Consider the following 112,221-nt stretch of genomic DNA (forward strand, 5'->3'; position numbering starts at 1 on the left):
CCTTCCTTTAGCCTTCAAAAACTCTTCTATATGCTTCTTTTCTCTCAAATCAGTAGCTTTTACTCATTGATTTTTCTGTGTTCTGTTCTTGTTCCATGAGGTCCTTTTTATATGGATTAATTAGGAGTTTCTGATCAATCCCAATTCCTCTTTGGACAGGGATTCAATCTTTGAGTCCAATCTGGACTCTAATTGATTGAATCCCAATCCAAGTCAGATAAATAAAAAAAAATTAAAAATAAATAAATAAATAAATAATCAACAGAAAATAAATCAGATAAATCAGGAAACTTAACAGATAATTAAAATTAAATATATAATCTGATATACAAAAATATTAACAGAAGAATAAAAAAAATAATTATAATAATAATAAAGATATATACATATTAATAAATAAGTAAATAACTAAAATAAAAAAAAAATATATAAAATAATAAAAATAAAAATAAAGTAGAAATAGACTAAAAATAATAAAAAATAAAACATATACCTACCTATTTGGATCAAATCAAATTGATCTAAACCTGAACTAAATTGGATGTCTGCATAAAAAATCGAGACCGATACAGATGAAGGTAGTGTGGCACAAGCTAATACGGTGTAAGCTGTACGTACCCAAACATGCAATCATAGCTTGGATACGATATTAAACAGACACCCCACCAAAGATAAATTGAACACACGAGGGATTACAACAAATAAAAAGAAGCTGTGTGCTATGCAAAGAGGATGAGACTAGAGTCATATCTCATTTAGTTGCAATTACTTTAAAATTGTGTGGAAACAAAATTTACAGCTCTGTAATTTACATAAAAAAATATCTGATTAAGAAAAAAATTTTCATTGAGTTGTAAGCAGGTTGAGATTGGCATGGATTGCATACATTTATCTAATTTGAAGTAAAAGAAACTAGAGATAATTTGCTACTATAAAAAGTAACGAAAGATAAATTTTTAGAATAATAAAAAAAAGTGATACAATTGAGATTGATAGAGTTAAAAAATATTATATTTGTAATGTAAATAAAAATTTACGTGAGAAATAGAGTTTTAAAAAATATATATTTATATAGTAATCAAGGCAGTAGATGAAATTATATAAATTGTTGATTGATAATAGTAAATTATTATTTTAGATAATAAAATTACAAATTATTCAAAAAAAAAATCAAAGAGGTCGCTTGCCGTTGGATTATTGTTCAATTGGGGCCCATGCCACTCTCTTTCTCGAATGTATAAAAAAAAAAGAAAGTTGAAGCAAACTACCACAAAACCAAGAGATCTTTGCTTGAATTAGAAGCATTTTTTATAACCCTTTTTGGATATATGAAGCCCAAAAGTGGAAATGACTCAAAAGTATTGGAGAAAAAAACAAAAAGCCATGAAAATGGAGTGCGAGTAGCAAACCCATTGAAGCGAATGCGATCTCACGTGTCTTTGTTTCCCTCCACACAAACACTACTCTCTGCTTTAATTGGAGGCCTTCAATGCCCAGCTTTTGTCTTGTTTCTCTCACTATCATTTTTATGGATTTTTTTTTTTTATCACAAAAACCATGAGAGCAATTTGGGACCACAATGAACTGATTAACATTTTCTTAATGACGCATAAATTAAATTCTAAGATAATTCAAGTGATGTAATTAATTAAGATAATGATATAATATTAGTTTTTAAATTTCCTCTCCCTTTAATAATTTATTCTCCTGGAAAAAGCTATCCAAAAGAAGATAAGTATACCAAAGTACGAATATCCTATTACACATGGTAGATTAATCTATGATCATTTTTAAATGTTTTAAGATACTTGAATTTTAATCAATCTTGTTTATTATTGCATAACAAAGAAATATAAAACAAAGATTTGCTTTCTTATATTTTAATTTTACAATTTTAGATCATTGACTCAATTATTTATACCAATATTATATATAATTACCCAAATGGTTTTCACCAAATCAGTTGATTTTTTTTTTCGAAAATGTAAAAAACAAATTCTATCTCTACTCTCTATTTGATATTCCATCTACCTTTCACTTCTTTTTTTAATCTAATTTTCGTCCTATATTTTTTAATAGCTTTTAACCTTAATTTAATAGTTTTAACTTGTTATGGTTTTATGGAGTTGAGCTAGTTGGTTTATTATACTTATAATTTAAAAAAAAAAGGCAACAAGAAAAATATTATTCTTTCTGTTCTAAAATATTTAGGTTGTATTAACTTTTATAAAATTATTTTAATATAAATTTTTTTTTATAAAAGTTAATTTTATAATGTTAAATATTAAAAAATAAATATATAATATAAAAAAATATATATATATATATAAAAAGACAGAAGGAGTATTTATTATATAATATTAAAATGGTAAGATAGTAAATTAATGAGAAAATGGGTGTTGACGAGGAAAGCTGAAAATTTGGAAAGACGGCGCTTGTTTATCTGATGTGATTGGAAGAAGGAAAAAGATAAGAAGGACGGAGGGGGAGAATCGGATACGCTGATACGGCATAAAAGAGGTGCAGTCACGGGTGACGTCAAGGCGTAATCACGGACCAATAGCTTTCCATTATCGTGTGCTTTCCGCCCTATCCCCGTGGTTTGTGTTCCTCCACGCAACACAATTCCCGATGTTTAATAAGACCCTTGTGCCTTTTCCCATTATTTTATTCCCAGTTATAACTACTCCTGCTATTTTATGGCCACCTTTTTTTTTTTTACACTTACTAATTTTGTAAAATAAAAAAGGTTAAAACTTTTTTTACAAAGATAGTTTTTTGGCCAGGTTTTTTTCGAAGCTATTACTACACAACAATTATAATCATATTTAAAGATTATATAAAATTAATTAATCAAATAAATAAATCAAACAACAAACAAATTAATATATAAGAGAATAAATTTAGCATAAAATTAAATTAAAAAGTTTGAGATTTCAAAAGTTTAAAAAATTAATGTTAAAACAAAAAAAATTATTTTATAAAATTAATAAAAATCATATTAAGTAAGTTGCTTGACAAATAAATTTTTTTATCAATATTTGACAATCAAATTAAAAATAAAACGTATTGTAAAAATCATTTGAGATTATCAGCAGTAAGTCAATAATTTATAATAGCTGGAATTCATTTCATCAATTAAAAAAGTAGTTAGAATTCATAAACGAAATTGTTTCATTCTTCTTCAAATAATTAGTAAGGGTAGATTTATATGAAGATTCATTAGCCAAATGTAAAAAATGAACTATAAGAAGAAAAATATAAATAAAAATTTTTCTTTATGCAAATCTAATGATAAAATGGTTGTTATAATTCAAATATGAATTTCACCTAAAATCCTAATGTGGACGTGCCTCGGGTCAATTACCTTTGCCCTTGACCTTGATCCCTAGGCAATACCTTAAAGAGCACGCAAACTCATATTTTAAGCCCATCCCAATAGACAAAAATTTAGTGTTCTCACCTAATCATTTTAAAAAAATATTTAATATTTAATATTTTTAAAATTTAAATTTATTTTTTTTATTTTTAAACAATGTTATAATATTTTTATCAACTTGATTGATTTTTATAAACTAAATCAAAGACTTGAATCTTTGAATGATGAAATCTCTAAACTTATCTTTATCATTAAAAATCACGTGGATTAGAAAATTTTTATTTATTTATTTCATTTGTGGGTTGTGATTTTGATTTCCTACACTTTCGCATCTCTTTTCTCCTTTTGCCCTCTTGCTTAAAAGTTAAAAGGCCATATTATTTATTAATCGAAAATAAATCCTTACATTAAAAATGAACTTTAAAATGTATTAGACAAAATGTTTAACCCTTTCATAGTTGTACATCTTAAAAGAGTAGATATATATGTTTAAAATACATCAACGAAAATTTTGTATGTTTCAAAACCATTAAGAAGATCGTACTTATTTACTTAATTTTATAGTTTTACAAAGCAATATTCTTCAAGTCGAGGGCCTTTTGATAAAGACATTCATAAGGGTGAATAATTGATTAATTTGGTTAGTTTAGTTTAAAAAAATCAATAATTAATTTAATCAATTTTCATTCAATAAATAATTGAATCGATAAAAATTTTTTAAATAATTAATCATAATCGAACCAATAAAAATTAATTCAATTTGATCAGTTTGATTAAATAACCAAATTTTTTCATCATTTTTTTACTGTTATAAATAATTATTTAATCACACATTTAATTTAATAAAATTCAAACTTAAATATAATCAAAACTAAATCATTAAAGAATTTAACAAATTCAACAATATTTTGCAAAAATAAAAAAATAAAAATACTTCAATTCATTTTTTTACCTTTATTTATTAAAAAGTCAATTAATTCATTTATTAAATATAAAAATATAAAATTAATTGAATTAATCAATTTAAAAAATCAATTATAATTAAAACCGAATAAACTAAATTGAATTAATCAAATTCACTCGATCTCAATCGATTTAATTGATTCAAACTAATTTTTACTCACTCTTAAATATTTGTAATTCGGGTAAGACCCGTTTGATAAATAAAAACATAAAACATAAAACTTAAAACACTTATTTATTTTATATTTGTTAATAAAATGCTTAAAATATTTTTTATATTAATATTTTAAAATTAAATAAAAATATTTTTATTAATATACTAATTTTTTTCGATCTCATCAAATCCAAAAAATCATGTTCAAAACCAACATAAGTTAAGTCGAACTCGCCCACTAACTCAACCATGAACAAATATATTTTTTGATAACCATTGGTGACAATTGGTATCTTAATATTAAATGAAATAATTTGTGTTATATATAATTTTTTACAAAAGGGCTAAGTTTAAGAAAAAAAAATTACAAAGGATGAAAAGCAAATTTTAATTTTGTGTGAAAACACATTGGAAAAGAGATCAATAATAAAATTTTGGGCTAAGCCATAAATTCATTTATATTGTACTTTGTCTATTAATAATGTATATTTAGGAGCCCATAAAAAATGTATATTTAGAAGGGAGGACAAGAAAAAGAAAATTCTTACATCATATTGTCGTTCATTCTTGACAAAAGGTAATTAAAATTGTGCACTTAATTTTGACATTGCATGTAAATTGAAGATCAATGGATAAGTATTTTGAGAAAGTTTTTTATTATTAAAAAAAAGAAGTATTTATTATTTTATTTTAAGATGAATAATGCATTTTTTTGATTGATACTTAATAATTTTAAATTTAATATAAAAAATAAAAATAATTTAAATAAATATTAATCATAAATTTTATATAAAAATGTATTTTTCAACCCTAAATATAATAGTGATTTAAAAAAAATAAAGGAGAGGATGCTTTATCTAGTCGGTACTTTTGCAAGATATAAATAAATAAATGTTTAAAGAAAAATAATTTGCAAAAAGGAAAGGGCATAATCGTAAAACAGGCAATGACGAAAAACTAAACATCGGTGTGAGGGAAAGAAAGAAGCTTTGATTGATCGGATAGGCCTGTACTTTTGAGCACAGAAGAAGATAAATGCCGCCTCCTTTCGTCTCTTACTCTGTCTTTCCTACTTCTATCAACAGCTCTCTTTCTCTCTCTCTCTCTAGATCTTCCTTCTTTTGGGTGCTGTGAAGAGCAAATCTGAGGCTCTTGTTTATCTTCTCTCTCCATCACTTTCCTTCTCTTTCTCGCTTCTTTCACAAAAGCCAAGATTCAAATCTCCCAAAACCTTCAAATTCCATTTATTTACGCTTTTTTTTTCTCTATATTGGGTATGTTCTTCCTTCCATCGTCAACTTATTGTTTTGGGAGCTTGGGATTTTAAAGGTATTGAAAAAGCTGTTTCTTTTAGTTGCTTCTTCTTCAAGTTCTTGTCTCACTCTGCTTAGAAATCAAGCTGAACCAGAAAATTGATGCTAAAATTCCCTCAGATTTTTCCTCTTCGTTTTAAAGTACGTCGACTTGAGCTACGTAGAATGGTTCTCTAGGTTAAATTCTAAGCACTACACAGCAGAACAAAATAGAACTGAGTTAAACAGGGCAAAACAGGGGAAGAATAGAGGAAGTTTCAATGGATTCAAGTACCCATCAAAGCTACCATAACCAAAACAACAACCAACCCAATTCAGGGCTATTACGTTTTCGTTCGGCTCCGAGTTCTCGTATTGCAAATTTCGTCGACAACCTTGATTATGGGGTTAACAAAGGTGGTTTCGACTCAGACAGATTAATATCCAGATTCATGAATTCAAGCCGCGGCGATAGCGAAATCGAGGATAAATCTGGGATAGAGGCGGCTGTTAACTATGCAAATTCGCAGCAGAGTTATTCAGGGTTACCGCCTCATTATCCAAGGCAGAGCTCTGCTACGAGCTCCTCTGCTATGGATAACTCATATGAGTTATTGGGAATGAATCATCACAGTCCAGGGAAACCAATTACTTCTAGCTTAATGAGGCAAAGTAGCTCACCTCCAGGACTTTTTGCCAACTTATCCGTTCAAAACGGTATTGTTACTGTTCTCATTTATTATTATCGATTTATTTTGTTGAGGTTTCTAATGCTTTGTCTGGAACATTTTTGTTTAGTAGTAGTTTAGAATTTTAGTTTTTCTAGTTCGATAGTTGTTTTTTCTTATCATTTAAGATTGGATAATGACCTGTACCCTTCAAACTTTAAAGTGTTGAAAATTTAAAATTTCGTATAAATTTTCTCGGCAACAAAGTATGAAGCGAGGATATTTGAGTTTGTATAGTGAATCCATAGTTAGGGGCTGGGATGAACTACTGAAAATGTTTTCAGTTAATTGCAGGCTATGCCATCATGAAAGATTTGGGAAAATACTGTGGGGTGAACGGTACTAATGGAGAAATAAGTCCATCTTCAAACAGATTGAAGAATCAGATCAGCGTCTCATCAAGACTACCTTCTTCCTTGGGCATGTTGTCACAGATTTCTGAAATTGGCAACGAAAGCATAGGGGCTAATAGCCCTGGTGATGGTAAACTTGGAAATAGCAACAGTGATGCTCGATTCTATGGCGCTGGATACCAATATGGTTCTTTGAATGATTCTGCAAACTTCACAGAGAATTTTTATGGCTTGAAAAGGACACGAGATAATGACCGGAAGTTCTTTTCCTCTACCCAGGTATAATGAAGTTGCATATCAACGATAGCTTCTTTTTTTTCTTAATTCCTCAAAAAAGATTGTAACTTCCTTAATTAATTCTTTGTTGCTGCATCCATTTTAACTTCTGAGTGATTCTTTGTTAATAGAATGGAGATCTTCGAAGTCGTGTTCATGTATTATCTCACCACTTGAGTCTGCCAAAGACTTCAAATGAAATGGTTGCCGTGGAGAAGTTTCTACGTTTTCAAGATTCAGTCCCTTGTAAGATTAGAGCTAAGCGTGGTTGTGCTACTCATCCCCGAAGCATTGCAGAAAGGGTTAGAAGAACCAGGATCAGTGAACGGATGAGAAAGCTACAAGAGCTTGTCCCCAACATGGACAAGGTGAGATTTTTTTCCTTAAACACTTTTAGACATAAAAATTTCTGTATTTGGAAACTGACCGATTTGGGGTTTTATTTTGGCAGCAAACAAACACAGCAGTCATGTTAGATTTGGCAGTGGAGTACATCAAGGATCTTCAAAAACAGTTCAAGGTACCGAAGGCGAGCCTAAGCTTTTCTAACTGAACATTCTTTTTTGATACTTTTGTTTTTCATCTTACACTTGCAATAATATTCTTATGCAGACTCTTAGCGACAATCGTGCAAACTGCAAGTGCTTGAATATCCAGAAGCCAGTCGCTAATCAAATTGTATGATTTGCTTTGCTTCTGTACGTAAGATGAGGAAAGTAATGGAGAGAAGGGTACAGAATTTTGGTATGCTTGAATTATTGCTCTTTTTTTGATGTGGTGAACCAAGTATGACGAAACTTTGAGATTTTTTTTTTCCTTTTTGTGATGTAAAAAGTTTGGGTGCATCCATTTCCATCACAAGATTCCAATCCTGTAAGCTAAGATAGCTTCCCGGTTGAAGGAATATGGAATAAAGAGAAAATTGAATAGGAAAATGTTTTTGTATTGCATTCCTCATTATCTTTTTCTTTTATACTTGAAATTGTCATAATTTAAAATTTGATCACTAAAATGTAAGATTACGTGATTACATGATTATTGGCAAAAAAAAAAAAATTGTAAAATAGAAAAATTTACATTAAAAAAAGGGGAAAAAGGTAGGTTTATAAAGTTAATAAAAAGGAGCCACACCAAAATTCGGTGTCTATGCATTGCACCAGAACATTTCTTATAAAGTTGCAACAAGCAAAAGCCGGTAATGGGGTCCCGCACTGACCGTTGGTGTTTTCTCCTCTTAACAAAAACGCGTTCTCAGTAAAACCGAAAATTATCTTACCTTCTTCTTCCTCAAACCCTAACCCTAACCCTAATTTTCAATTCCCATCTTGACTTCTTCCCATTCACCATCATTCCTATTTTGCCCTTCTACACATATCTTACTTTGATCTATAATTAAGCCATGGAAAGCTTCATTTCTTGTATATCCCGCCAGATCTACATGGTTAATCGTAACCACCTGTTTTATATGATATAATTATTTGGTTTTATGATCGAATTAATTTCTGGATTTTGAGTGGTGGATCAATTTGGGGGGGAAATTTTGGCTGGGTCCTGACAATGTCAAACTTGTATGGGGATTTCAATCAAAAGATTGATTATGTATTCAAAGTGGTTTTGATTGGGGATTCAGCAGTTGGGAAATCTCAGCTGCTGGCTCGTTTCGCCAGGAACGAATTCAGTGTGGATTCAAAAGCCACAATTGGTGTTGAATTCCAGACTAAAACCCTTGCCATTGATCACAAGACTGTTAAAGCGCAGATTTGGGATACTGCTGGACAAGAAAGGTAAGATTTTTACTTCTATATGCCTGAAATTTTCAATTAGTTTGTTTGCATAATTGTTAGGTTTGAGGAAACGAAAGAATTAGAATAGAAAAATGTAGAGGAACAATTATGTTATTATCTTTTTACTTATTCCTGGAACACTTGTAATAGGCAGAACGTGTTTTACTATTTCAAGATAGGGAAACTAGGAAAATGGTATACATTGGAAGTGAGGTGGAACCGTTTCAATGGTGCATGGTAGGAAAGAAATAAGAATCAGATAGGAAAGTAATACCTTTTTACATATTTTTAATCTGATAGGAAATCCTTCATATCTAGAGGGAACTCAAGTTGCATCTAGATATAGTACTCTGGCTTACTTTCTGAATGTCAGTGATAGGTATGTGCTCTTTCCATTTTATCTGCATTGTCAAGTGTCTAACCAGACTATCATCTTGTTCATCTACGAGAACCCTTATTCTGCTTTCAGTTCTACCCTTCTCCTTCTTTATCGTGGTCATGAGCATACCATCTTCTCCAAATGGTATTTCATTTTGGATGGAAACTTATTTTCCTCCTGAATACATTTGCTTATCTTTTTATCTGCAGGATAGCAGATCTGATTAGAGTAATCCTCTTAGAAGTTCCTAGCAGAAAAGCTTCTACTTGGTCTTGTTGTAATCAGGCGTTTTTGTCTTGTGTCCTACGCTAAAATAGTTTTGACATGTATGATAAATTTCTTCTTAGTTCATCTGAACAAACACAAATTTCTGATCATTGAGTAAACATGACACAGATTATACAGTAAATAATGTAAAACATTCACTCTTACCTACCCTACACTAGATTCTGTCTTCCATGGCTTGCCCTAGTGGTACAAATATCAATTCTATTTACCTCACAAATAATTATCGGAATTTTTTGAGACTTATAACAAAAACCTATATACCTGATATTCTTTGAGGCCCTTCAGTGTTCTTGACATGCTTCTTGAATTGTGGTGGACCTATGCAAAATTTTCTGTTTGCATCTAGAAAGTCTAATTAAAATGTGCATGCATCCTTTGTTTTCTATAGCTATCTGTTTTCTTCCTTCATAGCTTCAAGATTACCATTTCTTATCCTGAATGAAAAGCCCATTGAGAAGTGTCAAAAGCTCAGATGAAGCAGGCCTATCCAGTTCAATTCCTGAACATCTATTTTTGGGCACTTAACTGGCATTGTTTACACTATCAGCTATTTTTGTGTATCAGTGACTGTGAGTTTGCACAAGAATGGGCATGCATGTATTATGTGTGGGTATGTGTATTTCTTCTTACATAGATTTGTAGAACTGTTTGCATGCTTGGATAAATATTCACTTCCACTGGAAAACCACTTTCTCAACTTCTGCTTCTTGAGTGCATGGTACAGATACTCGTGTTCAAATCATGTATGAAGTAACAGAAGTTGACAATATTGCATTTTGTAAGACTTGTAATTGATGTGCCAACAAGATAATCATTGTAATTTAGTTTGAATTGTTTCTTTCTTTTTAGCGAGTCTAATAGCCCTGAATTGGTTGAAAAATAATAGAAATTGACCTCCTAGGCTAGCAATTAACTCACTGAACAAGATGAGCAGAGTAATATAGTTTGATATTGCTTTTTCTTTTTGCTGAATGTAATAGCCAATTGATGCCGGATATTTTAAATTGTAAGTGTTTGATAATATAGAGGTCTTGGAAACTGAAGGGAGAATAACAATCACAATCAGAAATCGAAAAGTGCACTTGGTGTTGTAGGAGAGAATTAGTGTTTAGCGAATTTTAATGGATCGTATTGAGTCATCTTTACTCAAGCTGATTGATGCTACATTGACAAACATATTTAGTTAATCTTTTGAGATTTTAAGATAAGTTCAACCAGATCAATGAGTTTATGTAATGGATTTATGACTATATAAAGTGAAGGAAAGTGAGTTTTTATCTCAAAAGATCCACAAGGTCTGCAGGAATTAGATTGAATCTATAACATAAACCCTCATTGGTATGTAGATACTCATGTTGAAAGCAGCATGCATGCTAAATTGTCATTATTGGTCATGGACATTTCATCCAATCTAATAATGAAACACATCAATCGATGCATTAGCTTAAAGGAAGAAATGTGATTGACCAGTTTGTTTCGTTTGTTCTTCTTATACATTGATGATGACAATTGCTTTGCTTTGAAAAAATTAGTCACATCCTGCTGCAGCAGAGGTTGCTAATCTTTCTCTTTGACATGGTAATCTTACTGTTGGCTTACTCTATATGAAACAGTATGAAACTGAATCTTCTTTGGTATATGCCTAATTGCTTTAACTGATAGATTAGGGTCCCAAAAGCCAAAGTAACATGGCAATGGCTGATGCATTGAGAGTTCTTGGGACTGTGTTTTGTTGCATCGAGCTAATGCAATTTAATTGTTTCCTCATATTGTATGGTGTGCTTAAGTATCTTTCTTTCTTTCTTTCTTGTATCAGGTACAGGGCTGTGACAAGTGCATACTACCGAGGAGCCGTAGGGGCGATGTTAGTTTATGACATGACCAAGCGTCAATCTTTTGATCACATGGCAAGGTGGCTAGAGGAATTGAGGGGCCACGCTGATAAGAATATTGTTATCATGCTCATTGGCAACAAGTGTGACTTGGGGAGCCTGAGGGCAGTCCCAACTGAAGATGCACAAGAGTTTGCTCAAAGAGAGAACCTGTTCTTCATGGAGACATCAGCTCTAGAATCTACCAATGTTGAAACCGCATTTTTTACAGTTCTAACAGAGATATATCGAATAATCAGCAAGAAAACCCTTACTGCTAATGATGAGTTAGATCCCAATGGCAGTTCAGGTCTTCTTAAGGGAACCCGGATTATTGTTCCTAATCAGGAGCAGCGAACAGAAAGGAAAGGCGGCTGCTGTGGATCATCCTAATGTTGACAGCCCACCTTTGTTATTATTGATTTTTTTTTTTTACCAAACTATGTATTGATATATTTTTGCCATGTTTTTGATTTGTTAATTTAGGTTTATTTTTGTGTAATTCTTAAGCAAAATATATTAGTATTTTGTAGGAAAAGGTTATTAATACTCTTGGTTGACAGAACGAGATACTGATCAGCTCATTAAATTGGAGTGAATATATATATATATATATATATAATATTTAAGCGGAATTTATATTGAGATAAACCATAATATATATATATTTATATATATATTTATATTGGTATTGATAAACCATAATATTATGAAACGAGGCCTACGTTACTACTAATATTGACTAGTGTAGCTTTTTGACTCTCAAAATGCGGCTTTTGGCTGGCTGCTTGTCCAATGCCAAACATTTGCTTTAAAAAGCTGTTTTTTGACGGTAATTTTTAAATCTAAAACTCATATTTTTGTGTAATTTTTTATAATTGTCTCATAATTTTTTTTTTATAAATTTTAATATAATATAAATAGATAATACTAAAAATGATTTATTCTATACTTATAAAATATTTTAATTTTCAATAACTTTTTACATTAAAAAATCTTTAATCATATTTTTTTCACGACACTTAATTTCTTTTTTCAATAAAGCTTCTTCTAATGCCAAACTAAACCTAAATGCTTGTGTTTTTTTTTTTTTTTATAATTTTGCTTTTATTTATCCAAAGTAGCAAAATTCTAATATAATTCAACTAATTCTCAGCATATACAATAATTTATCAGTTTATTCTAAGTGCTCACAGTTTAAATTCCATGTATTACATAGTTATTTGTTAACATCTCATGCAATTCACCATAACCCATAAAACCTGTTCATAACTACTTTTATTTTCTCTATTTGCTTGAACTTCCTTTGATTCTTTTTTCTCCATGTCAAGCAAAGACAAGCATTCCATGTCACACGTAAGAGGATTGAAATCAGAGCTCTCCCCTTAAGCTTTTTCTCAACCCAATTTAGCTCCATTACACAAGCAACATTTGCTCTCAATCTCCATACCCCATTTTCTCAATCTATCCTTATTTGGGAGTCTATTCTAAATAACCATTCAGAAAATTAGTGCATGCTTTGAAATATGACATTTAAACCAAAGAATTCTATGCCATCCAACCTTCTCCCACTTTGGTCTGATTACATTTCAAATTACTTTTGTCGAGTAAAAGCACCCTGGAAATGGCCATACTTGTGTTGTTTCATTCTTAAGTAATTAGTAATTATTATTTTTTAATCATTAATAAAATACTCCACCTATCTTATTAGGATAATGAATCCCAATCTCAAGTTCTCAACTCTGATAAGGGCAAAAGAGTAACATTGAACAATTAAAAACGACCACACTTAACGCGCCTAAAGCCCAAATTTGAAACTTGAAAATAACGGCAAATTCCTTACACGTGCCAAAAAATTTCCCGAAACTACCCCTCAACTCCTTTCTCTGCCTATCATACCGCCCATTTTTCATTTTGAAAAATTTTCCAAATTCGCCTCTTTCCCAAACACCAAAGCTTTCTCTGTCTTTCCCCTTTTATCCTCTGCCGAGAGTCCCTTCATCGCCGTCAAACCTTATCAAGAAACCCCATTTTTTTCCTCAGTTGATAAGCAATGGCAGAGTCAAGAGATAGAATCACGAGACCCGTTGATCTGGCAGAAGTCTTCGCTCGAAGACGTTCTGGGCCTTTAAGAATCCTCTCAGATGAAGCACAGGAGTTGTTAGGTTCCCCTGTACAACAAGCAGTTACACGTAGGCCAATGGGTGTTGGTGTTACTACTTCTACGGCGCGTGGTGGAGGGCTCCGCAGAGGCATCGGTTTTAGGACCCCAAGATCCGGCATCAGACGTGGTCGGAATCTTTACCGGTCGCCGGCTGCTGGAAAAGAGAATACTCCGATTACAGCGAGTTCCACGGGCCGTGGGAGGGGTCGAGCTTCAGGCAGTGTGTTACCTTCTTGGTACCCAAGAACTCCTCTTCGGGATATTACTGCTGTTATAAGGGTAATGTTCGCCTTTTGTTCTACATTTCTTTATCTCTTCTTTGTCATGTCTTTAATTTTGGTTTTTATCTGTTTCTTTATTATTATTTTTTATGTTCACTTCCAAAAAAGAAAGCTTGGTTGGTTTGTTTAAATGCACTAGTTGGTTTCGCTAATGAGAGATTCTTGAAACTATAACTATTCAACCACTGATTTATGCACTTTCATGGTCTGGGTTTCATTTCCTTTGGTTGTTAGGTTTTGGTCACTCATTAAAGACATTTATTTACATTTTGTAAAAAACCTCCTTGGAGCCCTAAACGGTTAATGTTCATCTAATTGTCTTCATTTTTGTAAAGTGTGTTTTATTTGTCTCTAGGTTCCCTTAGTATTTCATATTCACCGATAGTCTATTTGCCTGTAAGGCTTTTCTAGTTCTCTGGATTTTATAGTTTTAACTGGTTCATGGATGCATACTGTTTGTCGGTCTTTATGCTATGTAATTTTCAGTATGATGTATTAGCTTCAGTTGTTTTAATTTCTTTTCCTTTATTTTTTTTCTCTAATTGTTGCTATTTGGCTTTCATCAGCTGAGTTAATGAGATTGCCATTCATTACACCGCTCTGATACAGTGTCCATCCCATGAAATAGCCACACTGGTGCCCTACCCTTTCAACCACAATTGAGTGCTTTATATAGCACATTAGATTCGGTGTTCAACTCGAGCACCGAACAGAATATTTCTGAGTCCGTCAAAGTTGGAAAGTTTTTAATATTTCTTTTGGTTTTCAATTTGAGGGAGAAGCCTAATTAGATTCAGGTTAGTTGGAGTCATAGGATTTTAGCTGAAATAGAGTTGATGTTTTCTTAGGCTTGTTTTGTTGAAATAATTAAATTTGATGAGGATTTAAGCAGGCCATTGAAAGGAGGAGAGCTTGTTTAGGAGAAGGTGAAGGCCCAGTAAATGAGAGCCCCATATCCCAGGATGAAAGGGTTCTTAATTCAAATGTATCATCAGGTGCTCAACTCGAGCACAATTTCTCTACTCCAGCTTCAACTGCCAGATTGAAGCCTTGTCCTTTATCAGTCCATAATGTGTCGAAGATTTTGCTTAATGTCACTAATCAGAATGTTGAGGAATCAGAGCATCTTACACCCCCAAAAAAACTTTTGAACTCAATTGACACTGTAGAAAAAGCTGTCATGGAGGAACTACAGAAAATGAAGAGGACTCCAGGAGCCAAGAAAGCAGAAAGACAAAAGAAAGTCTGCACACTGATGTCAATGCGTTGATCTATAGTGCATCATGCAACCACAAGGATTATAAAGACCATCATGAGAACAACTGGAAGGCTAGAGATTGCAAAACACCTTGCAGTGGAAGCTGGAAAATCATCCTCTGATGATATGTTTACGTTCTTGAACTATTACCAGATAGCATAGACACTTTCTATGTTTTTTTTTACAGGTTGACATATTGCTAAATGTCTTACTATAGGATCATCAGGAGTCAAATTTCCTTCAATCCTCGCTGAAGGTCCCGGTGTAAGCTTGATAAGCAATCATGCTTCTTCTATCCTTCATTCTTTGAAGGGACCAGTGTAGGAATAGGAGGATTGTGGTTCAAACCATGTAGATATACAACTTGTTTGGTCTTGCGCTCTAACAATTTTTGTTCAACATGCTTTATGGTTCTAATTGGTGCAATGTTTGGATGTTTCTGATTAAGATTGGGATTTCCCTTTTGCCTTAGCTAGCTGATCGTCTACTGCTATGGATCTTCCTATAGTTCTCTGGGTTTGTATCATGTCGTGTGTCTTAAACCCCTCATTTCATGCCGTTCTTATCCCTGGTTGTTTTGTTTTCAATGTCTAAATCACACAGTGCAAATGCTTGGACTGAAATTGGTATTCAACGGTAGTAACTCAAATAACACCGGCAAAGTGATGCAGCCGAAGATGCCAGTTGAATTAACATGTAAGGCAATTCAAAAAGGAAACTAGCTATTACTTTATTTTGGTGGTGAGTAAATATAATTATAACTATATAAGCACTGTTTTTTGTAGGATTTAATTTAGTAAAGAATAATTATATTGATATTTTATTAGTAGGGGGTTTTTCTAAATAATCAAATTTATTATTAATTTAATTTTTTCTGGTCAATTATTATTAACTTTAATTAATTAATCCTTGTTTTCATTACCTACCTTTTTAATTATTGTTTACTAAATTGAATAAATATAATTATATAAATGAAAAAAATATAATAATAAGAAAGCAAATAAATAGGGATTTTTCTTAAATTATTGCATTTTATTATTTTATTTTATTTAGCACATATTTATTTATTTTATTAAATTTAAAATATGCATAAAATATAATGAAGATGGACTATAATTATATTTGAAAACTTTCAAATGGCTATTGGGCTCAAAGGATAGATTCATAATTGGGCCTACTGAATAGACTTTGGATCGGGTTGGATCCAATTGACCCGGATGATTTTTTTTATCTTCTTTTAACCCAAAAGAGTTTATTGTTTGTTGGTTGGTGTTAATAATTTTTTATTATTTTTTTAAAGGAGATGAAATTTTTAAAGAAAATTCTTAAATTTCTTTAAAAAAAAAATTATGATTTTAATTTAAAAAAGAAAACCCAGATTTCTTTTTTGGGAGTTTTTTATTTTTTATATTTTGTGTTGTAAAAAACCCAAAGCACTATTTCAATTTCAAAACTACTTTTACATAGATTTGTGAAATAATTGCAAGGAGAAAAGAAGTACAAGACTACTAAAATATTATAATTAAGTTATTTTTTATCTATTTAAATTTGTAAGATAATTTTTTTTTTGTTTAAAGAGAAACAGAATCCTACAATAAGGGAGAAGAAAAAAATTAGGGTTGAACTCTAATTTTATGTCTTTTAAAAATTTATTTAACCACTAAATTAAACAGCTAAAAATAATTTATAAGATAATTAATCATCCATTATAATACTATTGAATTTGTCATTTGCATTGTACTAATTAAAATAAAATCTCTAGAATTATGGCGAGGTCCCCGCAGGTAATGATAGTGATTGATTAAAAAAAACCTAATGACAACGGATATGGACCAAATTTTTGCTTCGTACATGGTCCCTGCCCTGAGTCTCCCTCAACGTTTGTCATATGCAGGAAGTAAATTTTGGGAAACAAGATTCTCTTAATCTCATCCAACTCCAAGTTTTCAAAACATTAAGAGCGGCATTTAACAAATTCTTGAAATTATATCAATCGAATTATAGCTTTTTTTAATAAAAATATATGGAAAATGAAGAAATATATCTTCAAAAAAAAATAAATATAGGGAAAATAATACTTTATCATAAGCATGGATCTAGTATATATAGGGTATGAAAAGCAGTGGAAATGGAATGTATGGGTTAATTATTAAATGCACAAAAAAAAAAGTCTATAAAAGCATGTGAGAAGCCCAACATTTACAAGCCCTCAAGAAAAGAGAAACAACTCTCTTAATTTGCTATGGCCATGACTTCCAGCGACATTTACTATTACCTTCAGTTTTTGATATGGTTTATGACTGCTCTCCTAATCCACTCTTTCATCAAAACTTTCCTAAAGCCTCATCTCACCCTAGTTCCAGACCCACCGAGCCCACCAGCGCTCCCTTTCATCGGACACTTGCATCTAGTCAGCTCAGTCCTGCCCGTATCTTTCCAAGCCCTGGCTCGACGCTATGGCCCTCTCATGCGGATCCGTCTGGGTGCGTCAGCTTGCGTTGTTGTATCCAACGCCACAGTAGCAAAAGAAATATTCAAAACCCAAGATCTGAATTTTTCTTCGAGGCCCGAATTTGGTTCCTCAGAAAACTTCATTTACAGGGGCTCCCGGTTTGTCCTGGCTCAATACGGTGACTACTGGCGTTTCATGAAGAAACTTTGCATGACAAGGCTCTTGGCTGTCCCTCAACTGGACAAGTTTACCGATATCCGAGACCAAGAGAAGGTTAAGCTCGTGGAATCCGTGATGAAGTGTTGCAAAGAAGGAAAGCCTTGTGACTTGAGCAGCGAGTTCACAACCCTGACGAACAATACTATCTGCAGAATGGCGATGAGCACACGTTGTTCGGGGAGCGACAACGATGCTGCTGAGATTAAGGAACTAATTCGGATATGTTTGGAGCTTTCAGGGAAGATTAGTGTAGGAGATGTGTTGGGTCCTTTGAAGATATTGGATTTCTCAGGGAATGGGGAGAAGCTTAAGGCGGCTTTGCTGAAGTATGACCGGTTGGTGGAGAGGATCATTAAGGAACATCAAGAGGAGGCAATGAAGGGTTTAGATAAGGATCAAAGGAAGGATTTGTTGGATATTTTGTTGGAGGTATACGGAGATCCAACTGCTGAAGTGAAGATTTCAATGAAGGACATCAAGTCTTTCTTGCTGGTAATTAATTTCTACCTTTGTTAACTTGAATTTCCATGAACTTTACTTACTGGGCTTTGGGTTATTTTGGTAATTATATATCCTTAATTACTTCTACAATTTCTTAAATATAGAATTAAACTTGACTCTTTGAATTAAACAATACATGCACTTATATATTATTTGAAGCAAAAGCTGGTGTCACATAAATACTTTTGTATAATAGTCCACACAATTTTCTGTTAATTAATTGCTATATACTTAAATTTTCAAAACAAATTGTTTATCTAATTGATATTTTACTCTGCGAAATAGGATATATTCATGGCTGGTACAGATACATCCTCATCAGCAATGCAATGGGCAATGGGGGAGCTCATAAACCACCCAAAAGCCTTTCAGAAGCTTAGGGATGAGATCAATTCTGTCGTAGGACCAAACAGGCTAGTCAAAGAATCCGACGTCCCAAATCTTCCTTACCTTCGCGCAGTCATAAGAGAAACTCTCCGGCTTCATCCTTCAGCTCCCTTGATCATCAGGGAATGTGCTGAAGATTGCAAGGTCAACGGCTTCCTAGTGAAGGCCAAGACCCGAGTACTAGTCAATGTCTACGCTGTTATGAGGGACCCTGATTCATGGACGAATCCTGATGAATTCAATCCTGAAAGGTTCATGGAAAGCTCTGATGAGAGAATTGGAGAGCATCAGATGGAATTCAAGGGTCAAAACTTTCGGTATCTTCCTTTCGGGAGCGGCCGGAGAGGATGCCCTGGAGCCTCCCTTGCTATGGTGGTGATGCATGCAGCTGTGGGATCCTTGGTTCAGTGCTTTGATTGGGAGGTGAAGGATGGTGGCAAAGTTGATTTAAGCCCAGGGTCTGGGTTCGCTTCAGAAATGGCTCGTCCCCTTGTGTGTTACCCTATTGCACGTTTTAATCCTTTTTGAGCAACACCATGACAAAGTTCAAAATAAATATTAAGTGAAGCATTGTCTTTGGCAATTAGATTTTGTTTTAAAGTGGGTATTTGATTACTAAGTCTCCGAGTTGCAAACTTTTGGGCTTTGTAGGTGATAACTATATACTTAGAATGTTTTTATATAGTTATGTGCTTTTACGATACAAGAGAGGTGAAATATATGAATTGATAATTTTTTTTTGGTAGCTCAAGATCATATATTTAAAAAAAAAAACTTTTTTTTTTCAAATACCATAGTCACTTGGTGAGTCTTATTATCCATTAATTATTAAAACTATGAAAATTCTCTTAAATATTATTTTCTATAGTAATCCCCGGCAATTCTTAATAAAATTTTTTTGATATTATATATTTTTTAAAAAAAATTTTAAAGCATTTGTAGCAGCCACACAATGGGCCATGGCAGAGCTCATCAACCATCCACAAGTATTCAAGAAGCTAAGGGAAAAGATTGATTCAGTTGTCCTGTTCAAAAGGCTAGTCAAAGAATCAGACTAGCCAGACCTACCTCCCTTGTAAGCAATCGCCAGGGAAACTTTGAGGCTGCTGGCAGCATTCTCCACTGCCTATTTTCCATAGGGAATGCACCAAAGGCTGCAAGATTAATGGCTATGACCTCCAAGTCAAGGATAGAGTTCTGATCAATGCCTACGCCATTATGCGACTCCCGGAAGCCTGGAACGACCCGTTTTAAGTATTGTCCAGAGATGTTTTTGGACAACTTTGGAGAAAACAATGGTGAATATTTAATGGAAAACTAGGATCCGGATTTTTTGGTTCCTAACGTTAGAGGGTAGTCGAAGAGCATAAGCTGGTTCCTTACATGCTTATCTAGTGATGCATGGGACTGTTGGGTCCCAGGAATGCTTTGATTGGAAAATTAAAGATGGGGAAAAGGTTGATATAACTGTTGGATCCGGATTTTCGGGTTTAATGGCACTTCCTATGAAATCTCATCCTAGTTTAAGTTTTGATCCATTCCAGGAATGAAAATGCTGAGAATAAATGGAGCTTGAAGTGTAATACTGTCTTTTAAATGTTCCGAGCATTGAAGTAAATAAATCATAGCAAAACGATGAATGATTCTTCATAAAATACCCATTTCATTCTTGTTTAAATTAAGTTTTATTTTTTTGACGACATTTAAATTTTATTTAGGAAAAGGAACCGGATGGGATTGTCTCTAATGCCCAAACATCTGCGCCTCCTAAACCCAACTCCAAAGCTAACACATCCAACAAGAATAGGACACAGAGGTGGGGCAGGGGATTTCTATTTCGGAAGTTCTTTGTTTCAATGATTTATCTGGGTTAAAACTTTTGCCTTAAAGATATAAGATTATAAAATAAGAATATCAAGAATCTATCAAAAATAAAAAAGAAAAGTATCAGCAACAATTGATAAAAATTGTGGTTAGAGGGTAGCAATCACTTTTTGGAAGAACAGTGTTTGCCTTGATAGCTAAGTCAAATTACATACGTCCGGTGGTTGACTCCATGCAAAATTGCTTCCCTCCATCTGCTATACCAAAATTTCATGGCGTCGACTCTTGGCCAATTGTACTACTTCTACCACTTCTTAATCCTGACCATTTCTACTCTTCTGCTAAGTTTATTGGTTAAGTCTTCGGGGAATTTCAAGTCAAAAGCCAACTATCCACCCAGCCCTCCATCTCTACCAATCATCGGTCACATTCACCTGTTGAAATCCGGCTTACCTACAACTTTTGAAACTCTAACCAGAGAATACGGCCCTCTAATGCAGATACGTGTGGAGCTCCTAATTTTGTTGTTGCCTCGGATGCAAAATCAGCTCAAGAAATATTGAGAATAGTTGAGTACGATTTTCTCTCCAAGTTCCCAAGCCTGGTCCAACAACTTACCACATATAAGAAGACAGTTCTTTTACAGTTTTACTAATGCTCCCTATGGTGCTTATTGGAGGTTCATGAAGAAATTGTATATGACTAAGCTGTTACAGGCCCACAGCTTGATTGATTCATCCAAAGCAAGCTCTTAAAATCACTGCTGAAGAGTTCTCAAGCAGGAAAGCCATGTGACTTGGCGGCTGAACTAACAAGCTCTGACAAATATCATGATATACAGGATGGCAATGGGAAGGAGATGTTCAAGGAATCCTAATCAAGCTGCGGAGATCAGAAAATTTATCACAGATAGCATGAAATATGCAGCAAAGTTTCATTTTGGAGAACTGTTTGGTCCTTTGAAGAAATTCGACCTCTTTGGTAATGGGAAGAGGCTTAAGTTGACTCTCAAGGGTTATGATCGGTTGATGCAGCAGATTATGAAGGATTATCAAGATAATGAGCTGAACCATTGCGAAAATATCATGAGAAAGATGTGATGTCTTTTGTTGGAGACTTATAGAGACACAAATGCTGAAGTTCTGTTGACTAGGGATCAGATCATGAATTTTTTCGTGGTAATTATTGCATCGATTGAAGTTTAGATTCAATTGCCGTTGTTTTTTTGTCTTTCTCAAAGGTAGAATCAGCAGTTCTAATTGATCATGATTTCAATACAAAACGGTTCTAATTGATCATGATTTCAATATACATTGATGTCATGTCTGATATAGGAACTATTTATGGCTGGTGTGGATACAACAGCTGCAGCAATACGATGGGCAATGGCAGAGCTTATCAATCATCCTCACATATTCCAAAAGCTTAGAGAGGAGATTGACTCACTTGTGGATACTAATAGGCTAATCAAAGAATCTGATGCCCCAAAACTCCCTTATTTGCAAGCAGTAGGCAAGGAAATCCTAAGGTTACATCCTCCAGGGGCCTTCCTCCGACGACTTTCCAACAAAGATAACAAGATCAATGGCTTTGATCTCAAGGAAGGGACTAGTGTTTTCATTAACGTCTATTTGATCATGAGGGATCCAAATTGCTATCAGGAACCGGAAAAATTCCTGCCTGACAGTTTCTTAGGCAACTATACGGACATGAAGGGCTAGGATTTTCATTACCTTCCATTTGGTAGTGCAATGAGAGCTTGCCCTGGTGCATCACATGCTATGTTCGTGATGCAAGCGACGATTGGAGCCCCGGTACAATGCTTTGACAGGAAAGTGAAAGATGGGGCGAAAATTGATAATGAAGTAGCAGGGACAGGTTATTCAGGGGCATTTGCACTACCCCTTCACTCGTTTTGATCCATTTGAGGCATGAACCCAAGATTTGAAACTTGTTTTTATTTACATGGTACTTGTTGCTAGTGTTACGAGGGCAAGGAGCTCATTTGATCAAATCATCTTTAGCCTTCGAATCAATGTATACGTCACTTGTAATTATGCAAAGATTGAATATTAAAACGACAAATGTCTTGAATAATCAATATAAATAAAAATGAAATTACATAAATTAAAAAATGCAACTTTGATTTCATACATTGATCCGCGAAGATTTTCTGGACCACTGCTAAAGCTTATGGAAGCATAACATTTTTTATTCAATAGTCTTATTCATGGAGGCAAAAAAAAAAAGACCTTAGGAATTATTTAAAGCTTTTTGGCAATTATTTTGTATGTCCAAATGCATTTTTCCAAATCAATTCCTTCCATAATTCTCAATTTGCATTATATATGGTACATTTTGAGAAGATAAAATATTAAAATAAAATAAAAAAAATATTCGAAATCTTTTATTATAATTAAAATTATAAAATTTCATATTTAATTTTAACATATCTATCAAATTTCACGTTGGTTTTTTTTTTTTTAGTAAAAAAAATTCAGGGATAGATAGATTATTTAGTTCCTCAAGTCAAGATAAGATGTGATATATTTGATAATTTAAGATAAACGACTGTAAATCATGTATTCGAAATGACCTTAATAAGTGGTCATCGACAAAATTCGAACCCAATATTTTTTCGTCAAAAAAAATGAACCTAACCAATTAAATCAATCACTTATCATTAATTTTATATTGATTTGATAATTATATTTACGACTATAATTATTATAGAAACGTGGAATTTTATCCAAAAAAAAAACCTTCAACTTATATGCATCAGACACCAGTAAGCCATGCCAACCAGGTCACGACAAGAAGTAGAATATATTTCATTTGATTTACATTTAATTTCATAATGGCCAAATTATACCGAGGGGGACCGTGCATACGATATGCAAGATCATACAATAAATTTTAAAAGTGTTGTATCAAATTTGTCATCCAATTCCAATAATCCAATCGAATTAATTAATGGTTAGTAGTACCCAAAAAAAATAATAATAAAATAGCAAATCAATTTCAGAGTTTGGGACCAGTGTCATTTTCTCTCAAGTATATAATTGATGACTAGCTTCACCCTTAATTTCAATAATTGGTTATATTTCATCCTAATTCAATTTGGCCCCTTACATGTTGATTGCAACAACTTAATTATGTAATATTGTACGTCAAATATATAATATGTTATCATGCTACCTCAAATTAAACTCCAAAAGTAGGGAAATAAAGAAATTAAAATTTTGTTTGTAACTTTGGAGATGACATTGTTAATCTTAATTGTTTAATCTTCAAAATTATAAAAAAAAAGTTTGCCTATTTATATTTTCTCTAGATTCTAATGGAACAAGTAAAGCAAGATGATGTGTAATAGAAAGAGATATAGACGGGAGTTACATCAAAAGATTTTGTTTTTAAATACTTATTATATATATTAATATATTTAAACCTTAACTGTTCCGTAAAAATAATTAAAAAAAATAGTATAATAAATGATATAAAAAAATATGAAACTAAGTCAAAATAAAGTGGAAAATATTGCTATAATATTGTATTTTTCTATGACTTTTGGGGTAAAGATTGTTATTTATTTAATGAAATTAAAATTATTATTTATAAATATTAATAATAAAAATTATATAAAATGAAAATTTAAAAATATAAAAAATAACAATATCTATTTTCTTTAATTAAATAATTTCATCTATGCTCGAGAAAAAAAAATCATAATCTAACATGTAATAAATAGATATAAATATATCTCCTTAAATGTTGAATAATTGATGGGCTTTGTTTAAATGGAATGGAATGGAAGGGCGGTGTAATATTTTTAATAATTTAAAATATGATATAGTGATATAATATAAATGTAATATGAAAATAATATGATTTAAAATTATAATAATTATTATATAAAAATTTAATAAAATTAAAAAATATTTTTTTTTATCTTTATATTTATTCATATAAAATATATTATAAATACATAAATTTTAATAATTTATACTAATATAAAAATTACCAAATCTCTTATGTGTATGTGACGTGTGAGAAGAAAATTGAGTTAGATACGTATCATACATATACAAGTGAAGTAGATCTGATCATGGGCTAAACAATGAGACCAAGCCTACAAACTTAACTCGTTTTGAGTCAGGTTAGAGTAAAAGAATTTTAAGCCCGAGTTTGGCCCATCCAATATTGTTATTTTCTTTATATATCAATAATATATACTTTAATTGAAATTTGATTTAAAATATTATAATTTTTTTATATAAAAATATTTTCATTGTTTTAATTAGGCAATCAGTCTCTACTAATTTGAAGAACCTTTTTTTTTTTTTTTCCTTTACAACAAATCATTAAAGTTGCAACATTTATTGCGGCAATCCAAGGCAAAGATGCTCCAAATTTCAAAAACAACTTTAGCTCTGCTTAAAAAGATATGCACAAAAATTTCTGACAAAAGAAAAAAAAAACTACCATTATTTTATTATATGAGTTTAAATTATATAAGATGATTTTAAAATTCCATTGAAATAACATTATATCATAATTTTATAAAGGTGCATAACTACTTATATACATACATCAATCAACACTTAGTGACTTCTAATTAATCTTATTTTAACTATAATTAATTTTGATTATAAACTTCCTTGAAAAACTACTAATTATTTTTTTTGGAAAACAAAAAAAAAAAAAAAAATCCCAGTGTTGTTATTACCCCAACTTTAGTTCCTCTTTTGCTTGGGTAATTGTCTCCATTGTTGAATGGCATGTGGGGCTGATCAAAAAATCATTTTCTCTATTTGTTGCAAAGGATTCACGGAAGCCGATTCATCTTCTGGTTAGTGACAATCTCATAATTAGAAATATCAGTCTCTCTCTTTTTTTTCTGTTAATTTCTTCATGATCACTTGACATTAAAAAAATGATTAAAAAAAAAAAAAAACTAAGGAATGCTCAGGTTGAGGTGACACCAAACTCTTACTTGAAGATGCCAGCAGGAAAGAACTAAATTAAGATTGGAATAAAGATGGAGAATAAATGGGCAAAAGCATCTTTGTATGTAAGGTCATGTGCCCTTAACCTTTCTTTCTGCTTTACTTTTTGCTTTTCTTTTAAGCTCTCTCATCACACAATTTCATTTAAAAGCTCATTCAATTTCCTTGACCTATTTTGCTACCTTTACTTCACCACTAGCTGTGTTTCAGAAAGAGGAAAACTGTCCACAATCAGAGGCCATCTGCAAAGTGATGCTATGCAACTAAGCTAAAATCACTAGGATACCCTTTTCTCAGCAGCATCCAATTTGTTTAAGCTTCTTTTTTTTGCTTTTGCAGTTTGACAAAATTTTAGCAAAGTTAGGAAAGCTTAAAGAATCTTGGAAAGTGAGGATGCACTTAGTCTTAACCCTGTATTAAAATATTAAAAAGGTTATCTTTGTCCACCCAAGTAGGTCATCCATCGACTATCTTTTGCTGGTACATGGAATTCTAGGAACTAACTCACCAGTGTTCTCTATGTTTTCAGATTTATGTATGGATGGTCATGTTTTGCAATGCCTTTTCCTTCAAACAATTAATCTTCAATATCAGCCTTGATCTTTCTTTTCGCTCACCTTTGTTTCCTTTGAACAATAAAGATTCTTCTTCTTATCGGTAAATTAAAGCAGCAGAAAAGGTGTAATGAGGAAGGTAGCAATGCCTCCAAAATCATGAGATTGAGAGAAAATTCTGGTGGGCAACTTTCTTGGGAAGATAAGAATCGATTGTTTGAATGCAACTGTACAAGTCAATAAAGGAAGTAGTTTGATAAATTCCAATTATGATAAATGCCAATTAGAAAAGTAGTGGTTTTTTCCTTGTATGCCGAGGTGAGTTATGGGAGCTTCCATATATTTTGGGGTAGCATTGGTAACTGTCTTCCCTGTCCTTCAAGAAAAAAAACCCTTCTTCCAATTTTCTTTTTTATGCCAATCTTTCGGCTTCAGGTACTAAAGTTAGAATAGAAGTATACTGGTACAAAGCAATCATTTTCCGGCCAAAACCAGCATAAGAGGTGAGTTAAAGTCTTGCACAATGAATCCAGCGGCTGCTGCTAACCAGAAAGAAGAGTTCAAATTGAAAGACACAAAGCCCCAGCTAGGAGAACGATGGCCTCATGGAGGAATGCGCGGCGGAGGTGGTTGGATTAGCAGTGAAAGAGCAACAAGCACTTATGATCTCGTTGAACAGATGTTTTATCTGTATGTCAGGGTTGTTAAAGCCAAAGATCTGCCCACTAATCCTGTCACCGGAAACATTGATCCTTATGTCGAAGTGAAGCTAGGGAATTATAAAGGAAAAACACAGCATTTTGAGAAGAAAACAAACCCAGAATGGCAGCAAGTCTTTGCATTCTCAAAGGAGAAGATACAGTCTTCAATTCTAGAGGTCTTTGTCAGAGACAAGGAGATGGTTGGCCGAGATGATTTTATAGGAAGGGTGATCTTCGACATGAATGAAATACCTACAAGGGTTCCACCTGATAGCCCTTTGGCACCACAATGGTATAGATTAGAAGACCTTCGAGGGCATAGAAAGGTGAAAGGAGAGGTCATGCTTGCAGTCTGGATGGGAACACAAGCCGATGAAGCTTTCCCGGAAGCCTGGCACACAGATGCTGCTTCAGTTCAAGGAGAGGGTGTTTTCAATATCCGATCAAAGGTTTATGTCTCTCCAAAACTGTGGTATCTCAGAGTGAATGTTATTGAAGCTCAGGATTTGGAGCCACATGACAGAAGCCAATTACCACAGGCTTTTGTTAAGGCTCAAGTTGGAAACCAAATACTCAAAACCAAGCTATGTCCCCAGAAGACAACAAACCCCATGTGGAATGAAGATTTGTTATTCGTAGCAGCTGAACCTTTTGAGGAGAAACTGTATCTAACAGTTGAAAATAAGGTGACCCCTGCAAAAGATGAAGTTATGGGGAGGATAATCTTGCCCCTCCACATCTTTGAAAGGCGCTTGGATCATCGGTCAGTTCATTCTAAATGGTTCAACCTCGAAAAATTTGGATTTGGTGCTCTGGAGGGAGACAAGAGGCACGAACTCAAATTTTCAAGCAGGATTAACCTTAGAGTCTGTCTTGAAGGAGCTTACCATGTGATGGATGAATCAACCATGTATATAAGTGACCAGAGGCCAACTGCGAGGGAGCTTTGGAAGAACCCAATTGGAATCCTGGAAGTGGGCATCTTAAGCGCTCAAGGTCTTCAACCCATGAAGACCAAAGAGGGCAGGGGAACCACAGACGCTTACTGTGTAGCTAAATATGGGCAGAAGTGGGTGCGCACGAGAACTATAATCGAAAGCTTCAATCCTAAATGGAATGAACAATATACTTGGGAGGTCTATGACCCTTGCACAGTGATCACATTGGGAGTTTTTGATAATTGTCACTTGGGTGGAAGTGAAAAACCAGCTTCAGGCAGTGGAGGTAAAAATGATTCCAGAATCGGAAAGGTAAGAATTAGACTATCAACCCTGGAAACAGATAAAATTTATACAAATTCTTACCCTCTTCTTGTTCTACAAAAGTCTGGATTGAAGAAGATGGGGGAGCTTCAGTTAGCAGTTAGGTTCACATGCCTCTCTCTTGGACATATGATTTACCTCTATTGGCATCCGTTGTTGCCAAAAATGCATTATTTGCATCCTTTCACTGTAAACCAGTTAGATAACCTGAGATATCAGGCCATGAACATTGTTGCAGTGAGGCTTGGCCGAGCTGAGCCACCACTGAGAAAAGAGGTTATGGAGTATATGTTGGATGCGGATTCCCACATGTGGAGCATGAGAAGAAGCAAAGCTAACTTCTTCAGAATTGTCTCCCTGTTTTCGGGTGTGATAGCTATGAGCAAGTGGCTTGGCGAGGTTCGCCACTGGAAGAATCCTGTCACTACGATTCTAGTACATGTTCTGTTTTTCATATTGATCTGTTATCCAGAATTAATCCTGCCAACCATCTTCTTATACATGTTTCTTATTGGGATTTGGAATTACCGACTTCGGCCAAGGCATCCTCCTCACATGGACACTAAGCTTTCATGGGCAGAAGTAGTTCACCCAGATGAACTAGATGAAGAATTCGATACTTTCCCAACATCCAAGGATCAAGATGTAGTGAGGATGAGATATGACAGACTTAGAAGTGTGGCAGGAAGAATTCAGACAGTGATAGGAGACATTGCAAGTCAGGGGGAGAGATTTCTGGCTCTGCTGAGTTGGAGAGACCCTAGAGCAACCAGCCTATTCGTACTATTCTGCCTAATTGCAGCAGTGGCACTGTATGTGACACCATTTAAGATAATGGCTTTGGTCGCAGGCTTATTCTGGCTACGCCATCCCAGATTCCGGAGCAAGCTGCCTTCAGTACCAAGCAATTTCTTCAGGAGATTGCCTTCTCGAGCTGATAGCATGCTCTGAAAATAGTTGTTAGTTTCACCACCTTTTCTATTTTTTTCTCTTTCAGATTTCCTTCATTTTCCTTCCAATAAAATTATTTGGTTATGTCCTATTGGATTTGTTTGTCTCACATTTAATTTTTTTTGTCGTTTTATTTTCAAATTATGTGGCTCCAATGAATTGAACCTTCCTGAGGTAATTACACTTTTCGAGCCATAAAACAAATACCTGCATCCAGCTTGATAACCCACAACCAGAAAACAGCTTTTAATACCTCCAAACACTATCATTAATGATAGAACCAGTAACAAGCGTACATCTTCATTCCACTTCTAACCCGACATGAGAATTGGCAAATCCGAAAGGAGTACCAACTCAACGTATCTAGTGGCCATGAATCAATGGTGCCTCAGTTAGCCAGCACAAACTTCTGTACCACAAACTAAAAACCTACCAGCTACTGCATAACCAAAAGGTATATATTCAATCAAGTAAAAAATTGACCAGAAAATTAATCAGGTTCCAATCAGATTAGCACAAAACAATAATATGAAAATTTGAGGTTCTTGCATAAGAAAAGAGGTATCCAAAAATTTTGGTTTTCCCATATAGCATCTGATAATACAACCACTGATACTCTAAACCAAAGGAATATCAAAGGGAAGCACTTAACTAAATGCAAAATTCCCTCTAAAAAACAAGTTCATGAGGTTTCATGCCAGACTTCAGAGAAAATCTTGCAGCAAGGTAGGCCTTCAAGTCTGGGACTCCCTCAATGGACTTTATTAAAGAGGCATCTACAGCTTTTTGGTCTTCTTTCTTGTCCTCTGGCAGTTTCTTCTTATCCTATAATTTTTTGAGGAAAAGTATGAGAATAGACAATCAGCACCTCAAATTAGATTAACCTGATTAGGACAGCTTAAATTATAACAAATGCAAAATAACTAACTAACCTCTTTTTCAGCTTCAAAAAACTCTCCCTCACCCTTCTTCTTTTTCTTCTCCACTGCCTTGGCAAAGTACTTGTCATCGAACTTCTCTATGTTAACTCCTGAGATGTCAACCTTGGTGGAAGTAGCAATGACATAGGATTGGTTCACACGCCTTAAAGGAACACCATTGATCTTGAATGGTCCTGCAATGAAAGCAAATTCCCGAATTTAAGCAAAGCACTAGAACAAACCATGAAAATTTCAAAAAAAAAAAAAAAAAGAATCACCAGCCACTAGTTAATGACAAAAAACTACAAATAGTGATAACCTAGCCCCCCTAAGCCACAAGAGGCAAACGTAGATACTATGTCCAGAAACAGAACGAATATAATATAACCTTGTGCTTCTTGAAAAACAAGAAAAAATCAGTTTAAGCATATCCATATTCCATGCAACACATTGATACAGATGAAATAATACTCGAGAAATCAATAAGAAATATTTTTAGAACAGCAGTCATACATTAAATTTATATTTGAATCAAGCAAAAATCATACTTTATTTGTTAACTATAAGCTTCAACTGCTTTAAGTATGTGTTTGGTACGCAAGATTATGATAAGATAGAATAAAATAATATTATGAATAAAATTAGATTAAATAGTATAATCTTATCTTGTGTTTGATGTGTGCAAGGATCAAGATAGGATAATTTATTTATTGATCAAAATTATCTTTCCTCAAAGTTTATATAATTTAAATTATTGATATAATTTAAATTATTGATATAATTTTTAAAGATATAATAGGACACATAAGTTCAATCCCATTGATTAAAAATAATCCTTTTCACTTTGGGATGATTGAATCATCCTATACCAAGAGGATGATTAATGCCCCTTGTAATGGTATCTCTTTCTTTAAATACAAATCAAACATAATATAGAATGATTATCATCCTATGCACCAAACATGACCTAAAATTACACTTGCAGTCACTGATTTCATTTCATCAAGAAAAATTACAAATAAACATTCAGCAAAAAAGAAAAGGGTCAATAGCAAATAAGGGACAGAGGTAAAAAATGTTCTAAAAATTCTTTAAACAAACAAAATTACTATGAAACAAAAACAAGGGAAAAAAAAACAGACCAGTAACCAAAAGGAGCCCAGAAGCAAGTTGCTTCAAGAAAACAACTCTCTTCCCCATAAACCTCCCAGCCAACAAAATCAAAACCGTCCCTGGAGTAATGCTTGCTCTAAACAAATAAAACAAAAACACAACAAAAAGAAGCAAATCTTCAGAGATCTACAAATAAATAAATAAATAAATAAATAATCCATTTGTGAAAAAGAACCTGAGCTTGGTTGGCTTAGGCTTGCGCTTATTGAGGAGCGGCTTCTTGACATCATCAGCCGGGTAAAACTTGGGTGCCTTCTCGGCGGCAGCGGGGGGCTTAGGTTTCGGGTCATGGCGGGGAAAAACGCCGCCGTTTTTGGCCTTGATGGCCCAAAGGCCACGCTTGTGGTACATCTTAGACCTGGAATACTTGCCTACACCACGTATGAGATCTGGGTTTCGGGTCCTAACAGGGGTCTTCCTTTTCGCCGCCATTTCGTCTATACCCTATGCTCTGCCGCTGCTCCTCGTATGGCGTCTAGCAAATATTTGGACAACTGATTATAGGGTTTTTAAGGGTTATCTTGTTTGAGTTCCAAGTGGCTTTGGGTTTTGGGCTTTTTGATTGTGTGGGTTTGGGGTTAAAACGAACAAACAAAATAGTAGAAATGAAAGAACAAGAATTGACTGCCCAAAATTACATTTAACGGCCCAATTACTTTTGATTAAAGATAATAAATTTATATAAATATTAATAATATTTTATTTATTCATAAAAAAATAACTAAATTATTAAAAAATATTAATTAATTAATTAATTAATTTTTAATATATAAATTATGTAAAATATTTGAATTAAAAAATAAAACTAAATATATTAGAATTATAACAAAAAGGAAAACAAAAATTATATATTCTTTTATCAAATCTTAAAAAAAATGTAAAAAATATGTAATTTATTTTTGAATGTAGTGCAATAAATGTTAATTTGAAAAAAAAAAGTAAAAATTTTTTATTTAAAATAATTAAAATTTGAAGAGAAATCAAGTTTTCGATTAACATATCATTGCATAGCTAATATCCACTACAATTAATTTTACATATCATTTTATTTAATGATAAAATTTTATCAATATTTTTAGATAAAAATTAAATCATTCAACAAACCCAATGATCCAATCTCTTTTTATCTTAAATTACTGTTTTGTAAAATTATCAATTTATTACCAAACAAAATAATTCAATCATCATATATAAAACTATAAATCTTTATGATTTTGAGAGTGATGATCTCATGGGAAATACTTCCTTAATAAAAACCATGTATTAAATGAAGAACATTTCCGAAAATATAAGCTGAACTAACTTTAATAATTGTCTATAAAACCTATTAACAAGATCCAATAAATATACTTAGAAACTAATATAAAATTGGACTGTACAGCACATAGATGGTGAGACTCAAACCTGTAACACAAAGTTTCTTTTCTTTATCGTTAAAACAATATTCCATTGATAAAAGAATCTTCCATTAAGGTCCACAAGAACCAGCGAAAACGAATAAGATGATGTAGCTGGCTTTCAACAAATAAAAGTATCCGCCGTCTGTGGGAATCGAACCCACGACCACATGGTTAAAAGCCATGCGCTCTACCGGCTGAGCTAAGACGGCCTGACTATTGTTTTCAGATGGTTGTATCTTTTTTTTATTCTAATTGAAGAGTTGAAGTGTTTTAGTAGGCTTATATATGACTTTTTTTCTTGTACCTTTCAACTTATAAGAAAGAAAATGTGAAATATATGATAACTTGCAAAAATCAATACAATTCGCTAATATCGTCGTCAATTAAGAGACCCAAATATATGATCAGATGGCCATAATTAAATTGGACTAGAGCTTAATTGCTTAAATGGTTTTTAATTACTTGGAAATACAATTACATGACCCTTCGTAAATAAAAGCCTATTTCAAATTTGAAAGGAAGCATGTCATTTAATTGCAACTATGACTAGAAGAAATTATCATTTGACTAACCCAGCTAGAATTAGTAAAACAATTGGATTTTAATTATGATTTGACTAATTAAGTAGGTTGGGACTTGGGAGGGATTTATCATTTATGATTATGAAAGACAAAAATGCAAAACCCCATCACCCCCAAAGGGCAAAAACCAACAAAGTCCAAAAATAAAAGTAAGTATGTCAGAATTCAGATTCATCTTTGGTTTTTTCGATCATGACCCCAATTAAATCTTCCATGCAACAACACACATCAGCCAAATGGACGTTTGTATTTCAACACTTGGCATCCCCTCTTCTTCTTGAAACGAAACACGTTTTGTCTTTCTTCCATAAGCGCAAAAATACACTGAAAATAAATAAAAAAAAGGAATCAAACCCTCTTTCTCTATTCTCAATGCCTTTTCTTCTTCTTAACCAGTTCTATCTCTTTCTAATCAGTCAGAAATGGCTGCAAAAGCATTGTTTTTTTTTTTGGATTTCTTTGTCCAAAGAAGAAAATTCAGTATAATGAGAGAAACTTCTACTACTTTAATTTAAATTTTGATCTATTCTTAGTCAATCTATGTATACATGCATCTCTCTGTAGAAAGGTGAAAATCATAGTTAAGAGTAAAAAGACATGAAAGTGGCTATGGCCTAGCTAGGGCTTCTATTGTTCCTGCTGAGGGGCGAGTCAACCAGAGAGAGCTGAGAGCTCTTAGGCGATGGAAGTACTCTGCAATCGCCAGCAAACACCTTGCAGCTTGACGGGTCGTCAGGATTTGATGCAGCCGGTGTATGGTTTGGTGCCTCAGATTATCTGCCTGTAAGTTTTTTTTTTTTCAAGTTTTTAAATGCAAATTATTGGAAATATATACTAAAGGAAAAGTTTTCTACATACAATGAAGAAAAAAAAAAGAATAATTAGAAACGAACAAACATGTCAAATATGTAAAATCTGTACTAGTTGAATCTAAAAACAACACCATCAGCTAGCGAATAGCATATCAACATATGTGCCTTAAAAAGTAACATTAAGACTAATTAAAATGGATTAAACTTGACTTTGAGTGTAGAATAAAGGATGACTTTGTCGCACTGCATGGGTGTTTTGATTGTGAAATGGGGAAAGAAGGGAAGTTGAAAATGATATAAGAATATTTTTCATTTTATTTTCTTGCTTCAAATTACTTGTAGGCTATGCCTTTTACTTACCATGTCTAGAAGGTTTTGACAGAAAATAAAAGATAATTACTTATTAATTCATTTTCAACCAATCCTTCAAAGACACTTAAAGATAATAATATAGTACTTAATAAGAAAACCAGAAAATTTTACTTACCAAACATAATGATGGTTACTGTGACTTCCTCTGATTTGATTAGTAAACAATTCTATTGACCAAACATCAAAATTATTAAAACTCTCAATCTCTCATGGTTTTTCTGAGTGTAGGATCATACTTTTCTAAAGGCTAACCGCTTCTTTCCAAATGTTAGGCCCCACCTACCCTAAAATTACGAAGTTGATTCTCTTTAATTAGAACCCATCTCAAGGATCAATCAAGATCATCTATTGGTAAAAAAGGCTTAATCGTTTTTTTAAACATAGAAGAATATACAATAGCTAATGAGAATAAAAATTTTTACATTCCAACATTTAATTTAATATTTAAGGCATATTTTTATTTAAAAATTTAAAATTGAATCTCTCATCCTTAATATCAAAAGAAAACATTTTATTTTTATTCACATTTAATATCAATCTTATTACTCGAGCTAATTTTAAAGACTAAAGTTAATAGGTCTCTTTAGCGTAACTCTAAGCTCAGTGTGAGTGGTCTAGTTTTAATTAATGATGGATGGAAGTGGCTAGAGAAGGCAAAAAAAACTCGTATCCAACGAGTTCTGGTTCAACCCGACCTTTTGGGGTCGACTTTTTTTTTTTTTGAAAATTGAATATCAGATCAGGTCGGGTCGGATGGCATGACGAAAAAATTGGTATCGGTCGGGTTTAGGCAAATCCGACTCTATCAAACCCGATATATATATAAATAATTTTTTTAATTAATTTTTTAATTTTTAATTTATATATTTATATAATGATATTTTTAAATATTTATATTTAAAAAATAATATTTTATATTTAAAAAATATTTTATTAATTTTGAATCGAATCGAGTACGATTTATATAATATCGGATCAGAATCGAGTTTGGATATAAAAAAAACAAAAAAAAATTTGAATAAAATCAAATTCAAATTTATTAAAATATTAAATCGAATTGAATTCGAGGCAGCAAAACTCGTTCGAACCTCGATGCCAACCCTAGAAGTGGATGTCAATGTGAAGCCGTGGACACAAAAAGCGCGGGGGGGGGGGGTGGACTTGGCCTTAGTTAAAGAATGGTCAGAAAAAGGAAGTAATAGGAGATGGTCTTAAGTATTTAAGTCAAACGGTTACGACCATGACATCACAAACATATGGGGATGAGGGATCTCTTTGGACGTCCATAAATATTATATATATATATGCATTATTTAAGGGGTCCCATTAGCATGTGAAAATGCAAATATTCTTAAGGTCAATTGGTCGCTACCATGCTTTCATATTAACTATTTACATCAGGTGACAACTTCATTAATTTCCTAGTGATTAGGTCTTAACAATTGCGAAATCGACACAACGACAAACTGCCTTCCTTGCTTTAATTAGGCACAGATAATCATTTGACAGAGAGATCTGCCCATTGTTTCAATGTTAATGTCCACTTAGTACAATTAATAACTCCTAGAACAAAATAGAGCTGTCTTCTATAAGTGTTTTAAGTTTTGAATCCTATAGACAGATCAGATACTAGCTACACTATTGCAGGCATGGGCTACATTTTAATTAAACCAGAAACCTAAATGTCTATTGCATACAAATGTCACTTTAAAGAAATGCATGAAACCCACAAGCATTTTATGGGATGGCAGATATATATATATATATATGCCTTGTAGATAATAACTATGTTAATGGAATTATGTAACCTCCAAGCTACCTCGTGAGCACGAGAAGACATGGGTGGGGTAGTTTCATGGAAAACGTTGATTTTGTGGTTAGGTTTAATTCCCAACTAGATTCGTTTCTCACACCCATATTTGACCCCATGTTGGTGATGATGAATTGTCGCATCATCGTACCATTCATGGGGCCGGGTCCTGGGGCTCCACAAACGCATCAAATAATTAAAATACTTATAATAAATATACAAAGAGACTAATGCATGTAGATGATCATCAAGCAGGCTGGCTTACCTGTCTAACAAAACTTTCAAGAGTGGAGAGCTTGTTCATGGCGATAGCCATTTGGCCCATGTAGTTAGTCATATTAGGAGGGCAGCTCAGTGAATCAGAAGTTATAATATCAGAAAGCGACTGATTCAGAGCTTCCAAGCCTTGTGATAGAGCTTCTTCAGCATCAAGCGTCGATTGCTGCAATGCACATATGCCCATTATCTGCTGCTCCGTCAATGGCTCAATCTGATTCAGTATAACCTGGAACAAAAAAAGAAAAAAGATTAATGAGTAATAAAAATCATATCCACAATCAAAACATTATCTCTAATGCGGACAAAAGCTAAATATTCATAAAAAAAAAAAAAAGATAAATCATTCTTCGTTCTTCTAGCTATATTGTGCAACTGCAGTTTTGCCAATTGGCTTATTTGTTCACTACAAACCAAACATAAGAGATGAATATGAAAACACGATCCTTGATTTCCGTGAAGGAGAAGAAGAGGTAGGAGAAGCAACAGACGGCAGTTCTCTCTTCTCTACTGCCGCAAACTGCAGTAACAGACATAGCTTTATCAAAAAGACAAATAACCAAATCTTTTTAGAGAAAAACCTTCGATGCCTTTCGTCATTACGTGGTGTTTTTTATTTTTGTTAACCCTCTATATTTTTGCTTGTCACTGCCACCAATAAATTGCATCTATGCAATTAAAACGTACTATTTGCCTCCTGTCTTATCTCATTAATATATCCTCATATTTCGATAAAATCTTTAGTGTATCTTGTTTCACTCATATACTCCAAATAAAAGGAACACAATTCTTCTGTATAAATTTTTTGTGTCAAATGAAGTATATCCTAAGAAAGGCGTCATACAATCCAAGCTTTTATATAGAAAAATAAGATATAAAAATATAGAGGAAAAGGAATCTAATTGGTAGGAATAGTAATTACTTTTTAATCTTTTTGACGAAATGTAGATTTGAAGTTAGTATTCCAAGCGTTGAATTATTCCAAGGATAGGGTTAGAATACCTTGATGAGCTCAGAAGGCCGAAATCCACCCATCCACATGAAGCATCGTTCGGCTGGAGTCTTCCACATGCCAGACACAAGATGAAAGACATCCGTTTTGGCTACCATGCCTTTTAGGTTCAACACCTCGTCGAAGTGTGCTAAACAGTTGTCGACGAAGATCCGAAGCTCGTTCTCCGGTAGGTGCTCTTGAACGGCTGCTCGGAGCTCGCAGATGAGTCGATGATGCTCTTCTAGCCATCTTGCATACTCCATGTCAAACACAGCAGCATCTGAAACATAAAAATATTTCATTTTATATATATAGCCACTAAAATTAAAAGAATCTAAAAGATGTAAAAGAAAGAGAGATAATTTATAGTATATAACCTGAGCTTATGTTGTTAGTACCAACAGGAAGGCCTTGCTCTCCTACCAGGATATTACCACCACCAAAAAACATGCCCTAAACGGCAAAACAAAATTTTCACACGTATACTCGGATATTCACAGATAAACCATATTAAAAAGTTTAAAGGAAATGTCTTACGTGATCTCTAGCTCTTTGAAGTTCTTGTTCCAGTTGGGTAAGCCTAATCCTACTTGACTCTAATTGCTGAACATAAGCCTGTGTTGATATTAACAAGAAAAATAGATAAAGGACCCCAGAAATAATGCTTTTGAAAAAAATAATATGTAGCTAACAAACCAATACTTGAATTAATTTTTTCTACAGGCTGACCTTTTTTCTAAGCCTGCTTTTCCTTGCTGCCTCTCTATTCTGAGCAAGTCTTCTCAATGTCTGCTTGGAAATGATCAAAACAAATTACATACATTCAGCATCTGCAATAGAAAAAAGGTAGTAGAAAGAAAAAAAAAAAGTAGGAGTGAATGTCAATAAAAAGAGAGGCAAAGAATTCACCTTAGGGTCTGGTGTTTTGGGTCCTTCCTGCTCTGAACTTGATGTTTGCCCTTTACGGCTCCCTTCACGCTGCCAAATTTAAAACATGCATAGTTACAAGATTCCATCCTTTTAGAAAAACAAAATCAAAACATGCGAATCTCAGTTTTTAAATAAATAATAATACTTCAGATTTCTTCTTCCCGATTTAAATATATATATATATAAAAAAAACATATTTCTTTTTTATGTTAAGAGCCCATCATACCTTGACAGATTTAGCTGGCTGATCTGGTGCAGAAGCTGAAGCATCATTCCTGGCGTTGGCCAACTCCATGAACGGCTCTGATGGTCTCTTTGAACCGCTAGTTGCTGGAGAAACTAATCCTGTACTTGTCTACCAAATACAAAACAAATCCACTTAGAAAATTAGTATTTAAATAATTGTACTAACATAAGTTTTACCTTTGTTGATGATGGTGGCTCAACGTGCATAGGCTGTGAAGGGAAAATATTCAGAGTCGGAGGTCTCATTCCAGAGTTATCTGCATATATAAATTCTCACAAGCATTAACGCAAACTTCTCTTACAGGAAAAATTCGATCGAGTCCATGAAAATAGAAAAGAAAGAGAGCAAAACGAGTGAAAAGCTGATTAAAGCAGGACCCTAAAGAAAGGGAAGGGAGACACTGGCAAGAGAAGTATATAAAATATGAAAGAAAAACATAGGGATCGTCATGCATTTGTAGCTTTGTTCGATCAAAACAGAATAAAAGTAAGAAAGGAAGGAAAAAAAAATTGCAAAGAAAACCCATACCCCTACAGATACACTTTTTGGAACATGTATAGAATTTTTGCAAGGAATTCATGATCATAGAGTTGTTTGTTACATGTCATGGTCCAAAGTTACTCATAACATGATATTAACTAATAAAATAAAAAGGTTGAAAAAAAAAGAATTTCTCTTTCATTGAAAATTTTAGCTCTTTCTTTTGTTTCTTTCAGAGATTTGTTTCTGAAAGGATCTGGTCAAAGAAAGTACTGGCAGATTAAATCTGTTGGAAACATGAACATGCTTTTCCTGTGACCAAAGCAGGCCTGTCCGAAAAGATTCTTCATAACAGAAGCTTCAGAAAATGAAAAGAGAAGGAGAGAAGAAAAAGAAAGAGGAAAGAAAACCCTTTGTTTGTAGTCTTTGAAGTAAACAGTGAAAAATAAAAAAAGGGAAAATTTGAGAGAGAGAGAGAGAGAGAGAGAGAGAGAAAACACTCACGTCTTTGGTCTTGAATACTGGACGGTTCTTGTCCATCAAGATAGAGAAAAAGGGCTTGATCTAATTCACCCAAATCATATGCTCCAGTATCTTTGCTTCTGCGTACCCCAAAAAACAAACACAAAAAATTTTTCAAAAAACATTTTCATGAAGAAAAATGAAAAGAAAACTTTTGTGTTTGTAAGACCTAGGTAAGTAGAGACAGAAACAAGATGAAAAAGAGGTGGTTTATGTGTTTTGCTTTTGTATAGTTTGTACTTTAAAAAAAATTACATGAAGTTTCCAGGGATGGAAGATGACGATGATAATGATTGCATCATTGCATAAGGAATCTGATTTTGATGATGTTGATTATGCTCTTGTATTTGATGCTGTTGTTGTTGTTGTTGCGGCTGATTTTGATGATGTTGATTATTATCTTGGTGGTGGTGTAGTTGGATGGAGTGGTTCATGTTGCCTTTACTGTTAGCCACAAAAACAAAAACTCCAACCAAGCTAGCTAAGCTTCTTCTTCTTCCTCTTCTTCTTTTCTTCTACTTGAAGAGCTTTTGAATTCACCATTAATGGCGAAACCACCTTCCTTTTATTCCTTTGCAAATCATTTTTTCACCACCATCGTCCAAAAGAGTCATGAGAAAGAAGGAAAGAGAGAGAAAAAAAAAAAAAGAGTCGGTTATAATTTGGAAGAACGGAAGAGATTTTCTTGATGATAGAATGAGAGAGTCAGAGAGAAAGAAAAAAACAAGAAAAACAATAAGAGAATGGAATTGAATGCAAAAAACAAAAGACAAAACCCTTTATATCTCTCTATAAACAAATTAAATTATTATTTTATTTTTTTCTTTTCCAAACCAAAATTTTCAGATAAAGCGGCCTGAATATATCCATTTCACAACTCCAAATAAAATAAATGAATAAATAAAGAAACCAGAGAAGACCAGAAAAAATAAACACTTTATAATTTTATTTATTTGTTTGTTTTTTTATATAAAAAATACTTTTGATGGCAAACCGCTTTCACAGAGTTTCATATTGATTTATTTTGAAATGACGATAATATCCTTATCAAAGAGTAAATTTACTCTTGACATTTTCATGCAAACTTACAGTCGTACACGTAGATGTTGTGGTGGCGGCTACTCAGATGGAGTTTTTTAAATTGATTTCCTTTGAGACTAATTTATAATCAAACATTTTTAATCATAAAAAAAAAAAAAGAATTTCTCTACGTATATTGGAATTTGTTTTAAATAATTTTGGAAATTATTATATTTTAACTTTAGAATTGATGCTTGATCATTGCAATAATAATAGTTTGTAATAATATAAGAGTAATTAATGATGTTTATCCAATCATTTTTGTCCTAACTTTTTATTTCATAGTTTTCCAGAAAAAGTTTAACTATAATCATAATATTTTAACTTATAATAGATAAATAAATATGAATTTTCCATTAATAAGTTCCATTTTAATTTAAATTTTATAATTTTAAACCTCAAATTTTTGTAATAATTTTAATAGAACTAATTAGTTCGTATAATAATAATTTATTACATAAATTTAATTATTGCGATAAAATAATATATAATAACAGCATTTTCTATAATATAAATGATACTATATTTATTAAATCACGATACATCTTAATTTTACAAGCCAAATTCTTTTTTTTTTTTCCAATAATCTAATTATCTCCGGTGGCTTGGTTGTTGAAATGGGATTTTCAATTTGGCACTTAAATTAATGATTTTGAAGGACAAAAGCTATGGCTTTAATTCTTTGAAATGTATTGATGACATTCTTCCAATTTTTTATCTATCATAAATTACATTAATTTAATTCAAATTTTAATTCAGTTAGTTCATACAATCATATATCATCTTCAATTTTTTATTTTATCCTCAAACTACTATCTCTTTCATAAAAAAAAGCATTAATTAGAATTTATCGAGTTTAAAACATTTATAGCTCGAATAATCCAAAGTCAGTTTAAAAAAAAATAAAGAAAATTCTAGCTAGGCTAGTTCAATGAGTGCTATATAATTAATTATAATAATTTTTTTAATTATGTGAAGAAGAAAATGATATAGCATTTGTGGATTTTAATTATGTGAAGAAGAAAATGATATAGTATTTGTGGAAATTTTCATTCAGTTCAACCTGAACCTAGATTTGAAGACGTTGGGCAAGTTTCCAAGATGTTGAAACCTAAAGCTTGAACATATGGATTTTTCGATTTTTGGAAGTCTTTGAACTAATGAGTAATAATGCGATGTTAAGAAAGCTCCTTATTTTTTCTAGTTTTTTCCCAAATGATAACTCAATCTCAAGACTTTGGGTAATAAAAATTTTGTTGGACCAACATTTCCACACCCTATTCTTTGTCAATATTTTTAGTTTAATTATGTTAAATTTCAAGATTGAGAAAAGAAAAACTTCTAATCTCAACACTATCTACCAAATGATAAGTATGGATTTCGCTAACAAATGTGTTAATATCAGTTTTTAAAATCATTATATTAGGTAAATAATTTTTTTCGTCTTTTGAAATTTATTAAATTAATTATTAATTATCACGTTTTTAATAAAAAATTATTATTATAAATAATAATTTAATTAATCTTAACAAGACACTTGGGATTTTCTTCAATTGATTGGGCAAGACAACCTGTCCAAAGAACACATTCAAATCCTCCTTTTCTAAAAAATAGTTTAATGAGTTTCCTAAATAAATTCTTTAATAAAATTATATATAATAAAATAAAAGCAAATAACTAAAAAAGGATTTCAGTGTATTCCTTATCTCTTTTTTAATTTATAAAATAAAATTAATTAACCTTTCAGTTTAGAAATTAAGATTTTAGTTATGAAAGGAGAGGAATCCCATTGATGCATTAAAGATGAAATGGCAAGAAGAGAAACTTTGAAAAGGGCCAAAACTTCCCAGGATTCGCCAAGCGTTACAGAATCATGAAGGGGTAGAGTTGTCAACAAAAAGTTTCAGAAAAATGGGAGAGGACTGAGGAGAAATATGACGCAGCTGTCAGCCATAGGACAGAGATAGGACAGTTGACTATGCAATAGTTGTCGGATTAGAGTTCCCAATTTGATATTTGGGAATAGGGAGGCGTGGGAAGAAGGGGAAGAAGGTAAAAGTGGGACCCAAGCATCAAGTTAAACTTTAAACAATGGAAAGACTGTCCCAGTTTTGATGGGGCCCAGCAGGACCGGCCCCCACCTTTCCCGCGATTTTTTCTACTTCTTTGTTTCCAAACCACTCCGAATGTAACGACTCTCTACCCCCTTTATTTATTTATTTATTTATATTCTTAAAATATTTATTTTTTTTTTTTTAATTCACTATTGCGTCGATAACTAGTATTCTATTATTTTTGTTGATAAACAAAGCATCAGTTGAAAATTTTTAGTTTAAAATTTATTCATGCCATTTGAAATTAAGGTAAATTAGCTTGAGATAACATGCCTTTTTTGTGCCTAGCTAAAGATAGAGCTACAAATTATATTACTACAATCTGATTGAAAATACAAGACCTAGTCTTCTTTATGCCATCGATCATTCGAACGACAAGCAATGCAACCTAGCTCGATCGAATAAGCACTCGGAATAGTCAATTTTATGATGAGAAAATCCTCATTCTATAGATAATGTCACAGGCTGTTAATTACGTACCTACCACATGCATGTGCATAGGCTAATAAGAAAATACTTATATTATATCATGGACCAAGGACCAACCGATTAGAGCTTAAAACTCAATAATTTTGAAGATCTATACTTCAATATCATGTATCAAAAAGTTATAAAATTTTCCACTTCTTTACACTTAATCTCTATTGTAATTAATGTACAATGAAAACAGAAACTATAACTGATTAATTATTTGTAACCCTAATGCTACTTTCTTCGGTGAAGTTTGAGGTATTTATATATATATATGGGCTAGGCTAAAATGTACCTTTTGTCTTTTGCAAGCATTCGATGTTGATATACATATTCCCTCTAAAATTTTTAATCATTTATAGAGAAAATTTGATATCACAGCTGACTAATTAAGTTGTTTTTCATGGATGATAGTAATAATAGTATAGGAATTTTAATCAAGTTGCATATATATTTATAGAGAAATATTTTGTTTTGAGTTTTGAGTATATATACATTTAATTACTTATTTAAATAAGTACAACCTACAATATACGATACGTATATTATACGTTATAATATATAAATATCAGTTGATTAGTAAGATTTTTCTTTTATTTGGACAATCATTATCAAATAAGTTTTTTAACGTTTATCATATAAAAAGTAAAGATATATATACTTAAACTTATTATTTACTAAAGAAAATTGTTTTTATTTTATATAGTATTTATATTTCTTTGTTCTTATTATAGTATACATATACTAAAAAACAAAACTATTTGCATTAGGTATATCATAAGAAAAATTCTCAAAAAAAAAAAAAGGTATATCATAAGAAGATACAAAAAGTAAACCCATTTTATAATCACTAATAAATGATTATTTAGATCCTCCTTAAGGCCATTCAAGTAGGTATTTCATTGGTTTGCATCATCATCTAGAGTAAATATTAAAAATGTTGTAACAAGATATTAATTTTGTTGTTTTTATTGAAGTCCAACTTGGCAAATTGGCTTCATTATTCTTTGTGAGTTGTTTTTATTTTTTTTATTTAATGGCAAGGAATTTTTGGATTTTATCGAGTGCATACCTTCTCTGTTCTTTGTGAATTATTGTTTCCTTTTACAAACACTAATTAAAATTAATTTTGTTTTCTTCATATTCATATTTTCATCATTTAAGCTCAAATATAAATTTCCAATGGCTTACTTTTCTAACTTTGTTACTTAGTTTTCTAAATTCTCACAATTCACAAATAATTAATATATATATATATATATAGCTTTTATAATGACAAGGATGGTGTAGCGAAATATTGTTCAAATCCAATGTATGTAGCTTCTCTTCACCAAAACTTTATATAATAATACTCATTAGTTTACTCATTATTTGTCCTATTGATGCGACCCCAAAATCGTTCATTAATTAGTCTTTGGTTTACTTTCTTGAAATTATATTGTTTTGGTCAACCAATTAGGCACCTTATTAGCCCTGACTATATGAAACTTTGTTAATTTATATTTGTAGACATTTCACTATTCCATGCTTACAATTTGTTCTAATCAAAATGGACAACAAATATATAGAAGATGCAATTTTTTACAGGTTGCTTTTGCAACTCCTTCACATAAGTCAATTTGTTTAAGAAATTATTTTGAATTTTGCAACATAAGTTATCTCCCCCTAGAATGCATTTGTTGCGGATTTATCTTATGATTTTTTTTCAATATATCCATATTTTGTTCGTATTTGTACGTAGAGAGTAGAGAGAGTAGCCGATATCAAACTCGAGTAGTTACATACCCGTTAAAAAAAAAAAAATTTGAAGAGAGGAGTTTTAAATTAAGAGGGCATCTTTACTTTCTTAGTCTTCTTTTAGTTTTATACTTTTAATCTAACATGTATTTGATGTATGATTGTTATGACATTTTTTATTGTTGACTCTAGTTAATAATTCAGGGTTGTTTAACAATAATTAAACCAGAACGATTGCCTAATCTTGCTGCTTGTCTTAAAGCTGGGGACATTGTCATTGTTGGGGCAATGCTAGCTCCTTTTTAAGGCCATTAATGTACTTATACATGTAAGTATACCTACTTCCAAAGATTAATCAATTCACCTTTAAAAAAAAAAAAATTCTATTACAATATCTATGTTTTCAACTAAACCCACTTCGTTGATGTTGGGAAGCCAGGCTTAAATTTGTCTAACTGCAGCTATCAAATGTAAGGGCAGATCTAATATCCCATCCCAAGAATATTTGTGGATTGAATTGGATGATAATTTAATGACATATCATTTAACATAATTATAATTGTAGCTTAAATCATTTTTAAATTGTTTGATAAATGATGCTTAGATGATCTCCTATCCTATCGCAACTTTGAAGATTTATGGATTGCTAAGAAGCTTAGAGCCAAAATAATAAAGCAATACGAATAAGATTAAAGATATGCCAAGTGTTAAGTATCCTTTAAGTTTGAACTATACTAGTGTGAGGGTCGCATTATGCTGCGGGTTAATTGGTATTATTAATTGAGTACAAATAAATATTAATTAGATTTAATTAATAATGAGAAATTTTAAAAGAAAAACTATCAAAATCCTACAAATAAAAATAAAAGTGATAAAGATAATAATGATCTTAAATATGAAAAATATTCAACCAAATGTCTTACATAACTATAAAATTAAATTAAATTAACCCATCAAACCAAATATATAGATTATATATAAATGAATAATTATATTAAAAAAAAAAAGAAAAGAAAAGAAAACACAAACCTATACCATAGAGTCCAATATGATGCTAATCCAACAAATTAACCCAAAAATTCAAGATCGATATCCTTAAAATTTGTTCGAATTCCATCATTGTTGAAAATGGAATAGATGTTGGATGATAGATTTATTAATATACTCATAATTATTATCTCTTTACTTACTGTTTCAGACCATTTAGTATATCTCATATACAAGTTAATTGTAAGGATGTAAATGAATAAAATTTTCGACGAATTATTTGTGAATATATTTAATTTTTATTTATTTATGTTCATTTATTAAGTTTAACAAATGATATTGAATAGTATTTTTACATTTATTTATTAAATGAATTGAATATAAATAAAATTTTATTTTGTTCATTTACACTCGTGAATAAATTTATTTAAAATTTGTTTAAAATTATTTCGTTTATTATTTGTTTATTGTTCAATTATAATAATAAATAAAATTATTTTTTTATTTTTTTTCTCTAATCTTATTTTAAAATTCTTTTTTATTCATTTTGGTTTGTTTATATTTGTTTAGAATTTGTTCGTTTAAATTTGTTTGATTATATTTTATTTATTATTTATAAATATGTTCATTAATTGAACCGAATATAAATAAAATATGAATATTTTATCATTTTTAAATGAATCAAACTTAAACAAATAAAATAATATTTTTACCGAACACTAATTGAATCTAAAAATCTCTTAAAATAAATTACCAAACCACAAAGATAGCATTTTTGTTCTATTTCTTTGTACCCTTAATTAATTGGATGTAATTAAAAAGGCAAAATATTTTCACTTAGCAATTTGACGTGATCATATATATCTTCACACGTGGACATGTCATGAGGATTATATATTGTCCTTTTCATGAGAAAAAAAAAACTAAAAAGCATAGAAAGCCACAATTCCAAAGTCCCTATATGTACACGTTAGGAAGGCATCCATGTATTGACAATGAAAGGCAAATTTCATTATGCTAAACGACTTTCGGGGCCTTCAAACTGACAAAAATCCCCACACTTACGTTTGCTTGAAGGAATTGGCATACACAGCCAGGTCTGCTTTTTTTTAGCTAAAAATAGCAAAAGGGTTAGGCTTGGAAATCTCAAGCACCATCTTCTGAAATTAAAGTGCATTGATTACTCTTTGGTTGGCTGTTGGTGGTGGACCGGTGGTGAGGATAAGGATTTTGCTATGGCTTTTTGTTTTGCTTTTTCTTTCAATAGGAATGGGTCCTTGGACTTTGGTAGGAGCCCCATATGGGCCTTCAATGATAAATTGACAACTTAGCTGGGCCCTTAAGAAATTATCAAGTTTCTAAATATAGTAAATCTAGATGGGATGATTGGGTGATGGATATAAAGATTTTTTGCTATATTTGGTTGAATAAGAAATTGCTCCATAATTTTCATGCAGTATGGAAGAGGGCACAGGAGAAGGTGACTTAGAAATTTGGCATCCTTAATCATTGTTTTTGGTGGGCCTGAAAAGACTATTTAATTTAAATGAAAATTTATTTAATACATTGATAGTAATTTTTTTTAATTTTATAAATTGATTAAAATAATGACATATATTTTTTAAATATATTCTAAAAATTATATATTATCATCTTAATCTTATTTGTGGAGTTAAAAAATCTTACTATCAATAGATTTGATAATTTTTTTATTTAAATATAGTAAATATTTTGCTGTATTTAATATTTATGTCACGGCTTCAAATTTGTAAAGGTTAAAATATGCCAAAGACCCTTGTACTTTATGAAAATTTAGAACTTAGTTCATATATTATAATTCAAAAAAATTTAGTCTTCGTATTATTTTGTCTAATCACTTACCCCATCAAATTTTTATCATTAAAAATGATAGCACGGTCATTGACTTGCTAATGTGGCATTAATTTACTGACGTATAATTGAAATTTATAAAATCAATTATCAAATTACACAAATAGTTCATATACTTATATAAAACTCGAAATTTAGTCTTTATATTCACATGATATTTGAAATTTAATTTTTATACTCACAAATTTTAAATTTTAGTATTTTTAATACAAAAAATATTTTGAATTTTGAAAATTTTTCTAGTTGTTTAAAATATTAAAATTTAAAAATTGCCACAATATTATCTTATAATATTTTATCGTAATAAATATTTTATCATAATATTAAAATATCTATTACAATATTCAATCACAATTTTCATATATTGTTATTAAATTTATCACAATTTTTGTCACTCATGTAAAATACTATTACTAGTATTGTTACACTTTTCTATCATAATTATAATATATTGTAGTTATATGAAAAAAAAAAAAAAAAAAAACCTTATACCAGTCTCTTAAAAATCTATTACAAAATTGTTAATATATAATATAAAATTGCCACTATATAATTTTAATAAATTATTATTTTATATTAATTTATTAAATAAATTATAATTATATTTCATAAAGATAAAATTATCTATCAAATAGTGTTTATATCCCTTTAAGTTAAACCCTATTTAAATGATTTTTTATAATTAAATATAGATTAAAGATTCTAAATAAATTAAAATAATTTACTAAACTAATTAAAATAATATTAACTTTCATATATTAATTTTAATTATTAATATTATAATTGATTAATATAAATGATAATAGTATTATTGTTAATATGATATTATTAATAATTAATTATATATAATAAAAACTAATATATTGCGAAAAATATTTTTATATTAGAGTAACTAAAATATATTTAAATAACTAAAAAAATTCAAAATATTTTTTATATTAGAAATACTATATTTCAAATCTCTTACAAGTAAATGGACTAAATTTCAAATTTCATACAAGCACAATAACTAAATTTAATATGAGTACATGAATTATTTTATATAATTTAATAATTAATTTCATCTATTCAAGTTGTCACGTTAGTAAGTCAATGCCATATCAACATTATTAACGATAAAAAATTAACGACATTAGTAATTAAACTAAAATTATAAAATCAAAATAATAAGAGAACTAAATTTTTATAAAATACAAATATCTCTGGTATATTTTGATCATTTGTAAATCATAGCTTTCATAATTTTTGGTTAGTTATGGTTATTGATTTTTTTTTAATTTTAAGATCTTTATATATAAAAAAAATTGATTAAAATAATATTTTTTTGAATTTTAACATTTTATTTAAATAAATTACTATACTTTTATTGCACCCAAATAATTTTTTAACTTTTAATTTGCATTCAAATAAATTTTTAAATTTTAATTTATATTTAAATAAATCATTAATTTTTAATTTATATCTAAAATTTTTTTTAATATAAATAATCTTATATTTGGTATAAAAATTTATATAAATACAAATGAAAGGATAATAATTTATTTTGATATAATAAAATTATAAAACTTATTCAAATAAAGTTGAATAATTTATTTTTTTTAATATTTTAGTCAAAAATATTTTGATTTTTTTCTTGGTCCAATCAAAATAAATGTTCGAGAAGGTGGGCAGGAAAAATGATAAGAGTTTTTTTTTTTTTTTAATCTTTCAAGGGAGATAGAATTTTACACTAAAAAAAAAAAAAGAAGAAGGTTAAAATTTATTTTGATATATTTTTTAAGATTATTTTAATCATTAAATTAAATAACTGAAAACAATGGTAAGAGTCTTTTATTATCAATAAATGTTTGATACATACTAATAATAAAAATAATAAAGTGATGCTTGCGGAGGATACGTTGGAAAAATGACGTACCCGATTTAAGAGTGGATTTTGATTCCACCGAACTGTCAGCGTGGTAAGATTAGCATTTGTTTTGTCCAAACGTGCTAGGATTTGTCATTTGGATGACAGAATTTTAGTGCAGTTAAGGCGTTTCCAACGCAGTAAAAACTGGACTAGATCTGTAAGGGTCCAGTGAGAAATTTTTAACCCTATTGCAGTAGTCAAAACCATCCTTATCACTTAAATTATTTTTTCATTTATTTTTTCTCTATTTAAAAAATTTTAAATAACTTTATTACTATAATATAAATAAACAAGATTTTATAATTATATAATAAACTAATTAATAATTAAATAAATTTCTATAGTATTCATTTTAATTACTTTTCAATTTTTTATAAATAACTTATTATTTAATATAAAAATATTTTATAAGTTTAACAATTTATTAATATAAAATATAAAATATATATTATAAATTTATTTTTTACAAATTTTAATTTAAGGTCTTTAATAATATTTTTTCATTATAATTTATCTCATTATCACTACTATTTTTACATCTAAATAAAGTTTATTATTAATTTTAATTTATCATTATAACATTCAATCTCATCACTATAATTACTAATATTATTTTAATTATTATTTTTAATCTCACTAAAATCATTCTCGTTACCTATCCAAATGAACTCTTAAATATCTTCCAACTCCTACTTTCTTATTTTGACCAACGAACATGTCGTGTCCAATGGTAATGCACTCAAAACTATTATACGAAAAATAGAATAAAAATAAAATAATTATTACATAATTTGGTTTCATAAATAAAATAGAAAAGAATTATTATTTAAATATTTGGTTGTTAAAATTATCTACTCCCCTTAACTCTTTTTTTTTTTCTATTTTTTAAAAAATATCCCATAATTATATATATATATTTAATATCTGAAATTTTTATTTTTTATATTTAAATTTGTTTTTTATAATTTTTTTATTTCTTAATATTAAAAATTATGAAACTTTAAATTTATAAATAAATTTTAATTATAATATTAAATATATTAAAATCGGAAATTTTTTAAATTTCGTAAAAATGATAAATAAATTAAAATTTTAATACGTAAAGAATAGATAAAAATATTATTTTACCCCTCAATAAATAGTAATAATATATTTAAATATATTTATCATCCACCAGTTGACGTGCTCGCGGACGACCGCCGACGAGCCGCCGAGCTGTTGCTGGCAATGAAACGGCTCAGATTGGTCAGTGGATCACCAATCTGAAGCTTCCAGGGACCAAATCTGTCCGCCGGTGCGCCTATTTGGCGTTGCAAGCGGCTGCATTAAAGCTGCGACGACGGTAGCAAGATCTTACCGGAGACGTTCCTACACGGTGCTTTTGTTGGAATCCGAGGTTGCCGGCAAGCAAAGACGTTGCCACTGCCTAGGCTTGACCGCCGACGAGGATATTTCTATTTGTAATGGCCAGATCTGACCCTATACTAGAGGAAGAAAGTAAATTTACAGGCTGTAAAGGAAGAAGGGGTTGGGAAAAACTCCCAAGAAACAATAAGCCATTTTTCTACTCCAAAGGTTCCTTTAACAGTCCTAGCAGTCAAATATATATTGTTGAAAATCAGACAGGTTCCATGGGATAGAAACCTCCGTTACTTTGACTGACCCTTCAAAAATTGTTATAAAACTTATACATGGTCATTGATAGAAATTGCTTGATCAAGAAAGAAACAAGTTTTACCAGCATTTGTTGTTTTTTCATATATGAAATGCCCAGGGGCCAGGGGCAATCTGCCTGAACCTCTAGAATTTTCGATCAAGAAAAACCACAACTTGAAATCAAACAAAAAGGACAGGACAGCAACTTAGAATATATATGTCTTTGTCAATCCCCAAACACATCCCCATCATCGGTCCTATTAGCTCGTGGTAGTAGATGTACCTTACATAAACAAATCGCTATCACGAGATTCCACAGGACCAATACCAATATATAAAGCAGCTGACATACTTTCCAAGGAATGCTACCAAACCAGTACGAGATCCTTAAAATGAAATAAAAAAATTTATGTTAGCTTTATCTGTTATTATATAAATTAGCAGCTTTGATCAGCAGGGGGATTAATCTAATAAAGTATGCTCGTTCAATCCCAAATTCTAAACGACATTTAGATAGATTAATCAAGATTTAAGATTCAAATGCCTCGTGTCGACATGGCATGCTCTAATATCACCACTAAACAGAATAAAAAACATGTCATGAAAGATGTACTAAGGATTGGGTTATAAGTTCCATCATTTTAGTATCTGCTATATGCAAATAAGGATAGGGAAGGCTCAGCATTGGTTAAATTCCACACCTAAAAAATTAAAATGGAAACATTGATTGATCACCATAAAACTCAGTTTTAAAGTAGAAATCCTATAGATAACACAAATTAACACAAATCCACAAAATCTACTACCTTCAGACGAAGGTTACACATCATACCAGAACCCAACACTGTCTGAATTCTGCATGTCTGAATCAACAAGGGGAAAATTCCCAATTCCATACCACCAAGGAGGCAATTGCACATAAATATAGTTTTGTTCATAACATGGAATCAGTTCTTGCAGGCAACCTCCTGAAGAAATTGAGAGGCACAGAAGGAAGCTTGTGGCGAAACCTGGGATGTCTCAAGATGTAAAATCCGGCTAGAAGTGCCACAACCTGGAATGGTGTGACATATAAAACAATGGCAGCAACAAGACAGAAAATTACAAACAGAGCCGTGGCTCTTGGGTCTCTCCAGCTTATAAGAGATTGCAGCCTCTCACCCTGGGTAGCTAAATCACCAACCACCGTCTGAATTCTCCCAGCAATACTTCTAAGTCGATCATATCTCATCCTGACAATATCAGATGGCCGGGAAGTTGGAAATGTATCAAACTCTTCATCCAGTTCATCAGGATGCGAAGAATCTGCATGAGAAAGGCGAGTGTCCATGTGAGGAGGATGCCTTGGCCTCCATCTATAATACCAAACCCCAATCAAGAACAGGTAGAGGAATATAGTAGGCAAAATGAGCTCGGGATAGAGGACCAGTATGATAAACAAGATGTGAATCAATACCGTCGTGATAGGGTTTTTCCAATTACAAATTTGATCAAACCATTTTCCAACAGCAATTAACGCACCCAAAACATTCATAATTCTGAAAAAATTAGCTTTGCTTCTTCTCATGCTCCACATGTGAGAACCCACATCTAGCATATACTCCACCACCTCCTTTCTCAATGGTGGTTCAGCCCGTCCTAGCCTCATTGACACAATCTGTGTGGCCTGATGCCTCAAGCTATCAAGCTGGCTAATAGTCAACGGATGAAGATAATGCATTTTTGGCAAAAGAGGATGTGAGTACATGTGCATCATATTAAGCAAGGAAGAGCAAGTGAATCTCACAGCCAAATGAATTTCACCCATCTTCTTGACCCCATTTGGATGTAGCACTAGAAGTGGATATGAGTGAGTATAAACCCGATCGGTTTCAAGAGTGGAGAGACGAATTCTCACCTTCCCGATCTTAGAATCCTTTGCTCCTCCAGCCTTATCTCCTCCATGCAAATGGCAGTTATCAAATACCCCAATAGTTATGACAGTACAAGGATCGAAAACCTCCCATGTATACTGTTCATTCCACTTGGGTGCAAAGCTATCGCTGATCGTCCTTGTACGAACCCACTTTTGACCATATTTTGCAACACAATAAGCATCAGTTGTCCCCCGTCCATCTTTTGTCTTCATTGGCATTAAGCCATGAGCATTAAGAATCCCCAATTCCAGAACCCCAATTTTAGACTTCCACAACTGCTTTGCTGTTGGCCTAAGATCACTACTGTAATGGGTTGACTCATCCAGAACGTGATAACCACCTTCCAAACAGATTCTCATATGAATTCTACTGGAAAACTTGGTCTCTTTCTTCTTCTCTCCTTCTATAATAACATGCTTCCCAAGATTATACCACCTACTAGTCACAGGTTTATGATCAAGCCTCCTGTCTACATATTGTAAAGGAATTGCACACTTCCCCAGGACTTCATCCTTGTTAGGAGCAACCCTGTCTTCTACACTCAAAATTAAAGGCTCCTCAAAAGGTTCTGCTGCAACAAACATCAGATCCTCATTCCACATTGGATTAATACCCCTGACTGGAGAAATCCTAGTTCTTAAAGCCTGATTTCCCAAGATAGCCATCACAAAAACTTCAGGATACCGACCCTTATCACCTGGTTGCAAGTCCTGAGCCTCAATCACATTAACCCTCAAATACCAAAGCTTTGGAGAGAGATATACTTTTGACCGAATATTGGCAAGACCATCAGCCCCACTAACAGCAGCTGCATCAGAATGCCATGCTTCAGGAAACGCTTCATCAGCTTGAGTTCCCATCCAAACAGCCAACATCAACTCTCCCTTAACCTTATTCCCCAGCCTATCCTCCAACCTATACCACTGCGGTGCCAGTGGACTATCCGGTGGAACCCTTTTTGGAATCTCATTTAGATCAAACAAAACCTTCCCAATAAAATCATCCTTTACAACATCCTTGTCCTTAACTGTAACCTCAAGCACCGAAGCCTGAAGCCTATCTTTCGAAAATGCAAATACCTGATTCCACTCAGGATTCGACTTTTTCTCAAAAAACCGAGTTTTACCCAAATAGTTTCCAAGCCTAACCTCCACATAAGGATCACAACTACCTGTAACATCTTTTCCTGGCAAATCCTTCGCCTTAACAACCCTAACGTACAAGTATTGCATCTGCTCTACCAAGTCATAAGTGCTCGTAAGCTTATCGCCACTGACCTTTCCACCACCAAGGTGGGGATTGGTCTCCTTAAGGGCGAACTCTTCCAGTGGAGGTCGATGCATCATTTTTGGATTCAAACAAAGGGACCCAAAAAACCCTGGAATTGAAGTTCAACAGTTAACAACTTATCCAAAATAATAACAAAAAAAAGTTCAACAACAACAGTTACCAATAAAATAAGGAAAAATCAGTTCAAAAATTCAAAAGTTTTCCAGAAACCAAAAAGATCGGAACAAAATAGCCGTTAATAAAAGAACAAAAGAAAAACTGAGTTACCCCAAATGCTTGGGAAACTGATAATTAGGAAACCAAAAAAAAATAAAAAAATGAAAGGCGATATCCAAAAACCCAAACATTTAAAGCAACACCAAATATTATAAATGAGGCTACATCCATTTTATTTATGAACTCCAAACGACAATCAGTAAACATAAAACGCAAAATCCAGTCATGGAAGAAAAGATTGGTAGACATAGACAAAGACAGTTAACGAAACTTACAAGGTTTTTCAAGTGAGAAACGTTAACAGAGACTTCCTTCAAACTTTTAGATCTGCCGACCTTGATTCCTGAAAAAAGCTTAAAAATGTATGAAAATGAAGCTTTTAGATCCATTTATAAAGAGATATTATAAAGCAGAGTAACGGCAACTAATCCCCCGTTTGGTTCCTGAGAAAATGCATGAAAAATGTAAGATAATTTATCTGTTTTTTTTTTTTTATTTCAAAGGGTGCGGATATGGTAAAACTATAAAAAAGTTTTTTTCTTTTATTTTCATAGAGAAAAAAGCTCTAAACTTCAGATTTTCTTTTTTTTTTTTCAAAATCTTTCTCAGTAACAAAACAGCCAAACCGACATTACTGAAAAAAACACCAACGTACATTTTTCATTCCCCTTGATTTTCTCGGAAACCAAACACAAGTTAAGAAAAAAAACTTTTTAAAAAACAAAAACAAAAAACAAAACTTCGAACACCAAAACTTGTCAACTAAAATGGCGAAAAAAAACAGACCCACAGAACCAAAGCACCAAAATGCACTATCAAAAGAACCAACAAAACCCTAAAATCAATAAAAAAAAAAAAAGTAGACTCAAATGCTGAACGAAAAACCACTAAACAAAAAAAGAAAAAAAGAAAAGATAAATGTTATACCTTTGAAGATCAGTTCATAAAAAATCCAAAATGAAGCGTTTAAGAAAAAAAAAAAGGCTCGATTACATCAAGGAAAGTCTCATCAGCAGATGATTGAACCGAAATGGACAAGTAAAAGAACTTCCCAACAAAAAAAAATTATCTTCTTTCGAATTAGTGAACAACCAAATAATCAAAGAAAAAGATAGGAACAAGAAAGCAAAGAAAGAAATCCGGTCTACAGTGGGAAAGAGATAGAAACGGTGCAGTTTTTGCTTTTGCTTTTGCTTTCGCTTTCGCTTTCGCTTTCGCTTTTGTTGGTTGGGACCTAATGAATATGCGAGACAATACTCTCTCCTCATTGCTTTGCTTTTTTTTCAGTCTCTGTTGGCGTCCAGTGGAAGTGGGGACGCGACTATTTCACGCGTGTGAGGAATCTGTGGTGGGGGATTTCGCACGTGTGGGCGACCGTTTTGTGTCCTTGTTTCGGGTGTATTTGTCGGAAAGAGCCCCTAGTGGGGTGAGATACTGAGACATAAATACGTAATGTCACTTTCAAAGGCTTTTTTCTTCTGGTCTTTTCATATCATCGGATTCTTCGTTTTGTTGGGGATATTATTGGTATTTCACTTATTTCGTACTCAATCGGAATGTTTTTTCTTGGGTTGGAATTGGAATGGAATTTTCTTGGACTAACCGTTAAACTATTGTAAGTTTGTTCGCATTTGAGCTTGTTTTGAGATAATTTAAATTACTTAAAATTCAAGCTTATCATATATAGCATTCAAGTGGAAATTAAAATTGACACTGACGTAACAACAACTTACTTAAGTTATCCATGGTTTTATTGAAATGATAATAAGATTTAAAACTGTTGATGTAATTCTTGATTCGATGAGATTAAAAATTAAATTTATCACATAAAATAAATTTAAGGGTGTCAAATATAGTATTTTAAGATGCACTTTCATGTTTAAATTAGGTGATTTTTTAAGAAAGATGAAAGAATTAAGAAAGAAAAAAATTAAAAAGAGGGTAGAGAGTTCAAAATATTCATATATAATTTTATGGTAGTAAAATCACTATCATGAATTTGGATTTTTTTTTATTGTAATTGATAATTGTATGTTCATTCCATTTCATCATCTTTAACATAACAATGTTGTAAAACTTTTTTTTTTTTGGTGGAGAACAATGTCGTAAAACATTGCGTTTCAACAAGTTTGATTTTAATGAACTTTTTCTCTTTTTAGTTTTAAAAAATTATAATGTATAAAACATCTACAAGAAATAACCCCAAAAGTTGAGGTTGATATAGATAATGAATCAAACAAGAGGATGTTTGAATTTCACCGAATCTTCAGTAAAGGTGCGATTTTTATGAAAATGTATGTCAAGTGGAATTATACATTCGTTTAGATGTTAAAGCTATAGCACAATTGGAGATTATTATTTCGTTTTTTTTTCATTGAAAGTTTTTGGTTTAAGGAGGGAAGGTCGCTTATTTTTTATTGCCCTTCATTTTATATAATAAAGATAAAATTATCTTTATAAATCGACTTTTATTTTTTTATTTTAATTTGTATTTAAAGTATGAAATAATTTTATTATATAATAAACTTTTAATTTATTAATTATTTATTAAAACTAATATTTTTATAAAAATAATTTAATAATTTTTAATAATTTATTAATTTTATAATTAAATAATTTAAATTTTTTAATTTAATATTTTTAATAATTTTTTTCACTATAATTTATTTTACTATCATTATTATATTTATATCTAAATATTTTTGTTTCATTACTAATTTTAATTTTATTATTATAATAATAAACTTCATTTTTATTATATTTTTAATTTTCATTAAAATTAATCTTATCGTCAATTTAAATAAAATCTATTTATGGAGTTGGTTGATAAATTTCTCGACGTTAACGAAAATGTTAGAAATCTAGCGCCCCCTATGAGGCTCCCTGGAAATTTGGCTGGCACGAATCAAGGCAAAGGCCAAGGTGCGTACGTGTCAGATTGTCGATGAGCTGTGTTCCACGCAAAATGTACGAGGCTGGCTAGATAGGAGTAAAAGGAACCTCCACTCCCACAGTCCCACAGCCGTACAAAGACAAAAGGGCTGGTCCAAATGGAGATTGCTTTTTTACAGGTGTCGGTCTTTCATTAGAGGCGGGGGTTGGATACCTTCTCGGAGGGGCTTCGGTTGTAGGAGCTTGGGAAGAACCCGACCCTCCTCTGATTCATGCATAACAAGCGTGGCTCTACAGTGGTGCTGCACCAGTACGAGGCAGGACCCTTATCCTTGAAAACTTTTTTCCTTTCAAGTGCATGAAAAAATGTTAGCTCTGCTCATTTAAGTTAAAACAAAACCAATTTATACCTGCGAGAGAACAAATATGAACCAATTGATAATCTTAAGGGCATGAGCGCCGACCATTGATTCAATAACTAAGTGGGTGTTTGGATGCGTTAATCTCTGATCATTATCAATAAAATTCAAATAATAATTTTAACGAGATTCATTCAGAATAAATATTTTATTAAATCTTTTCAATTATAATAATTATTATTTTTATTATTTTTTTTAATATCACTAAATCAATATTCCCACATATCCTAATAGATCTTTAAGTCCAGTTGGCTAAAAATCTTAACTATCCATCTATTTCAAGCTCATGCAACCAATAGTATTGCATTGGTTGATCGTGAAATTTTGTGAGATGTCATGATAATGCCTTTTCAACCTCCCATGATTTTAATGTGTTCATTCAACTTTGACCATGGTTGGCTAGACATAAAATTGTCGAGGACATTTGAATTAGAAAAAGAAAAGCGTTAGTAAGAATGAAGGTTCAACAAGTAAAACTTCTTTTTTTTTTTTTTTCAAATCCTTTTTCTAATCTATATAAAAATGAAAAGGGAAGAATACAAAGGGGTTGGATAAGTATTATCTTTCACCATACATAAATATGTGAATATAAAATTTTCATACATAATCTTTACATGCTAACGATGTTATTATAAAAAATTAAGATAAATTACTAACAAAAACTTTATTCAATGCAAAAATTTTCTTTCATAATTATTATGTCAAGTTTTCATAATTTGAAATTATTTTGTAATTATTGTCGTAATGTGTAAATTCATTGATTTGTAGCTAGATATAAATTAAACGAGTTGTTATTAATCTTTTTGTTTAAGTACGATTAATCACTTAACCAAATTTGTTTCATTCTAAAAAGAAGTTTCAAGTTTAACTTAGATATATTTAAATAGTGTATTATAGTATACGAAATTATATTTAAGTTTAAAAGTTTAAAAATACGATTACACATGATGAAGATTATAATATCATCACTGCGTCTATTCAAAAAATAATACAAGTTTGATTTCAAGTTATCAAAGCTTAAAAATATTTTTATAATTTATTAAATAATTTAATTATAAAAAATTAATCATAAAATTACTCTAATAGTTTTGTAATAATTTAAGATAATTTTTGCACCTTAAGAGTATTTATAAAAACTAGTGTTCACTCTAAAAAGGTTTCGTCATTGGATTTATTTAAATTTTATTTAAAGAAATAATTAGTAAAATCTTTTAATAGTTTAGTATGATTTATTTTGATGCAAATGTCTCAATAGTTTGATGAGATTTTATTATAAAATAATATATGAAATTTATTTTAAGAAAAATCATTAAAACTTCTAATAATTTGATAAGATCTAATTCAATATTTAAATCTTATAATAGTTTGTTATGATTGAAAATTTTATTGTTATTTTTTTTTTACAAAAAATTCATTAAGTCCTCTAATATTTTGATGATACTTAATTCAATATTTAAATGTTCAAATAGTTTGGTAGAATTAGAGATTTTATTATTATTATTTTTAAAAAATTTCATTAAGTCTTTTAATAATTTTGTAATATTTAACTCATAATTTAAATATTTAAATGTTCAAATAGTTTGGTAGAATTAGAGATTTTATTATTATTTTTAAAAAAAATTTCATTAAGTCTTCTAATAATTTTGTAATATTTAACTCAAAATTTAAATCATCCAATAGTTTTATAGGATTAAAAATTTTATTCTTATTATTATTATTTTTAAATTCATTATTAAAATTTCTAAACCCATTAAATAAAAAATTTATAATTTAAAACTCGTAATATTTAAATTTTATTTTAAACATACATAAAAAAATGAAACAAATGAATAAATATATAAATAAACAAAATGTGAAAATTACCTTAATGAATTAAGACACGCCTAAATAGAAAAATCTTGTGATCTGTAATCACCAATTCCAACCAAATAGCTTTGCCACCAATTCCAACCAAAAAGCTTTGCCATTAATTTCAACCAAAGAGTTTGAGTATAGATTGCTACTCATCCATTTCTTTATGGGTTTCTCTTTTTTTTCTTTTCTTTGTGTGTGTGGTTGATTAGTGTTTATATAGGGCATTTTACTAGGAATTTTAAGGGTTTGCATTGAATAAAAATGATTGCAGATATGATTATGCTATAAATTGATTTTTTTTTATGTTATTTAAAATCAGTTTAATTAATTTATGAAATTGTCTCGATTTTTCTTAGTTTTCAGAATCCCTTAAACTTTTTCAAATTAAATTTGACTTTGATTTCTCGATTTGATTTCTTTTCAATATTATTTTAATATTTAAAGAGAACATATTTTAGTTTTAATTGTCAAAATCATCCTTAAATAGTACTCAAATTACTCTACATAATTTATGATAAAAAATTAAAACCAGATTAATAAAATACCAAAACATTAAAAAAAAAGATAAATAAATAAGGCAAATAATATATAAAAAATTGTAGGAAATTAGACAATTGGGCTTGGATTGGATCTTAGCCCAATTGGTTTGAGTCATTGACTAAATAGAGTGTCTACAATTGAAGATTATTAGGTTATAGGTACTTGGGTTCAGTTAGATTTTTTTGAGATTTTTTTAAAAAGGAAAAAATCATATAGGGAAGGGAGGTTGGCTGGATTTTTTAGTTTTGAATGGTTCTAGGTGTTTTTTAAAAATTTGGTTTGTTTAGAATCTAGGAACGAGTGCAAAGGTTTTCAATTTTAAGATATTGTTGGAGTTTTGGGCTGGTTGTTTTATGGGTTTAAGAGTTTCAGGGTTGAAGATTTGATTTTTGGTTTCTGGAACTCACGATTGAATTTATATAAATTTACTAAGAAATTTTTTAAAGTTTTGAATGGCTGAGTTTTTCTAGGTTTGTATATAAAGTTATGGGTTTTTTTATTTTTTATGAATTTTTCGACAAAGGTTTAAATTTTTGGTAGTCACAGTGGCTAGAATGATGGTTTATGGGTGAAATTTGGGCTCATTTGAAGATTTTGATAGTTGTTTGAATTTCACAGTGCCATAATCTGGATTCATCCTCACCGTTTTAAATTTTTAACGAAGGTTCTTAGAGAGAAAGTAAATAAACTATTTTTAGAGAGAAATATGGAGTATGAAGTCTAATGAAAAAAGATTGAAAAGTGTTTTTTTATATCAAGGCAAAATGACGCTATTTTGGGAAGTGTTTGATTCTCGTATGACCTATTGACTCGCGTGTTGATGAACACTCTAACCCAACTTAGGACATGTTTTTCATTAATTTTTTTGTTTATTTTCCACTTTGATTTTTTTGTCATTTTTCATTTAAATTATCTGTTTTTATATATTATTTTTATATTTTAGTATTTATTTATTGCATGATATTTTACATAATCGTATAATAGTTAATTGTATGATTATTTTATCGTTGTTTTAAATAATCTATTAGATATATATTTTGCATAATTGCATGATAATTAATATCATATTATTTTATTATTTTATAATTATTATATTATTATTACGTGATACATTATATTATTACTACATGCTATTATTTGTATGATGATTTTTATTTATTTAATTTCCTTTTCAAACAAAAAAATAAGGGTTTAAAAAAAAATCAAACTTTCAATTTTACAAAATTATTAGAGAATTTAAATTTTGAATTAAATTTTATCAAACTATTAGATGACTTAATGAATTTTTTAAAATTTTTTTTATTAAATCTTATTAATAGATTGGAGAATAATTTTCAACGAAAAGTCTTATCGATAGATTTAATGACATTTTCTAATTATAAACCTGGTTTATAAATATTTATAGAAACAAAATTAAAGGAATTCGATATCGGAACCTTTTCAGAGTGAGACACTAATATTCATGAATACTTTTGATATGAGAGAATTATCTTAAATTGCTATCAAATTATTTAAGTAATTTTAATATCAATTTTTAATATTAAATATTTTAATAAATCATAAATATGGTTAAGGTTTCGATAGTTTGAAATTTAACTAGTACCATATATTTAGATGTATGATATAAAGATATTATATCTTTTTTTATGTGTAACCGCACTTCCGAACATAAATATGATTTATTAGATTATAATCTATTATTTAGAAATACTTAAGTTAATATTGTGATTCTTTTTTAAATATAACAGATTCTGTCAGATAGTTAATCGTATCTTAACAAAAAAGATTAGTAGCGATTCTTTAAAATTTATGTCTAGTGATAGATTCATGGATCTATATGCTATGATAATTAATTTATTATTAATATTATCAAATATATTTATTTTAATATATGTAATTAAATAATCATTTATCAAATTATATTATGATTTTGCAACATATTCTTTATTATATTCATTATTGAAAGTTTTATTTCCGTACATGAAATCATAATTGACAAATTGAGAGATTTAGTAGAAAAAAATTAACGGATAATTAATATCTTTATTAGTTTTGTTAAAATTTTTTTATTAATTGTTTAAAAAATAAAAGACAAATACGTGATTTATAACTTTTACTAATTATGAATTGATTCCCAAATTTATTTTATATATTATATTGATCCTTTCAAATTTCCATTTTGTTGAAATCAATTTTATAATCATCATAAATCATGTGAAGGAATTGTAAGGTCAAGTGACTCTACTAGTTAGGCTTTGGTTTTGCCCTTGCTTGACCACGAAGTGGGTGAGCAAAACATTAATTGATATTATTGTTGGAATATCAATTAATATTAATATTGTTAATAATTCGATCAAATTTGTTAATAATCTTAATATTGTTGATCATATTGAAATATATATATTTTTTATAAAAGAATGATCATAGTTAATAGCTATGACATATATTTAAACAAATCAATCATCACATATTGACATTATATTTGGTAAGATTGGAGGAAAGTGAGGGAACCGAGAAATGTGAGGAAAATTTTTTTTTTTATTTTTCTATTATGTTTGATATGAAATATGAAAAGAATGAAAATAAAATAAATCTTATTTTCTCTTCAAATACATTATAAAAATTAATGCATAAATAAGAATAATATTATAATTTTGATAACCATTATTAAACTTATCTATAAATCATATTGGTCTTTCAGTAAGCTAATGAATTAATAGTTCTTTTTCACACGAATATTTTTTTAACATAAAACACATTAGCAAATATCATAAAAAATATATATACATTATCACTTCACGAAGACAAAATTAATTTATTATTGTGTTGAAGTTCATTGACCCAATTGATAAAAGTTAAGATTGAATGCCAAACAAGAACTAACTACACATAACCAACAAGTGTTAAGCCACAAAATCATGTAAGAACTAAAAAGCAACATGATTTTCATTTTTATTACAATAATAATTAGAGTAAATAATTTAATTGCTTCCGGTAATGTTTCATCCAATGAAATCGAGCCACGTAAATAGTTCCGCTATACCGGAGCTCACCACATCCAGCCCCTCACTCTCTCCCCCAATTCAACAACATCAGTAATTTCTCGAAGATCTGCAACACAAAGCTCCATTTTTTTTTTCTCTTCAAACAATAAAAGAAAAAACGAAAAAGAAAAAACAAAAGGAAAAAAAGAGCTCTCTCTAAATCAAAGCGATGACCGACCCCATCGAACCATCAACTTCAACAAGCGACCTGAATCCAAATCCAATCCCGACCACTTTCCTCCACCCTCGACGCGAGCCTTTCGAGCATGGCCTCTTACCAATCCAGAAGCTCATATTCACTGACCCGGTCCAAGCCCTAACCCCTCTGAAGCAAAAACTCGCATCGTCCTCAACTCACCGAGTCGACTCGGCGGCCCTAGCTGAGGCGCTCCAGATCTCATCAGACCATGCGCGTCTCGTCCTTGACACTCTCGCCTCGGTTCTCCACTCCGAATCCGATCCGCTCGTCACCGCCAGCCCCAATGATGTCGACTCCGTCGGTGCCGATTTGCGTGATCTGATCTTGTTTTTGTATATTCAATCGTATAAAAGGCTTTTGCCGCGTTCGCACAAGGACTCCGTCGCGGTGGCCGATGTTTGGCCATCCACGTCCGCATTCGACGGTTACTTGTCGGCCCTTTCACCTTTGCAGGTAAGGAGTTTGACCCATTCTCCATCTTTTTTTTTTTTTTTTTTGGTGAAATGTTGTTGATTTTTTTCTTGAATTGGATTTGTGGTTGTTGAAAATTAGGCTGTTATTGATTTAATTTCAATGTCATTTTATCAATTGAGGTAGATTCATTGCTAGTGTTAGGAAAATTTAACTTTTTGATGCCAATAATGCATGATTATACGTTTATATAGAACAATTATGTTTGAATATTTTTTACATTTTACCATTTTTTAAATAAAATAGGAATTTTCTTTTTCGTTTCTGTAAATTTTCATATTCCAGTTGGTTGATTTTTTGCTACTTGCTTTTTTGCTTCCTGACGCTAAATGGGAAAAGGAATAAGTGCGTTTACATTTATAAAATAAGTGAATATACAAAAACAAACAACATTTTAATATCTTAAAACTAAACATACAATTGTTTTGGAAATAAAATGCATGGTTACACCTTTATGTAGAACAATTATGTCAGCATTGGTGTTGCATTTTAGTTATATTCATTTTTAATAAATTAGTAATTTGCTTTCAATTACTTACTTTTTCTTTTTTAAATAACTTTTTAGAAGGCAAAAAGCAAATATCTGAAAATGAGTCCTAAGCACAGAGTAACAACCAAATAAACCATTAATTTAGCAAAAAAAAAAAAAAACAAATAGACCATTGAAAAGGCCAAAGGGCATGTCGCCAAAGTAATAACTAAAAGGGAATATAAGTTTAAAATTATGACTAAGAAATTGGGATGGGCGCTGGGCATATATATAATGAATAGAAATTGAGAGGCAGTGTTTTAAATTGCTTAGTTCGATTTTTCACGTTTTTTTTTCTTCCCTCTCCCTGCTGCTTTAAGATTGCTATAAAATATGGTTATTGCAGCTGGTACCATGTGACTGGGGAGATTATTAAATTTTATGATTTCACTTAACTTTAGTTTCTTAGGCAGTTGGATTTGCTATTGTTTTTGTTTGTACCATTATTTTATCCAGCTAAGTATCTCATTAATATGGATTTCACCTTGTCTGTGAACGTTTGTAATAATTATAGATCTATTTGCTGTACGAAGTTAATAACTGTAGTCTTTTACTCTTTGGGGAATTAGACACTTAGACTAAACCTTGGTGGTTCTTCTCATTATAGCTTGTCCGCAGCAACTCCCGTCGATTTATGCCATCACAGGCTGATGAAGAGGTCCATCAATTGTCCTACCTACAAAAGCACTTGGCTAATATTGTCTCTCTTTTGTCAGAGCCTGTGGAGGGGGAGGGCGAGGAGTCTCTGGTTTGTAATACTGCTTCTTGCTGTCTGTAGTTTGGAGTCTTCTATTCAAGTTTTTGGGGTTTGTTTTGTTTTTCTCTATACAAGCAAAACTGAGACATTTGAAATATGAGTTAAGGATTGCACTTTTTTTTTTTTCTTTTTGTTTTACAGTGATCTTTTGTTGCATTTTACTGATTCATGTTCTTCGTAGTTCATCTATGAAATGCAATTTTGTAACTGTAGTTTCAAAGGATAAAAGGTGAAAGCACAGAAGAATTGTTTTAGTGTTTGCACATATTAGAGCTAAATATTCATGCAGAATAGTAATGAGCTGGGATGTAAGTCTTGCTGTTTATTAAATGTCTTCATGTGATTTATATTCTAGTCTTTGAAGACATAACCTGGTTTGTCTTACTAGATAACTTCGCAAGAGGCAGAATAACTTTTTCGTTTGTTGTGAAACAATGGGATCCTATTGTGATGATTTTCTCTTTATGAGTACGTTTCCTTGCATTAGGATTGGTTTGCAACCAAAAATTGGTTTGTTTTAGTGCTAAACCTGGTTTTATGATGCAAGGAAAAGTGGGGGCTTCATTTGGATGACTAAAATAAGAAATGTGGGCAATTTTGACCAAAAGAGGTCAAAGAACTCCTTTCCAGCTTTTCGGCAATTAGTCACTGATTTGAGCTGAATTTTTTTTTTTTTTGTAAAACATTCAGAATATAAATTGGAGGTTTTATGAATCTTTATGTTCGTAGTTTCTCTACCTTTCTCAACATACATTACTTTCCACTCCTTATGCCCTGTCTTTTTTATTATGTTTTGATTTGTTCTATTCTCTTTATTCTTCCTCTTTGTTTTTGGCCAGGCTAACATAACACTCTTACCATGTATTCTTGATTGTTCTTCCTTTTTTTTGCATATCTTACTCCATTTCCATTTGTTTCTGCTTGTTATTAGCTTCTATGGCTTGGTTTACTCATGTAAGAACTGTTCCTTCAGGTTTTAACCGTGGAAGGTTTTGAGCACCTTGGGTTCTTGATTCAATTTGGTGATAAGGGATCTGAATTAGTTCCGTTAAGCCAAGCTGCTCCTTTTTTTGCTAATTCAGATCCAGACATGCCTGCTGTTCCTGTTCCAGCATCACAAGTTCATGATTGGCTTCTGCAGAATATAGCTTCTTCTTTGGAACATGTTACTGAAAGAATTTCTGCTAAAGAAAATGGTCCTCCTAGTGGCTCTGACCAGGATGTTGCAATGGCTGATGCTAGCCCAAGTTCAACCAAAGCCTTACCAAGTGCGAGGAATCCATGTTTCATTGAGGGGGTTTCTAAATCATCTTATGTAAAGCAGGCATCTGATCTTAAAAATTCTTCTGTGAAGGTTAGCTTATATTTGCATTGTGATTTGATGAAACCTGAAATTTTTCATGGAGTATTTGCTGTGTAGTGTAATGCTTGTTTCTCATTTTAATGCAATAAGTGACCTACACCTTTGAAAGTACGTTGTGGTCTGGATGCATATCCTGATCTCCAACTTTAGTGTAATTTCAGTGCCATATGGAATCTGTCGAGGAAAAAGGAAACTAGAAACTTAAATAAGGTTATCACTTGCAACAATCATATAGATATTGAGATGGATGAGATGAAATGAAGATGCCAATTTAGGTGGGGCCATTTACTGTTGTGTTGCTTATCATCAAATAATGAGAAGAACGCACAAAAGATGCTGGAGTTGGTAAATATAATTGGCGTTGCTTCTGTTTTCTCTAATCCTTTATTTGTGAAATAATGTACATATGGAGAGAAAATGGGTTGTTAATGATTATCTTACAAGGCTTGAGGGGCAACTTTCCTAAATGATACGACTTAGTTACTTTAAACAAGAAAGATGAGGGTAGAGCATGTTTTTACATTTGCTGCAATTATTCCTTCCTTTTAAGTGTTATGGATCTCTGGTTTTTTCACAGTTGCAAAATTTTCAAATTTTTATAATAAATATTTCCTAGGTTGATTGCAGTTTCTGTATCAATCGCTTATGTTGTTAAACCTTGTTTCAGATATTGACTTCAGCAGTTCTTAAATGCCAAACACCAGTTGCAGTCGGTTGAATTGGCACTGTCTTTGTTCAAAAAAATTTGTGATTTCTTGTAACCCACTAAGTAGGATAATAACCTTCACTTGCTTGAGGCTAAAAGCTTTTGCCTCTTTAGTTACTGGACATTTTCTGAGCAGGAGTATTGTTATCTTCCCAAATATGCTCTTCCTGTCCCCTATTCATAGTCAATGTCATTGTAATTGTCACCATATTATTGATTAAATGCACCTATTAACACAGTTTGTGTTGGTGTCTTTTCTGTAAAATTTGTGTTCTACCCAATTATTGGATGAATACATAGCTTCCTTTTATTAAAATAAAAAATTATTTTGATAATCGAGAGTAGGGGGATTTAACTTGTGACCTTCAATTTTGGGGAAAGGTGTATGCTAACTGGGTTATGCCGCCAACTTTTATCTAATTCTTGATTATTGTTTGATATTTATGTATTTGTGGCATAAAACACCTCTAACTTTACATGCTTTTTATAATTTCAGGTGATTAATTGCCATGATTCAGTCATTTACATTTTAGCACCTTTGAGATATGCCACCATTTATGGATGCTCTGATGCTACTATAGTTCTTGGAGCTGTTGGCAAGGTATCATTGCCTCTGTGCTGTTAGCTATTTGTGTTGCATTAATTTTGGAACTAGTGGAAACGTTCTGTGCTACTGTAATGTGGAATTTGGATACAAATTGGTTTTCCTCTTTCTAATTCAGTATTGGTGTTGGAATTGCTGAAAACATTTCTCCGGTATTTTGAACTAAATCTCTGGAAATAGATTTGTTTTGATGTCTCTTCGTTATTGTATTTCTTATTCGCTATTCTACTGACCAGAAAATGTTCATCACTATTAAATAAGTTACCCAATTGTTTCTTTGTCACCAAAGGCACTTAATTGAAAGGTGATTGAGCATCTTACTGTTTGATTCATTATGTTTTAACTTTTAGGATATGGATCTTATGATCTTTCCTTTCATCTTCCTATCATCTGTCATTAATCTTTGAATTGTTTATGGTTGGAATGTGTCGGTGTAGTGTAAAGACAATGATATTCTTCATTTGAAAATCTATCTTCTAATGTTGGTTGGTCTGTTCTTATTTTGAATACACATGCAACAAAAGTGTCAGAACCTGTAGAAGAACAGCCTGTCTTCATCTCTACTCCATTTCCAGGCGATGCCAAAATTGCTTAAAAGGATTTGTATAAATTGAAATATGGCCATGCACATACACAAAATCAGTTTCTGTTGCTAAGATCATTAAATCAGTAACCCCAACATGATATATGCCTATGTCATCTTTGACCTTTGTATAAAGTCATTTGTTAAATCATGATGCTGGTTTCAGTTTTGGTTTTCACTCTAATATTTTTACTTGTTTGTAATAATTCTTCTCCTATGGGAACACTTTATATGCTCTCCACACTGCCCTCGACATAGCATTACTTTCTTGTAAAACAATCAACCTGATGTTTAGACTATCAGCCTATTTCCGGTTCAGGTAATGATATGCTTTCAATTCATGGATGAATATACTATGATATTTTTGTCATTGCAGGCAGTAAGAGTTGAACACTGTGAACGAGTTCATGTGATTATAGCAGCGAAACGAGTCTGCATTGCCAATTGTCGGGAGTGTTTATTCTTTTTGGGAGTGAACCAGCGTCCTCTTATTGTTGGAGATAACCACAAGCTACAGGTGAGTGAACCACAAGTGTCCCTTTTGTGAGCAATGAGAATTTAATGTGGTCATGCTTGAGTTTTGAGATGATAATTAATAAAGAACTTATTTCTAAGTAAACGGCCAACTAGTCTTAATTGATAGTGGAAAGAAATCCAGTTAGTTAAAATTAACTTCTATTTTGATCTTTTCTTCCAGAGAGAAGGTGTCTCTCTCTCTACCTCTCCTTGGGTTGTTCCTCCTTTCAACTTCAGCCAAACACACTACCCTACATGGTGGTTGGTGCTGTTAGGCTCTGATCATGGCAGGCCAATTATATTGAAGTGCCAACCACCCGTTTGATTTTCCTTCTTCTCCATGGTCTGTCACATCTCCGCTTGATCACACCAAATCTAAATCCGCTTATACTAAATTTCTTAAAAAATCCCAATTTCTTTCCTTACAAACACTTAACTATTAGTGGATTTTGACAACTTGCCTCTGTAGTTGTATTTTTGTTAAAAATGGGTTTAGGCCGATCTTGGTATTTTCATGTTTGATGGTTGAAATTAGACGGGCTTTGTCTGGTTGGTTTCACTACTGCAGGTGAAGAAAGTTGGCATACTGAAAGCTTTAGGAGAGGCCTCAATTCAATCTGTAATAGTATGAATGTTTTCTTTTCTTGTGCTATTTGCTAAATGGATGAAAGCCAAAGCAAACTGATGCAGAACCAACAAGCTCAAAATAGAATTTCTGAGAAGCTAATATAGAAAGAATTCTAGTGAAAATTTAATATGATATCTGAAATCAGTTGCCAGGCCAGAAAAGTCAAAGTCTTAAAAAGTCAATTGTCAAAAGCTGCCCTCAACAGTTTGAGATTTAACTATAAATATTTTATCTGTGCCTTAAAAACCCTAAATTAAGCCCACATAAAAAATCCAAATAGAATATGATAAAACCAAAAGAGAAAAACCTTTCTTTTCTACATAAATTTCTATCTAAATAAGTCTGCCTCAGCTGCTTGATGTTGATTTTACATGATGAACTAGAGTCAATCGGGGATAAAATTACGTGAGTTAATTATGGCAACATTTATTTTTGGTATTTATAAGATGAGAAGAGAAGAAAGGGAGGGGTTTTGATGTAGTGGGATGATTGACCAGATTGCAGTCTCAAGGTGAAAGACATCTCAAGGTGACACCTGGTTGGTTTCGTGGCTTATGGGTGGAAGAGAGAATTTCTCTTATATTTGTTGTTATGTTTAATTTTGTGTTTTTAAAGCTGATTTTTCTCAAATAAAGCTCATTTGTCCTTCTTTTTTGCATGTTAACCAAGATTTTTAAAATTTTAACAGCTTGAAAAGAATTATTAATGGAATATCCTGTTAATCTTTGAACAAGATGGGGTTAAACTAGCACTTCTGTAGTTAATTGAACCAACTATGAGCCAAATAAATGAAGAGTGATCAAGTTAAACGTTGGGCATAAGTTCTATTGTAAAATCTTTTGGTGATCACCTAGTAAATGGCTCTGTGCTGGATAGAAGATACAAAGGATACATGCTTGTAGTGCCTTATGTCTTTCTTGGTGAGAATATTATTAAGGTTATTAAAACAATTTGATCATTCTTAGTAATGATTTTTTTTACAAAGAAAAGCAATCAAACCTTAACTTACAAGAAAATAAAGATTACTTTAGAGCTAAACTGCTGTAATCTTTTCCATGCATATGTTTAAATAAGGTCTTTCAAAACTTGTTTGAGCTCATTGCTTTATTTAGCATTTGATTTCTTTGTGGTATGCTATTTTTGCTGTCTAATCCATTCTGTCTGTTAGCTTGCAATGATTGAGGGTTTGGGGGATTTTCTTCTGGCCATTTTAATGCAAATTGTTGCTTTCAGCCTATCACTATGTTTGCATAAACGGTATATAGAATATTAAGGTTTTCAAGCAATATTTAATTCCTCGAGGATTTGATTTTGGCATATTCAATATCTAATTATGCTGCAAAATAGAATATGGACCAGTGGTGGAGAGCTCCCCTAGAAGGCATTCCTTGTTTCTTTCTCCAGCTGGTAGATATGGGCCCTCACAGATCATTGATTAATCTTTAACGACAGTTTTCACTTTTTAGACCCATCTTGCTATTGTTTTGAGTTGGTTTTTGGGTGTTATCACCAGTATGAACTTTGATACGGAGGAAGACTGACATTTTTGGAAATTCTTTTCTTAAATTTTATCAGGTGGCACCATATAACACATATTACTCCCAGTTGGAGGAGCATATGACTGAAGTTGGCATTGAGGCAACTATCAATAGATGGGATGAAACTTTGGCACTTGGAGTGATTGATCCACACGATTCATTATCTCATCCTGCAGGTGTTTCTGATGCTCAAGCTGAGTTAGCTACACGCCTAGATCCTGATCAGTTCACAAATTTTCTGGTATGCTTCTGTGTGTTTCATAGCTTGGCTTGGAGTATTTTGTATCTCTCTTTACTTTTGCCTTATTTATGATTTGATATTCTTGTACATGACATGCATTTCACAATACACAGATTCCAACCTGGTTTGAAGGTGAATCCATTGGGTCAACAAAGGATAACCCATTCCCCTTACCTGATGCGTACATGACATCCCAACAGAGAAAAGTAAATGCACTAAGCCCAACTGAGGATGACAAGCTTTGACTTTATAATTTGAGCTGGTTTTTATCTGCATGATACAAGCGATAATGTGTATTTAGAAGTAATGCTTGGTTTTATTGATCTTTCTAATATTGAATTAACATAATTTTTGTTGTCTTCCTAATGTTATCAACAGCTAAAGAATTTAGGTGAGATAAAGCAAATATTGAGAGAAACTCCCCTTGAAGAAAATCGGAAAAGAGAGTTATCATGCGCTCTTCATGTATACTTCAAAGACTGGTTATATGGTAAATCCATCATTTTCTATCTTTTTTGTTGAGGTCATCTTTATATTTCCATGTGTGGTGGTTTCATTATTGTTTTAGGCATATTCATGGCCATAGTTGTTTCCAGTTTTGAACTTCCCTAGTCCAGAGTTCTTTTGATGATATGATGCTATATGGTAAAGATTATATGGTCCTTTCTTGAAAGTTCAAAAATAAAAATAGGTTCTTGTGACTGAAGATTGTCTTTTCTAAATGAAAAGCGATTATATTCCTGTTGATTTTTTGGTAGGTTCCCATTCATTCTATTTCATTCTTTCCATTTGATTTCTGATGATTTTACCCTTATCTGATTTTCATTTTCCCTTCTGAATTATAAGCAAAACTGAGGGTAGGATATTACCTTAATTAGGAGATCAACTGACTGGCTGAATTGAACTGTTTAAGTTTCTATGTATTTTTCTGAGTTTACAGCCTGTAATCATCTTAACTGGTGTTTCTGAACTTTATAGTGTATGGTATGAATAAAAGATTTTTAGTAAATGAGCTATAAGAGAAGGGCCGCTACTTAAATTTGTTTTTCTGTAATAATATGGCAGCTTCTGGAAATATTCGTCAGCTGTACTGCCTACAAGGTGACTGATACTTCACGGTTAAGCTGCATATTTAGATGAGTTATAGAAGGACGGTTTATGGTTTTCTTTCACTTCAACCCTTTGCCAGTTCCTCGGTCATTTCTGCAGGTACAACAGGCAGTTGAGAATCAACCTTTTTTAGTTTGGAATGGCTCAACAATTTTATGGATTGGCTCTTGTGCACAGAATGCAATTAGATATACATTTGCTAATCTCAATGTAATATTTTTTGGCTGAAAAAAGAAATAATTTTTACTGTAATATTTGTTAGCCTAGGTCTACAGTCTTGTGAATTTTATTCATCCCTTTATCTATCCATGTGAATTTACATGCTGAATTTCTTTTTATCCAGTGTTCTTCCCTTTTGTTTTTAGTTCTTTTTTATTTTTTATTTTTTTCAAATTAGGTTTTAATGGCAGCAAGCTCAACTTTTTAGATAAAAGAGGTTTTACAAGTTTATTGTTTTTTATTGGTATCTTTTCGTCGACATTTGACTCTCGCAGTTCTGTTGGTCAATAGATAAAGGTTGATTACAGTTTAAATCTTATAAATTCGGGGGAAGATCTTTCTGCATTGAAAATTATTCATGGTACATTTTCGGACATCCTGGCTATCAAATGTCATTGCTAGAATCGATGTGAATTACTTCAATGAGCCAAAAATGAAAAGCATATCATCACGTGAGGGAATGTATGCATTCACCTCCTTTTGCCAAAATAACAAAATCAAGCTATAATCTATAATTGTTGTTTAACGATATAGTGGGACTTCCACAGACTTCTGGCAACCTGTCTGATAACGCTTAAGTCCTGATTAGTGAGCACAAACCTCAGTAAACTCATTTTTCAAGTTTCATAATTCCCAAATTTTGATGGAAAACTCAATACCTGAAGGATATGCTCAGAAAACAGATACGCAGTTGATGTCGACTTCGTACTCGACCGTTCAAGCACCATTCCTTTTCCATATTTTGTTTGAGCAACCTATATTATCTCCAAAGCAAAGCAAAGAATTTAACAAATGTGAATGCCAAAATTCATTTATTTAATTCTGTCTAGCAATCTAAAAAGAATCTCTCGGGTTCTGCTCCTGTTTAACAAGTTACATGATCCTACACAAATTGTTTACAAACTTTTATCCTTCCCTCCGCTAGGATTCCTTGTTGGTATTGGCATTGTAGAAAAATACAAAATTTTGGGTTCTCCAAGGCCTAGCTTGCAGGAGACATCTGAAGTAGCTTCTCTGCTTGCTCCGGGAAGAAGGTTATAAACAGATAGGCGCCTGCGCATTTCAAGAGGTTAAAAAAAAGGAAAATAAGAGTCGGAATTACTTGAAGAAAATTCTAATTAATGTTGAATTACTTACAGATGAGTACAGTTCCAAGCACAGCTGAAATCTTTCCTTGAATTGTCACCAAACCAGCTTTGCCAGCATCTTGCAACTCTGTAGTACCTACACTATCAAATGTACCTGCAAAACAACAACTACTTGATTCTCTCATCCTTGCATACATGACAAGCTGGCCTTTACAAAAGCAAGCAATCCATGTTTAACCTGGTTTTACGGTTTGAAGCCCTGATGTTATACATGCTATATTCTCGAAACCAGCTTGCTCCAATTTATTGGCAGCAGAAGGAGACCTTGACATAAAAAAAGCAGAATTCTTTCAAATGGTTTTTACATTGAGGCAAAAATAACTGGATGCAAGTGAAGTGATAAGGGTGTGGAAATAAATTCAGACCATTCATCGGTTGATATCTAAATAAACCAGTATATTCAATGCAGAATAGCCTTTATCACAAACAAGAATAACATCAATCAAATCTAGAAAAAGGATCGGAGGTATACTAATAAAGTAGATCGTGCATCTAAAGATCTCACACATTACATTTCTCATCTGAAAAAGATAGATGAATAATAAGTTCCTCTATGCCAACTAGTTCTGTGTTATGAGACTGATGTGTTTATAATCTTATGGCAACCAGGTGCTAACACAAGACAAAATTAATGAAACAACATTCAGGGTATGGAACTGTTAGACACATCATAACAATGATAAGATAATTGATTTAATCGGCTGCCGGAAACATCAAACTCAGCAAATAACAAGCTGTTCTGTCGTCTTTTGGCTTAAATCCTAAAAACTTTATTATGTCAGTTCTGTGCCTAATGAATCTTCGCATAGAATTTTATGGTCTATTGCCTATCGGATTCTCTGATAACCTAAATGAACACATTTAATCAAATCAAACCATCTGAAGGACAATAAAAACTAACCTTAGCCCTTCCTGACATACAAGTAGCAATTTACTTTCGCCTGAAAACTGACTTTTCACAGATTGTACAAATTCAGGATTGACTTTTGTAAATGGCAACCCAAAGAATAAACCAGAAAAATTATTGTGCAAAGTCCTCTTTATTATTGTGCCTGCACAAACAAAACCGAAAAAAAAAAAATCAAAATGAGTTGATTGCTATTTCAAAAATCACCTGTGCTCAGTTATGTAGTACTTAATAATCTTTAGAGGTGAGACAAAAAAAAAAAGGCAGTCCGGTGCATAAAGCACTCCTGCTATGCAGCGGGTCCGGAGAAGGGTCTATTGTATTTTTGCAAGAGGGTGTTTCCAACTACCAGGTCACATGGCAGTAACCTTTCTGATTGCGCCAAGGCTTTTAGAAGGGAGACAAACATGAAAAAGTGAGCTGAATTTAGAAGAAGTAAGGAAGATAGAAGGGTTTTACCAGGATCATTGTCTTTGTTTTCAATGAAAAGAGGCACATGATAACACGATTTGATATGAGCTCGATCAAACTGAGATTTATCACGGACATCAAGAACCGCATAACCCTCAACTGCTACAAGTTTTTTTGCTTCTTCAGCATTTACAAAATTCACATCCGCTCTAATGCTTAAATTTCTTTGCCGAATAGGTATCCCTGAGATAGCTCTTCCATGGTGAGTCATTAATTCCAACCAAGTTCTCCTAGAATTGCTGAAAAACAGAACTTAATTCATTACTTCCATGTTCACAGATTTTGATTTCAATTTCTACACTAGTTGTGCTTATCTAAACTATACAATTACAAATTTTCCAACAAAAAATTCATGAATTTTGCAAATCAAACAGCATTGAACAAACTACTGCATTTGTTAAAATCTTTTTTTTACTAAGAAGTCAAATTATCAATTCATCATCCTTCTAAGATTACCATAAAAGCTAACTGGAAATTAGCTAATTAGTTTATCAATAAGCGTGAAAAGACTCAAAACTTCACGTTCTTTCTTTTTGTCCATTTTCTCAGGAATCCAATGGAGAGTGTATAACAAAATTCAGCAGAAAAAAAAAAAAGATATAGTAGAATACAACTATCCAAAAGGCTATAAAACAGAAGAAAGAAATGTGTGTGTTTTTATGTCAGTGGTTAGCCAAATTTCTTTACATTTTTAGTTTTAGAACTCAGCAAAGAGCATTCTGTTATTATTCTAAAGAAAAACTTTTCCTTACAAACTGAAAATAAAGCATCCTACATATAGCACTAAAGCTCAATATAGCAACATTCAAAAGCCTAATAATTCTTTCTTCCGACTATTTTGATTTTTTAAGCTACCAAAAACCAAACCCAGAAATTATTTTTTGAGATTAAGCACTAAAATTTAAAACTTCCTTGAATTTGACCACAAAAGTTTAGAACTTTAAAAGAAACAGAAATTTGACACTGTTACCTTGCACAAGGGAGAGTTAAATGACAAGCAGTAGCAATTCCGGCCATTGAATGGACGAATTGAAAGAAATCTTTGCTTGTTTGTTACAGCTCTCTCTCTTCAGAGTGATTAACTGGACAGTTCACGGTTCAGGATAGACACGACATTGGCTCAAGGAATTTGGAAGGGGCAATAGGCTGCTGCCACGTGTCTATGAAAAATGGATATGCTAGTATTTCTTAATTCTTTGAGAACTCCACTGTCTGATTATGCTTTTCGGACCACCCGCCGCCTCCTTTCGGGCAAGTAATCGATAGAAAAAAATTAATAACTGATTTAATCGTTTTTATTTAACAAATAATTAAATCGATAAAATATTATTAAATAATTAATTATATTTGATTCAATCAATTTGATTACATAATTAATTTTTTTATTACAAATAATTATTTAATCATAAATTTAATTTAATAAAATTTAAATTTAAATATCGTTCAAATTAAGTAATTAAAAAATTTAATAATTTTAATAATATTTATAATAAAAAAATAAATAAAAATATTTATTTTAATTTTATTATTTTTATTTATTTAAAAATCGATTAATTCTTTTAATTTAATTATCAATTTTAAAAATAAAAAATTTATCGAATTAATTAATTTAAAAAATTAATTATAATTAAAATCGAATAAATTAATTTAATTTAATCAAATTTATTCTATTATAAGCAATTTGTTCGATTATAAGCAATTTTTGCTCACTCTGACACCGTCACCTTGCACAAGGGAGAGTTAAATGACAAGCAGCAGCAATTCCGGCCATTGAATGAACGAATTGAAAGAAATCTTTGCTTGTTTGTTACAGCTCTCTCTCTCTCTCTCTCTTCAGAGTGATTAACTGGACAGTTCGCGGTTCAGGATAGACACGACATTGGCTCAAGGAATTTGGAAGGGGCAATGGGCTGCTGCCACGTGTCTATGAAAAATGGATGTGCTATTATTTCTTAATCCTTTGAGAACTCTACTGTCTGATTATGCTTTTCGGATCACCCGCGGCCTCCTTACGGGTGAGTAATCGATCGAAATATTTGAAAAAATTAATAATCGATTTTTATTTAATAAATAATTAAATTGAATAAATATTATTAATAATTAATTATAATCAAATCTATCAAAATCGGTTGTTCAATCAATTTAATTAAATAATTATTTTTTATTATAAATAATTATTTAATTATAAATTTAATTTAATAAATTTTAAATTCAAGTATCATTTAAATTCAAATTAAATGATTAAAAAATTTAATAATTTTAATAATATTTTATAATAAAAAATAAATAAAAATATTTTTCTTAATTTTTTTATTTTTATTTATTAAAAAATCGATTGATTAGATCAATTCAATAATTAATTTTAAAAATAAAAAATCTATCAAATTAATTAATTTAATTAATTTAAAAAATCGATTATAATTAAAATCGAATAAATTAAATTGATTCAATCAAATTTATTCAATTTTAATCAATTTAATCAATTCAAACCAATTTTTACTCACTCTTATACCTCCTTCCCTAACACACACACACACACACACACACACCCCCCCCCCCCCAACAAGAAACAATTGAAATTACGATTTACTACCGGTACAAGTATAATTTTACAATGACTGCATGAAAATTTAACCCGAGCAATAAAATTATCGTACCCACAAAAAACAGAAAAAAACACTGTTTAAGACTTAAAAGTGAAAGTAGATAAATAAATTTAGAAGTCAATGTGTTTAAAAATTTAAGAGGGTATGGAAGAAGAATTTCAAATTTAATAAGTAAGAAATAACAAATAAATTAAATGATTATTGATTTGAGTGTAAAATACAAGGTAAAGTTCTAAGAAAAAATGTTATATCAAAATTAGTTGCGATTGGTTGTGCTTCTAACTTTCAAGAGAACTTGTTAATGGATGGTTCTTGTTTTAGATTTAGACCATCATAGTACAATTTTCTCTCTCTCCCTCTCTCTCTAATTATTCTTATTGCTTGATGGAAAGTTTCCACCGTGAACTAGTAATATTCAAGAGAGAGAGTGAGAGAGAGAGAGAACCATTACTTCGCTGCTAATGTTGTCTACAGCAAAAATTAATAACAATTGCAAAAGCAGTAATAAAGAATTCAATAGTTTCAGAAACTGTCATCTATAACATGATTTTGATAAATGACAAGGTATTTTTATTCAAACCAACATTCTCTCTCTAAAAGCAAAGAGCAAAAGGGAACTGAGAGTATGATTAAATCTTCAAAAACAAAGACATCCAGTTCAACAAACAGGACTGATTATCTCGCATTAAGTTTGATGTGTCTTCTCAACATTTACATGCAGGGTTTATGAATCAGCAGGTCTTTTCTTGATGGTATAAGGGTAAAGCTCTTTGCCTACTTCTTGTCTTGTTGTCTGACCTCCAGCATCAATTGCGGCGGAGGTGAATCCCAGCACCGATCCAGCAGAAATAGCTCTTGAGATGCTCCTCCCTGGGAAATGGACAGCATGTCATTACATTTGTTGAACATTAACAAGTCGACAAATGACAAAGTTTATCATGGATCCCGAAACCAAGTTAGAATTCAAAAACCCACATTAGACATTGATAGTCCCCCTTTTGTTCTCCTTAAAAGCACAAAAACTTATGGAAAGCTCATCGTACAAAATAATACCTTTACACAAGACAACTCTCTACCTCAAAAGATAGAAACTCAGATCCTTCCCCCTTTCCCTGCCCCCCACTCAAGGATTTTATGACAACCTATTTCAGCTCTTCTTATTGTCAAATCACTCTAGACTCCACAGACAGCTCTCAATACAGACACAACAGACAAAGCAAGCCAGCAACTATAGTAATGTATGATTCATGACTTTCAAAAAGGAGCATACTAAAAACCTTAGCATACAAGGAAATTATATGAAAAATCAGGAGTACTAACTTTTGTCATTCACTTGACACGGAACTCCTACCACTTAATATAAAAAACTGAGTACAACATGTTTAAGAAAAATCAACAAGACAAACAAAAACAATTCAAAGCAATAAATCGGTAAACGAGTATAACTTTTGCACCATTGTTTAGATGGTGGTAAAGATCCTAAGAAACATCACAAGCTTCGAAATTTTGAAGAGGTCAAGCTTTCTAAGAAACCCATCATTTATATTACTGAAACACAAAAATTTATATGATCTGATATACATATAGTAATATTTTTACCAGGCAAAATGAGAGGTCAAAATTTCAGTATATCACAGAGTTTTTGTAGACAATATTATAATAAACAACCAAGCTATGTCAATTGGCACAAAAAGTTGCTGTAAAAACTAATAAAATTAGATAGCAAGTTTTAAAGTGCACAAAGCATACTAGCTGTCTAAATAAAATCTCACCTTTGAAACCAAGGATGGAAGCCCCAGCCACGAAACCACCAACAGCACCATTGACAAAGTCTCTCTTCATCCTATAATTCTGCAAAAGCTGCTCAACACCAATATAGACTCCCCCAATTGCAGCAAATGTCATTCCATAATTGCCCATCATCTTCAGTGTTCTTACAAGCCCTGGTAGGGCAACACTTCTCTCAACACGAGGCACATCATACCACGTAGCAACAATGGTTCCCCAGATAGTTCCGGCAACAAAACCAGTAGTTGTACCCTTGATTATTTTCATTGTTGGAGTGTCATCGTCCTCATAATACCTAAGCTCTGAAGGGTCCATAGCTATCTTCTTACTGCATAACAACCAATATAACCAAAAAAGTAAAAAAAATAAAAAACTGGTTCAGCTCCAACACTTGTATGTAGCATATCTTTTATAGAAAAAGATGACCCAATTAAAATCAATCTGGAGTTGAACATGGCCTTGGGGTTGGGCTAAATAACGGAAGGTAGTTCTCTCCATCGCACTTCTCAAGATTCAAGCTTGATAATCTGAGACTTCTAAATTTGAACGTAAAATTTTAACTGTGGGTATCCCTTTGGGGACACAACAACAAGCATATCATCTAAAGCAAATTATAATACAAAATGGGCCTTCAAATTTCAATTAAACCTAAAAAAAAAGCCAATTCAATCAGTAAATCAACGTGATCATAATGTCATCTTTTCATAAGAAAATAGCAAAGCCCTTACAACTCAAATAAAGCACATCTATATACAACGTTTTGATATTTTCAAGTACAGGTAAAAAGGGCAATGAACCAAACATTTTTTTGTTCAATGCAAAAATTTTGCATTTTCATGACCATAAAATCTATTGCCCAGCTGCTAACCAAACAATGCCTGAGCAACAAATTAAAACATTTTTTATTTAATTCCCAAAATGAAAAAAAAAGAAAATTTAAAATGCTAACCTAATTATCGCCTAAATCACAGGTCAACAAATTTATAACAAATAATAAAAGAAGAAAAAAAGAAATTGGAATAGATCATCAAATCGAGCAAACAAAATGATTAGATTAGATTTATGAAAAGCCAACCCTAGATTATATGCAGCTGATTTAAATATATATTTCACTAGATTTTAAAAATTAATTTAAAGGAAGAAACATTGTTAATTAAGAAAATAAAGAGAGAAAATTACCTTTTTGATGAAATTGGAGAAGGCCAAGTAAGAGAGTGTGGGAGTTCAGCTGAGAAATGTTTTCGGCGAACAAAAGAAATGTTTGCCCCCTCGATGATGCGCCACTATTTGACAGTATAATTAGCGTATTCTCCATTTTACCCTTCTTGTTTCCCTTATTTACGGTAGATGTTATTCTTTTGGTCAGGGGCTCAGGGCCCACAGGAATAATAATAATAATTATTATAATAATAATAATAATAATTATTATTATTATTATTAATAACCTTTAAACGACACCGCATTGGGCAAAAAAATCGACTCAGCATTCAACCCGACCCGTTGCAGTTGTTATTACCAACATCAAGGCACCCCAAAGACTCCGTTTACTCAATTGCCAAAAATCTCAAAGTTTCCGATTCATATTTTCCCGAGAAAACACTTTCTCACAAAAAAAGAAATTAAATAGAAATAATGCAAACAGCGGAGAACATCCGTAATCTCCCAATTGATATAACGTTTTCTCGTCTTGGAGGTAACGCGCTAAATTATCATTTCAGTTAATCTCGAAAAATATTCAGTTTCTCTTTTTCAAAACTTTGATGAAAACTACACTTGAACATTGTTTTAACGATTTTTTTTTTTCGTTTACTGAAGAATGGTTGGTTGATCGCAAGAGAATACCGTCGGATTGGAGAAAGAGATTAGTGGCGATACGATCTAAGATATCGAAGGAGTTCTCGGCGTTGCATAAGGATATTGATCCCTATTTTCAAACCCTTGAGCCTGAAGGTCAGTTTTTTTCTTTTTAATTTTATTCTATTTTATTAAATTGACATATTTCACTAAACGATTGCTGATTGTACTTACAATTGTTTTTCAGTAAAATTTCATTTTATGCGATTTATGTTGTTTTTTGTTGATGAGGTGAAAATTGATGGATTCGCTGTTTGGTTTTAAATAAGGAGCGAAAATTTGCAGTAGCTCTTGCTCTAATTTCCGAGTTTTTGTTTGGTTTGTAGCCTGGTGCTTTTACTGCTTGGTTTTTTGCTTCTGGAAGTGAAAAGTAAAAATATGTAATTGGATACAAAAGTAAGATTGATTTTTGAAACATTGAGGAATAATTGTAAAGTTTTTATGTTTACTTTTTATTTTGGGGGAAGGGGATTCAAACTCGCTGGAGAATATAATGCAATTGAGCCAAATACTCAGGTGCAAATACGTATGAAGTTTAACTCCTTGGATTATACTTATACATGGAACAGTTTTGTTTGAATTAGTCTTACAATTTAACTATTTACTCATTTTCAATCAGATATGAATTTTAACTTCCATTAGAGTTTCCTTTTGCTGCCAGCATGCTCTTAACATGTGTTGGAAGTTTGAAGGTGAAGAGAGTAGAGTAAATGGGTGGACAAGTGAGAAGAATGGAGTAAACAACTCTTTCCTACCTTTGTTTGGGATTGAATTACAGAGAGGGATAAAGTTTCAAGTTTATAGGCTATTATTACCTTTGTAGCTTGATTTAAAAATTAAGAGTGGGTGTAAAAAGGGATCAAATCATTTATTTGAACTACCCTAATCTTATTCCTTTGATTTGAGGGATTTATCAAGTGGGATTTTCAGGGGTTTGGTTACATCATTAGCTGCCTCTTTTCCTTTTAAAAGATAAACCCTCTTACAATGTAAAATAAACTCATTATCCCCATTCACACTACTCTCTTCCACTCCCCTCCATCCAAACACACTGTAAATTGCCACCTATAATAATTCCACTTTTTTCTTTTATGCTGAAAATCTCACTCTTCACCATGGGCCACCAGACTAGAGCTTTTTAAAGGACTTGAAACTGACAAATGACAACCATATAGATGAGAGGGGAGTGCATTGGTCATTAGCAAACCAGAAGAGTGAGAAGCACATTAAACGGGCAAGAAAGCTTCTTATATTACTGTGCTTTATATATGTATCTTTATGTGGCAGAAAGTGTGTTATCGGCTATGAGCTTTGAACATAAATACACAAGAGATTTTTTTTTAAATAATGTTATTTTTTGAGCACATGTTGGGTTTCTACGTCCCTCTCTCATCTTGAGATGATTATGTAGTGCATGGATGTGAAGTCCAGGAATTTCAATCGAAGTTTATGACTTTATATGTGATTTTTTCTTATATTTATTTTTTTAACTTTTTTTGTTCATTAAAGTTGTCAGAATTGGACTTTTAAGTGGTGTTTTACTGTTTTATTTATTGTGCTCTTTTTCTGGTTATCTGATGACTAGCATACTGCTTTCAGGAATTGGTTACTTAGAGGCTAAAAAGATATATGATATTCTTCTTAAGTCGACTCCAGAAAGCCGGAACATATTTGGCCGGCTATCAGGTGCTGCTGTAAGACAATAACTCCATCTCTCTCTCTCTCTCTCTCTCTCTTACTCTCTCTGGCATGCTCACATGCACTTACTCAAAGACTCAAACACTTGCTTGTAGACCAATGGAGTCAAGCACTGAATCCTTTTAATAACCATGAAATGTGTATTAATCCTTTGACAGGGATCTTGGGAAGCAATTGTGCATTCCTTTGAGAAAGATCATCTTTTCCTTGGTGAGGCTGCTCAAATAATTATTCAGAATGTAAACTATGAAATGTAAGCATGTGGTCTTTGTTGGTTTTAACCTTCTTTTGAATGAATAATTCACACAAGTATTGATTTATTGTCAATTTAATGCACTTTATGATCAGTTTTCTTAAAATGTAAAGCCCATACCAGAAAAAACAGGTGCAGAAGATTCAGCAACAACTGGCAGAACTTGAGCGGAAGGAAGCTGATATAAAAAGAAGTGCAGCTCTATCAGCTGCTAAGTATGCTGAGGCTTGCCAAGAGCTTGGTTTGCAGGTTATGATAGTATTTATATTGATGGTAGCAACTTGGTCTAATTTGTATTTCTTCTTGCAATCAATGCATTAAAGTGGAAATCATTGAACATTACAGGGAAAAAATGTCAGGCTTGAACTCTTGGAGACTGCTAATTCACTTCCAAGCACATTTCGCAGGATTGTAGAAGTTATTGATGGTGATTCTATTTCACAGGGGATCGAATATTATTCTAATTTTGTCAGAGATGCTCATACAGAAAAGGATGTAAGATAATACTTGTTTTTTTGCTGTTTGCTCTCTCCAAAGTTTTAGCTTATTTTTTTGATCTTAGTTGTAAGTTGAATTTTGTAAGTTATATAATTTAGCTGCTCACAAAAATGATTTGCAGAAAGCTTCACTTGCTGTCTTGCCGAACTTGAAAGACATTCGTGAAAATCATCCATCGTTAAATGTTTCTGCAGCTTCTGAGATCCTTGATTTAGAAAATACTCAATTAAGCTATAACGAAATAAGCCTTGTGAAGGGAGATGTAGATGTCAACACAGATACTATTGATTGGGATATCTCTGTTGACGGTGCTCAAATTGATTGGGATATTGGTACTTTGGAAGAAACTGATGATGGTGGTAATGGGTTGGGCCCATATGAGATAGTTAATGCCAGTGAGATCTTGCAGAATGCTTTACCAAATGAAGCTGCTGATTCTGATAAAACCCCATTGCAAAATACAGAATACTACCCTGCTACTGAAATTTCTGTGTCAGATTTATCCTGGGATATTAGTGTTGAAACACCACAAGTTGATGTGATTGATGATGCCGGCTTACCAAACATACAATTGGAAAATCAGACATATGTTCCAGATTCCTTACCTAGTACCCAAGGAACCAAGGAGGAGAGAAGCCAACTTTTGGAGACAGAGTACAGAAATAAGATTCTGGATGATTTGTATGAGGTATGTGCTGATTAATCCTATAGAAATATCTGATTGGCTAATATTGCTGTAATATTTCTTTTTATTTTTCCTAATATCTCATTGGAAGAAAAGGTTTCATTAATAGGCAACTCTTATGTAATTTGTGATTGATGCATATTGACTTTTGGTCTGCCAATACCATTTTATCTTCTGTATGAACAAATAAGAGAAGTAAAACAGCATTGAAACTTCCCTAGGCATACTTATCATTATGGTGTAATCATTTCTGTCATTAGATCAAAGCATATTTCTAGTTCAAGGCTTCATATTTGGTTTAAAATGTTGTGTTATCAGATGAAGGCATTTTTGAACCAGCGATTGGTGGAGTTGAGGAATGAAGACACTCTGTCCTTGCAAAATCAAGTCCAAGCAGTTGCTCCCTTGGTGCTACAGCAGTATACACCTGATGCCATTGAGACAATGATATCTGATATTTCATTGGCTATTTCTCTGCTGACAAATAGAAAAACACGGGATTTAATCATGATTCTTAACTCTAAAAGGTCTGACTTGATAACTTAATTTGCCTTTGTATGTTGAGTTGTTGACTGCTGTCATTTTCCTTTTTTTTGTTTCCTTAAATTCTCTTTTAAAACAAATGTCCGTCCCAACTTCTTATGTTTGGTTATCAGAAGCAGTATAAGTGGAGAAAATTCCTCTTGCAGAAAAAAACCAATTCATCCCTATGAAACAATTGCGATTGGGTTATGTAGCTATTGATATTACTTTCCGTGCTGAAGAAGTTTTAAATTGCTGATCTTCAGTTTTCACCTTTGGAAATCTGCATAATGTTGTACTAAATTGTTAGATTTGTTACTAATTAACCCACGTTTCCACTCAATCTTTAGATTAATCTGCAAAATGGTAACCATGTTTTGTTCTAGCATTGCAAGGAGTATAATCAGTAAAAAATAAATAGCAAAATGATAGTATGGGAGATTGGACCATGCTTTGCCTATTTCTCTCAGATGCATTAGCAGTATTTTCTGTCCATTAGTTTCTATTTCAAAAATGGTTTTCTAATTACTTTTACTTCTGTAAGAATGTAGAATTGGGTTAGTGTTGTCATTTTTAGGTCTTTGCTTTAACTAGATCCCCACCTCCCTCAATCAACCTTTTTTCAATGACCGTATATTTTAGTATCCACCCTAGAGTTATGAATATAAGGCTTAGTTTGTTGTTGTTGTTGTTGTTGTATATTTTAGTATGCTGAGCATAGTTTTCATCTTCAGTGAGTTTTTTTTTTTTTTCCGAGTGTCATTAATGAGTTTTAATTATATTTAGTGCCGGTTTTGTTGTTTTAAATTCAGATTCCTAGACAGACTAGTTAGTACATTGGAGGAAAAGAAACATCATGGAGTGAAGTTTAAAGAGGGGCTGAAAGACGTGGCTGCCAAACGTATGGAGCTCCAGAATTCTCTATCTTCTTCATGGCCAAAGCAAGTGAGTTTTCTTTCTATTGTGACAGTTGCACTGAGAAGAGTGTTTTGCATTTTTTGCTCTCATATTATCAAGTTGAATTAGTTAGTTTCTGCTAGCACTCCTCTACTCTGATACTTACGATTTTTAGTTCTTAGATAAAAATGAAAATCTAGCGTGAATAAAATTCAACCCTACTACTGTAATATCTCTGGCAAAAAAAAAAAGGAATCCTATTGTATGTCTTGATTGTCTTCATAATGTCTGGGTTCTATCTCTAAGGAATAAATTAAATGATTGTGGTTCTGTTCATACTACATCATCTGAATGTCATTGCATATGATTGTGGTTCTTTTCATATATGAAAATGAAATAATTTCTAAATGACTTGAATCATGTATTGAGGGAAAACCAAAAGTTAGCTGTCTAAGAAGCTCAATTTCCTCATTTACCTTTTTCCTCTCTTTGCTTTCCCTAATTCAGAAGTGATGATGTAACCGCAGGAAGCTGCTCTTGCAAAAACCAGGGAGCTGAAGAAGTTATGTGAAAGTACTCTTTCATCAGTATTTGATGGAAGACCAGTTAATATAATTGGAGAGATCAATGCATTGTTGAGTAGCGGTGTTAGTGCATAAACTCTGGAGATGTTAGCTTAGGTGGAAATGAAACTAGCAAATCAATCTTAGAAGGCGCAACCGTTCTCTGTTTAATGTCTTTAATTTTTTTTTCATTGTACAATGATATTTGATGTTTCATTGGCGATCTCATTGCTCACAAATAGAACACAGGATTTAATCATGATTCTCAACTTTGAAAATATCCATTTTCCAAACTTCTGTTCGGTTATCAGAAGCAGTATGGGAGAGGAGGTAATGAGATGAACTTGCATTATTTTAGAAACCAGCAATCAAACTTTAACACTAATGACTAGTGAAAGGGGCTTATCTATATATGAAATTGAATCTCAGTTTCACCGCATTGAAGAATCAACACAAATGCTAGTGCATCAACTTGACAGCCACAACATTGATCCAAGAATCCTGGGAGTTCCGGTAATAGAAAACTCAATGCTATGCCAAAGAATGATATGGGCTGATTTTGGAGTATTTCCTACATCAGGAACAAGAATCCTACTCCGATATAGGATTAGGAGGACAAATGGCTAGCGGCTGGGGAGCCCTTGAAGCAAGTTTGAGTTGAACGGAAAGATCTCTCCAAGGGGTCAACTTCAGTGCCATCTGTTTCTCTGCTTCTTATTATGCCCATCTTTTGTAATAGACGTGTCAGAGATTCCACGATTTCAGACATAGGTGATCGGAATTCTTTCTCGGGCTGCATTCGCAAATGGTTATGAACCCATCAAATCAGATTCTAGGTACTTGATACGCAACCTACTTAAGTACTTTGTCATCAGTTGGCTAACTGTCAAACTTCAATATAAATTCTCCTTGTCAATACCTGAATGCATAAGGAGACAATGTCTGCAAAACCGGAGAGAAACCTGGCAGAAAGTGTTGTTCTAATGCCAGGATCAACCATCTGTTCCAGGGACTTACTATCATGAAGACGTAACAAAGCCCAGTTCACCAAAGATTGCTCATCTCGAGGTCTTGAACTGTGTTGAAAGGGAAAAATGGTTCATCAGAGATATGTTAAAAAGGGTTGCCTACATGAGTAAAAAGAGGATTTAGGATGGAGAACCTATCCCAGGGCCTTCGTCCTGTTAATAGCTCCAAAAGCAACACTCCAAAGGCGTATACATCACTCTTTGTGCTATCACTCCCTGGTCGGCTTAGTTCAGGTGCAATGTAGCCAGTGTCCCATATAGCAATTTCAGAAGCCTGTTTACATCAATATTAAACGACATTTGAAGCTTTTGTAAGTCTGTGCAGCTTGTAGAATACTGTAAGTAGCTTTTTCCAAGGGACTTGAGAACCATACATACATAAATACATGCATGCAGACATACAATTCTATTTGAAATGCTAATAACTGTCCAGTTGCATAAAGAAAATTTTATCCCAATGCTAAGAGGACAGTCGAGTGTAAATTTTTCCGCCAACTGCATGAAGAGATACTGCCATTCACATTGATTGATGTTACTATTAGAACCATTTACCTATATGGACTATGAAATATTAGTACCGTTTACCTCCTATGAGAGTTGTTGGTACATTTACCTCATAGAATGTTCTTTCAGCATATTGACTGAAGTTCTTTACGAGCAAATGGAAGAGTTATAAAGGTTAGTTAAACTCGGTAATTATATATGGAATGATTGCTCTCACTTTCAAAGTTCTTACCTTAATTTTGACAGAATTGCTCGCAAGTGGTCTTAGAATTGCTAAGCCACAGTCACATATGTGAGGCATTAGTTCTTCATCAAGCAAGATGTTGGCAGCCTTTATGTTGCAATGAGCAACAGGAGGTGAGAATGTAGAGTGCAAATAGCTGAAAACATCATTAGAATAGAAACCATTAAAAAGCAGAAGGTAAAAATCATAGTAGGACTCATACTCCCTCAACTTCATAAACAAAGCAGCTTGAATAAGCAGTCCGTATCCCTGTCTTCTTGATTGTAAAGTGTGTAATTATTCTCCTATGACTCAATTTTCATTGTGTAGATAATCCTTTTAGATGCACTAAATGACATGAATTCACCTCATAGGGTATTCATGGGATATAGGTATATTTGACATAGAATCCTAGCAGCCAGAGAGTTTAATACTTTTAGATGCGCTAAATGATATTAATTCACCTCATAGGGTACTCAGGGAATGCAGGTATACTTGACATAGAATCCTTGCAGCCAAAGAGTTTTGAAGAAAAGATTTGCTTGTTACAGAAACCAAATGAAATACTTACTCCAAAGCCCGAGCAATACCAAGAGCAATACAAAGACGTAACCCCCAGGAAAGTGGCTTGAAGACTTCATTGTGCAAAGCATCATCAAGCGACAAATTTCTCACATATTCATATACTACAAGATGCTGGCCATGTTCAACACAGTAGCCAATAAGTCTTACAATGTTGGGGTGCCTTAGTTGTGATGCCATCTGAATGACATCCATAAATTTCTCTTCTTCATGGAAAGACAAAGATACCATGTTGATGTTCTTTACTGCAAAAACCTGGACAAAAACTCAACAGAATTTCAGTTAAAAACAATAAAACCTTGTATACAATTTGTTTGTCACTCGAACAATATAGAAAAACCTTGGAAGTTATAGAATTACTTGGCCATCAGGAACCTCAGCTTTGTAAACAGAACCGAGAGATCCCTCTCCAAGAAGGTTATCTTCACTGAAGCTGTTCGTAGCTAATTGAAGCTCTGCCAAAGTATACACTTTTGCATTCATTTCAAATTTACGTTTTCTTGCGAGACTTTTTCTTCTAGGTGTTTTGTCTGTCCTGGTAAGATGAACAGGGGGATTATGCCTTGGGATGAGATAGACTGGACTGCCAATATTGAAGAATGGTGGGCTTGCTGCTTGTGCTGTAGTAGAACAGTCTATAAGCATCGGAAGAAAGAGAGAAGTTTTAGTTATAACTAATCAGTGAGACAAGTGCACTCCATATCCACACATACTCAAGAATGTCAACAAGTGGAGCTCTCACCTATCGTTGTACTGATTGGAAGAGAATGCAACGAGCTATTGCTGCTGTCCAAGTTTCTAAGTCCTTTTTCATTAGACCTGTTAATGTGGATTGCAAAGAATAATAGAGCACAGATAGACACCAGAGCCACCCCAGCAACCACACAAGCTATTCCAACAGGGCTTAGCTTTTTCTTCTTTTCTTCACTTACTTCAGGGGAGGGGTAGTCCACCACGGCACTCTGTTGAGTTGTTGGGTGGGTAGTAATATTTTGCTCATGCGGAACACTGTCCAAAGGGAAATTCCAGGGTGGATAGATGGCTGCTATGTCAAATCTATTACCCCAAAACCTGTTAAGAAGTAAAAGAGGAAAATAATCATAATATGATTTGTTAGTTTATGCACCATTTAGATTTTATTACTTACCATAAATTTGGAATTGACTGAAACTGGTTTGGAATAATGCCACTAAAATGATTATCCTCAAGGTTCCTGAGAAAGAAATGCATGAGAAAATAGTAAAATTAAAATATCAAAGTTAGCAGCAAAATAAAGCAGAAACCAGTCCTCATAAACCTACAGGTCAGTTAATGGAAGCTCAGCCAAATACATCACTGATCCAGTGAAGTTGTTATTTTGCAAGAACCTGTAGACAGACCAAAGAACATATGGAAATTGACATGCCTGTATAACGGCCGAATGAAGTTGGGGCATGCAACAAGAAAATTTCAGATTAAGCTGCATATAACTCACAGTCCAGTAAGATTTGTCAGTGATCCAAAAGATTTTGGTAGATCTCCAGTGAACTTATTGTTCGATAGATCCCTATCATAACGGGTTAAAATTTCATATATGAGTAGTCGTCATTGCATGGCGTGGAAACTAGTAACAAGTTGGAATAAAAAATAAGACATTAGACAGGTGCAGCATATTACAATTGAAGATCACAGTTCTATAAATTGATAAAACATTGTGAATTTGTGATTCACTTCATCTTGGACAATATTCAGTTCAGAAAGTCGTAAGAACTAGTTTCACTCAAATCTGAAGTTTCCAACAATCTAAACAAAAAGGTTTGACAGAAAATATTAAGAAGGGATGCAAACCAGTTTCAGTCAATAAACCTAACATGAATATGAAGCCTGAAAAACATTCAGAATTCTGTATTGTTTGCCATTTTCCAAAAGCCAAAATTTATTAGATAGAGGCTTCCCATTCACTTTCAAGTTTCAATGCAGATAAAAAAAAAAAAAAATTAGATGGAAAAGCATACATTGTTTTCAGACTCTGTAAGCTAGTAAACACGTCGCCAATAGGTCCAGACAAAAGGTTGTTGCTTAGATTCCTGACAAGAAAAATAGAAATAATTATGAGTACATCAATGAATAACCAAAGTTAAAGCCAGCAAACTAGGTAATCATAGTAAAACCAACTTACAGATGCCTGAGATTTGTCAAGAAAGATAACGACTGGGGTATATTTTTGCCCAAGCTGTTACACGCCATATTTCTGAATTCATTAAATGATAATGAGAAACAATGTAAGGGAGGACAAAAGAACAAAAATTTCTATGGACCAAGTCTAAAATGAAATGAAATTTCATTGAAAAATGAACCAGAACTTATAGAGATCAGACATCTTACACATGAGTGACATTAGGGGGTAGGCCATACGGAATTTCACCGTGAATGCTATTGGAGCTTACATCCCTGACACAGTAAAACCAGCTCAAAGAGTTTAATGCGTAGTAGAGCTTCCCTTAACTGAAATTTTCTGAAGTGCAAAACGTCAAACCCAATACATAATAAAGTTACTCACAGATGTCTCAGGTTATGGAGATTATCAAGTTGGCCTAGATACCCACTGAGGTTTAGCTGTGGAACTTTGCTGCAAAAGGGTAGACAAACGCTTATTTAGGCAGTAGGCCTAAAAGAAATGATTAATTATTGATTATCCAAATATAGTGCATGGTTTATTTAAGCTATATCTTTTGCACATTACAGTTGTGTCACAGAAGAACCAGAACATGCCACTCCCGTCCAGACTTCCCCACATGGATCCCCGCCATCAAATTTCCACCCTTTGAGCTGGGACGTGTAGTTCAGGGCCTTGAACAGACTGTTTAGAGCGACGACTGAAAAAGGCAAAAGGTATATACAATTAGTAAATCCAGATTAGCAATATTAGTGGCACAAGGTTATCACTAATACGATAAATAAAGCTAAGCGTATTAATTGAACTGAAATATGATATGAGATCCTTACTCAACAAACTAGTAAACTTCAGAAATTAGGAGTAAGAGGAAGAAGAAAATAAGAAAGAGAAGAAGCTAAGGAGAGAGAATTCCGCGAATCTCGGATGCCATGCTCTTTATAGCTAACGGTATTTTTAACAGTCAAAATAGGCTGAAAGAAAAATGGGCCTAGTTCTAGCACAGGCCTTACAAAGAATATAACATTGGTCCAATATTAATTAGCCCATAACATTTGACCCGCAACAAAATGGCATAAGGTTTATGAATTAACAATATTAATGGTCCACAAAACCAAGTTAATTTGATCGTTTCCTTAGCAAAATAAAGAGGGGAAATGGATTAATTCGATTATGGACAAGTTCTTTCTCAATGCATTGTGGACAGAGAAAAACCCAAATCTTTGGATTTTTTAATTTCCCAACATTATTAACTATCTCATAATTAATATTTCTTTTAGGTTTTTTCATGGATTTACCATGATCTTATGTAGTCATCAGATAAATTAATTACCCTGAACTAACAAACCGGAAAATGATCTGCTGTTTCCCACCCGATATCTTTCACTGTTCACATTTTCCCCGTATAAATTAGGCTTCAGGTAAAAGAGAATTTTCCAATGCGAAAAAGAATCTTTATCTTATTATGATCTTTTTTGTCCAAAGTAATTGAGTAACTAAAATACTTGACAGCGAGAAAATAAATTGTCGTATAAACTTTCATAGACTTTCCTATATTTTCTTACGAACCAAACAGAAAATATATAAAAGAAACCACAGAAGTTGAGACAGACAAAAGAATGGAACAAAATTACCATCAAGTTTATCCGTAGTAGCTTTAGACTGTAAAAACAAAGTTGCCGAGAAAATAATCACGGTAAAATACAAGCCCAGCAGCTCCTTGTCCATTTTCGTCGAGAATCTTGTCTTTTCCTGGAAACGCAGAGACAAAAAAAAGCCTTAATGTTTCTCAACCAAGGCTCAGCTTGTCAGATTTTGGTTTTCTTGGAAAGTAAACCAAATTTCTTGCATTTTCCTTGGTTTTCTAGGAAACCAAACAGAGTAAATATCATATTTCTTTATAGCATGCATGATTCACAGTTTTTCAAAGAATCATCAATCGAAACATTAGAGTAAAACTGTAAAAAGAAACGTAGAGATCTTAAAGATACAAATATCAAAAAGAAAAAGAAAGAGAGAGAGAGAAAAATTGCACTTAAGAAGTGTTTTGACTTGACATTGACTGAAGCAGAGCTCAAGAAAAGCGCTGAAAGCCTGAAAGACTGAATTTTACACACAGAATGAGAGAGGCTAAGAAAGGTGGCGTGGAGGGGTATTTTTATATCACAATCCACGTCAGCAAAAGCCGTTAGGTCGGTTTAGAAAAAGTACCCGTGGGCCCTTTTTTACTCGGCTCGGTTTGAACCCTTTTAGAGCTTGAGAAAAGCCCATGCTTTTTGGGTGTAGAAGCCCTGAAACTGTTGCCCTCACTTCTTCAAAAGTTAATAAAACACTTTTAAGATAAAATTTATGAAAAAATTTTTCGGTGTAGTTGGTGAAATTTTTTAAAAGAAATAATTTAATAAAAATTTAAAATTAATAAAATTAAATGTGAAAAGTAATAATATATAAAAAATTATTTAAAATATTTCATAATTTAAATTTAATTTATATATATTTAATGATAAAATTTTTTATTAATATTTTTATTAAAAATATTTATTTAAAAATATATATTAAAATTTATTAATTTTTTTAATGTACACTTAATTTATATAACAAAATCTTTTAATTTATAAATTTTAATTTTTATTTAATAAAAATCTTAAAGAACTTCTTCCAAAAAACACTTCATTTAAATCTTTCCTCTTCTCTTTTCTCTTTCTGAAAGGTGGAAATGGCAGAAGAATCAAGCAGAAACCAAGGAAGCAATGGTTTCTGCTTTCTTTCTCTTTTACAAATAAACTCTCTGAATTAAGTTTCTTCTATTAGTTCTTGCATTTTTTTTTATGCTTGCTATGAGAAATGATGGGACAATGGTTTTTTTTTTTTTTGGCATAGGTAAAAAAATGGATTTTTTTTTTATCAGAGCAGGGATAAGTAAAAAGAATTGTTGCTTTATTAGGGGTTTGGCAGGTCGAGATTTTAGTATTTTGGAGAAGGGTATTAAGTTATACTGAAATTTTATTGGTCTTTTCTAATGCAAAACCAAAAAATTAAAGAAATTCGAAACCTGTGAGCAAATATAGAATGTCAGTTATTTCAATGGAATAGAATTTTTTAACTATTTCCCCCCATTTTAGATTTGGCTTTTGCTTTTTTTTATTTAGCCTTTTATCAATCGTGTGAAACGTTGGTCTTTAAGCTCATCTACTTATTAACAAAATCATAGATGCTCCACTTCCACAATCTAACATTGGCTTCAAGTTGTGCCAATGGGGCTTGACATTCGGCGGTCACGAGCTGGGATTGGACTGAAGGACCTACTTAAGGAGAAAAGAAAAAGAGAGGAGATTGAGTTCGAGAGAAGAAAGGAGGAGGAGGAGGAGGCTTTGATGGTTAATTTTGGTTCTTGGAAAAAGTCACAATGGTGGAGTGGGAGAGCTGTGGTAAACTACAAGAAGGCAAAGGCGGCCTTTGATCAACTAGAGAATAAAGAAGTTGTTGTGCCAAAGAAGAAGAAAGATGAAGAGAAGGGGGGACAGGATAAAGAGGAAAGGTAATACGATTACCAAAAGTCGTATTAGTATTCAAATCTATCATTCGTATAAGTTTCACATTTTAAGTCGAAAAGTAGCTGAGCTAGTGGTGCTTGAACCTATGGTGTTAGAATAAAGTATTGTTAAGGAAAAATGTTAAGACAGAAGGATGATTGTATGAATAACCCACATGCATGCTCTTGTCGAGGAATCATACTTGCATCATTTACTTGGCACAAATACTTGGTCCAAGAAATAGTTGTCTTTTGATTGGATAAAGTTCGAAGTCCTTAATAGCTAAATGTAATAGCTTTTAGTCTTCTTGCACAGTTGTCCTCACCTGAAAGGACAGCCCGTTGCTACCAGTACTTTAGCTGTGATCCTGTTTGAGATGGTAACCGGTAAGCAACTATGCAAAAGTCAGCGTTTGTCAACTTCGCTTTCTTGGTGGCATTCAAGCTATGTCCATGTCCACGAGGCGGCTCGTGAGTTCGGACTTGAAGTTGATGTCTGTGAACTGAAGACCAACAAACCTGGCGAGTCTTATGACTTCAATTCTTATTATAAATCTCAGTTGACCGCCCACTTGATTGAAGGTATGCTTGCACAAAATTCTTGTGCTAACAATACTTTTCCTCATATTGTTCTTATGTCTGAATGTAGCCAAGAGCCTAAGATATTTTTGTTGTGAAATTTGCGGTCTTCTCTTTTGTTGTTTAACTGGGAGAGTTAATTTTGTGTGCAGGATTTGCAAGATATATTGATGGAACTGAGAGATGAGTATCAGTACTGTACTTTCTGTGGATTGCAGGTAAGCTGGATATGTTTAACATTTTTACCGCTTTAAAGCTTTGCACTTGGTTAAACCTAAATTCCAAAATCCTGAATTCCTGATTGTTTTATGCTTGAACCTTGCATTTGTTTCAGTATGAATCGATGGAAGCACTTTGTCCAACTGCCCTGGAACAAATGAAGATGACCACTTGAGTGGAGCATATTGTTTTAGACGTTTACTTGTTTTTTAACTGAATTGGTGCCGAAGTCATTCCACTCACTGTTGTGAGATGTTTGAGCTTGCTGCGGCTGGAGTTTGTGGAAGCAGGTGATTTTCTGGACTTTGCTTGTTGCTTTTTACAGTCAACATAAGCCAAAAGCTGGAATACAGGTCAGTTAAACAAGGATTACAACGGAGGATAAAAAAGGTATAGAACACCATGTAAAACAATCTTTAAGTTCTTGAATGAATAGAGATGAAGAATGATGTTGTTGAAGCCATGAAATCGTTGTTCACGACTCAGAAGAATTTAGGAGCTACATCACTGGGTTTATGATTAATAATTGTCTTTTCTTGGTCCCAATTTATGTTTGGGAGCTCCTAGTTTTCACATCAACTTTGGAAAATCATGTTTGAGAGAAATTCTGTCACTCGAGCATCCAGTTGCTGCAGCACTAAAATCTTCATCATAACAACTTCCTAATACACAACTAAATCTAAAAACAAGTACTGCCTTCCTTGATATACTATATTTCATCCTTCGTTCTCTAAAAAAATCTAACTTCTAAAGATAAGGTGGCCCGTTTATTAGTGCATAGATGGCAAGAGAAGGCAAGCACCTTGCTTTGAAAAGGTGTCTTGATCCGACTGCATTTATGCTGAACAATAATTACGACTCAGCATACAAACTACCAACACCTTGTTTACAACTCTGCCAGAGTGAATCAGGCAGCAGCAATAACAAGTGCAGGATATTAGAACACCATAAATTTTAATCAATGCCAACTAAATTGCGAAGCTAAAAGGATTATTTAAGCAAGGCTAACACCTTCCTAGATGGTTCAACTGCTAATTAATTTAGGCAAAAGGGGAACACCTAGCTATTCAGCATGTTACAACATAACTGCATAAGATGGCACACAAAATCAGATGCCCACCCACTTACAACATTAACAGGGGATAGTTTGGGTTTTATCCAACACCCACTTAAAACATAAAATCAGATGCCCAAAACACCACAAATACACAAGATTGGGCACAAAAACTGGCCGACATGCACAGGAAAGAGAAACGCAACAAACTTAGAGCGACCAGTGAATATGCTGCGTCGAGGTGTCATCCGCCCTGGACTGCTCAAGTTCCATGTATTGTCTCCTGCTTTGCTGAGACAACTCAAGCCCGCCAGAAAATTGACCGTTAAGAGGCTCTGAGATTTGTGCAAAACCCAGGTGAGGATGCATCTCGTTAGAGCTGTAACCAGAGTCGTTACCCTTGAAACCCCAAGAGGCATTTGAATAAGGATTCACAACGGCACCATGAGGTGTTGATGGTTGAACCACAGAAGACCCTTCAGTATTTATCATGTCATTTATCCCAAGAATGGAAGCCCGATTTCTTGAGCCCCATGGTTGATTTGACAGAAGAGAGAGAGCACAGGTTGAGTCACCAACTCCAGTGAAGCATTCTCCCGGATGATTTCCAGTAATAGAGAAACCAGTCCCACCTGGTGAACCTTGCAGGAAGAGGTTAGGCAGAGGATTATCTGAGTTGTTTTGCCATGGATGTGGAAGTGACCTTCCCGTGTTTTGATTTCCAGACACGCACTCTGATGATCTTGCTGTTATCCACGCATCCCTTCTGGAAAGCCTTGGGTAAGTTGTGAAATCCATGATAAAGCTTCCACCTCTACTACTGCTTTCTGCATCATAAGCATCACATGGGGACACCATATTTATTACACATGGTAGAACTGCAAGTCACCCCCTTAGAATTGCTAAAAAATGAAAAGTTTTAAATATATTTTGTAACCACAATCTAACCAAAAATAGATGAAGAGAGCCTGCTAAAACGAGATGATAATAACGATCCGGTTGGTGGTTTCCTGCGTCGCTCATTGTGACCTGCTAGCCGTCTACGGCAACTCCGTTTCCCTTGGTCAAATTCAGGAAGCTGATGAAATCTGGATAGAGACTACAAGAGATGATGTTAATGTTGATTCAAAAAGAGATTCCAAATTTAATTGCATAGGAAATCAAACCCAACAAGAACTAGAAATAGATGGGCATACAACAAAGGATTATTCTTCTTATCTAACAGATGATGACAAGAAAAACATGATTCATGTAAACAATTACAAGTCTATCAAGCATGCAACGCACGCCTTTTGACTTCATATGGGAGCAGAAATTCAAATAGTTTCAAAATAGGTTATATATGCACACTCAAGCCTTATCAAAGCACAAAGGTAAAATCTATAACTTTCCAACAATTCATATCTACTATTCCTAGGGCATACTTTTTCTTAATACTTATTTGTGAGGAAAAAAAAAAAGAAAAAGAATAGAAATAGAAAAGAGGAGGAGAAAAAAAGGAGGAAGCCTTAGACCTGGTCCTCTTTCCTGATGCATAAACAGGTCTGCAACCAGACAAGAAACTCACATATAGCCATCACCTAAAATAGGTCCTCAGTACATACTAAATCTCTGATCTGGAAATACTACCAATCTACCATGCATACTACAGTTCAGAATCCTCAAACATAACAAACTGAATTGAGAAAGAACTTGCCAACGTATGTCATAATCTGCCAGTTTTGTTGTTACTTTCAGAAAATTGGAGAGATGCTATCATATTCACCAATGTTGTATGCTATAACTAATTTCACCCACCACAAAGTCAGCCTACCTTATACACGCAAAATGTATGATTAACCATTCAAACTAAACAACAGAGCATCATACAAGTATTTTACTAGGCACAGCCAGATTGCACCCTGAGATTTTTACATTGTAACTAAAAGAAAAGAATAGACAGAGCAAAAACATAATTAAAAATATTCAGCTTCTCTATATGTATGATATTGATATTCCATCTAATTATAGTGATGGAAGACAAATATTTTTCCCAATCAAATTGAAATGGCTTTTACATGACCTGGATTGCTTTTATCTTAGTGTATTAGTTCCCATGGTCAACGGCATGCTTCAAACTCTGTTTAGCACACTCCCTCAAGTTGCATTACTAAAATTAACACACCGACTATTTCTGAAGGTTTTAGAATTGAACTAAAAGGCTCTTGGATTGAACAAGGTACGAGCAGCATAAAAATGGTACATAGACCACTTAAAGGCAGGGAGAATGTCAAAATACCAAAAATCGCCACGAGCAAAAGGTTTAGGACCATTTAATAGAATCGACTACAAAGATGCTACAACCAATAAAGTCCAGACCCTTCACTAGAATCGTCTCTATACAAATCCAAACACAAAGAACCAAGTACATCAAGCCAAAAAAAGCACCAAGAAACCACAACCCAATCCCTCGCTTCATAAGAATTTAAAGCAAAAAAAAAAAGATAATTAGAGTACGCAAGTCCAAATTAAATTAAACAGAAGTCAATTACAACCAAACAATCCATTTAACTAACCTAATAAATCCAAAAACGCCGTCCAAGAACAACTAACAATCTACAACCACAAGAACAGATTCATAACTCTAGCCACCACAACCCTTACCACTAAACAAAGATGTTCAAAAAGACTAATAACTTGGAGAAAGTAACAAACTTAAAAGCATACTAATACAGAAAGCCACAAGACCGATGAAGTGAAGAAAAAAGGAAAAAATTCAGAACTTAACCCAATACAACCACTAAAAACAGAACTTTAACTAACACAAAAAACTATTTAATAAGCTCCTCAATAAACTACTACAAGGGAGAAAGAAAAGGAAAAAGACCAATCAAAACAAAGCAAGGCTAAAAAATTGGAAATAAAAAGTAGAAAGAAGAGAGCAAAGTTCGAGGTATTTGGAGGGCTGACCTGCTACACTGCTGACAAAACCTTTGCTCAAGACCAGCAACAATGACTTTCGGTGACTTAGAGTGCATACCACAAACCTTATGCCTTGAATAGTAAGCCTTAGCATCACTCAGATCCACTTTACACCCTTCAACTTGACACCTTGGAGGTTGAGCACCTTGCACCACTCCACCAACCCTAGCCTTCCTACGGGACCCGGATGAACTTGAAGACCCAGGACCTGACTTGGGCGGCGTCCCCATGGTTGCACCACCACCAGCAGTACCAGCAGCAACTGTTGCATCCTCAAAGTAGATTTTTTTACCAAACTTCAAGCCGTTAAGTGATTCAGTGGAAGAGTTGGTGGAAGAACCACCAGACTCTGTCAAAGAGCCCGAACCCATTTCCATGAGCTCTGCCTACTGCCCATTCAAGGGGTTTTTGTTTATGTGGGTCATGAAAATGAGAGAGAAATTGTGCTCTTTCTTATCTCACCGTACACACAACCAAAAAATAAACAAAAAAAAAATGTGTTTTTTTAAATAATAAAATGGAGTTATTTGTTTCTCTTAGTTTATACTATTTTGGTCATGCAGTTGACTTCCTACATATCTAAGTTCAATTAATATATTATTTATAATAATAATTTTTGATATAATAAATGAAGATAATAATTTTTAATATATTAAATGAAAAAACTATATTATATAATAATTCTAAAAATAAAAAATATTATAAAATACAATAACAATAAATAATTAAATAATTAATGAAAAACATAAAGCAAAGTAGAGAGGAAAAAGAGATATATAGAAAGAGAGAGTTAAAAGTTGGACAGCTGACACTGAAAGTTGAAACTGGCCCATGCCAGCGAGGGAGGTGAGGGACTTTGTCTGTCATCTAAACATCAATACTTTATCTAAATAAATAAATAAATGAAGATAAAAGAATGGTAAGGTAATTTATTTTTTGAGAAATTTATTGTATTAATACTTTTTATTTTCCATTAATTCAAACGCTCCTCTCTCACTCGTTTCGTTTTTCATCTAATAATCTAGAAAAAAAAATCATTCGTTCAAAAAATTCCTGTTCCGTATAATAATCCATCAAGACCTGAATTTTTTTTTTTTTTGCTTGCCAGAATTAGTGAAGATTTTTATTATAGTAATAGTACTAAAAAAATTCATTTGAATGATAAATTTGTCACTTCAAGTGGGGTTGTTCAATCAGACAATGACTGCCCCATCCCATCATCAAGTCACATTCCAAAAATTATTTTATTTATTTAAAGCGTCCTTTCACAATTTTATTGGAATTTGAAGAATAAAATTGGGGAGGATTTTTGGATTCAAGATGTGACATTTTGGAGACACTAGACCGTCGGACCCTATTTGAAAAATCCTGCAATAGATTTTGTGCAGAATTGGCAAACTGTAAATTCCAATGTCACTGATTTACTATTTTTTTTTTTTTCATTTCCAGTTTGGGTGGATCTCATCATCATCAATCAATCTGGCACACTTTTCATTTCTTGTTTGAAAAAAAGAAAAGAAAGAAACCTGAAAGACCTGAAAAAGTTCTAAATGAGGTTTGGTTTCAGACTTTTTCTGAGTTAGGTTGTGTGGTTTGGTTATATTTGTTCTAAAATTTCATTTTTGGAAAGTATTTTTGTTTAATTTGTCTTCTTCTTTAGTCGTACAAAAGCTAGGGTAGCAATAGCCCTGTAGAGTTATGGATTATGGGTCAATCCATCCATCCCAAATCAAGTGCAGTTTTAGACAGCCTTTACCGTCATATATGCACCAAAATTTGGTCATCAAACCCACAGTATCAACGTCATTTTCCATTGCAGTTACTCGAGGAACTTTTCTTTCGCAGTAATCCATGCAAAAAGTTTCCTAAAAACCGGTGTGGGAATTGGGAGCTCATTATGTAACCCATTAACCATTGCCCCATTTATGGGATGTGGCATCCCCAACGAACGATAATTAGTTAATTACTGTCCAAAATTCATGGTAGTATCAATGTTTTATTTATTTTTTATTTAAAATAATTTATTTAATATTATTAACAAATCAAATCATTACTGTTACCGAATACAAAAATTTACTATTATTTTTATTTTAGGATGATTTTTTTGTCACTCTAAAGGTCCGCTGCCTGGGCCACTTTCCAAGGATTTCCTACCATCATTCGTTTGAATGCCCACATTGAGCATCTCGGAAACAAAAGGGCACAAACTACATCCATGATTAATGGTTTCCTTTTAAGTTACTTCAAGACTTAGCTTTGGTTAGCTTAGGGGCTTCATTATAAATTGGTTTTTACGTAATTAAATTGCTACAAGTATTTTTGACACATAAATATAATTCATTCATCATTAATTAATTTTAAATAAAAATAAATATATTTGAAAAAACCAAAAAAAATTAATATTTTTAATTATTCTTTACAAATTAATCACACTTCTCATCACAATTTTTTATTTTTTTCAACTGATTTAACAACTTAATATACACTAATTAACTTAAATTATTATAATATTGAATAAAATTTCGAGTGACACATACATATATATATATATATAATTGTGTTTCATTTCAAATGAGAAATATTATATTTTTTAGAGTTTAGAAAATAAAATTTGCTTATTTCTTTTAAGTTTGAAACTTAAAATGAAAAAAAAAAGAGATTATTTTATATTAATTATGTAGTTTAAAATTCAATTTATGTAGGCTTGCACGCTTAAATTACATCTACCATATATCCGAATCGATGCACTTCATCTTGAAAACTTGAAAAGTTATGGTAGGTCCAAGCCTATGACAAAATAGCAGTTAAAGGAAAACATTATTTTTCATGTATTTTTTAAATAAATTTATAAACATAAAAAAATAATTATTATAATCAAATATTATATTTTTATGTATTTTTAATAAAATTATAAGTAAAAAAAATTACAATTATATGTATAATCGAAGTACTGATCCGGAAAATAATTGAACACGGCTGATAGATGGTGGTGTTATATCCTTAATTGATGATGGAGCAAGCATGTTGGGTCCATCAAGGTATTCAACCAGTGAACAATTGGATACATATCACAATCCTAACTATGAGCCTTTTTTATCATGTTTGTTATATATAAATATAAGGTTACAAATCAACGAGAGAAAAAATATATATAATTTTTTATAACACATAATTAATTACATAAGTCCACAATATTTGAGAAGAAACCTAATAGATTTAAATAAATTTTTAAAATAATTTGTGTAATCTATTCCTAAAGTGTTTGTATGTTAAATTTATAATTTTTAGATAATTTCATATATATAAAAATATTTATTCAACTTAGATTAATAACTTTATTTAAAGTGGGACTATTTGCACCTTAAAAAATTTTCTATACGTCCAAAAAAATTAACCAATAAAAAAATTATTGAAATATCTATTAATTAATTACTTTTTTATCATTTACATCCCTTATTAAGAAGTTATTGTAAATAAATTTTTGAAAACATTTTTAATATATCAAAAATTCATTTTCCAAAACTTCTTAATTTTGTTAAAAATTCATTTCAAGAAAGTATTGCAATTATTTAAAAACTTCAATGAAATTTCAATACATTGAAAAAAATTTTGGATATTCATTTTTGAAAACCTTCAATAATTTTTTAAAATTCATTCTCAAAATGCTTAAATTGTTATCCCAAATCATAAAATTTAAAATCTTAAACTTAAAATTTTTGAAACTAAATAGAAAATCAAACAAAAAAACACTAAAAAAAAAGATTTACTTATGATTTTAAGTTATCTAATGTCAAATAAGTGATTAGGGCTTGATTTAAAGCTTAATTCTTAAAAAGTTTAGGGTTTTTGGTGAAGAAGAAAAGAGGGAGGGTGAGGTATTTGAGTTTTTTAACGAATTAGTGTTTTGGTTTGAAGTGTGAAGAGAATAAAAAATTAATGTTAATAATAATGGGGTGTGAAAAGAGAAAGTAAAAATGTAAATAGCACTGTTCTTTTATTTAATATATTTTTACCCTTGATTCTTTTGTTTCTATCTATTTTCTCTTATACCAAGCACATGAAAGGAAAAAAAAAAACAATAAGTTTTTTTTTTCCTTTCATTTTATCAAACATAATACAAAGAAAGTATGAAATATTGGACAAAAGATCATAGTTAAACATGTCAATGATGAGGCAGGTTGATACTTCAAAGCTAGAGCAGAGATAAATATTCTTGGTAAACAATATGACAATCTAGAAGAATCAATAAAGAACCAAACTTTACTGATACCTACTCTTACCTTGTACATTGAAAAGCTTTTAGTTTTTGAATTGATACTATAATAGAAGAGGTGAATTATTGGAAAGTCAAAATAGAATTAAAAAGCTTTTGTACCAAATGTCCCTTATAAACCATACACATGCATTTAATTTTTCAATTTCTCTACTTCTCCTCTGTCACCCCTGTGGCTAACTAGCATAGGCCAGTTCCATAGCTATTTCTCTTTTATGAAAAAAAATTTGTTAATGACTAAAAAAAATACTTGTATATACTAGTAGTGTTAATATTTTTTTTATATTTCCTTTTTTTATTCAAATAAAAATATCTAATCATATGTTTTATGAATCAGTTGAATTAATTGCACGAATTGATAGAAATCCTATTAATATTTAATTTCAATTGATAATGAGAATTTAAATTCACATATTTGTGCTTCAAGTGTGACAATTAATTTTTTATATTTAAATTAAAAATTTAATATATTAAAAACATATACTTTTGGATATCGTAAATTTGCATGTTACCACCACTTCTAAAAATTTTAAAATTTATGTATCAGCATAAATATATATACGTGCGAATAATATTGTGTGTCAATGTCTATCCGTAGATTTGTCGATTGGCCTAGTCCAATTCTAGTTGGGTTTTGAGTGGGAATTTTCAAATCCAATTCTTGCTTGGTCTAACTCCAGATACTATTTTATTAATAAAAATATTTTTTATTTAATTTTAATTTAAAAATAAATTTAAAAATATTAAAATAAAATAACTTTTAATATTTTAAAAATAGATTACCATAATTAGGCAAATTTGGATGGATCGACTCCAACTGTCCAAAACAATGCTTAGCATACCAACAGGACTTAGCCCGGGCCATCGACACCTTTTTGTGTAAGCATGCATGTCACTTGAGTGTTACTATAATTTTCAATGTAATAGTCTAAACAGCCGAAAATGAAAAGATCTTTTCGGATTATTAGAGCTAGAGGAAAATTTTTGTTGCTTCCCTCTTCTTTTAAGAAATATTATTTGTTTGCTAAAAAGAAAGAAGAAGATGATTTACTAGTTTTTTTTTTTTTTTAATTTGTTTGCGGGGTTGCTGGGGGCATGTAGGGTCGTTTGATACAGTTGTAAGACCTTAATTGGTCTTTTTGAATGCACCATTCTAACATTTCCTATAACTAGGGCACCATCAGGGTATCTCAATTTTTATGAAAAGAAATACAAATTTCATGGCATTGCCTTTTAGCATGCTACCCATTTATGGGAACCCTCTCACTTAGGCTCATCGAGTACCAAAATTCATCAATGGTTCCTAGCCATATGCATATACATTCTATGTCATGTAAACATTCAACTTTAACCAATCATTTGAACCACTTATTATTGTTCTGTAAGTACACCATCAACAGAATTGCATACAAAATGTGCTACTAGGAAATAAAGACTAAAATATGAACAGCGAAGAAAGGAAAATTTTATTTTCTTTCAGGAAGATGCAGCAAACTGCTATCTTTTTAATCCGACAAATAAACAACTTTTAGTTGTTGACACATTGCAACTATCTCACAAGTCAAAACTCACGCAACAATTGCCCCAGTAAACATGGAAAACAAACATTAAACAGGTTGATAGATTTGTGCAGGTGGCTTTAGTTGATGAAAAATTGAGGATCAATTGAAGAACCAGTCCATCTGACACCTCGAGAGCAGTCAACCAAAAGCTAAACTGATTCAGATCAAATATGTAGGTTTTTTTAATTAATGGCAACAACCAACATGTTTTCTTTTTTGGTAATTTTAACATTTATCACCAACAAATTTTATGTTATTCAAAACAGGTTTGATATAATAGATTTTGTTCAGGATGATTGATCAAAGATCAAAGATTTTCCATGAAATTTCAATCATAATCCATAAAGCTCACAATCGGAATCTGCCGTTAGATGAAGTAAACAAAAAGAAACATGCAAAATGGATGAAAAAGCAAACAATCCAACATAAAGTAGAGACCAGAGATGTGTGAATAAATGAATCTATTTTCTGTATGTCTGCTACATTACAAGGATGACATGCAGTTTCTACAAAAGATGACAATGGCATGATTTACATGTAAGCAATTTCTTCCATTAGTGTGTCAAACTTATGATATTCAATCATTACACCTATTGCCAACAGCTAAAACATACCGTGCAGAGAAAGGGCTTAGAAGCAAAGAAAAGGGAAAATCTACAGCAACCTATTAATAAACTGATTTTCTTTACTGAAGTGCAGAAAGGAATCTTACACCGTATGTAGAAGTAAAAACTGCTTGTTAGAAGAAAAAAGAAAAACCTTAGCAGCCAATCCAAACATTTGGGATAAGTAACTCACAAGAATTCGGCATTCTTTTCACAAAAGCCTCCTGTTTTCCAGCTTCAACACTTCATTTTCTTTCTCTGACCCTCAAACTGTTTCAAAGCCCTTTCTCCTTGTACCAAAAAAAAGGATAGAAAAAAATCCGGCACACAAGCACTCATTCTCTGCCTTCTAAATTTAAAAACATTAGCAACATCTTCAAACCTCTGTTATGTTATATACAACTAGGTCTCATGAAAAAAATTCAAAGTACATATATAGGATGATGGTTAGTTATAGATGTGAAGCCACTAAGAAACGAACTTAATAAGAGAAATTCTCAAGTGAATAACAAGGTCTCTCATGTTAAAAAGCCACTAACAAAATGTGTTTTTTTTTTATTTGTGGTAACACCATGGAATATTCCAAGCATGAACTGCAAACTTATAAAAAGCTCCCAACCAAAATTATCCATTAATGAAATGGAATTCAGAAACTCCAAAATCAAATAACATGCGACAAAAAGAAACATCTGAATCCATACACAAGCAGACAAGCATTACTTGTGGGATGATTTATCACATACGAAAAAGAAGGTAAAATCCATGATGATGGTTATCTGGAACCTCACTTGCACTCAACAACAGCTTCGGCAGCCCGTCGAGGCTTGTTTTTGCGCCTGCTACCATTTTGTCGATATCCAACAAATTTAGTTGAATCATCAGTGCTTGACTTTGTTGTAATGACATTTTCTTTCTTGACTGAATCTATGTTCTCTTTTGCCTGCATTGATCTTTTCCTCTTCCTTCCATTCTCTGTGGCAGCCTGATTTTTCATCTCCTTGATAGGAATGGAAACTTTTACATCTTCGCCATCTTCTGTCTTCTCCACTTCATCTTCCTCAATATTATCCTTCAATTGCTTTTGCGGCCTTCCTCTTCTCCTATATGCCGGAATTTTTTCATCTTCATCACTTCCAGGATCTTCGCGAGAAAACACAACAGTCTGTTTCTTTGCTTTTCCTCTACCTCTTCTCATGGTACAAGAATCACTTAAAAACAATTTCAAACAACTGAAGAAGGTTTCTGCAAAGACAAAAAGATAGATTTAATCCAAAAAAATCGACATCAAATAACAATTGAACTATGACAATAAGAAGAAGAGAAGATATAATTAAGTGACAGAGAAAACGAAATAGCAAACTCATTTCCCAAATCCAATTAAAGATTAAGCATACCATGCCAACAATATAATTTAGTATACCATCAGTTGACGTGCAAAAATCGAATAGAAGAGCAAGGCATTGAGAGGCAATACAAAATAAATGAAAAACAGCCATGCAACTCATTTTATCACTATAAACAAAATATCCACCTCTTCTTACCTTAGTTCTGTTGCAAAAAACTCTACAAAAAAGATATTGCAAGTTTAGATATTCTGTTTTTAATGTTCCCACTTATAAGAAACTTTGTAAAACTCACCTAAACCACAACAGAAACTCCTATATGGTTCATCCAACTGCAGGTTTTGCCCTATTTAAATTAATAAGAAGTGCATTTTCTTGTTTTAATTCCTCTTTTTTTCCAACATTTTCAGGGAATAAATCAGAGCATCAAAAACTCAATCAGAGAGTTCATAAAGACATAAATCATTGGATAGAAAGAGAATAAAGCAAATAATAGGATTCAAGACAAATCAACCTAAATTCAAACTGCATTTAACCTGACAAGTGCACAAGAACAATCTCCAAATTGAAAAAACCATAAGCCAAACAACAACAAATCTATGCAATCTTCAATTTTGAGTAAACAACTAACAATAAAGAAAACCCAAATCAATACAAAAGCTATAGCTTCAAAATTTTCATGTTAGTTCACTTTCAATATAAAACTCACATCATCTATGGTATATTAATATAAGGTTGAGTAAAGCAAAAGTTTTTATATTCTGAAGTCCTAAAAGATATGAAATATATCAACCAGAATAGCTATAAATAAATAAATATATATATTCTTCATCTCCTATAATTACACCACCAAACAGAGCATTAACTCCTTATAAACCAATACTTCATAAGGGAAACATAGACAATTTAACATACATAGCTTTTTGTCTTCTTTTCCATAGAGAACTCTATTATCTATTTATAGAGAAAGAAAAAGGAAAAAAATGAAGCTGACCTTAAAACATAAATCAATGTTCCGCAACTTTGATACAAATCCCATTTTTCAGAATCTCATTGTACCAATCAAGAGCGTAACTATAACCCAAGGAAAAAAAAAGCTGGGTTTTGTTTTGTTTTCTTTCAATGGTTTTTTCAACAGTGAAGCCAACAAAGAAAAAGGAAAGTTTTCTTGAAAATTATGATCGGATTCGAGAAATAAAGAAAATCCAGATCAGATAATATGGTGTAAGTTAAAATGAAACATCATCAAAAGCATAATGAGTTCTTAACAGAGGTAAGCCAATGTGCAGAGGCAAGGTTGATAACGAGAAGATACTAGAATATAAGAAAGAGAAATGCTGAGAAGGAAGGTAAGAGACGAGAAAGTGAGAAAAAGTGTTAAAAAGATTTTTCCTTTGGTGTGTTGTAGAAGGATTCTAGTTCAAGTATTAGAGCAAGAGAAAGTATTTTGTAGGGTAAAAACTAAAGTAGAAAAAAAGGAGTTGATTTTGCTCACTGTCAAGAACAATATCATCATATCAAGTTGACTGTGGGGTTTGCCTTGACTTGACTTACACGTGTACGGTGATTATGGCATAACACAAGAATAGGCGTTTGTGCAAAGGATTTTTCCGTAGTTGATTACAGATTCTGTGAGCTAAGACTTGATTTCAATGATACGCTCAAGAAGGAGCGTGAACCATTTCAAAGGTAAACATAGAGGGGCGTGGATATGACCTTCTTTTATAGGCAGTGTAACTGTGTAAGCTTGGTTTAGCCCTTTATTTTTTTTTTTTACTGGCTCCTCATTTATTCAGTTCAGCTTATTCAAGTGAAAGGTAGGATTGAAAAAAAAAAAAAATCAAAAATCAATTTTTAATTTGGTCTGAATTAGGTTTTTTTTATTTAATTTAAATCAAATTTCAATATTAAATATATATTAAGTTTGGACTAAGATGTAAAAAATAAAAAATTTTAAATTAAATTAAATTATATATTTTTATTAATTTATATATATTTTTTAAATTTATATAAAATAAAAATAATTATTTTATATATAAATTTATTTAAATATATTAAAAATTATATTAAAATAAAAAATAAATTTAAATTTAAAAATTAATAAATTAAATTAAATCGATAAAAATTTAATTTTAATTGAATTTTTTGAAAAAGATTAATTTAAATTTGAATTAAAATTTAAAATTTTATAATATTATATATTATTAAAAAAATTATATTTAATTTAATTTGATCGGAATCATTGTAGTGAAAGAGTAGCCAACAAATATCTATTGAGTATTGACATGACCTAAAAATCAAATGTCCATCTTTTAAAGTTATACCGTGATTTGTGTATTGTTTTGAGGGTATAATCGTCATTGGGTGATATTGAAAATTCCAAAAATTTGTTCTTCACATGAAATGATATATCAATATATCATAAATGTCTGCGTCTGATGAAATGAATCTATCTTTGTAGTTGAATGGTGTTTTTCACACTTTCAATACAAGATAAAGAAGGTTTTGAAGTTTTACTAATAAATTTAGCACCATTATTTTTTAGGATGAAAAAAATGGGGGGAATTTGGGCTTTTATGTTTTATTCAAGTTCCAACAATGTCCAGTGTTCCTCATTGAGATGATGGAACTTTGTATTTGGAACTCATTTTTAACAAAAAAAAAAAAGGGTTTGTACTTGGGACCGTTGGGACACATTTTTTTTTTTTTTACCAACTGGGGACATGTGATTGCTAAATTAATTCAAATTCAAATAAAATACTAACAAACAAAGTTGTGGCTTAATTTTTTTTTTTTAAGAATAAATTTGAGATAGATAAATTATTTAATCTCTCAAGTTAATGTAAAATATATTGTATCTGATAATTTTAAAATAAGTGACTGTAGATAATACATTTGAAATGATTCTAATAAATAATCATTCACATTACTCAAACTTAAAATCTTTTACACCCCATTATTAAATATACCCTATTTTCAAAATAAAAATTTATATTTCTTTTAAATTCATCTTATCTAACAAAATCGCATTTCATTTCTTCTAAATATACCTTATCAAATAAAATCACATTTCATTTCATATCCTTTTAACTCTTTTTTTTATTCTCTCGCTCAGTTCAAATTTAATCCAAACTTAATCTTAAAACCATTGAACCAACCCTTACATCATAAGTAGCTTGAGTATTTCATTGATTGTAGATGAGATTTTGACATGTTTGTTAATTAATTTGGTTTAAATTGATGCAAATATTTTTTTAAAATTTACATTGATATTTTATCGAATTTGAGTTTTTCGAAAATTGATTTTTGAAAAACCTTTAAAGATTTTTAAAAATTTAAAACTCTTGAAAATCTATTTTTAAGAGTTTTAAAAGTTTTTCGTAAATGAATTTTCGAAAATCTTTTAAAGTTTTTGAAAATCTTTTAAAGTTTTTGAAAATCGATTCTCAAAAGTATCGAAAGCTCTTGAAAATTTATTTCTAAAAACTATAAAATTGGAGTGTAAAAAAAGTAAATTTGTTATTTACTAGAAGATAAAAGTGATATTTTATATATAGGTATTTTTAGAAGAAAAATATTAGGATACAAAGAGAAATTTTGATAATGTATTTAGAAGTCTCCATTATGTAATCCCCTTGCACCTTTTTTTTTCAATTTTACCCTTATGATTCTTTTTTTCTTTTCTTTTTTGCCTTATAATTATAAGTCCTATATTTTTGTTTTTAAATTTTGAATTTATATTTAAAAATATTAAAAGAATTTTGTTCATTTAATATAATAAAAAATAAATTAATATTTAGTCAAAAATACATTAATTAATAAAATGTTATAAATAACATTACAATATATTATATATATATTAACACTTTTAAAGTAAAGTACTTAATGATTATTTTTCATTCTCATTTCATCATATAAGTTGTTTTTGTATTGAAATATATATTTTATTATTATTGTTTTAATCTTATTATTATAATAATTATTTTTATTTTTATTATTATTTATAATTTCATTAAAACTAATCTTACCGTCCATTCAAATATAATCTAAAATTTGTTATTCTTTTAAAGGGATGTTTGAGAAAATAAGGCTTAGAAAGGGGGAAGAAACAAAAATTAAAAAGCAGAATTTTGAGGTTCTAAAAGCAGCAGAAACAACGCCACTTTAGAATCGGGTCATATAACCCCAGCGGTGTCCCTTCCTCGGCTCACGGGGAACTCCAACCCGTTTGCTGCACTGCTTTTTTTTTTTTCAATTAAAAAAATTTTTTTAGGTACTTATTTTTTATTATTTTTATACATTTAAAATTTTAAATTAATCATGTCTTTGTATAATTCAAATTTGCAAAATTTTAAATAAATAAAGAATCTGTAAATTTAATTATTTTGCGTAATTTGCTGACAGTTTGCACCATTTTTTAAATTATAATTTACATTAAAAAGAAAAAAAAAAAATGAAAAATTTCAATATTACATGAAAAATCAAATAACAAAATCAATTTAAAAAATGGATTTGAATAAAATAAATGATATTCAAACCAGAATGAAAAATATTAGCAACGAAAATATCAAACCAAATTTTCATAAGAACATAATTAAAAATTCCTAAAAAGCTAGAGATAAATATAACTAAAACAGAGATTATGCTTAGAAATTATAAGTCTAACAAACATTTTCAAATCAACATGAGTA

The 112,221-nt window shown here is 31.9% G+C and overlaps 13 protein-coding genes, 1 non-coding gene and 4 pseudogenes across 29 annotated transcripts; 9 read left to right on the forward strand and 9 right to left on the reverse strand.

Annotated features, from left to right (window-relative positions):
• The first annotated feature begins 5,415 nt into the window (after positions 1–5,415).
• On the forward strand, positions 5,416–11,551 carry FBH4 (basic helix-loop-helix (bHLH) DNA-binding superfamily protein). Of its 3 annotated transcripts, none has more exons than XR_016327711.1 (6): positions 5,427–6,505; positions 6,811–7,148; positions 7,277–7,513; positions 7,597–7,665; positions 7,758–7,889; positions 11,413–11,551. XR_016327711.1 is itself a non-coding variant. In XM_022886299.2 (5 exons), exons 1-5 carry the CDS (start codon positions 6,070–6,072, stop codon positions 7,827–7,829), a joined length of 1,152 nt encoding a protein of 383 aa, XP_022742034.1. In that variant the 5' UTR covers positions 5,416–6,069; the 3' UTR covers positions 7,830–8,095. The 3 variants fall into 3 exon arrangements, 1 of the variants encoding a protein (XP_022742034.1); XR_002690607.2 differs by lacking the exon at positions 11,413–11,551 and adding an exon at positions 8,779–8,917; XM_022886299.2 differs by lacking the exon at positions 11,413–11,551 and having other exon boundaries at positions 5,416–6,505; positions 7,758–8,095.
• Positions 8,241–12,102, forward strand: LOC111293562 (ras-related protein RABA4d). Its single transcript, XM_022886300.2, has 2 exons — positions 8,241–8,929; positions 11,413–12,102. The coding sequence occupies exons 1-2, from the start codon at positions 8,703–8,705 to the stop codon at positions 11,858–11,860; spliced, it is 675 nt and encodes a 224-aa protein (XP_022742035.1). The 5' UTR covers positions 8,241–8,702; the 3' UTR covers positions 11,861–12,102.
• A 1,279-nt stretch (positions 12,103–13,381) lies between these two features.
• On the forward strand, positions 13,382–15,611 carry UVI4 (uv-b-insensitive 4). The gene is made up of 2 exons (XM_022887064.2): positions 13,382–13,910; positions 14,805–15,611. Exons 1-2 carry the CDS (start codon positions 13,521–13,523, stop codon positions 15,180–15,182), a joined length of 768 nt encoding a protein of 255 aa, XP_022742799.2. The 5' UTR covers positions 13,382–13,520; the 3' UTR covers positions 15,183–15,611.
• A 1,739-nt stretch (positions 15,612–17,350) lies between these two features.
• Positions 17,351–19,435, forward strand: CYP712A1 (cytochrome P450, family 712, subfamily A, polypeptide 1). The gene is made up of 2 exons (XM_022887063.2): positions 17,351–18,333; positions 18,628–19,435. Exons 1-2 carry the CDS (start codon positions 17,413–17,415, stop codon positions 19,255–19,257), a joined length of 1,551 nt encoding a protein of 516 aa, XP_022742798.2. The 5' UTR covers positions 17,351–17,412; the 3' UTR covers positions 19,258–19,435.
• A 1,380-nt stretch (positions 19,436–20,815) lies between these two features.
• Positions 20,816–22,516, forward strand: LOC149515130 (3,9-dihydroxypterocarpan 6A-monooxygenase-like; annotated as a pseudogene).
• Positions 22,517–26,636: 4,120 nt separating this feature from the next.
• On the forward strand, positions 26,637–29,138 carry LOC111293976 (FT-interacting protein 1 pseudogene; annotated as a pseudogene). Its single transcript, XR_016327712.1, has one exon. The product of XR_016327712.1 is annotated as an FT-interacting protein 1 pseudogene (transcript).
• A 367-nt stretch (positions 29,139–29,505) lies between these two features.
• On the reverse strand, positions 29,506–31,612 carry LOC111293979 (large ribosomal subunit protein eL6-like). Its single transcript, XM_022887067.2, has 4 exons — positions 31,296–31,612; positions 31,090–31,196; positions 29,960–30,141; positions 29,506–29,852 (listed from the first exon to the last, which is right to left on the reverse strand). Exons 1-4 carry the CDS (start codon positions 31,550–31,552, stop codon positions 29,697–29,699), a joined length of 702 nt encoding a protein of 233 aa, XP_022742802.1. The 5' UTR covers positions 31,553–31,612; the 3' UTR covers positions 29,506–29,696.
• A 1,044-nt stretch (positions 31,613–32,656) lies between these two features.
• Positions 32,657–32,729, reverse strand: TRNAK-UUU (transfer RNA lysine (anticodon UUU)). The gene has a single exon. It is a non-coding gene; the product is annotated as a tRNA-Lys (tRNA).
• Positions 32,730–33,247: 518 nt separating this feature from the next.
• On the reverse strand, positions 33,248–40,301 carry LOC111293884 (bZIP transcription factor TGA10-like). Of its 4 annotated transcripts, none has more exons than XM_089743845.1 (11): positions 39,800–40,299; positions 39,527–39,624; positions 38,719–38,798; positions 38,522–38,650; positions 38,275–38,343; positions 38,095–38,154; positions 37,903–37,980; positions 37,743–37,818; positions 37,374–37,645; positions 36,361–36,600; positions 33,248–33,425 (listed from the first exon to the last, which is right to left on the reverse strand). In XM_089743845.1, exons 1-11 carry the CDS (start codon positions 39,976–39,978, stop codon positions 33,330–33,332), a joined length of 1,377 nt encoding a protein of 458 aa, XP_089599971.1. In that variant the 5' UTR covers positions 39,979–40,299; the 3' UTR covers positions 33,248–33,329. The 4 variants fall into 4 exon arrangements, with proteins under 4 accessions (XP_089599971.1, XP_022742663.2, XP_022742664.2 ...); XM_022886928.2 differs by lacking the exon at positions 33,248–33,425 and adding an exon at positions 33,589–33,882 and having other exon boundaries at positions 39,800–40,301; XM_022886929.2 differs by lacking the exon at positions 33,248–33,425 and adding an exon at positions 36,118–36,264.
• Positions 40,302–52,092: 11,791 nt separating this feature from the next.
• LOC111293651 (FT-interacting protein 3 pseudogene) lies at positions 52,093–56,108 on the reverse strand (annotated as a pseudogene). 3 transcript variants are annotated; one of them, XR_016327714.1, is made up of 3 exons: positions 55,738–56,108; positions 55,086–55,153; positions 52,093–54,682 (listed from the first exon to the last, which is right to left on the reverse strand). The product of XR_016327714.1 is annotated as an FT-interacting protein 3 pseudogene, transcript variant X2 (transcript). The 3 variants fall into 3 exon arrangements; XR_016327715.1 differs by having other exon boundaries at positions 55,086–55,163; positions 55,738–56,062; XR_016327713.1 differs by lacking the exon at positions 55,738–56,108 and having other exon boundaries at positions 55,086–55,699.
• Positions 56,109–63,630: 7,522 nt separating this feature from the next.
• On the forward strand, positions 63,631–73,168 carry LOC111293653 (uncharacterized). 3 transcript variants are annotated; one of them, XM_022886492.2, is made up of 10 exons: positions 63,631–64,211; positions 65,366–65,506; positions 66,489–66,869; positions 68,081–68,185; positions 69,148–69,288; positions 71,491–71,694; positions 71,808–71,900; positions 72,073–72,184; positions 72,760–72,795; positions 72,904–73,168. In XM_022886492.2, exons 1-10 carry the CDS (start codon positions 63,729–63,731, stop codon positions 72,918–72,920), a joined length of 1,713 nt encoding a protein of 570 aa, XP_022742227.1. In that variant the 5' UTR covers positions 63,631–63,728; the 3' UTR covers positions 72,921–73,168. The 3 variants fall into 3 exon arrangements, with proteins under 3 accessions (XP_022742227.1, XP_089599974.1, XP_089599973.1); XM_089743848.1 differs by lacking the exon at positions 65,366–65,506; XM_089743847.1 differs by having other exon boundaries at positions 72,760–72,935.
• Positions 73,169–73,807: 639 nt separating this feature from the next.
• On the reverse strand, positions 73,808–76,679 carry LOC111293655 (Rhodanese/Cell cycle control phosphatase superfamily protein). The gene is made up of 6 exons (XM_022886497.2): positions 76,520–76,679; positions 75,538–75,788; positions 75,073–75,223; positions 74,350–74,435; positions 74,161–74,265; positions 73,808–74,076 (listed from the first exon to the last, which is right to left on the reverse strand). The coding sequence occupies exons 1-6, from the start codon at positions 76,564–76,566 to the stop codon at positions 74,006–74,008; spliced, it is 711 nt and encodes a 236-aa protein (XP_022742232.1). The 5' UTR covers positions 76,567–76,679; the 3' UTR covers positions 73,808–74,005.
• A 1,996-nt stretch (positions 76,680–78,675) lies between these two features.
• On the reverse strand, positions 78,676–81,266 carry LOC111293656 (outer envelope pore protein 16-3, chloroplastic/mitochondrial-like). Its single transcript, XM_022886498.2, has 3 exons — positions 81,123–81,266; positions 79,928–80,271; positions 78,676–79,025 (listed from the first exon to the last, which is right to left on the reverse strand). Exons 2-3 carry the CDS (start codon positions 80,256–80,258, stop codon positions 78,880–78,882), a joined length of 477 nt encoding a protein of 158 aa, XP_022742233.1. The 5' UTR covers positions 80,259–80,271; positions 81,123–81,266; the 3' UTR covers positions 78,676–78,879.
• A 213-nt stretch (positions 81,267–81,479) lies between these two features.
• LOC111293654 (CDK5RAP3 protein homolog) lies at positions 81,480–87,172 on the forward strand. 2 transcript variants are annotated; one of them, XM_022886495.2, is made up of 10 exons: positions 81,480–81,636; positions 81,759–81,893; positions 83,397–83,491; positions 83,654–83,748; positions 83,862–83,997; positions 84,094–84,243; positions 84,368–84,934; positions 85,250–85,458; positions 86,266–86,398; positions 86,878–87,172. In XM_022886495.2, the coding sequence occupies exons 1-10, from the start codon at positions 81,576–81,578 to the stop codon at positions 87,007–87,009; spliced, it is 1,713 nt and encodes a 570-aa protein (XP_022742230.2). In that variant the 5' UTR covers positions 81,480–81,575; the 3' UTR covers positions 87,010–87,172. The 2 variants fall into 2 exon arrangements, with proteins under 2 accessions (XP_022742230.2, XP_022742231.2); XM_022886496.2 differs by having other exon boundaries at positions 86,858–87,067.
• Positions 87,173–87,302: 130 nt separating this feature from the next.
• On the reverse strand, positions 87,303–93,533 carry SRF2 (STRUBBELIG-receptor family 2). 4 transcript variants are annotated; one of them, XM_022886490.2, is made up of 16 exons: positions 93,037–93,533; positions 91,973–92,105; positions 91,790–91,858; positions 91,615–91,680; positions 91,409–91,480; positions 91,245–91,316; positions 90,725–90,796; positions 90,552–90,617; positions 90,398–90,463; positions 89,993–90,321; positions 89,611–89,885; positions 89,240–89,505; positions 88,678–88,825; positions 88,076–88,215; positions 87,833–87,989; positions 87,303–87,706 (listed from the first exon to the last, which is right to left on the reverse strand). In XM_022886490.2, exons 1-16 carry the CDS (start codon positions 93,128–93,130, stop codon positions 87,521–87,523), a joined length of 2,211 nt encoding a protein of 736 aa, XP_022742225.2. In that variant the 5' UTR covers positions 93,131–93,533; the 3' UTR covers positions 87,303–87,520. The 4 variants fall into 4 exon arrangements, with proteins under 4 accessions (XP_022742225.2, XP_089599975.1, XP_089599977.1 ...); XM_089743849.1 differs by having other exon boundaries at positions 91,968–92,105; positions 93,037–93,165; XM_089743851.1 differs by lacking the exon at positions 93,037–93,533 and adding an exon at positions 92,236–92,331.
• Positions 93,534–94,574: 1,041 nt separating this feature from the next.
• On the forward strand, positions 94,575–96,063 carry LOC111294879 (uncharacterized; annotated as a pseudogene).
• A 625-nt stretch (positions 96,064–96,688) lies between these two features.
• LOC111293875 (squamosa promoter-binding-like protein 9) lies at positions 96,689–100,217 on the reverse strand. Its single transcript, XM_022886914.2, has 3 exons — positions 99,736–100,217; positions 97,735–97,874; positions 96,689–97,613 (listed from the first exon to the last, which is right to left on the reverse strand). Exons 1-3 carry the CDS (start codon positions 100,122–100,124, stop codon positions 96,997–96,999), a joined length of 1,146 nt encoding a protein of 381 aa, XP_022742649.2. The 5' UTR covers positions 100,125–100,217; the 3' UTR covers positions 96,689–96,996.
• Positions 100,218–106,788: 6,571 nt separating this feature from the next.
• LOC111293877 (uncharacterized) lies at positions 106,789–108,929 on the reverse strand. The gene is made up of 2 exons (XM_022886916.2): positions 108,525–108,929; positions 106,789–107,429 (listed from the first exon to the last, which is right to left on the reverse strand). Exon 2 carries the CDS (start codon positions 107,380–107,382, stop codon positions 106,972–106,974), a length of 411 nt encoding a protein of 136 aa, XP_022742651.1. The 5' UTR covers positions 107,383–107,429; positions 108,525–108,929; the 3' UTR covers positions 106,789–106,971.
• Between the last annotated feature and the right edge of the window lie 3,292 nt (positions 108,930–112,221).

This window comes from Durio zibethinus, chromosome 14 (assembly GCF_047325235.1).
Source record: "Durio zibethinus cultivar Kanyao isolate XHJ-2024 chromosome 14, ASM4732523v1, whole genome shotgun sequence".
Classification (NCBI taxonomy): Eukaryota; Viridiplantae; Streptophyta; class Magnoliopsida; order Malvales; family Malvaceae; genus Durio; species Durio zibethinus.

Bases quoted from the DNA above. Each gene is read 5' to 3' on its own strand.
- LOC111293654 (XM_022886495.2), top strand. From the start codon at position 81,576: ATGCAAACAGCGGAGAACATCCGTAATCTCCCAATTGATATAACGTTT. The intron at 81,894-83,396 runs GTCAGTTTTTTT...TACTGCTTTCAG, and splicing joins TCAAACCCTTGAGCCTGAAG to GAATTGGTTACTTAGAGGCT. The intron at 84,935-85,249 runs GTATGTGCTGAT...TTGTGTTATCAG, and splicing joins TTCTGGATGATTTGTATGAG to ATGAAGGCATTTTTGAACCA.
- LOC111293884 (XM_022886928.2), bottom strand. From the start codon at position 39,978: ATGAACCACTCCATCCAACTACACCACCACCAAGATAATAATCAACAT. The intron at 37,646-37,742 runs GTTATATACTAT...TTTATGTTTCAG, and splicing joins TACTAACAACATAAGCTCAG to ATGCTGCTGTGTTTGACATG. The intron at 33,883-36,360 runs GTAAGCCAGCCT...AAAAACTTACAG, and splicing joins TTGAAAGTTTTGTTAGACAG to GCAGATAATCTGAGGCACCA.
- LOC111293655 (XM_022886497.2), bottom strand. From the start codon at position 76,566: ATGGCCGGAATTGCTACTGCTTGTCATTTAACTCTCCCTTGTGCAAG. The intron at 75,224-75,537 runs GTAAAACCCTTC...TTGTTTGTGCAG, and splicing joins AAACAAAGACAATGATCCTG to GCACAATAATAAAGAGGACT. The intron at 74,077-74,160 runs GTAAGTAATTCA...TGAAATGCGCAG, and splicing joins GCTTGGAACTGTACTCATCT to GCGCCTATCTGTTTATAACC.
- UVI4 (XM_022887064.2), top strand. From the start codon at position 13,521: ATGGCAGAGTCAAGAGATAGAATCACGAGACCCGTTGATCTGGCAGAA. The intron at 13,911-14,804 runs GTAATGTTCGCC...GGATTTAAGCAG, and splicing joins ATATTACTGCTGTTATAAGG to GCCATTGAAAGGAGGAGAGC.
- LOC111293875 (XM_022886914.2), bottom strand. From the start codon at position 100,124: ATGGAAATGGGTTCGGGCTCTTTGACAGAGTCTGGTGGTTCTTCCACC. The intron at 97,875-99,735 runs GTCAGCCCTCCA...GTCTCTATCCAG, and splicing joins TTTTGTCAGCAGTGTAGCAG to ATTTCATCAGCTTCCTGAAT. The intron at 97,614-97,734 runs GTTAGATTGTGG...CTTATGATGCAG, and splicing joins GCTCTCTTCATCTATTTTTG to AAAGCAGTAGTAGAGGTGGA.
- FBH4 (XM_022886299.2), top strand. From the start codon at position 6,070: ATGGATTCAAGTACCCATCAAAGCTACCATAACCAAAACAACAACCAA. The intron at 7,514-7,596 runs GTGAGATTTTTT...TTATTTTGGCAG, and splicing joins TTGTCCCCAACATGGACAAG to CAAACAAACACAGCAGTCAT. The intron at 7,666-7,757 runs GTACCGAAGGCG...ATTCTTATGCAG, and splicing joins ATCTTCAAAAACAGTTCAAG to ACTCTTAGCGACAATCGTGC.
- LOC111293562 (XM_022886300.2), top strand. From the start codon at position 8,703: ATGTCAAACTTGTATGGGGATTTCAATCAAAAGATTGATTATGTATTC. The intron at 8,930-11,412 runs GTAAGATTTTTA...TTCTTGTATCAG, and splicing joins GATACTGCTGGACAAGAAAG to GTACAGGGCTGTGACAAGTG.
- LOC111293653 (XM_022886492.2), top strand. From the start codon at position 63,729: ATGACCGACCCCATCGAACCATCAACTTCAACAAGCGACCTGAATCCA. The intron at 71,901-72,072 runs GTAAATGCACTA...TGTTATCAACAG, and splicing joins TGACATCCCAACAGAGAAAA to CTAAAGAATTTAGGTGAGAT. The intron at 72,185-72,759 runs GTAAATCCATCA...ATAATATGGCAG, and splicing joins CTTCAAAGACTGGTTATATG to CTTCTGGAAATATTCGTCAG.
- CYP712A1 (XM_022887063.2), top strand. From the start codon at position 17,413: ATGGCCATGACTTCCAGCGACATTTACTATTACCTTCAGTTTTTGATA. The intron at 18,334-18,627 runs GTAATTAATTTC...TCTGCGAAATAG, and splicing joins ACATCAAGTCTTTCTTGCTG to GATATATTCATGGCTGGTAC.
- SRF2 (XM_022886490.2), bottom strand. From the start codon at position 93,130: ATGGACAAGGAGCTGCTGGGCTTGTATTTTACCGTGATTATTTTCTCG. The intron at 92,106-93,036 runs GTAATTTTGTTC...TGCCTTTTTCAG, and splicing joins TACTACGGATAAACTTGATG to TCGTCGCTCTAAACAGTCTG. The intron at 87,707-87,832 runs GTATTGACAAGG...TTGCGAATGCAG, and splicing joins TTGTCTCCTTATGCATTCAG to CCCGAGAAAGAATTCCGATC.
- LOC111293656 (XM_022886498.2), bottom strand. From the start codon at position 80,258: ATGGACCCTTCAGAGCTTAGGTATTATGAGGACGATGACACTCCAACA. The intron at 79,026-79,927 runs GTGAGATTTTAT...TCCATTTCCCAG, and splicing joins TTCCATCCTTGGTTTCAAAG to GGAGGAGCATCTCAAGAGCT.
- LOC111293877 (XM_022886916.2), bottom strand. From the start codon at position 107,382: ATGAGAAGAGGTAGAGGAAAAGCAAAGAAACAGACTGTTGTGTTTTCT.
- LOC111293979 (XM_022887067.2), bottom strand. From the start codon at position 31,552: ATGGCGGCGAAAAGGAAGACCCCTGTTAGGACCCGAAACCCAGATCTC. The intron at 31,197-31,295 runs GTTCTTTTTCAC...TTATTTGTTTAG, and splicing joins CCTAAGCCAACCAAGCTCAG to AGCAAGCATTACTCCAGGGA. The intron at 29,853-29,959 runs GTTAGTTAGTTA...AAAAAATTATAG, and splicing joins TTTTTGAAGCTGAAAAAGAG to GATAAGAAGAAACTGCCAGA.